General features: G+C 40.8%; 7 protein-coding genes and 1 pseudogene across 11 annotated transcripts in view; 3 read left to right on the top strand and 5 right to left on the bottom strand.

The window, feature by feature from the left end:
- ADAMTSL4 (ADAMTS like 4) overlaps positions 1-5,157 on the top strand; it is an 11,174-nt gene extending 6,017 nt beyond the window's left edge. For all 3 annotated transcript variants that reach the window (XM_006058112.3, XM_006058111.3, XM_025287902.2), the window contains exons 8-18: positions 240-444; positions 712-884; positions 1,031-1,142; positions 1,234-1,419; positions 1,599-1,728; positions 2,273-2,477; positions 2,785-2,961; positions 3,257-3,463; positions 3,558-3,737; positions 4,011-4,155; positions 4,306-5,157. In XM_006058112.3, the coding sequence (XP_006058174.2) occupies positions 240-444; positions 712-884; positions 1,031-1,142; positions 1,234-1,419; positions 1,599-1,728; positions 2,273-2,477; positions 2,785-2,961; positions 3,257-3,463; positions 3,558-3,737; positions 4,011-4,155; positions 4,306-4,442 (1,857 nt within the window). In that variant the 3' untranslated portion in view covers positions 4,443-5,157. The remainder of the gene's footprint in view (positions 1-239; positions 445-711; positions 885-1,030; positions 1,143-1,233; positions 1,420-1,598; positions 1,729-2,272; positions 2,478-2,784; positions 2,962-3,256; positions 3,464-3,557; positions 3,738-4,010; positions 4,156-4,305) is intronic.
- A 10,431-nt stretch (positions 5,158-15,588) lies between these two features.
- Positions 15,589-20,336, bottom strand: MCL1 (MCL1 apoptosis regulator, BCL2 family member). The gene is made up of 3 exons (XM_006058113.3): positions 19,491-20,336; positions 18,898-19,145; positions 15,589-18,364 (listed from the first exon to the last, which is right to left on the bottom strand). Exons 1-3 carry the CDS (start codon positions 20,176-20,178, stop codon positions 18,248-18,250), a joined length of 1,053 nt encoding a protein of 350 aa, XP_006058175.2. The 5' UTR covers positions 20,179-20,336; the 3' UTR covers positions 15,589-18,247.
- An 11,255-nt stretch (positions 20,337-31,591) lies between these two features.
- ENSA (endosulfine alpha) lies at positions 31,592-53,000 on the bottom strand. Of its 2 annotated transcripts, none has more exons than XM_044944403.1 (4): positions 52,798-53,000; positions 51,008-51,133; positions 49,617-49,783; positions 31,592-34,379 (listed from the first exon to the last, which is right to left on the bottom strand). In XM_044944403.1, the coding sequence occupies exons 1-4, from the start codon at positions 52,852-52,854 to the stop codon at positions 34,370-34,372; spliced, it is 360 nt and encodes a 119-aa protein (XP_044800338.1). In that variant the 5' UTR covers positions 52,855-53,000; the 3' UTR covers positions 31,592-34,369. The 2 variants fall into 2 exon arrangements, with proteins under 2 accessions (XP_044800338.1, XP_006058178.1); XM_006058116.3 differs by lacking the exon at positions 31,592-34,379 and adding an exon at positions 46,152-46,912 and having other exon boundaries at positions 52,798-52,998.
- A 12,686-nt stretch (positions 53,001-65,686) lies between these two features.
- On the bottom strand, positions 65,687-114,983 carry GOLPH3L (golgi phosphoprotein 3 like). Its single transcript, XM_006058120.3, has 5 exons — positions 114,825-114,983; positions 112,579-112,773; positions 87,445-87,576; positions 85,975-86,089; positions 65,687-68,115 (listed from the first exon to the last, which is right to left on the bottom strand). Exons 2-5 carry the CDS (start codon positions 112,759-112,761, stop codon positions 67,688-67,690), a joined length of 858 nt encoding a protein of 285 aa, XP_006058182.1. The 5' UTR covers positions 112,762-112,773; positions 114,825-114,983; the 3' UTR covers positions 65,687-67,687.
- Positions 76,490-77,442, bottom strand: LOC102405505 (annotated as a pseudogene).
- LOC112585495 (enhancer of rudimentary homolog) lies at positions 92,644-106,686 on the top strand. Its single transcript, XM_044944637.1, has 2 exons — positions 92,644-92,683; positions 106,319-106,686. Exons 1-2 carry the CDS (start codon positions 92,644-92,646, stop codon positions 106,684-106,686), a joined length of 408 nt encoding a protein of 135 aa, XP_044800572.1.
- On the bottom strand, positions 112,672-136,493 carry HORMAD1 (HORMA domain containing 1). Of its 2 annotated transcripts, none has more exons than XM_025287894.3 (17): positions 135,849-136,493; positions 133,906-133,963; positions 133,083-133,227; positions 131,411-131,474; positions 130,973-131,009; positions 129,166-129,186; positions 128,881-128,907; positions 126,021-126,088; positions 125,383-125,534; positions 123,964-124,223; positions 122,486-122,552; positions 122,324-122,397; positions 121,513-121,596; positions 117,650-117,718; positions 115,028-116,514; positions 114,254-114,390; positions 112,672-113,610 (listed from the first exon to the last, which is right to left on the bottom strand). In XM_025287894.3, exons 2-15 carry the CDS (start codon positions 133,936-133,938, stop codon positions 116,434-116,436), a joined length of 1,182 nt encoding a protein of 393 aa, XP_025143679.2. In that variant the 5' UTR covers positions 133,939-133,963; positions 135,849-136,493; the 3' UTR covers positions 112,672-113,610; positions 114,254-114,390; positions 115,028-116,433. The 2 variants fall into 2 exon arrangements, with proteins under 2 accessions (XP_025143679.2, XP_044800336.1); XM_044944401.1 differs by having other exon boundaries at positions 112,672-112,773.
- On the top strand, positions 135,367-135,742 carry LOC102406369 (60S ribosomal protein L36-like). The gene has a single exon (XM_044944402.1). It carries the CDS (start codon positions 135,386-135,388, stop codon positions 135,701-135,703), a length of 318 nt encoding a protein of 105 aa, XP_044800337.1. The 5' UTR covers positions 135,367-135,385; the 3' UTR covers positions 135,704-135,742.
- Positions 136,494-143,270: the final 6,777 nt, after the last annotated feature.

Raw genomic sequence — 143,270 nt, 5'->3', positions numbered from 1 at the left:
GAGGGTTCTTACCTGCCAAGTGAGGCTGAGCAAAAGATGGGAACAGCGGGAAAGACCCCGCTGGGCCCGTCCATGCTTCCTGGAGGCTAGCTGGGGATGGGGTACTGACAAAGAAACAGTCTCACTTGTACAGCAAAGATCAAGGCCCGTGGTGAGCTGAAGGCTCCAAGAAGCCCAGCCCAGGGTGTGAAGTGATGTCTGGCTTCCAGCAGGCTCTGCCTAACTCTGTTTTCCCCTAGAGCCCTGGCTGTGATGGCATCCTCGGCTCTGGCCGGCATCCAGATGGCTGCGGCGTCTGTGGGGGTGATGATTCTACCTGTCGCCTCGTCTCGGGGAACCTCACTGAGCGGGGTGGTCCTCTGGGTTATCAGAAGATCTTGTCCATTCCTGCCGGGGCCTCCCGACTCCAGATTGCCCAGCTCCGGCCCAGCTCCAACTACCTTGGTGAGTCCCTGAGCTCCCTGAGTCTTAGGTCCCCACTCCATCCCTGGTCAGTTGGTTCTGCCCGGCACACCCCCATTCAGCACAGGAAACAAGCCACCAGTGAAGTCAGGGCTCCCCTCTCTCTCCTTCCCAGGTGGGGGCAATGAGGAAGCCACAGGAGCATGGGGGTGTGTGCAGGTTGGGGGGATATGTGGGTTCCCTGCCAGTAGGGAAGTGAGAGGAGGGGAGGACAGGATGACCTCACATGTCCTGATCTGCCACCTCCAGCACTTCGAGGTCCTGGGGGCCGGTCCATCATCAATGGAAACTGGGCTGTGGATCCCCCTGGGTCCTATACCGCCGGCGGGACTGTCTTCCGGTACAACCGTCCTCCCCGGGAGGAGGGCGCTGGGGAGAGTCTGTCCGCAGAAGGCCCCACCACCCAGCCCGTGGATGTCTACGTGAGCGAGGGGCCTGGGCTTGAGGCTGCACCACTGTGGGAGGCCTTTTCTCTGAGGGGAAGCTGTGGGTCTCAGGATGGGCAGAAAGCTGGCGGATGCTCCCTGGCCATCCCCGAACATTCATTACCTTCTCTTTCTCTCCCCAGATGATCTTTCAGGAGGAAAACCCAGGTGTTTTCTATCAGTATGTCATCTCTTCACCTCCCCCGAACCTTGAGAACCCCACTTCAGAGCCCCGTGTTCCTCAATTCCAGCCTGGTAAGACTTTGACCCCCAGACTTAGAAGGAGGTGGGGTGAAGCTGAGCGTGACGAGGCCCATCTGATTTGTCTACTCAACTCTCTCCGCAGAGATTTTGAGGGTAGAGCCCCCTCCTGTTTCAGCATCTCGCCCTGCCCGCACCCCAGGCACCCTCCAGCGGCAGGTGAGGATCCCCCAGATGCCCGCCCCACCTCCTCCCAGGACAGCCCTGGGGTCTCCAGCCGGATACTGGAAACGAGTTGGACACTCAGAGTGCTCGGCATCCTGTGGGAAAGGTGAGACTTTACACACCAGCCCCCTTGGCCCATATTCCTGGCTTGGCACTCCTGATCCCCTGCCCTGGGCGTGCATCATACCTTGACTCTGTGCCAACTCAGACTTCAGTGCCTGGGACCCACTGACACTGGATGCTGAGCCATCCCCCCTCCCCGGGCTTCCCTTTATCCCCCTTCAGGTGTTTGGCGCCCCATCTTCCTCTGCATTTCTCGAGAGTCAGGAGAGGAGCTGGATGAACGCAGCTGTGCCATGGGTGCCAGGCCCCCAGCCTCCCAGGAGCCCTGCCACGGCCCCCCGTGCCCACCATAGTGAGTGTGCCCCATGGGAGGGCTAGGATCCTAGGGACATAACAGTTGCCCCTGGGAGACCCATCCCTGCACCCGTAGGATCTCACTTGGACTCTGCACTCAATACAGGGTCTCCTGGCTACATTCTCTTAGTTTCTTATACAATCGAGGATGTGTGGTGTGTGTGTGTGTTAGTCGCTTAGTCCTGTCCAACTCTTTTTGACCCCATGGGCTGTAGCCAGTCAGTCCATGGGATTTTCCAGGCAAGAATACTGGAGTGGGTTGCCATTCCCTTCTCCCAGAGGATCTTCCTGACCTGGGGATCTTCCCGACCTTGGGATCGAACCTTTGTCTCCTGCATTGCAGGAGATTCTTTACCATCTGAGCCACCGCAAGACAACCCTGAGTCCCACAAGGGATCCCAGGCTCCAAATGTTAAATAAGCCCACTGGCCTCTGACAGGTCCCCACTCCCAGTTTGTTGTCCCCTTTCCCGAACATGGCAGCCGCACATATCTCTGTTTTTGCCATCTGTGTCTCTGTCCCTTCCCCGCCTCTGCCCACAGCTGGGAGGCCGGTGAGTGGACGTCCTGCAGCCGTTCGTGTGGACCTGGCACCCAGCACCGTCAGCTACGCTGCCGGCAGGAGTTTGGGGGCGGCGGCTCCTCAGTGCCCCTAGAGCGCTGCGGGCACCTGCCCCGGCCCAACATCACCCAGCCCTGCCAGCTGCGCCTCTGCGGCCACTGGGAGGTTCGCTCGCCCTGGAGTCAGGTGAGTGGCCCCGGGCAAGGAGGCTCTTGGACAGGGAGGGTCCTGGAGGTGGGGCACCAGCGAGCTAGACCTGCAGTTTTCCCAACTCTGTATTAATCGGCAGAAACTTTTACAAATGAGATCTCATATGAGCCTCCAACTGTAAGGCAGCTAAGACACGCCCTGTACTCAGCCTGCTCCTCAGCCCATGAAGCCCTGTAACCTCTGAGCCAGGCATCAGAGGCCCATCCTGGTTCAGAAGCCCCAGAGAGGGAAGACAGTGAGGAAGCCAGGGAAGCCCAGCCCTCCGTGCCCCTCGTCCCCTCAGTGCTCTGTGCGATGCGGGCGCGGCCAGAGGAGCCGGCAGGTCCGCTGTGTCGGCAACAATGGGGATGAAGTGAGTGAGCAGGAGTGCGCCTCAGGGCCCCCGCGGCCCCCCAGCAGAGAGGCCTGCGACATGGGGCCCTGCACCACGGCCTGGTTCCACAGCGACTGGAGCTCCAAGGTGGGCCCCCCTCTCTGCTGAGCCCCAACATCCCTAGTGCCCCCCATCACCCACGACACCCTCTCAGGTGTCTGCCCAACGCAGTTGCATAAACGTTGAATGGGCAAGCACCTGCTGTGTGCTAGACACTGCCAATGTTGGGAACTTGGAGAAAAACTTACACTAACGTCCTGAACCTGCCTGGCAAGAGTCCCCCAGGGCATTCCCTAACTCCCGGATCCAGGAGGTGTCTGTCCTTGACCCCCTCCCCTCCCCCATGTCACCCCGTCTCCCTTCAAACTCTGCTTCCCAACAGTGCTCAGCGGAGTGTGGGACGGGAATCCAGAGACGTTCTGTGGTCTGCCTTGGGAGTGGGGAGGCCCACAGGATAAGCCAGGAGGAAGCAGGGGCAGGAGCCGGTGAGCAGACCTGTGCACCCGGAAGCCGGCCCCCTGACATGCGTGCCTGCAGTCTGGGGCCCTGTGAGGTGTCGTGGTGCTGGTACACCGGGCCCTGGGCGGAGGTGAGCTGAGCGCCTGGGAGGGGCCCGTGGGTGGGATTCCCGGGGGCGAGGAGGCAGGAGTCATCCTGCTGTCCCTCCCTGTCTCCTCTGTCAGTGCTCCTCAGAGTGCGGCTCTGGCACGCAGCGTAGAGACGTCATCTGTGTATCCAAACTGGGGACTGAGTTCAACGTGACTTCTCCTAGCAACTGTTCCCACCTTCCCAGGCCCCCTGCCCTGCAGCCCTGCCAAGGGCAGGACTGCCAGGACCGGTGGTTTTCTACACCCTGGAGTCCGGTGAGTGCCTGGCTCTACTGCCCTACCCAGTGCGGACTACCAGGAAAGGAGAGGCTTCTCTCTTTGGACATTCTTCTGTGCCCCCTAGCTAAGGCCAGGGGCAGGTTAACTTGTCCCCCTGCCTAGACTGGGAGGAGAGGTGGGCCCCTCTGCATGGGGGTTCATAATGCTCCAGGAGAGGCCCCCCAACTCCTCCTCCTCTGAGGAGGCCTGGGGTGCAGGAGGAGCCTGGAGCACAGCAGAGGTCTGATTTGATAGCTGGGGTCTCCCCAGTGTTCTCGCTCCTGCCAGGGTGGCGTGCAGACAAGGGAGGTCCAGTGCCTGACTGCCAACCAGACCCTCAGCATCCGATGCCCTCTTCACCTGCGACCCGCCAGGAAACGATCCTGTAACAGCCAGCCCTGCAGCCAGCGGCCTGGTAAAGAGCTCCCTCTCCCCCATCCCCAGTAGAGCGGATTTAGCTGAAGTGTGGGTGGAGATTAGGAAGGACGATTGGGAGTGGGCAGCACGCCTCCAGCGGGATGGATCTTGGTGACTTCTTGTGCCCAATGGCCTCCTCTGTCCCCAGATGATCAATGCAAGGACAGCTCTCCACACTGCCCCCTGGTGGTGCAGGCCCGGCTCTGCGTCTATCCCTACTACACAGCCACCTGTTGCCGCTCTTGTGCCCATGTCCTGGAGCGGTCTTCCCCAGAGCCCGCCTGAAATGGGTCCAGGAGACCCTCTCCTTGTGGTTTTCTCATCAGTCACCCACCATCAGTCACCCCTCAATCATCCCACTCTGTATTCTCTGGCTCTCCAGCCTGTCCTGGTCTCACTAGAGACATCCCCCAGGGTGATGGAAGTTGGCAAGATGATGGACAGTGATCATCAAGATGTGTGGCTGGGTCTGTGCCTGTGTGGCGGTGTGATGGTGTGTGTGCACACATGCACCCAAATGTGTATGGGCCCGTATGGATGTGTGTGCACCCATACATCTATATCACTTCTCAAAAAGAAGTTACACAATCCCCCGGGAGGGGATGATGCCTGTTTCCCAGAGAGAGGAAAGCAAGTTTGCAGCTCTTTGGGAATCCAAGCTACTTAGAGTCTGGCCTCCCCATTAATCCCAATTTTGTGTCCTAACCCTCATTTCTCCTGTTCAGGACACGTATCATCTAAACCTTCCTTCTGTCCCTCCGACCCCTTCTCCCTTTACCTAGTCTCTATCCCTCCCTCTCATAGCTAATGAGGGGTGGGGGTGAGCGCTTGCCCTCCAGGAAGACAGACTGTCCCCCAGAGCAGAGACCAGCTGGGCAGAGGATGGAAAAGAGCAAGTTTAGAATAAGACATCCTAGCCCCTGCTTCTACTCCCCACCTCCTAAAATGGTTCCTACTCCAGAACTAATTTATTTTTATTAAAGATGATTATGACAAATGAGAAACAGGCTCTTCATTGTCCTCGTGGGAACCCAGCTGTACAGGCCACCTAAGCAAGCTGTGTGAGTGAGAATGAAGGGTGGGAAGGGGAACAGCGCTTGGAGCCCAGATGGAGAGAGTCTGGGAGCAGAAAGCCTAATGAGGGAGCCCCAGTCACCCGAGACCCCCGAATGAAGCCTTGGTCAGAGGCAGAGGGTCCTGGCTGATCACAGGCCCTGCAGGTTGGTCATCAACCACTAGAGGTCACTACTTCCCCCAGTTTAGGTACAGAGTTGGGCACTTGGGTCCAAAACAGAAACTGCTCGGTCTACGGTGGGTTTCTTGGTAGGCTGGGTCCTTCTGCAAAGTCTCTTGGAATCTAGCAGCACTTTTTTTCCATCTGGGGCTGAGCTGAATGACAGCTGCCTTTTCAGGGGTCCTTTTTCCTGTTCTCTTTCCTTGCCCCTGCCTTCCTACCCCTCTCATCTTTTCTGCTATTACCCGTGGTTTGTTGCTTTTTATAGAGTGGGAGGAAAGGAAATGATCCCCGCCCAACCCCACCTCCAGCAGAAAGGGCTGGAGGAGGAGGAGGAGCCTGGCCTGGCTCTAGGGGACTTGGGGGTGGAGTCAAGGGTGGAGCCAAGGCAGTACTGGATGTCCAGCCAAAGACACATTCTTCCGAGATGTCTCACCCTGGTCTCCTCCCAACCTAACGCCCATGTCCGCTCTCAAGGTAAATAGTTTGTTGGAGGTGGTGTGAGCACGGACAAGCCTTTTCCATAACACAAATCCTCTCCCCGACCCCACCCCTACAATTCTGAGTCCCGATCACCACTTATGGAAGCCACACTTCTGGGGGAGGGGTCCCCATGCTTAGGAAAGGGGGAAGTGCAATAGAATTGAGCTTCTCTCCCCATTAGGAGGATCCCTCCCCCATCCCTTCACCTCCACAAGTCTGACCAAGTAAGATCATAAATAAAGGCCTGCAGAAACAGCTGAACTCAGTGACTACTGTCCTGAGCATGTACACCTAGACACACCCAGACCCTGGGAAGGACCCCAGAACTACCCAAGGGGACAGGACTTCTCCCATTCTGGCAGCTCCCTCACGTCATTCTGTTGCCTTGGGAAGCAGGTTTTCTTTGGGCTGGAAATGGCTGAGAAGGAAGACTACAGGTACCATCTCGGGCAGACAGTGTATCAGGAAGGAGGCAGAAAAAATGGGGGGAAAGGAAAACGAAACTGACTCCTCCAGGGTGGGAAATGAAGAATGGGGTACAGAGGGGGCCCAGTCTCAGTGTCTCTGCAGGCATCAGATGGCTCCTGTCTTTGGTGAACCTCTTAAGGGGATCAAAGATGTGGGGGCACCAGGGGAGTGGGACCTGAGCCAGCCCTGCAGACACTGAAGGCTGAAGGCGGAGTCCTGAGACCGAGGGAGGGGTGTGGTGAAGAGCTAGGGCCCTCCCAGTGATTCCTGGAAGCTGAAGGCTGGGCGGTGGCCCCATTTCAGCTGACTTCCCGAAGTTCCTCCTCCCTCTTAGGGCCTCTCAGGACTGTTGCCGGGCAGGTTTGGATTTTGGCCGTAGCCTGAGAGCCAATCACAGGTGGGGAATGCAGCCAAAGCCCCTCTTAGGGCTCCCCCAGCTTCAACACCTCCCCTCCCTGATATCCCCCAGCTCCCTCACAGCCTTCAGCCTCTGACTTCTCAGGATGTAGGTTTTCATCTGGGGGGTTGCCCCCTTTTCCCTTTCATTTTAAAGCTAGGATTCAGTGCAGTCCCCAAGCTCTGGTCACTGAGGTCAGAATGGGAAGGGGAGTCACTGTGAAACTTTTCAGGAAGCAGAAGCGGACTTCAAGCACCCCTTTTCCTGGCCTCTTTCAGGGGATTACTGTGGCCAGACACCTCTTTGCTGACCTCTGAAACCCTGTGGAGGGACTTGGGAGAGAGGAAGCTGCAACCCAAGTTCAGGGAGATGTGGTGCAGGGGCCCTTAGCCTTGCTGCTCTGGGGGGAATTTAGGGAAGGACTCAGAGGAACTGGACCCCTGAGAGTTGAGGTGGGGGTGGGGTGGTGGTAGGAACAATCTTGATGAGCACAAGAGAGATCAAGCGTGCAGAAGGCCAGCAGATTGCTGGGGCTTCTCATTTCTGAGTGTTTGCTGGGGGAAGGTGACTGTGGTTCTAATCCGGGGACTTAGAAGTGAACTTCTGAGGACTCTGTTCAGCTGGGTCAGAATTTCCCCCTCCCCCCTCCCAGCTTCCCCAGGGTAATCACCCACCCAATTACGCTTGAGCCTTCAGACTAAATTTAGCTTCTAGACTTCCCCAACTGGGGGCCTCCCTGCAAGCAGGTGCTCACAGCTGTAGGGGTGGGTCTGAAGAGACCCGTACGTTTCACTGGTCCAGATTCAACCTCTGTGGTAACTAGGAGTGAAGCCGAGCGCAAGGGCCCAGGTGCTGACCCACGTGATGGCATGAGTGTCTCAGAGAGTCTTAAGAAACCCTCTCTCAAGAGCCCTTGAGGCAGGATCTAGATAGACCTGGAGAGCAGAGGGATGAGAGTGAGAATAAAATGCAAGGAACTGTTAATTCCTTTCCAGATTCTCTCCAACCAGATCCTCTTCCATTTTCTGCTTTCCCCTTCTCCCCAGTTTTACAAATAGAGACTTCATTTGAACCTAACACCCTCCCCCACCAGAGTAAACTGAATCAGGAAAACCTCTTCTTAAAGCATGGAGAATCAGGCTAGAGATTATAATTTGGAGGTGGAGTGGGGGTGGGGGTCCCACATTCCCACCCTCTCTCCTACCAGCATCTCTGGTTCTGGGAGTCAGCTGGGTGGAGAAGTTAGAGCAGAGGGGGGCTTATTTGTCACAGGCAGGTGATGAAAAGATGTCAGCTATAAAGGGTGGGAGGCACCTTCTACAGGAAGTAGAAACCCTCAGGAAAGTACCTAAGACTAAGTCTGTCAACAAGAGAGATAAACAGTTTGGGTTAACCAAACTAGACAGTACAGATCTTCAATCTGACTTCCGGCTCCTTGACCCTGGAGCCTGGGGAAAACTCTAGAGGAGGGTGTTTCATGGCTGAGGTCAGACCCTAGGAAGGATTGGAGGGAGTAATGCACCAAGTTAGTCCAAAACAAGGCATGCCTGAGCCATGGCAGTCAGAACCTAGGGAACCAATCAGCTCCGTCGGTTGAAGGGGAGGTGCAGAGATGAGGGACTGGAGAGACCAAAGCACTTTTTCAGTGAGCACCAGAGAGCTGTGTTTGAATGTCCTGGCAAAGAATCTCAGTATTGGAGAAATGGGTTCAGTTTCAGGAAGGTTCCAGGTTGGAGTTAGGAGGTATGTCTATGTGAGCCTTGCCTGAATCTTAAGAGACAGCTCTACAGAAAGAACTTGGGAGTTAGGAGGAAAAGAAACGGGGTGAGAGGCTGAGGTTACTCCTAAAAAGGAGGATGTGTGTGTCCCTGGTATCCCTAGAATAAAAGGCAACGTGGCAAAGACCTTGACCTTGATGGGAGGGGGCAGAGTTAATCTGCCCTGGGACCAGACCCCTTCTTTCATTTCTTCCTCCCTCCCCTTGCCTTGATTCTTGGTTGCCTGACTCGTTCATGACATCGTAAGACTCCTTTTTAGCTCAGGTAGAGGAAAGGGCAACCTCTTTCTAAAGTACCAAAGATGTGACTTCCCTGGTGGGCCAGTGGTTAAGACTCCACACTTCCAGTGTAGGGGGTGTGGGTTTGGTCCCTGGTTGAGGAACAAAGATTCCACATGCTGCCAGGTGTATTAAAAAAATAAATAAAACCAGAGAGTATAAATATTTTCAATCTTATAGGCCATCAATCTCTGCTGCAACCCTTGACTCTGCTGTTATAGCATAAAAGCAGCCCTTTGGCAACCCACTCCAGTACTCTTGCCTAGAAAATTCCATGGATGGAGGAGCCTGGTGGGCTATAGTCCATGGGGTCACAAAGAGTCAGACACGACTGAGCGACTTCACGACACAATTTGTAAACAAATGGTCATGACTTTGTTCCCTTCAAACTTTGTTATTGCTCAGTTGTGACTCTTTGTGACCCCACAGACTAGCCCACCAGGCTCCTCTGTCCATGGAATTATCCAGGCAAGAATACTGAAGTAGATAGCCATTCCCTTCTCCAGGGGATCTTTCCGACCCAGGGACTGCATCAGGATCTCCCGTGTCTCCTGCATTGCAGGCAGTCTTTACTGTCGGGAGCCACCAGGGAAGCCCCCCAAACGTGATTTTACTCAATACTAAGGGGCCTGGTAGGCTGCCGTCTATGGGGTCGCGTGGCGTCGGACACGACTGAAGCGACTTAGCAGCAGCAAGGTCCTGTGTGGTGTGTTTAGTCACTCAGTCGTGTTCGATTTTCTGTGACCCTTTGGACTGTAGCCTACCAGACTCCTCTTCCATAGGATTTTTCAGGCAAGAATACTAGAGTGAACTGCCATTTCCTCCTCCAGGGGATCGTCTCCACCCAGGGATCAAACCTGCATCTCCTGTGTCTCCAGCATTGCAGGCAGATTCTTGACTTGCTGAACCACTGCTAAGTCACTTCAATTGTGCCCCACCCTCTGCAGCCCCATGCACTGTGGCCCACCAGGCCCCTTTGTCCGTAGGGTTCCCCAGGCAAGAATACTGGAATGGGTTGCCATTTCTTCCTCCAGGGTATCTGATCCAATCCAGGGATTGAACCCACGTCTCTTACGTCTCCTGCATTGGCAGGTGGGATCTTTACCAAGAGGGCTGTCCCAAACTTTGACATTGAAATTTTAATTGCATGTAATTTTAAAGTCACGAATTTCTCCCAACCAGTTAAAAAGGCAAAAACTGTTCTTAGCTCTTTTAAAAAATTCTTTATTTTTGGCTGCGCTGGGTTTTTGTTGCTGCTCCTGGGCCTTCTCTGGTTGCGGCGGATGGGGGCTCCTCTCGTTACGGTGCAGAGGCTTCTCCCTGTGAGGGCTTCTCTCGATGGAGAGCACAGGCTCTAGAATGCAGGCTCAGCACGTGCAGCTCGAGGGCTCCAGGGTCTGGGCTCAGTAGTTGTGGGGCACAGGCTTATTTGCCCTGAGGCATGTGGGATCTTTCCAGACCAGGGATGGAACTGGTATTCCCTGCACTGCAAGGTGGATTCTTAACCACTGGACTACCAGGGAACAACAAACCAGGGAAGTCCCCCGATCTTAGCTTTTGACCTATACAGAAACAGGCAATAGGGAAGATTTGGAAGGGTGCTAACTTACCCCTGGGATTTCTGCCATCTGGTTGAACTCCCACAATGCCCAGGCACAGAAAATCCTGTTTATGTCCCCTCTGCTTCAAAATACTGCAGACCCTTTTAATTGATACCAGCTTCTTAGTGGTTTCTCCCTGGGAATTCAATGACTTGGACATGGTCAAGAGTTAGTCCTTACGGGACATTTCCCAAAATCCCTTACATTTGTTTTTAAAGCACTTGTATGTATTCTTTTTAAAAATTATTTATTAATGGCTATGCTCCGTCTTCGTTGCTGCACAGGTTTCTCATTGCAGTGGCTTCTCTTGCTGCAGCTCCGAAGCTCTAGAACAGAGCCTCAGTAGTCGTGGTGCACGGGCTGAGTTGCTCCGCAGCATATAGGATCTTCCCAGATCAGGGATCAAACTCATGTCTCCTGCAGTGGCAGGTGGATTCTCAACCTCGGGACCACCAGGGAAGCCTTCTAATCTCTCTTTAAATCTTTGCAATAATAAGATTGGAAAGGCAAATACAGTTTACAGGGGAGAAACTTAAGTCCTGAGACCTAGTATTTTCACTTTAAATTTTAATTCCTTTTATCTGTTATTCAGTTTCATTCCCACAGAGCACACTTTATCAAAATAGTTACTGGACCGCAGTGATCCAAACTTGGATGAGATAAACTGTTTCTCTTGTTTTCAAATGTCTTTCATGATTTTGCTGCATTTCACGCAAATCCTGTCTAAATTTCATTTTTCAACTTAAAGTTTTGAGGAATTGATTCTTTCAAATATATTCAGTGTTTAAGCCCCATGCAATAATTAAATATACATCATCTTTGTATGAGATACACTGTCACGCAAACATAGGGTTCTATGTTTTACTGAGTCATGTCCCCCCCCCCCCCCCCCCCCCCCCCCCAGGACAAAGTTGTGTTGATGTGTTCTGTACTTAATAACCTACTTCTGGGATTGCTGACCAAATCCTTACTTTGTGTAAGTTTTTTTTTTCACTCAACAGCATTGAGTGAAATGGATTGATCATTATGGTTCATGAGGGGGAAAACAGAGTACAGAACCTCTGCCCTGTTTCAGATCTGACCCCAACAACCAAATTTTGAGAGAAAGGGGCAAAGAAGCAGGTAGCCAGCCACTCCTCTGCCATTACCAAGCTCCTCTGCAGAGCTGCTCTTCCTTAGAGCTGAAAACAAGCCACCTCATTTCAAAACATGCAGACAAAACCTCACGTCATTTCAACATGAAGTTGTTTCCCTGTTTCTGTTTCTCTACTCTGCCTCACGGAGGATTTCTGAGAAATGAAAAAAATGTCACCTCCCTCAGTGTCAGTTTGCAGTTTTGTTTTTGGCTTTTCTTTAAAAAAAGAAAACCACCGATGAAGAGTAGAGAGGAAATGAGTATACAGCTTGGGCATACAGTATTAACTCCAAACTTTACAAAGAGAAATGCCCTTCCCATTACCCTTCAGCTCCACCTTGCCTTAGATCTGGGCTTTCACGGTCTAAGGAAATAAACAAGCTATCTTCTCAGGAAATTTTAACAACAAAGCAGTGAAACAGCTGCTTCTTGCAGTAGCCCAGCTGTGCCCCTGCCCCGTTCCCACCAAGGACAAGAGATGGGTGGGAATCATTCCAGGCAACCTCAGGAATAGAGGTGTGAGCTGAGGATGAAAGGCTTTAAAGATGTGGGCATAGGGATCCAGTAGTTTCTGAAAGCAGTGTTTCTAAGGGAAAATCCCTACCTAGCGCTGCTCCCCCACCTCCCCCCCCGCCCCACCCATTCCCAAATCTGAACACCTGAGTCATACCAGCCCTATAGGTGTGTCTATGAAATGTGCAGCACAATTTTTAAACCAGCTTCTCCTACTAAACTGGAAATGATTGTTTTTAGGGGCACAGAATTGAAGGCATTTCTTAAAGTGGAAACTCATCTAATTCAGGTAGAAATCCAGCAAACAGTTTTCCTTGGCTCTTTCCCAGCACACCTTGTTCCAGGATAACCTGAATAAACACACACATGTGACCACAGTGGGGGTGGTGAAGTTCTGAATGGAATGCAGCTTCAGCTAGCTAGGGGGCTGGGACTGAGACTTCTGGCAGTCTGTGGATTTATACAGGCAGAGAAGCCAAAACAATGAGCTCATGGGCAAGAATGCAGCCTGTGGGGAAGTCTGGGCAGTCAGAGCAAACTGGTTTTTTGAGCCAGGATGGGAATACCTGTAATCGAGTCTCCCACGGGAACAGGATTAGGGAGAGTGGCGCCGTCATTCAGTTTCTTGGGGTCCGGTTAAATGACTTTTGAGGGCTGTTCTTTATTTTCCTTTCCCTATGTGAACCTGAGTGGGTGAAGATAGCTGGTGAATGTGTGAGTGAACTAACTTAGGTGGTGCTCTTAAGACAACTTCATTCAAAGCAGGTCTGTCAATGCCAGCTCCCACACCAGGATCCAGTCGGCGATGGCTATGATCCTTGGGTTTTGTGTTCAAGACTGCCACTTTTAACAAGATAGAGGAAACAACCAAGTCTGTCTTCTTTACTTCCCAGATAAACACAATCCACTCAAGTTGTATGTCATTTACACCAAATTCATACTTCTTAAAACCAAAGAGACCTCTTTTTTCTTTTTCTACCAGTGTTCTCCAATACTTCTATATAAGGCCCTAAATGGAAGAAACTGAAGATACTGTATTCACTGGCCATGCAGGGTGAAGGGGAAGGAAGACAGGGAGGGAAGATGAAATGAGTAAAAAAATAATCTACAAATCTCCTTTTCATAGCCTCCACTAGAGGTTCTTTCCGTTTCTACACTTTTGTGCACGTTTTCTATTCACTTTAAGGTCCAATCTCAAATGTTCCCTGCCTTGTCCCAGCCCTTGTTTTACTATACATATATTTTACAATACCTTTAGGCGCCATGTGCACTGTGCTCCTAATTACCTTTGTCTGTGATCACCTTGACTAGATTGTGAACTTGACCACTGTGCTACAGTTGCTTTCTTTCCATGCATTATGCATCAATTCTTCAGATGTATGTCCTAAGAACAAGGACATTCTCTTACATAACCACAATTAAAACACTCAAGAAATTTAACATTGATCAGTACTACCTAACATATTGCTTATTAAAATTTCCCCAATTGTTTAAGTCCTTTATAGCCCCTCCCCCCCCTGCCCCCCCATCCAGGACCCAAAGTTCACTGTGCATTTAGCTGTGAAGTTTCCAGTGTTCCCTGCAGTGTTCCCTAGGTATTTTATTTTCAATCCATTCTATATATAAAAGCTTACATCTACTTACCCCCAACCTCCCACTCCTTCCTTGTCAATTTTGACTGAGGGGAAGAATTAATCTTTTCCTAACTCCAGCATCCTAAAGTAGATAGTGCACAGTAAGCAGTCCCCTGCCAGGTGATGGACAAATCTCAAACATCTGGCTGCCTTGAACTCATTAAATGTTTCAGTTCCAAAAAAAAAAAAAAAAAAGTCCCAGTTCATTGCGGTATTGAAACATTCTTAGCAAGGTAACCTAATCCCTAACCAGGGGATGAGGAAGAGAAGGTAAACTGGTAAAAATACAGAAACCCAATGGGAGAAACAAGCCATGGAAACAGATACTTGGAAGGGGTAAAATCCATAGCAGTACTCTTGGTCCAAACACATTTCACAACAGTCAAGAAATATGTTCTGTTCTCAGGTACAGAAATGAACTGCCAGAGAAACCAGGTATAGCTGGGAACAGACGCCTGCCATTTGTATTCCCCTCCCCCCACCCCTTCACAAGAATTACCAGTTAAAGAACATGAAATTCCAAGAGTTCTGTTACCTCTGCCTGGAGGCAGATTCCCAACCCCCATCTTTCCACATGCTTCACATAACTAAGATAACACTGTAACAACTTTGAAACTAAAGAGGAGGGAGAGTCAAGCTTTCAAAGCTTGAAACTGAGAAGCCTTTGAACAGTGTGGGAGGGTTCCAGAAGATAAAGTTCTGTAATCATTGAACAAATAGGGCCAAAAAGAACTAGGATAAATTAAGACTGACTCAGCTGATCATCTTGAACTCCAGGAATTAATGGTCTGTGCTCTGGGCATTTGGCTGGAGCCATGCTACACACCAGTTGGCAAGTTATTACACTTTAACTTTTATAAAACCCTCCAGCTGTCACAACTGCTTTAAGAACAGTGTTCTGAAACAGTATAAAGAGCTGGTACTCAAGTCACAAAACAGGAACTGAAAGAACAAGCCTAGTGGTGTTTAAATGAGGAAAGTGTTGACTGAATCCCTCAGTGACTCATATTACTGGTTACCATTTGACCCAAGTTAATAAGGTGTTAAACTAAGGAATATTGCCACAGAAACAGCTTCAGATAGCAACATAGCAATGGGAGAAACAATACTGTTCAGCAGAACTTGACACTGATCATGATTCTGGCTCTCATGCCCTTTGCTAACTCTCCCTGCACACCTCTGTATGAGAGTTCAGTTGTAAAAAAAGTTTTCTTCGTAACTACCATCTTTTGGCAGTTAGGCTTCAGCAAGAGGAGCTGCCAGATGTACGTAACACGAAGTGGGGGAAGCACAGAATCCCGTTTGCACGATTAGTATTTTGTGATCAGGGCTTAAAACCAAAATGCAAACTCCATATTTGCACATTTCCTTGGTGACTCCACTCTCTTTCAAAGTAACTGAAATAAAGACAGGACAGTGCTTCTGCAATTGACTTGCTAATTTACACCTCCTTTTTGGGAGGAAATGGGAAAAAAACATTAGTACTAACCACCTTATCAAAATTCTTAACTTTGGGTGTTAATTCTTCCAGCTCCTTCAATCACCTCAAAAGGTTGAGTGAGATAGTGATACAATAACTGCTATTATGAACCTCCTTACTTTCAAGTTATACCAACATCTGATGGTTAAAAGAAACCAGGACAGGGTATTGATTTTTGTATTAAAATGTACAGGAACTGCTCCAAAGTACAACAGTAGTACATGTAATTAAAAGCCCAACACCTCTAATTTGAATGAAAGGAGTTATTCTAAAGGGAACTGACCTTCACTCTAAGGCAAATCAGCTTTATGGAGCTTTTGCTGGTTAATTCACCTAGACTGTACTTATTTGCTCAGCTGACTTCCCTCAGATGCTTGCCTAAGAGGGGGAAGGAAAACAAGCATTGATTAGAAAACACCCATACCACACCTTGTATTTGAATAAAATATTTATTTTCTTCTCAGGAAAGACAGGAAGTTAGGGAAACACACTGCATTTGATAGCCCACACTAGCTTGTTGGTCCTAACCCTTCTCGGCACAGCTGTCAACAGCATTAGCTGTTTTAACCAGAACCAAGGTGTTCACCCCCAACAAAATGTACACGGATCAAGACTGAAGGACTGCAGGGTTTTCCCTGAGAGAAGCATCAGACAGAAGCTGCTGAGAGCCGTCTTTCCAAGCAGCCCCTCCCTTTCCACTGTGGAGGATTTGCCTGCACATATGTAGTCAGCACTTACAACATGTGCCTCTTCTCCCTACAGAAGCCCTCACCTTGCCCCAAGGCAATTGGGCTCCCTAAACCCTCATCATCAGCTGCTGACCAAAATATCAATTTTAGATCCTCCTTTACATTTCAGCACTCACACCTAGTAAAGTGGAAATGGGGCCCCTAAATTCCATCAATTTACATCTCTGTGCTTATTTCCACAACTGGCTATGGGGAGACAGGCCTTTCAGTCACCTTAACTAGATCTTAAGATTAATTAACTATATAAAGTGCTTTTAGGTCCTTAGAGATAGACATGATATAAATAAGTGGTCTCTGATCACAATGATAAATACACAGATAAAAAAATAGCTCTAGCTAGATGACCTTAAGGCTTAGAGATGGGCAGGCAGGGCAATTATTCCCTTATTACATTCTTAGTCATTTTATTCATGTCTATTTTCATCTGGAGTCCACAAACTAAAGGTCACATTCAGAGGCTCAAGTTTTCAAATGATCCTGGTTCCACTGTAGTTTTCTTCGGTTTACTAGTAACTTTTATATAACTTTGAGGTTTAACAAAAGAGCCCATCAATTTTAAGTGAGCATATCCAAATGCAAAGGTACCTAGAGAAAATCACCTAAGAAGTTGTCCCCTTCTCTGAAAACCCCTAAGGGGACTTTTGAAAATTTCTCCCCAGAGTTAAGCAACACCCAGTAAGATACTAGTACAAAAAGGGACTCTTCTCACCTCATGACTGTTACTGTCAGCATCCACTCTTCTGCCATCTCCTAAGATAAAATTCAAAAATGAGGAAGGTCGGAGGACTCTGTGGGTGGTCACTTAGGTTGCTAATGCCAAAAACCAAAAGGGCTAATAAGAGTTCAGGAATGGCAAGGTAAATTTGTAGGGACTAATATAAATATGTGTAGAGTGAGCAGAATAAGCAGCAAATATTTTAAGGAAGGATAGGAAATAAAAGTTCAAGAATCATTAATAAAAATGAAATAAGTATCTGTTTTATTCACAGGCTAGGCTTAGACCTGTGTTTTAACAAGCAAGCCTAATAATAGCACCATGGTTAGACTATAGCTTGCTTTGCCAAGCCATTATTGTACAATTTATTAAGCAAATAGGGGTCAAATGTCTCTCATCCACCTGATGTGATCTTTTTATACATATTCCTATTGGAACACCTGAAAATCTTTTAGCAAAAGCTCTGAAGATGAGCTCATGAACTCAGTTTAAATTGCACCAGTTAAATTAGGACAAATGGAAGGAATTCAAAATAAGTAGTTGCCTAATCAGAGCCCATCATCTGAAAGTCATCAGCCTGTGTGGTCCACCCCCAAAATAAACCTTAAAACCTTGACTCAATTATTGAAAACCCAGGTTGTAACAAAGTGAAAGGATTAATTTCCATTAATTTCTCAGTCCCAGGTTAAAAAAACAAAAAACCCCCCCAAACAGCAGTTTAAGAAATACTTACCCAAATCAAGATAGGAAAATTAAAGCCTGCATAGTTATCAGAATTGTTGTACTACACCAGGTTGCATACCATTACATCAGCTGGTTCTGTATACAAACTAGTATTGACTAGAACAAAGATTAGAATAGAAGAGCTGTAAGAAACAGGTTCCTAACTATAGAAACTGAATTTAAGGGTATGAAAAAATGAAAATAAATTTTGTTTTTATCTTTTTGATTAATACTAATTTCCAAACTTATAAACAATTTTTACAGATAAACAGTTTTTCAAAATTGAACATTCCAAATTTGTAATTCTATTCAAACTTTCAGTATTCTTGGCCACGACATTAGGCAAATAAGAATCCCTCAAAGTAGAACAGCTATAAACATCCTGAGCATTTGGTCTATTGAAGAATCCCACATGGGAAAGCTAACTACAGAGGAAAAAAGCTTCCCTTCACTCTGCTGTACAGTACTGAGGCTTCTTGTCATAGTTGTAGCTTAAATTTTACACGTGCTACTGGCGTTGTTAGTGCTTCTATTTTAACACTATACAAAAGTTTATGAATTCAGTGGGCATATCTATGACCAGCCTGTCCATTTCCTGTTCTAGGAGAGTTGTCTCTCCACTCTACAGTCTTCACCAAAATGTCCATCTCCATAGCTTCCCAAAGGTTGCCTGTTGCTGAAATGGAACTCAGCTTCTTTCAGATACTGACTCTTCAAGGGAAATTACTTTTCTCATGTGTTTATTACTGTTAGCCACAATCCTCCTGTCACTTGGTTTTATCCATCGCTAGGTGATGGCCTGCACAGCCTGATGTCCGACTTCATAAATATGTATGAGTTCACAGTGGTGATTTTCGTGGCTGTTTTTGGTGGTTGAAGAATCAATTATTGCACTTAAAAGGCTATCTTATTAGATATGCCAAACCAGCTCCTACTCCAGCAACACCTGCAAAAGCCAGCAGCACATTTCTGATGCCGCTTTCTAGGTCCTCTACATGGAAGAACTCCACAAACCCATCCTAGAAAACGAAAAAGAAAAGCACATTTTCAAGCACAGGCTTCCACTGACTTAAAAACACTATTTACAAGGAAAAGATGAATTAAAATATCTACGATTTCCCTCCAAACCTAATGATGAACCAATTATTTACCCCCAACTCTGCAAAGGAGACACATTATGCAATTAAAAGGGAGGTGGGGCACACTCAAGAATGTATTAACTATCATCCCCAAGGGATTCTTCTTTCATTTCTTCATAATCTGAATTAACTGGGGTGAGTAACCAGCTGAATAATAAAATGCCCGAAGCAAAAGACTCAAACAATAAAACAGCCTAAGAAAATCAGGATTTTTGACGCAACAGTTCAAGACACTCACACCACCATCCTTACGGGCCAACTATTAGATCAACATCATGCAACCAGAGGTCCACAATTAGAGCCTTGAAAACTAAGCTGTGCATCTTAAAAACCTTTAGATATCCTCTTTCTGTTATTAAATCCTTCATCCATTTCCACTCCAAGTCCCCTACTCGACCTTAAAACAAACTTACCCAGCCTCTTTGTTTGACTATCCAGTCTCGTTTTGACCTTACGAGAACATCTGTGATGCTTTCTGCTAGTGGTTCGATGCAGCTTTCTTGATTTATACTCTTCAAGTGTTTGGCCACAAACGCACCAAAAGAAATAAGAGTCACAATCCTGCCCCAGTTTGTTACTCCGTCACTGAAAACATGAACCATCACTCGAGACAAAGATTTGACATCGTCTTCGTTTTTGATGTCCAGTTTCCGAAGCATGCCTGAGAGGAAGAAAAGCATGCAGGTTCCCACGGTCGCTTTTGTCTACACCAGGGCACGATTCGCCTGCCCACCCACGGCGGGGGAAATTGCTATTCGGGCTCTACAGCACTCTGGGCGATCCCACTTGAAAACTGACATCCCACCCTTTCCGGGCTTTGAACAGAGCTGCCATTTCCAAAAGAATTAAGTGGGCGGAAACAATGACTCACGGCCAGAATATTGGGTTTCAGAAAGAAGAGAGTCATTTCAATACAGACTCGTTTCTGTTTCCACCCACCGAAGATGGGTGAGTCCAGAGAGCTGGGGAAAAAAGGCAGCACGACTTCCAGGACTAACCCCCTTACCTTGGAAAGCCGTCTCGTGGTTGCGCTGCACCCCATCCCCGACTCGGCGCAGGGTCTCCAACGCCTTCCGGCTGGTGGCCCCAGACCCGCCCAGGGGCTTCGCGTCCTTGGCGCCGGTTGCCTGCTCCCGGAGGTACTGAGAGATAATCTCCAGGGACTGCCGATATAACTCGTCGTCCTCCTCCTCTGCTGGGGGCGGCGTCGAGGGCAGCGAGCCGTCCGAGCCTGGACTGTTGTTACTGGCTTCTCCGACCAACAAAGGTAAAGGCCGGACGGCAGGCCGCTTCCCGAGAGGGTCTGGCTCGCACCCGTCCAGCTCCTCTTCGGGCGACATGATGGCGTCGGAGATCGGGGATTCCATCTCTTCAGGCGGCGACGCGAGGCGTGTGGGCGCGAAGAACAGCAGTCTGGTGGGGGTCGCGGTGACGTCGGGGCCCTCGGCGCCAATGGGCGAGGGCCGCGCGACCCTCCGGGCGTCGGGCGCAAGAGTGGCCGGGGGGCTCGGGCCGGCGCTTCCGCCAATCACCGTGCCGGCTTCCCCTCCCCCTACCTCTCGCCGCGCCGTGGCCTCCTTCCCCGCAGCCAAGAGCCGCCCCCCCGGAGAGGAGGCGCCGCTGCCCTGTCCTAATCCGGCTCCCCCACAGTAGAGGTTTAGTCCGATTACTGCGTTTCTCTTGAGGCCGAACATCGCGAACCGCTGCCGCTGCCGCCTGAGGAAAGTGGAGGCTGAGCCCGATCCCTAACTTGAAGAGAGCGGAAGTAAGCTCTGAGAGAGGCGCTCCGAGATCACGGTTTTAGGGCCAGTCCTACGCAATGGCGTCAGCACCTCTTAAAAAAAAACACTATCTGTATCCCGTAAATGGGGAAGGCTGACAAAGCTTCCGGCGGTTGCGCACGGCACCTAACCGGCGGGGTCAAGGCAGGGGCGGGGCCTGGGGCAGGGCGGGGTTTCCGGCTTCCCGGAGCCTCTCGCGGCTGGTTACGTAACAACGGCGGCTTTGGCGCCTGAGTTGGTGGGCTTGCGCTCTGGCTTCGCGCCCACCTGGGCCTCCTATTAATGGCTATCTCTGCTTTCCTAAGCCGTGATATGCGAGACGCTGCTGTTGTTTATGTGCAAGAGATTTTTTTTTCCCCCCATTCCCAAAGCCTTAACTATCGAGTCACTCAGACTTTGAGGAAAAGGGATAAGTAAATTCTGCTACAGATGGGGAACAACAGTCTTAGATAATATGGATTAAATAAGAGGGCATTGTTGGGGGGGGTCTATAGTTATTTTGCACATCCTCAACTCCTTGGAAATGGGGAGGCTCAATGGACTGCCCTATTGTTCCGTCGCTCAGTCGTGTCCTACTCTTTGCGACCCCATGGACTGCAGCAAGCCAGGCCTCCCTGTCCTTCACCATCTCCCTGAGCTTGCTCAGCCTCATGTCCATTGAGGGGGTGATGCCATCCAACCATCTCCTCCTCTGTCATTCCCTTCTCCTCCTGCCTTCAGTCTTTCCCAGCATCAGGGTCTTTTTTAGTGAGTCGCCTCTTATCTCAGATGGCCAAAGGATTAGAGCTTCAACATCAGCATCAGTCCTTCCAGGGAATATTCAGGGTTGATTTCCTTTTTTTTTTTTTTTTTTTTATTTCCTTTAGGATTGACTGATTTGATCTCCTTGCAGTTCAGGGGACACCAGATTTGAACACTACAGTTCAAAAGCATCAATTCTTCTGTGCTCAGACTTTATGGTCCAACTCACATCCATACATGACTACTGGAAAACCTATAGCCTTGACTAGACAGACCTTTGTTGGCAAAGTAATGTCTCTGCTTTTGAATACACTGTCTAGGTTTGTCATAGCTTTTCCTCCAAGGAACAAGCGTCTTTTAAATTCATGGCTGCAGTCACCATCTGCAGTGATTTTGGAGCCCAAGAAAATAAAGTCTGTTACTCTTTCCATTGTTTCCCCATCTATTTGCCATGAAGTGATGGGACTGGATGCCATGATCTTAGTTTTCTGAAGGTTGAGTTTTAAGCCAGCTTTTTCACTCTCCTCTTTCACCTTCATCAAAAGCCTCTTTAGTTTCTCTTCGCTTTCTGCAATAAGGATGGTGTCATCTGTATATCTGAGGTTATTGATATTTCTTCCAGCAATCTTGATTCCAGCTGATGCTTTTTCCAGCCTGGCATTTCTCATGATGTATTCTCATATAAGTTAAACAAGCTGGGGACTGCCCTATAGAATCACTTTATGTAAACTGACAAAACAAAATTGTTCTGCTCCAGCTAAATTTTATTTCTGTCTCCCTATTTGCTTTCTCCCATTCCCCATCTCTATACTCTGGTGCTATTTACCTACAAGCCTTGCTCTGTCAGCACCTCCTCTAAGACATTTGACTCTAGGGGTAAACTCCTTGAGGACAAGGATCCTGATACATACCATATGTATGAATTAACATTTATTGAAGCAACTTCTTTTTGTTAAAAGACCTGTAAAAATAAGAGCTAAAATTCAAGAGCAAAATATTTGAGGGACATAAGCAGGAAAGGTGAGCAAGTTTCCTATTTCTGAAACTATCTGTTTAGTAAGGAAATAGGGCATTCATAACACACAATTATGTATTTGGGCAAGACCTAAAACCAGGGAGATTTATAATATGTGGTAGAGAGGATGGAGAGAAACATCTTGTGGTTGTAGTGAATAAGATATAGTTTCTCTATTTAAGGAGCTTCCAATCTTGCACAGCAACTAACCATCATGTGAGATGGAATTTATGCTTTATAGGAGGCATCAACAGCTTAATATTGGAGTTGAGAGGTTGGAAAATTTGCTTTGGGCTAGACAAGCTAGAGGAAGAAGACATGGAAGTATTTTCTGCTCTGCTTTCTAGAAGGCAGTTTTAGATCGAGGGGAGAGAGGTTGAGCAAATTTGTGTGCTCAATGATGTGGTGGGAGGTGGGAGGGAGGTTCAGAAGGTAGGGGCCATACATATATCCGTGGCCAATTCATGTTGATACACTGCAGAAACCAACACAATATTGTAAAGTAATTATCCTCCAATTAAAAATATATTTAAAAAATTGTGTGTGAAAGCTTTTTCTTCAGAGCCTAAAAAAGGAAATGCATTGCAGGTGTCACCTTAATTATAGCTAGAAATCTCAAGTGCTCAGTAATCCAATTGTGTTTGCTTAATCAATTCAGTCTCCTGTGATCCAAGATGACCATTGCACATCCTCTCTTATGTCCTTAAGCTTCCCATATTCTCTCCTCCCTTCCTCACTCTTAGCTGTTAACTTACTTCACTGAGAAAATGGAAGCAATCACAAGAGATAAACTTTATTTCTCATCACCAAGTCTACTTATTTACTCCTGTTTCCATTCTGTTTGCCATCAGATCAGATCAGATCAGTCGCTCAGTCGTGTCCGACTCTTTGCAACCCCATGAATCGCAGCACGCCAGGCCTCCCTGTCCATCACCAACTCCCAGAGTTCACTCAGACTCACGTCCATCGAGTCAGTGATGCCATCCAGCCATCTCATCCTCTGTCGTCCCCTTCTCCTCCTGCCCCCAATCCCTCCCAGCATCAGAGTCTTTTCCAATGAGTCAACTCTTCGCATGAGGTGGCCAAAGTACTGGAGTTTCAGCTTTAGCGTCATTCCCTCCAAAGAAATCCCAGGGCTGATCTCCTTCAGAATGGACTGGTTGGATCTCCTTGCAGTCCAAGGGACTCTCAAGAGTCTTCTCCAACACCACAGTTCAAAAGCATCAATTCTTTGGCGCTCAGCCTTCTTCACAGTCCAACTCTCACATCCATACATGACCACAGGAAAAATCATAGCCTTCACTAGATGAACCTTTGTTGGCAAGGTAATGTCTCTGCTTTTGAATATGCTGTCTAGGTTGGTCATAACTTTCCTTCCAAGGAGTAAGCGTCTTTTAAATTCATGGCTGCAGTCACCATCTGTAGTGATTTTGGAGCCCAGAAAAATAAAGTCTGACACTGTTTCCACTGTTTCCCCATCTATTTCCCATGAAATGGTGGGACCGGATGCCATGATCTTCATTTTCTGAATGTTGAGCTTTAAGCCAACTTTTTCACTCTCCACTTTCACTTTCATCAAGAGTCTCTTTAGTTCCTCTTCACTTTCTGCCATGAGGGTGGTGTCATCTGCATATCTGAGGTTATTGATATTTCTCCCGGCAATCTTGATTCCAACTTGTGTATCTCTCAGTCCAGCGTTTCTCATGATGTACTCTGCATAGAAGTTAAATAAACAGGGTGACAATATACAGCCTTGACGTACTCCTTTTCCTATTTGGAACCAGTCTGTTGTTCCATGTCCAGTTCTAACTGTTGCTTCCTGACCTGCATACAGATTTCTCAAGAGGCAGATCAGGTGGTCTGGTATTCCCATCTCTTTCAGAATTTTCCACAGTTTATTGTGATCCACACAGTCAAAGGCTTTGGCATAGTCAATAAACCAGAAATAGATGTTTTTCTGGAACTCTCTTGCTTTTTCCATGCTCCAGCGGATGTTGGCAATTTGATCTCTGGTTCCTCTGCCTTTTCTAAAACCAGCTTGAACATCAGGAAGTTCACGGTTCACGTACTGCTGAAGCCTGGCTTGGAGAATTTTGAGCATTACTTTACTAGTGTGTGAGATGAGTGCAATTGTGCAGTAGTTTGAGCATCTTTGGCATTGCCTTTCTTTGGGATTGGAATGAAAACTGACCTTTTCCAGTCCTGTGGCCACTGCTGAGTTTTCCAATTTGCTGGCATATTGAGTGCAGCACTTTCACAGCATCATCTTTCAGGATTTGGAATAGCTTCACTGGAATTCCATTACCTCCACTAGCTTTGTTCGTAGTGATGCTTTCTAAGGCCCACTTGACTTCACATTCCAGGATGTCTGCCTCTAGGTCAGTGATCACACCATCGTGATTCTCTTGATCGTGAAGATCTTTTTTGTACAGTTCTTCTGTGTATTCTTGCCATCTCTTCTTAATATCTTCTGCTTCTGTTAGGTCCATACCATTTCTGTCCTTTATCAAGCTCATCTTTGCATGAAATGTTCCTTTGGTATCTCTGATTTTCTTGACGAGATCCCTAGTCTTTCCCATTCTGTTTTTTCCCTCTATTTCTTTGCATTGATCGCTGAAGAAGGCTTTCTTATCTCTTCTTGCTATTCTTTGGAACTCTGCATTCAGATGTTTATATCTTTCCTTTCCTCCTTTGCTTTTCGCTTCTCTTCTTTTCACAGCTATTTGTAAGGCCTCCCCAGACAGCCATTTTGCTTTTTTGCATTTCTTTTCTATGGGAATGGTCTTGATCCCTGTCTCCTGTACAATGTCACGAACCTCATTCCATAGTTCATCAGGCACTCTATCTATCAGATCTAGGCCCTTAAATCTATTTCTCACTTCCACTGTATATCACTATGGTTAAAATGATTGAAATTTCTCAGCTATCTCAGATCAACTGCTTGTGCACTGGATCCCATCTTCTTTGCCTCCACAAGTACTTGCAGTTATCCCCTGCATCATCAATTCTCTCTCTATATTGAATAATTCCATCACCAAACAAACTTGATGTTCTCTCTCACATCTTTAGAAAGACTTACCAGAACCTAAATTCTCTCTCTCTCTCTCTTTTTTTTTTTTGGTTGCCCTGCATGGCATGCAAGATCTTAGTTCCCTGACCAGGGATTGAACCTGTGCCCCCTGCAGTGGAAGCTTGAATTCTTAACCACTGGGCCGCCAAGGAAGTCCCTAGAACCTAAATTCTTGATGTTCCCCTGTGTAGCAAAAACCTTCAACTTCCTTACTTTATTCTCTCTCTTGAACCCACCCCAACCAAGCTTTCATTCCAACTACTCCACTGAAACTATTCTTGTCAGCGTCAACAATGACCTTCACATGGCCAAACTCCAATTGTTGATTTGGAGTCCTCATTTTACTTGACTTAGCAGTATTTAATACGTATTTAATCATTCCCTTCTTGAAACATTTTCTTCATGTGATTTTTTTGGGCACAGTAGTCTCCTGGTTTTCCTTCTTCCATACTAGTTACTCTTCAATTTTTTTCCTTTTTTCCACTGGCAATCTGCTTGGATACTTTGTTTTCTTTTGTAACCCTAGCTATGCCTGACCCATGGCAAACACCCCATTGTTGAATGGATAAATATGAATGTTTATTAATATGGGATATACAAAGGCTAGAAAAGCAGGATGGGGCCATATCATTGAGGACTTTGAAAACCAGTTGAAAAGCTTAGACCTTTTCTAGGGACTAAAAAGGGGGGATCTCTAAGAACTAGAGTGGGCTCCCCTGGTGGTTCAGTGGTAAAGAACCTGCCTGCTAACGCAGAAGTGGATCCCATCCCTGGGTCAGGACGATCCCCTGGAGAAGGAAATGGTAACTCACTCCAGTATTCTTGCCTGGGAAATCCATGGACAGAGGCGCCTGGTGGGCTATAGTCCATGTGGCCATAAAGAGTTGGATATGACTTCGCAACTAAATAACAAGAACTACAGTACCATGATATATGCTCTAATTTAGGTTCATTACTCAAATTGTTGGTTTTAGAATGGATGCAGAGAGAAAGGATTGGAAGTAACTCAATTAGGAGGCTACTGCAATACGACAGGCAAGAATTAATGGTGACCTGAACTCAGGTAGTGGTCGTGGAAATGGAAAAAATAACATGAAATTGTGGAGGCAGTCTATAGGGCTTGATGACTAAGAGGATGGAACAACACAGTGTGACATTATCATAAAACAGGCATCCATATTATACAAGACCAACAGGCAGACCACCTTCCAGACTGCTGTGGATGGCCCTATAGAAGCACCACTCTAACCAGTGGGGGGAAGGGTCTATACAGCTCAGAGGCAAGGAGTCAGCATATTTCCAGCATGTCCAGGAGGGCTTGTCCTCAGGGAATTTTAGTTCATTTAGAAGATCTCTGCTTCCCCAATGACTCAGCTGGCAAAGAACCTCCCTAGCAATGCAGGAAATGCAAGAGACACTAGTTGACCCCCTGGAGAAGGAAATGGCAGCCTGCTCCAGTATTCTTGCCTGGAAAATTCCATGGACAGAGGAGGCTGGTGGGCTGCAGACCATGGGGTTGCAAAGAATCGGACATGACTGAGTGTGCATGCACACACACACATCAAGAATGGCTCTTGTTCTTAGGATAGCGATAATGGCCACAGTCCTTAACGGGAAAAGCATTGTTGACATCCTGACTATATGCCCTTCTTTCTTGTAGGCATGTATTGAATCCTTTGAAATGTCCCCAAACTGTGACCACATTTCCTCCTTAAAATGAGGCTTTGTTTCAGAGAATTCATTTACATCATTTCTTTCAAAATAGGAAAAAAAAAAAAAAAAGTCTTAGTATAATATCTAAGATGTACTCCACTAGCTTTGTTCTCCAGTCCTTGGGGCCTGAAATTGGGCATACTTAGCATCTCATGTTGCCTTATGCTTGTGCTCACTCAGTTGTGTCTGATTCTTTGCAACCCCATGGACTATAGCCTGCCAGGCTCCTCTGTCCACGGATTTCTCCCAGCAAGAATACTGGAGTGGGGTGCCATTTCCTCCTCCAGGGGATCTTCCTGGCTCAGGGATGGAATCCACGTCTCTTATGTTTCCTGCATTGGCAGGCAGATTCTTTACCACTAGCGCCGCCTTCTCCCTTTCTAATTAGAAAACCCTTGCTCTTATTCTTACTGTCTCTCTTAATTACTCAACTCTTTTATTCCTCAGCCTAGTAAAGCAACATTTTGTCTTTAATTTGTTTTGAGGCCCTATATATAAAAAGTTTGGGAAGACTCTCTACTCGGCTGTTAGAAATTTCTAGAATTCCTAGAGCATCTTGTTCTCTTTCTTTAAATCGAGTCTAATGTTTTGCTTTTAAGCTATTTCTAAAGCCTCTTCTGAATGTTGAGTTTTAAGCCAACTTTTTCACTCTCCTCTTTCACCTTCATCAAGAGGCTTTTTATTTCCTCTTCACTTTCTGCCATAAGGGTGGTGTCATCTGCATATCTGAGGTTGTTGATATTTCTCCCGGCAATCTTGATTCCAGCTTGTGCTTCTTCCAGCCCAGCATTTCTCATGATGTACTCTGCATATAAGTTAAATAAGCAGGGTGACAATATACAGCCTTGACGTACTCCTTTTCCTATTTGGAACCAGTCTGTTGTTCCATGTCCAGTTCTAACTGTTGCTTCCTGACCTGCATACAAATTTCTCAAGAGGCAGGTCAGGTGGTCTGGTATTCCCATCTCTTTCAGAATTTTCCACAGTTTATTGTGATCCACACAGTCAAAGGCTTTGGCATAGTCAATAAAGCAGAAATAGATGTTTTTCTGCATGGGAAATAGATGGGGAAACAGTGTCAGACTTTTATCTTTTTGGGCTCCAAAATCACTGCAGATGGTGACTGCAGCCATGAAATTAAAAGACGCTTACTCCTTGGAAGGAAAGTTATGACCAACCTAGATAGCGTATTGCGAAGCAGAGACATTACTTTGCCAACAAAGGTCCACCTAGTCAAGACTATGGTTTTTCCTCTGGTCATGTATGGATGTGAGAGTTGGACTGTGAAGAAAGCTGAGTGCCGAAGAATTGATGCTTTTGAACTGTGGTGTTGGAGAAGACTCTTGAGAGTCCCTTGGACTGCAAGGAGATCCAACCAGTCCATTCCAAAGGAGATCAGCCCTGGGATTCCTTCCTTCTTTGGAAGGAATGATGCTAAAGCTGAAACTCCAGTACTTTGGCCACCTCATGCGAAGAGTTGACTCATTGGAAAAGTCTCTGATGCTGGAGGGATTGGGGGCAGGAGAAGGGGACAGAGGATGAGATGGCTGGATGGCATCACTGACTTGATGGACATGAGTCTGAGTGGGAGTTGGTGATGGACAGGGAGGCCTGGCGTGCTGCGATTCATGGGGTCGCAAAGAGTTGGACACGACTGAGCGACTGAACTGAACTGAACTGAAGGCCTCTTCATATCATACTTTATCACACGACCCTCTAATTTTTGAAGGTTGAAAAACTGAGTGCTAATCAAACAGAATTGCATCCCTCAAGACAATCTCATGACTCTCTGGTGGACTTATCTGAAAATGCTCTAACATGATATTAAAAGATCATATAGTCATCTTTTTGCCTTATTTCTAAAATGCACATAACTTTCCCTAAACCTTCCCCCATAAATAATCTCTAAAGATCATTGTTGATCACACACTTAAAAGGTTGATCTCATGTTTTTAATGTCAAAATCATTCATTGAACTTCTTTGACATTTTCTACACTTCTTACTGAACATCGTATCCTTTCATACTGTGCCTTCAGTATCAGTATCTTCCTACCTTGCCATCGTTAGCAGTTAATCCACCATCTTTGCCTGTAAAATCATAACTTCAGGCCCTAGTCTCCACAGGTAACACTAGCATAGAATTAGGGTTCAGTACCCTCCAGAAGGTGTGACAGACACTGCTGTTTACCTTATCCAATGTTCATTCTTATTCCTTTCGAACAACCCAGAGTTGGCATGGTGGTTCCATAATGATCAGGAACTTATATTCCTTCTATTATGTTGTTCTACTATCTTCAAACATACTTTTCTACCTCATGGTCCAAGATGGCTATCTTTACCCATGTTATTTGCATTCTAACCAGCAGGAAGTAGAAAAGGGTAGGCAAAGAGTACCTAGCTTTCTTTAATGACACTTCCCTGAAGTTGTGTATCTTTTTTGTTAACATCCTGTTAGCTCAAAATTATTGCTTCCCTGATGGCTCAGTGGTAAAGAATCCGTCTGCAATGCAAGAGATGCAGGAGACATGGGTTCGATTCCTGGGTTGGGAAGATACCCTGCAGAAGGAAAAGGCAACCCACTACAGGATTCTTGTCTGAAAAATCCCATGGACAGAGGAGCCTGGAGAGCTACACTCCAAAGGGTCTCAAAGTCAGATATGACTGAGTGACTGAGCACAGGCACACACCACTAGAAATTAGTTACATGGTCTCCTACCTGCAAGAGAATCTTTATTCTAAGAATACAGTCTTTATTCTGAGTGTCTGTGTACCCAGCTAAAAACTGGGAATTCTGTTGCTATAGAAGAAAGGAAGCATAACTAGTAGTCTCTTTCACTCTGTAAAACTATAGGGAGAAAATTGTAAAATTCTATTGAAATACATTAAACAAAACCAAATAGAGTCACAAATCATGTTCACATATAGGAAGACTCATAATTGTAAAAATGTCAGTTCTCCTTCAGACTGATGCATAGGTTGAATGTAGTTCCAAATAAGTGAAGTGAAGTCGCTCAGTCGTGTCCGACTCTTTGCAACCCCCTGGACTGTAGCCTACCAGGCTCCTCCGTCCATGGGATTTTCTAGGCAAGAGTACTGGAGTGGGTTGCCATTTCCTTCTCCAGAGGATCTTCCTGACTCAGGGATCGAACCCAGGTCTCCCGCACTATAGGCAGATGCTTTACCATCTGAGCCACCAACTGGCTCAGTTCCAAATAAGGAAATGGATAAATTGATTCCGAAACTTACTTGGAAGACCAAAGGGCCAAGACTAGCTGAGATGCTCTTGAGAAAAACAACAATGAGGAGGAGTAAACTTGAAAGGGGTAGTAAACTTGGTTTACATTTCAATTTTTCTCATTTTGGCCTGAGATATAGAACTCAGACTTCTCCTCTGTGAAGTCTGACAATGGAGTCTGCTATTGTTCAATTTTCTGTGAAACTCTGTAATAACAAAAAATAGAAACAATCTGTGTCCCAACAACAAATAGGAAAAGGAGTATGTCAAGGCTATATATTGTCACCCTGCTTATTTAACTTATTATATGCAGAGTACATCATGAGAAACGCTGGGCTGGAAGAAGCACAAGCTGGAATCAAGATTGCCAGGAAAAATATCAATAACCTCAGATATGCAGATGACACCACCCTTATGGCAGAAAGTGAAGAGGAACTCGAAAGCCTCTTGATGAAAGTGAAAGAGGAGAGTGAAAAAGTTGACTTAAAGCTCAACATTCAGAAAACGAAGATCATGGCATCTGGTCCCATCACTTCATGGGAAATAGATGGGGAAACAGTGGAAATAGTGTCAGACTTTATCTTTTTGGGCTCCAAAATCACTGCAGATGGTGACTGCAGCCATGAAATTAAAAGATGCTTACTCCTTGGAAGAAAAGTTATGACCAACCTAGATAGCATAATGAGAAGCAGAGACATTACTTTGCCAACAAAGGTCTGTTTAGTCAAGGCTATGCTTTTTCCAGTGGACATGTATGGATGTGAGAGTTGGACTGTGAAGAAAGCTGAGTGCTGAAGAATTGATGCTTTTGAACTGTGTTGGAGAAGACTCTTGAGAGTCCCTTGGACTGCAAGGAGATCCAACCAGTCCATTCTGAAGGAGATCAGCCCTGGGATTCCTTCCTTCTTTGGAAGGAATAATGCTAAAGCTGAAACTCCAGTACTTTGGCCACCTCATGTGAAGAGTTGACTCATTGGAAAAGTCTCTGATGCTGGGAGGGATTGGGGGCAGGAGGAGAAGGGGACAACAGAGGATGAGATGGCTGGATGGCATCACTGACTCAATGGATGTGAGTTTGAGTGAACTCCGGGAGATGGTGATGGACAGGGAGGCCTGGCGTGCTGCGATTCATGGGGTCGCAAAGAGTTGGACACGACTGAGCGACTGAACTGAACTGAACTGATGTCCCAACAACAGAATGGTTAAATTGTTATACATTCATATTATGGGACCTTACTATAGCAGCTACAAAGAGTGAGATAGCTTTGTATGTACATATATGAAAAAGTGTCTGAATTATAGTGAAAAAAGATGTAGAATAACACAAACCATTTGGTACTGTGTGTTTGAAAAATCCTATACAACTACATATTTCTAAATGTATATATACCTGTAAATAGACAGAAAAAAATCTGGAAGGATGTATAACTAAAGGACCAGAATTTGAGAAATGATCAAGGAAGACTGCCTTTGCAGTTTTTCTGAATGAAGCATGTAATCTCTATTATTTACCAGTTTTATAAATGTATTCATATGTTATTTATAAAACAAAAATAAAACAACTCTATTTCATCCCCAACATTACACCTCTAGGTTTTAGTTTTAATGAGTCAACGATGTGATAGGGCGCAAACTGAAGGAAACCTGAGAGGACCAAGGCTCTCTCACAGTCCAAGTCTACAGCCAGGAGGTGATGGTTTATTTCTTCTTGCCTCAGTCAGGTCACATCTGGACCAAACTTAGAGACGCATACTGATACCATTGGAACTCATCCAGAAAGTAGTCAGGGAGATGCCAGAAGTCCATTCCGGGTCAAGGAGCAATAACTGAAGGAAGTGAGAATGTTTACACTAGTGAAATGAGATCTATAGAGAAGTTGTCCTCACATACTTGAGTTTTAAGAGGGTGAAGATGGTAGTATATTCTAAGACACTGGAGTTAGTCAAGAAAAAAACTAAATGATCACTTGGCAGGGTACTGCAGAAAAGATTAATTCAGGAGGAATTAGAACTAGTTGATCCTCAAGGTCCCAAATGACTTTGAGCCTATTTTAAATTCCCTTGGTCTCAGCCAGATTTACCAAACCCCAAGTCCCTAAAACTCCCTTCTTTTGAGTAGCTTTACTGTGGAGATGATCTTAGCCCTTCAAAAGCACTTCAGACTACAAACTGGAAGGAATAATCTCATTCCATGAGGGCCAATTAAATGTCTCATAGAATAACTACAAATATGATAGCTGGAATGTTTAACAAGTACCAACTGAAGGGATGTAATAAAAATTAAAGTTCAATTGTGTAGTAGCAGAACATACTCATGATTTAGAAATATTTGAACAAACACATCAGTCTTCATTATAGGTGAGAGTGTATCCACACCCCCGCCCCCACCCCCGCCACAGTTAGGACCAGTGCAGCTGGCAAGCTGGCTTTGTGGAACGGCAGTAGTTGGCTTCTCCTCTACTTCCTAGATGCCGACACTGACACCTCCCGGAAGGAAGCAGAAGGAAGTGGGAGGAAAGTTCTTGGTGGCTTCAGCTCTCATCCTGACATTGGAAGCCCACTGTCTCGTGGGCATTTGTGTGGATCCATCAGAGGATTTCCTGCTGGGCCCTCCAAGGGCAGTATCAGCTTCCCTGAAGTTAAGTGACCTGACACAACATATTTCTATGGCCGCCACTCCCTCATCCTTTTGTTTTCCAGAGGTCCATTCTACACAGAACCTTTTGTTAAGAGCCCCACTATGTTTCCGGGAGTTCTCTTGAGCAGGATTGAAACTGGCTCCATACTTGGTTCCCAGGATTCATGTATATTTGACCCTTTGTCAGAAGGGGGTGCAGTTACTTCCAAGATGTAGCTCTGTTACCTCAGACTCCCTTGTTAGCCAACTTTTGCCTTGAAATTCCTGTCCTGTGAGTCACACACAGTCTAATGATTACCTCTTACCCAGGAACAAACATCAGATGCTTCAGTGAAAAGAGGGGAGTACTGCCTACACCTTCTCCCCCAGATTGGATATGACTCACAACAGGGTTCTAGCTCTCTCCAAAGAAATCTCCCTTGTAAACCCTATCTCCACTTTTTATACTCTTAAAATGGATAAGAGGGTTCAAGAATTGCAGAGCTGGTCCTTGGTAATTTCCTTTAAACCTCTGCATGTCTGTCTGGTGTCACCCTTTGGAATTTCGTATCTATTATATCTTGGTACCCCAGCTGAAACATCGAATTAAAATCTTAAGTGCAAAACATAATCTCCTTTATCAATCCTGCTTTACATCCTTCCCTATTCCCTTTGGGTCTGTGTGATTTAGTCATACTCCACAGACCAAGTCATAGGGTTGTCATCAACTTGGTCTGACATGGTTTGATTATACTACCCTTTAGTGATATATAAAAATAAAAAAAAGCAAGCTAAGGTCTAGGGTCCACTACAATGACCCCACTGCCCTTGAGAGGGAAAGCTCAGGACTCCCTGTTGGCTCCACACCTAGCTCTCTATGAGGGTGTGCACAGGACATGTGCTCTGGGTTGGGATGGGGGTGGTAGGCAGCCATGGACCCTGGAGTCTGTAACTATCAAATGACCTTAGATAAATTACCTTTACTGAGCTTCATTAAAAGTTTGTCAAATAGTCTTACTATTTAAAATAGTCTTACTATTCAAAATTTAATTTTAATCCCATAGTTAACACATAAATACTTTGTAAACAAAAGCAAAACATTACAGATGAGACTAAATTTCCTTTGATAATCACCTCCAATTCCATTCTTCTAATTCCCTTCCAGATGTAACCACAATTCTCAGTTTAGAATTCATCTTTCTTTTTTCAGTCAAATGTTTTTGTTTTTTTTTTTTAATCTGTAAAAATAGGACAGCAGTGTCTATTCTGTGACATAGGACAGAGGTGAAAATGCAAGGTACATAATAATGTTTTCTTCTATTTTCCTCAGTGTGTTGGGAAGAACTCAGACTTCCTGTAGGAACATAGTTCCACACTAAATTCAAGCTGAAGAAGAGAAATCTTACCTATTTTCACGGGTGGAAGTACCTGCTCTCTATCTGGTATTAGAAAATTCCAGTTTAAAAAGAATTATTTATTTATTTGGCTGTGCTGAGTCTTAGTTGGGGCAAGTGGGATCTACTTCCCTGACCAGGGGTTGGAACCTGGGCCCCCTGCATTGGGAGCACAGAGTCTTAGCCACTGGACCACCAGGGAAGTTCCAGAAAATTCCAGGTAGAGCCCAAGGCCCGGGGAACACTCCGCCTCCCTTATGTGCTTCCATTTCAGCCAGGCAATGGTTTTACGTCTTGTGTCATTTCTTTCCCGTAACCTTCATTTCAGACTGCAGAGAGGAAGAGATCATATATGCAGATTTTCCTTCCCCGAACAGCTTTCCAACTGCGTACGACAAAGGCAAAAAACAAGGCAATCTTCCCCACACACACAATTCTGCTCTTCCATCATTCTACAGGACAAAGGACATTCCCTCAATAGCTTTCTTCTTCCATCAAACAGAAAGCATGAGCCAAGATTTCCAAAGGCACCTGTGGCTGGTTCCCAGGTGCTCCAGAGCAGGCTTTATTTTAGCATAGGAACAAATTCCATTCATTGAGAATGTACGTTGTCAGTCCCAAGTTTCTTTATCTATATCTAATTTAATTCTAGCAAAAGCCATCTAAGGTTTATAATCTTCCTCATATTACAGATTAAGGGGTGGAGGTTAAGTAATTCTGTTCTTAAACTGTGATTTCTTGAGGCAAAAGAGAGGTTCAAGAACAGTACTGGTCAGTAGGAAGTGTTACCTGGGAGCAGGAAGCAGCAGCATGAAAACGTGGGGAGAACAGAAGAGGTGATGGGGTAACAGCAAATTAAGAGAAAGAAAAACACACATCCCAGGGAGAACTGCCACTCATCGCCATTGCGCAGTCTGGGCCATGCCCTAGGGTGTGTGTGAGAGAGTGTGTGTGTGTGTGTGTGTGTGTGTATGTAAACAAATCTTCATAGCAACCATCTGGTTTCTGTCTATGACAACGCAGGCTTGCAGTGCTAAATATGGGCATTGGTGAGGATGAGTGTGGGCTGGGGAGGGGAAGTAGGACAGCTGAGTCAAGGGGAAATAGTGCAGAAAGGGCAGATTCCTTTGGAATGTCCATATCTCCCCTTCCCAGCCCACTGTCAAGATAGCAAAGGGGCTTAAAGTTCTGCTCTCTCCTTGATTCACCGCAGTTACAGAACTGCGAGTTAAGCCTTGCATACCTTTTGTCTTATTTTAACCAATTATGTAAATTCCTATCCAGCCAGGGGGACCCCCTTGGTGCAAGAGGAAGGGTAGAAACTTTTGCTTCCCATTTTCACCACAGGTGCCACTTTCAGGGCCCATCTGAGGATCCCATCTGATGAAGGCCTAGAGGCCCCAGGGGAAAGGTGAGAGAGAATCCAGGCACAAGGGTGAAGGAATAACAGGCCCTGCTGGGAGGATTAAACAGCCCCAGGCAGGAGTTACAAGCACCTCTTCCTTTAGTCAGCACAGTGGCTCCCAACCAGGGGATCCCAGGGGACACATGGCAATGTCTGGGGACTTTTTTGATTGTCCTCACTGAGCATCTAGTGGGTAGAGGATGAGGAGGCTGTTAATACCCTAAAATACACAGCACAGTTCCCATAACAAAGTACCTGGTCCAAAATGTTAATAGTCCCAAGGTGGAAAGTAATAACATGCTGGTCCTACGTAAGTCCTCTCCTTGGTCCCCTGTGGGAGCACCAGTGACTGGTCAGATTACTTGAAGGGAGCACCATGCGACACCAGCTTGTTTCCCTCAGCCCTGAATTCCTCTCAGACTTCCAACTTGAGTATTGTTTGTTTACTTCTAAAAACAACAACAAAAAATCTCAGCTGGAGTCCCAAATCTGCGTGAGATCAGCTTCTAGAGAAGAGGGCCTTGAGCTGTCTGACAGAGCCTGTGCAACTGGGCAAAAGGCACGATCTCCTGGTCACAGTTTCACTGAACTCAATGATTTCAAAAGTCCTTGTAGTTCCAAAACTCTACTTTTGGATAGTTCCTGCATGTACTCAGTTTGGGTCAGTAGAAAAGGAAATGACTCAGAAATGTAATAGAGGGAAGTCTGAGGGTGATTCAGACCTTCCTTATCATAACAGATGCTTCAGACATGGACTTTAATGTCAAACCAGGACTCATGATCACTGAATGATGCCAGGACTTCCCTTTGTGTATTTGCATGCATACCTGCTAAGTCGATTCAGTTGTGTCTGACTCTTTGTGACCCTATGCTGTGGACTGTAGCCCACCAGGCTCCTCTGTCCATGGGATTTTCCAGGCGAGAGTACTGGAATGGGCTGCCATTTCCTCCTCCAGAGGATCTTCCTGACCCAAGTCTCTTATGTCTCCTGCGTTGGCAGGCAGGTTCTTTACCACGAGCACCACCTGGGAAGCCCTTGTATATTTTGAGTAGGTGGTATCTACGTGGGGTGATTAAAAGTGCTGTGAAAGACAGTTCACGGAATCCACCTGATTCAGACTGCGTATGAAGGTAGATTAAGTTCTCTCTGCTGCTGCTGCTACTAAGTCGCTTCAGTCGTGTCCAACTCTGCGCGACCCCAAAGACGGCAGTCCACCAGGCTCCCCCGTCCCTGGGATTCTCCAGGCAAGAACACTGGAGTGGGTTGCTACCCGCCCCAAATTTCCCTCATAGGTCTACTTATGTTTGAATTTCTACCATGAGAGTTTTATATGCAGTTAAAAATATAAATATTGTAGTGCAAGTATCAGTTTGATGTTACTAATTGGGGTTGGGACTGTAAGGTAGGGAAGTAGCTGGTACTCGATCGAGAACAGTCCTTGCTGCTCTAGCAGTTAACGTGAGTAATTTGAGGAAAGTTTTTGTACTGTGTTCAGTCTTTTCAATCTAAATATAATAATAAAGATTTAGTAACTAAGAGTTCATGTTTTGTATTACTCTCTAGTATCTACCCATGATAAATATATCAGAAGAAGGTTCAAAAAAAGTCCATCTATTATAAAAACACTAAGTGCTTCTGTCACTAAAACTTCCGTTTATACCAAAACTCTTCTCTTACCTGAAGGGGCCACTTTACCACAATGTGGCTGTCAGTGCTGAGTGCTCTTCCTGTCAGAAGTTAATGTTTCACAGAAAAAGCAATCCTTGGTTGACATTCTGAGCACTTGACCTTTACCTGCTCTTAGTCATGGGGCTCATCTAAGTTTTCCAAGAGGGAGACCCAGCTTTGTGTGTGGAGTAACCTTCCAACATGGTTCTCTCTGAAGTTTCATTTCCTGGCTTATCCACTACTGCTGCCATTCAGAGACTGTTGAACGAGGTCAAACTCTTTACTTTTTTCCAAATACTCACAGACTAATCTGAACATAAGTTAGTGAACAATTTATTCCTTCAACAAATATTTATTGAACACATATGTGCCAAACACTTGATACTGGGGATGCAGCAATGAGCATGACAGAGTCCTGGTAGGAGGCCAATACTCGATAAAGGTGTGAATGAAGGACCCTCCTCCAGCTGTTCCTTTAATCTAGCTTACTTGTTCCTCTTTGTGATCACTGTTCAAACTACTATTCCATTCCCTTTTCCCCAGAATGTCTTTTCGGAGACGGAATGCTTAATCTTCCCCTCAGAGCCTTGAGAGGCAGGCCTGAGGACGCTGAACTCCACAGCCCCGTGAGGCCTTCAGTAAAGACTGGTACCAAACAACTTTTGATCCAAGTTGGGAGCCTTAAGGCTAATTCATTGCACAAGTGGTTGCCATATCTATAATCTTTGGACTCTGCCCCAAATGCAGAACTCTGCTACTTTCAACCTTGGCCCCCTCATTTCTCTGATACCTCTGATACACAGTAACTCCTCTTCAGAGAATTACCCTCAACCCACTCATTTAAATTACACTGAAGCTACCCTTAAACATGGCTTTATTTGCAGACCTACAGGGTTTTTCCCTCCTATATCAGAAAATGGGGGAACTGAGACACTCCTAGTTCCCTAGTGCCATCCTCAGGCCCTTATTTTTCCAAGACATTCGTATGTAACCCCTCCTACTTTGGAGTTCATTCCATCAAGCTAAATTCTCCTTCATATTCTCTGCTATTCTTGGTCACTCCTATACCAGGACTGGAAGTTGGCTTCATCTTCTCCTCCCCAGTCTTGCATAATTCTAGATTCATTTAAACACCTTGATTTACTGACCCAACACTCTAAGCCCATAATTCTTTTATTGTTGCTATTATTGTTTTCTAAGTTAAGACACTTCAATTTTCCTTTTATATAAAAAAATACAGTTAGGCTTAATAAGATAGAACAAAAGCTCAAACACAAGAGCCACCTACCCTGGCAGCTTGATAGGGAAACTCCCTTAGTTCTTTAACACCCCAACGATCTTTACCTTTACTCCACTTGAAACGCCTGTTCCTATTGCCCTTGTCATGACATGGAAGAGTTCCAACTCTGAAATCTGAAACGCCAACATCATTCTGACACCATGTCCTGAGCTTCCAGCTTTATCACTTCTAAATCATCTGCTCTTTGACCTTATTAAGGCTTCTCTTGACCTGAGTTTATCATACTTTCCTTAGCCAACCTTCTTACCCAGTCTGAATCAAGTATTCCTTCTTTCACCAACACCTTCTACCCCCGTGTTCCTCTGTCAATCCTCTTCATCTGTCTACAAATCATGATCCAGGATCTACACAGTAATAAGTCTTCTCTGCTCTTGTACCCAGGCAGCTAGGCGTTGCTAGAGTAAACAGCAGAAATAAACGAACTGATACCATTCCAACGGTGTCACTGAGAGCTGGACCATAAAAAAGGCTGTGCTGAAGAACTGATGCTTTCGAACTGTGGTGCTGGAGAAGACTCAAGAGTCCCTTGGACTGCAAGAAGATCAAACCAAATCCTAAAGGAAATCAACTCTGAATATACATTGGAAGGACTGATGCTAAAGGTGAAGCTCCACTACTTGGGCTACCTGATGTGAAGAACCAACTCATTGGAAAAGACCCTGATGCTGGGAAAGATTGAAGGCAAAAGAGGGCCGCAGAGGATGAGATGGTAAGATACCATCACTGACTCAATGCACATGAACTTGAGCAAACTCTGGGAGATGGCGGAGGGCAGGGAAACCTGGTGTGCTGTAGTACATGGGGTTGCAAAGAGTCAGACACGACTGTGACTGAACCACCACCGCCATTCCAGTGGGTTACGCATTCCAAGGATTATACGTTCACGGTTTCTGTTACATCCTCACCACTGTTTCCTACTTCTTTTACTTAATAACAGTACTATTTGTCATCTCTCTTTCATCCTCCTCCCTTTCATCCTCTCTTCAACACTATGGCCACTCTTCTTAAGTCCCCTAACTCCCACCTTCCTAACTCTCAAGTAGTAACTTCACATCCTATTCCACAAAGAACAAGAAAGCCGTCAGACAAGGACTCCTATAAATTACCGACCCCTATTCACAAACAGCTGTGAGTTTACCCATTGTTATATCTTCATCTTTTTTTATAATTATATTTTGCTGCTTTACAATGTTGTGTTAGTTTCTGCTGTACAGCAAAGTGAATCAGCTATGTGTGCTCAGAATCACCTATACATCTATCTGTCTATCTATCTTCCCTCTTTTCTGGATTTCTTTCCCATTTAGGTCACCACAGAGCACTGAGTGGAGTTCCCTGTACTATACAGTAGGTTCTCATTAGTTATTTTATACATAGTGGTGTATATGTGTCAATCCTGGTCTCCCAATTCTTCTCACTACCCCTTTGCGCTGTTGGATCCATACATTTATTTTCTACCTCTGTGTCTTTATTTCTACTTTGCAAACAAAGTTCTGTATCTTCACCCTGAGTCTCAAGCAGGATGAGGCATCTGTCCTCTTGCCGCCGCCGCCACTAAGTCGCTTCAGTCGTGTCCGACTCTGTGCGACCCCATAGACGGAAGCCCACCAGGCTCCCCCGTCCCTGGGATTCTCCAGGCAGGAACACTGGAGTGGGTTGCCATTTCCTTCTCCAATGCATGAAAGTGGAAAGTGAAAGTGAAGCCGCTCAGTCATGTCCGACTCTCAACGACCCTATGGACTGCAGCCCACCAGGCTCCTCCATCCATGGGATTTTCCAGGCAAGAGTACTGGAGCGGGGTGCCATTGCCTTCTCCATCTGTCCTTCTGCTTTAGACCAATTTCTTACTCAGCTGGCTTGCTAACTAGATTAACCTCAGTACCTCACCTTGTACAGAGGCTGGCACATATGTCCTCAGTAAATGTTTGCTGAACTATTGTTTAATTAACCACATCCACCTGAGTTGTTTCCACACCCCACCCTTTTTGGAGCCCTGCTTTTTGGTTATCATCCTTCTCTATGATGCCTCTACTTTTACTTGGTAAATATACATGCCTGTCATTCTCATCCTAAAACAACAACAGACAACAAAACCTTCACACACCACTCAGGTTTACAAGCAAGATTCTACCTCTACCAATACACTGAAACTGGTCCCCAAAAATTACTAACTGGTAAATCAAACTGACACCCTTTCGTCCATCAAAAAAAAAAAAACCAAACAACTGTGATTTTATTCTTGTTTTTAGAATTAAAAGTACTTCTAATCATCAAATATATGCTCATTGTCAAAATCTTGAAAAGTACAGAAAGTAGGAACATACATACAGTCCTTAAACCATAATCCTGACAGTTATTCACAATTTTGGCATGCTGCTTTCCTGAAATTTGGGGGCACCCTGGTGGCTCAGATGGTAAAGAATCTACCTGAAATGCACGAGATGCGGGTTCAATCCCTGGCTCGGGAAGATCCCCTGGAGAAGGGAATGGCAACCCACTCTAGTATTCTTGCCAAGAGAACCCCATAGACAGAGGAGGCTGGCAGGCTACAGACTATTTGGTTGCAAAGAGTTGGATGCAACTGAGCGACTAGCACTTTTTTACACAGTGCGATTTAAACTTGTAACAGTGCTTTACACTACTGACTGCCTCAGTTTCTCCACTAACTCTGTTCTTGGGCTCCACATCATCCTGACTCCATTCTGGTGAGCCTGTTTTGTTTCCTTCAGGTGTCAGCCTTCATCGGGTCAGTTTGTCAAGCTTTCTGCTCTCTGTACTTACATGTCCATGGCTTTACTAGTGTATCCTGAGCTCTACAGAATTTGTATCTCCTGTTCTGAAATTTTCTCAAACCTCTAGATGCATAAATCCAGTAACGTAACATAAATCTAGTAACCTACTCTTGGATGTCCTACAGGCACCTCACATCAACTCTTCTGCAAAACAAACTCATTGTCTTCCATGCCAAACTTGCTCTTCCAGCTGTGTTCTCTCTGGATTACGGCATCATAGTTTACCCAGTAACTCAGGCCAGAAACCCCAGAATTTTTTAATAGTGTCCTGTCTCTTTCCGAGTCCCACTCCTCACATCAATTTCTGTTGATTGTACTTCTCATGTATCTCCTGAGTCTGCTCAGTCTTCATCCCCACAATCATTACCTTATCTCCTCATCATGTCTAACCTATAGTACTCTAGCTACATACAGGCTGTTATTGTACCTCAACTAACCCATGGTTAACAGTTTACAAGTACAGAATTCTCCACTTAGGTGTTTGTTAACTTATGTCTCAAATAGAATCCATCATCTTCCTTTTCACAGTAGCCTTTTCCTTTTCCATCCCATTAGTAGTATCTTTAATACACCCATTTTACCATCTCGTCTCCTCCTGACACTACAATCAGAAAGATTATTTTAAGGGGCCAATCTGATCATGTCATTTCCTTGCTCAAAATCTTTATTCAGCAGCTTCACACTGACTCCAGGATGAAGCCTAACGGGCCCTTTGTGACCTAACCCTTGGTTACTTCCACCCAGGTCCAGCATCATTCCTTGCATACTATGCTACAGTTACTCAGTTATTTTAAGTTTCCAGAATGTAATACCTCTGCATCTTTTCAGACTGTTCCTTCCACCTGGAAGGCCCCCTTTCCCAATCTAACCCCTTTCCCTAAGTCCTACTACTCCATCATATTTCAGCTCAGAAGCTACTCTCTGTGTAAGGATTTTCCTGGATGTCCTCCCATTTACTCATATTAGGTGCCCAGACTCTACTTCCAGACCATTTTATGCTCTTCCCTATCTTAGCTCCGAATCCTTGTATTCTAATTATTGTCAGTCTGCCTATCTTCAAGTATATCCCTCAATAGTCTGTAAGCTCCCTGGGCAGGAACCATATCTTAGGCACTGCTGCAATCCCTGAAGGAAGGGCTTTACATGCTCTATCTTGTTTAATCATCACGGCAAATCCTGTACAGTGGGTACTACAGCATTCCTATTTTATAAAATAAGTCAACAGAAGCAAAGAGAGTTTAAAAAACTTGTCTCAAGTCATTCAAATGTATCAAAATCAGGACTTAAAACCAGGAAACTTGATGCTAGAACCAGTCCATCACTAAATTTATCACTTCTAAATCTCATTGGAAAGACTGGCGCTGAAGCTGAAGCTCTAATATTTTGGCCACCTGATGCGAAGAACCGGCTCATTGGAAAAGATCCTGATGGTGGGAAAGATTAAGGGCAGGAGGAGAAGGGGATGACAGAGGACGAGATGGTTGGATGGCATCGCTGACTCAATGGATGTGAGTTTGAGCAAGCTCCGGGAGATGGTGAAGGACAGGGAAGCCTGGCATGCTGCAGTCCATAGGGTCACAAAGAGTTGGACACGACTGAGCGCCTAAACAACTAAATTTCATCTCCACACGATTTGGCAGTGACCTATTTAAAACACAGAACCAACTAGATTTCTTCTTTGCAGTCACCTCCGTGGTTCCCATGGCTGCCTGCAAATCATATCGTTCTGTCTGCCTTTCTGGCCTGGGCTCCAGTCCCTCCCCAGGACTCACTTGATACTGTATTGTAAAATCAGCAGATTCCACATTGCCTCACCCTTCTCTTAGTGTTGGTCCTGCTACCAAAATGCCCTTTCACACCTTTCTAGAAAAATCTCGTTTCTCCTTCGGAATTTGCTCCATGAAACCTTTCCTGATTACTTTCTTTTGGGGTGTGCCGTGTGGCTTGTGAGATCTTAATTTCCTAACCAGGGACTGAACCAGGCCAGGTAGTAGAATCGTTTCCTGATCACTCTTTTTGCCATCCCATTGCAGGCACTGGAATTCTTCCTCCACTCTCAGAAGCTGTGTGATTTGGCCAAGTTACTGATTTAGTTTTCTCACTTGTATAATGGCAATACTATCTACTTCGTAGAACTGTTATGAGGATTAAATGAGATGACGTAAATTAAGGACTTAGAAATGGGCTAGATGCTACTATTAAAAACTTGTCCCTATTCCTCTATGTAGCTAAACTTCTACTGCTGCAAGTTGAACACTGCGGCATGATTTCCTCAGGTGTAGTTTCCCCACCAGAGTGGCATCTCCTTGCAAGTTGTCTGTTTAGTCTCTAAGTGGTGTCTGACTCTTTTGCAACCCCATGGACTGTGGCCTGTCAGGGTCCTCTGTCCATAGGATTTCCCAGGCAAGAATCCTGGAGTGGGTTTCCATTTCCTACTCCAGGGACATATTATAGGCACTTATCAACTAATAATTGAACTAGATTCTTTAATACTACCCATCTTTTAAAGCCCAGTTCAATTTCCATTTCTTCTACTAATATTTACCTAATGATTCCAGCCCTTTGAATTTTCCCTTCTCAGAATTCCTTTACCACTATCTTGCATTATATGTAGAAGTGCTATCTCAGTGAGGCTTCAAATTCTTCCAGGGCAGACACCATCTCTTACACTGTTACCTGCCCAATAACTGCTAGTATTTCCAACTGCAGAGAGTCAAAAACTGCTAGTATTTCCCCAAAGTCAGACTTCAACAATTACTTGTGAATTAAAAAATCACTGCCCAAGCATGGGGGGCCTTATCTTTTTAAGTAAGCCACCCATCTCTAAGGAAATTCAGCCAACAACTCATCTCCTGACCCTCCTCTTAGTTCACAGGAATACTGCTTAGAACTACAGTAATCTGGACACCTTCCGGTGGCCCCGTGGTTAAGACTGTGCGCTTCCACCACAGGGGGCATGGGCTTGATCCTTGGTCAGGAAATTAAGATCCCATATGCTTTGTGGGATCTTATTACATTAATTTGCTTTTATTTGCATGCCACTGTCGTACTTCAGCTTCCAAGGGAAGAGATCTTTCCTTTGCTTGTTAACCTCCCTCAAGGTCCAGTAGAGGGCACTGTACACATAAGGGCTGCTAGTGTGGGTGTGGCTGGCAGACCAACAGTAGGTATCTTCAATGGCAATCCTCCCAGCTATTTTCCTTTTGCCTGTGTTTTCCATGCTCAGGGCACATCAGCTTAAAATAAATGTGGTTGGACAATAATAATTGTGACTTCATCCCTGCCACCCTGCATAACAGACGGCTCAACTGAGAGACTTGTCAACACAATTATCACTCAACCATGCTGGAGGAGTGGCAGAACCCTTGAATCCACTCTTTGGAATAAAGATAAAACACTAAGCTAAAATAATGGGCAAGAACAGCTTTTTGAAGCACTGCAGAATCGGGCTTCCTGACTGCCTAGCCCTGTCATATGAGTAAAGGAAAAGGAAAGGCAGGTTTTAAACTGGAACAGAAACAGCAATGACTATTTCTGGGCACCCCAGGGTTCCTAAGGTGACAGCTTAAACCTAAGGACCAGGAAAGCCAAGAGTAATGGAAAAAGCATGTAAAAGCCTAAAAGTTAAGAGATGTTAACTCAAGGTCTTCAGTAAACTAGCACTGCCATAAATAACTTATTTCTATGTCAACGTCCCCTCTCTTTATATTAAATGGAACTTGACGCTTCTGCATTTGGAGCCTTGTTGATCTCATTGCCCAGCTGTTGTTGCCACTTGGCAAACATAAAAGAGGGACAATGTGCTCAAAAAGAAGCCATGGGACTGGTGTTAGGGGAATAAGACTCAGAAACCCCATCATAATAAACACTCCTAGCTTTACATACATACATCCATCTCCTAGCTTTAAGATGTAAGTTTATACGACTGAAGTATATGAACTTTTTCATGTATTTTCCTCCAGTTAGATAAGAAACCCCATTAAAGGTGGGGCATGCCTTTTTTTAATGTATCTCCAAACCACCGAGCTCAGTGTCTAGCATGCTGTTCAGAAAGGCTGATGGTTAGGAGGAATCGCAGTCCTCTGACTAAATTAGGAGAGAGCAAGTCAGCTTCCTGAGAAGCTGAAAACTTATTTGGAAAGTTTCTGATTAAGAGAGAATGAATCCCATGCTGAGAACATTCCTTCTCTAGTTTAGAAGTACTCCACCCTCTCAATGTGATAGAAATTTCTCTAGAACATCTATTGTCTCCGGGATTCTGTCTTCCTTGATGCATGCTCATTTGAGAAGATAACTATGGTAAAATCTCCTAATCATAAAATCTCCTTGGGCAAATGGGCAAGTTTCCATCTTCACACATGGTAGATGGGTGTGAGTGTGACAGAAGAAAAGTATGAGTCTGTTTCTCCTTTGGCAACACTTTTGTAGATTACACTCACAGGTAGTTTTAAACCCTTTTCAGTGGCAGGATTCCAGCGATGGTTAGCACATCATGAGGAAAGAAGTGACTCTGCCTCCTGCTGGCCACTAGCAGAAAGGCTGATCACTAGTGGTTAAAATTCTCCAGAGACACAGGAACTTGAGAAGAAAAGAAGACTGAAAGGGAAAACAGAGTGGCTTCCTTTCATGCTTAGCCTGGAGTAATCTTCAGGTGTCAATAAACCCTTCAGATCAAACACCGCACACCCCTCATTTTGTGAGTCAGAACCTGAGGAAGATTCATCTTTGCGTTAGCTATAGAAGTCCTGGTCTATATGCCAACGTCCCTGCACCCTCTCCCTAAATGATGGAAATGGAGAACCCAGACACATCCCATCTGAAGGGCCCCTGTTCCTTAGAGGCTCAGAACCCCACACCAGCTTCTCCTGACTGGTGTCTTCAGTCTTATTTTCTTCCCTTTGCCAAACCCCAATAAAACACACCAACTGCTGCAGAGAATTTCTGGGTTGGTTTGTTGTTGTTGTTTTTTTCCGTGGATCTTCTTGTTTGTTTTTTATTTCAAATACTGAAAAAGTCCCCTGGGCTCTGTGGTGCTCCCACACTCATCCCCTTTCTCCCACACTCACTGCCCTTCTTCCCACAGCAAATCTACTTCAAAGACAGCACTTTTTTCCCCACCCAAACAATTAACATTCAGTTCTTAGCTTTTTCTGCAGAACCAGAGGAGTCATCCGCATCTTTCATATTTAGACAGTTTCTTTTATCTGACATCAGGTCCCCAGTCATATCCAAGCTAGCAAGGCACTCTTCTACACAGCTCAATTAGAACCCCTCGCCTTTAGTCCACTTCACCCCCCCACCCCCCCCAACCCCACACCAGCCACAAGGTCAAGAAGGAGGATAGTTAGGAATGTTTTTGTTATCAACTCTAAGTCCTAATTCATAACCCCTCACATCTCCCACTCCACCCTCTCAACCCCCCCCCCCCCCCGACCCCCAGGATTTCACTGTGATGTCTCCCAACAATTACTTGGAAAAAAAAGAAAAAACAAAAAAGAGTCAAGGTCTTGGTGCTCGGCCCAAGGGGCTCCATGCGCTGGGACACCGACGGGCAGGGGCTTCTGCCTCTCCAGCCCGCACCCGAGCCACCTCCTGACCCCTGGCTGCAAAAGCAGGGAGGGGCAGGAGCCAGCACAGGACCCAGGGGGCAGCGTCTCAGGATCTGGCGGAGCCCCGGGCAGCATCATTCGACTTGGCCACTGCGGACGAACACAGAAGAAGAGAAAGAAAACACTGTCAAGTAGTAAGGGAAAAAACCCTAAGTTCCACCCCAGTCTCTACCCCATCATTCTTCCACACTTATCAATCATTGGGGATACACGGCACATCTCTTAATCCTATCCAGAGGGTTGTCTTTTTTTTTTTTTTTTTTTCAAGAAGAGGAAAATTTCGGTCTTCGCCTAGTTACAAAACTGTTCTCTGTGTTTTTGGAGATATCCAAGAAAACAAAGAAAAAAATTCTTTAGACAAGATAAAAATAATGAGGTTTTCAGAGCAGGCTCAGTTTCAGGGGCATGGCCAGAGCCACTTGCCACAGTGGAGATGGACGGACTGGGGTTGGTGGGCACAGAGTGATGAGGAGGCAGCTGCATGGAGGCCAGGGCCAGACAACACACGTGTTGTTTTGAATGGACTTAATATTCTAGGTTTAATCAAAGCAAACTGAATTTCAAAATGACCCTTTTTTGCCACGGAAGCTATGCACTTCATGCTGTGGAAGCAGGTGGCATCTACAAAAAGTAGCTTGTTTCTTTGTTGCCTTAGCTTTGAAGATGACTGGGTGTAAAGAGAGACCAATAGTCTTTCTAATTTCCCTATTTCTTCTATTCCTTCCTAAAACTGAGACTCACTGTGACTTCAGTCTTGAGGATTCACACTGACTGATAGAGAGAGCAGCTCAGACAGAAAAGAGTACAAAATTCGAAAAGATTGGAGATGAAGAAAACGTACAAAATTATATATATATTTATATATATAATAACATGACATATCTATGTACAACATGTCTGGGACGGTTGAGGAAACTATACAAGGATATTCGGCATTTTCCCCTTCCCACATGGACTTTAGACTAAGGAAGACAGCATGAGGAAATGAAGCAAGAAACACAAAAATTATATACAATTACAAGTGACAGTCAAGGAGTTGCCCTAGGGGCCAGGGAATCACGGCATCCTGCTCTCTCCTTCCTTCCTCACCAACTTTTTCCTATCCAATCTGAATGACGGCCTGAAAAGTGAATGGCTGGTCAGGAAAGACATGTAGACACACCCCAACGCCCCACGTGTGCATCAGCAAGTTCATCAGTTCTCACTGGGCCAGATGTGTGGCATATCAGAACTGGTGGGCTGAGAGGTCAAGAGAGGACTAAAGACAGACTCTTCCTCTCTTGAATTGCTAGCTCTCACTTGGCCCTCTCTGTCCTAACTAGCAGACTGCATTCAGTGTGGTTCAGGCCAAGCTAGTAATAATCAGACAGACGATGCTGGCCACCCGCAGCCCCTCTTTCCTCCACCTGGTTCATGATCAGCGTTGCTACCTCTCAGAGCACAGGAGCTGAGCTCCAAGAAGGCAGCGATTTCTCAGTGCTCCTTCTATTTCTCCCTACCCACCTTCCCCAGCTTTCTCCAAGGTGAATCATCTCCTGAGAACCTGCTGCTCCAGCCCCACAGCAGCACTAAGCCCCGGAGTGACCGTTCTGCCCTTTTCTTCCTGTCTCCTTAACAATACACCTGGCAGCTGAGAACATCTGAAATGTGGGACTCCACACGAGCATGACTGAGCGTGTTTCTTCAGGCCCACAGCCTGGCTCCCAGAGCAGCCTTTTAGCAGCCAAGGCCCAGACTGTAGGAAAGAAGTGAGAGCAGAGGCAAGAGCCTTCATGGCTAGCTTCTTAGGATTTTTTTTTTCTTGACCCTCAAGACCATGACACTAATGAGGTCCTCTTGCCTGATTTTATAATCCCTAAATCTCAACTTCTCTCCTCATGTGGTCTTCAGTGAGTTCTCCTCTGTAGTCTCATCTATGGTGCTTCCTCACTTTTGGTTTTACAATGAATAGCACAGAGTTCTTCAGGATGTTAGAATCAGAATCAATCTGATTTACATTTGGATCTATATTACAGATGAGGAAGTAGAAATCCAGAGAGGTGAAGCGACTCGACCAAAGCTACCAGTCAGTTCTGTCTAGAATTGAATGGAAACAGAACCCAGATATCCTGACTGCTAACCCTGTGTTCTTTCCACTATTCCATGATACTTTCAAAAAGCAACATGCTGGAAGAGAGAGAGAAGGTGCCCATTTTACATGAATAATATCCTCCAGGGCAAATTGTAAAAGACACTGAATAAAGAAGGTTAGGTGGGCATTATAGTTTTAGGCAAGCACATCAGTTTTTCTTTTTGAGGATTTGCTAAACCTGCCATAATGAAAACAAGAAAGCAATAGCAGCCCAAAGGACAAAACACTTAAAGCACAGAAAACAAATCTCATTCAATCTATCTTTCCCAATCGTATCAGGTTAGCCTCGGGATGTTAAACCTGTCATATTATTCCCAAGGCTTAGCCTCCCCTATTTTGGGACACATTCTCTTCCAAAAGGAGAAATGACATCTCCCCAGTTTCTCATACAAATGAAAAAGAAAGTCTGCAGCATTATCCAATCCTAGGCTCCTATTTCTGAGCCCCTACTTGGGCCACATGAGGGTGTGGAAATCTCAGTTTATCCAAAGCAGTGAACTCAGAGCCTCTCTTTAGCCCATGTTACAGTCTCAGCAGCCCCCAGAAGCAGCATAGTCATTTCTGGCGAGCAAGCTGAGAAGAGACAGCTAGGTGCCTATGTCCCTGCCTAAGATACAGAAAAGTCCAGTGAGTGAGAAGGGGGGCAGAGGGGGCCCAGGTTACCCCGCAAGCTTGCTGGTGACGAGCGAGGACTTTCTCTGGGGCAGATCCTGGGGGGTGGGGATGTGGTCACCGGTCACCAGGTTCTTGTCTGGTCCTGCACTGGGCAGCTGCTTATTCTTCATCTTGGCTTTGGCCATGTTGTAGTCTCCTGAGTCAAAGTACTTTTGCTAAGAGACAAGAGGGAGGTTTAGGTGAGTGAGGAGCTCTGGTCTTCCTCAAAAGCAAGGAGACTCAGGTCCACTATAAACCCTATAAACCTGCATCCACACTCAGATCTTTCAAGTCTTTTTTGATTAGCCTCATGTATACACAGCTTAGTATTAACTATATTTAATTATGCTTTCTCCCCAGTGTCTTCTGACTTTTTCACATTTGTAAGCAGTTTCCCAGCTAGGGTGTATATTTTTGGAGTTAAGAGATAGCTCCTATAGCCTTTTGTAGCCCCATGAGTCCATGATGCGTCAACCATATTGCTGACTTTAATCCCAAAGGTTTATAAAGGACCTATTAGCCTCCAATGGGCTTGGTGCTGGGGAAACAGAAATGAATAAGATATATAAAGGGTCAACCTAGGGCTATCAGTAGGAGATCAACCTCAAGCTAACAACCTCAAAATGAGAAATTATTCTCTCAGACTATGAATAGAAACTGGGCTTGTTTCTGAGGATAATGTATTTTCCTCTGACTCCAACCACTCCCACACATGTTCCATGGCTGTGACAGCCTGCCTACGCCTGTCTTGCTTACAGCAAGGTAAAGTGCAAATCAGCGTCACACCATCATCTGTGACTAAGACTCAGTAACTGGGATTCTCCACAGGGATCTGTTTCCCTCTCCATTTCATCCGCATAGAGAAATACACTCCAGGTTAATGACTGACAACCCCTCAGTCAGCTTTAGGTACCTTTGAGGACTGAGGAACCCAAAGAGGAGCTAGAAGGCTATGAAGGTAAGACTCTCCCTTGGGAGAAGGACCACTTGTAGGACCGATTTCTGGGCCTTTCTTCTGAAATGACGCACCTCAAAATTTAGCTCTAATCCTACATCTGCAGTCCTAAAACTCCCACCATCCAAACAGGCAAATATCTGGAGGCTGTCAGCATTCCAGACTCTGACATCCTTCCCTCACTCTCCCAAGGCCAGTCCTAAATGCCCCTCCATTAAGCTTTAGTATCCTGAGGGAAATCCGAAAATAACTGATACCCTTAGGAACTTACAGTATTTGCCTTGGTGTTTTTTTGTTTTTTTTTTTTTTTAATAAGTTTCTAATTTTTCTTTACTACTGCCCAACAAAAAAACATTCATATCAGTGCTCAGCAGAAGTTCCACAGATCTCATCCCTAAGGCCCCTTTGGTTCCAAAGTAAGAGGGTAAGAGATTGTGCTCCATACCCCTTTCTGGAGTCTCTTCATGAGGAAGTCGGAGCCTCCAGGCTTTTGTCCTAGGCTTGGATATTTGGCTTTTAGCTTTGCCTCCTCAGCTCTCTCAGGGAGAATACCTTCTTTCTCTTGGGTGTCCTGGAGGAAACAAATGGGGCCAGTAAAATTAAACACTGAGAAGCAACTGCTTCTAATATCTGCTAACTTTTACACTATTACCTTTTCCTGGAGATCTACCCATTTGTAAACACGCTATTCACACTCTGAAATAAAGCCAGACCTTTGTTCAAATCCCTAAAGCCCAAGATGACTGTATTGTGAGAAAAAAGGATAAGCTGTTTGTCACACTACACCCAGGGAACCACCCCAGTGACCTGTGAGTACTGGGTTAAAGGTAATACCGAAGAACAATACTTTAATCAAAGAGCAAGCAGTAGCTCACTTAGAACAGAAGTTAGGAAAGACAGAAAAGAGCTAGCAGGGATTCTGGTGATGCAAGATCAGTAGGGAGATCTCTAGCTGTCTGTAAAACACAGTACAGGTCAAATGGGAAATCGAAAGGGATAACTGCTGTGATGTTCCCTCCTAAGCTAGGCTTTTGACTCTCTATGGAGGCTAGCCCTGTGGCCTTCTCCAGAAAGCTCCACCTTAGCAATGGTCAGCACTGGACAGCAATAAGGGACAGCATTGTTTCCATAAACATTGTAGTAGGAAGGTGACAAGTAAACAGAGATTAATCTCAGGAAAATTAAGATACAGTGGGTTCACTAGTATTACCCACCAGCTCTGTCAAAAAATCAACACCTTCCCTAGTGATGGAGGTTTGGGAAACATGCCACGAGCTCAATTAACTTGCAGGGTCTCTTACTGTTGTTGTTACTCCCTGCTTCCCTTTTTGTGGGCCCTGCCACCCTTTTCTTTAATGACTTTTAAAGAAAGGACATGAAGCCAATTTGTGGTTCTTTTTAGTGGAATTGCATTCCTTTGCCTTGAAAACCTGGCTGAGATATAACCCAGGGGTATTTCATGAACCCGAGTCCAGTACTAAATGTTATAAATCAAATACAAAACACCTAAAGAAGTTGGCATGTTTTCATCACAGAATCGCGGGTGAAATAAGTCCCCACTACCTTAGAAGTAGGGGGGGAAATATGGTGGCGTCTTTCTTTTCACGACTCTCTAGGGGTCTTTCCTAGGTTTAACCTCCATTATTCTGTTTGAAACTCTAGCCCTCTTCAATTTTGTAAGGTCCTCTTTGAAGGTGGGCAACAGACCATCTCCAGCGATCAAAAGGTCTCTCTGAGAAAGTTGCCGTCTTAAATTAACCATGATAATAATTACTCTTCTCCCTTCCCCCGGTGCTGATCCCTTTTTAAACGTCTGTATCTTGACCAGTATCTTTCTGAGGATATAGAATGCAGTACCCAGCCTAGCTGTTGGTTCATTTTACCCCTACTAACCAATAACATACATCTCATCCCGAGACCACCAACCCCCTTTCATTCACCCACTCTTTCCAAACACCCGCCCCGCGCTCAGGTTCGGCCAATTACAGCACAGCTTCAATACGGCTAGCAGTAGGTCTACTGACCAATCAGGAAGGGTACTACAATGATTGACAATCCAGCCAACTAACCAGAGCCAAAGCAGCAGGCCATGTTGAAACTCACCCTGCATGACGCAAGACGTGGCCAACCCCTGCAGAGCCCGAGACCATGGCGACCAATCCGCACTGGTGGGAGACCGCCTCCCGCCCCATCACAATCGCCCCCAACTCGCCCACCGCACCCCCTCCATTTCACCTGCTTCTCCTCGCCGGTCTCTTCCGTAGGGTTCTCCTCTTCTTGTTTCTGGGACATGGTGGGACCGGGACTGTGGAGTGTGGGGGACCCGGGAGGTCAACCGGAGAAGGGAAGGGGGAGGGGAAACGGGACAACCAGCGCTGCTGCTTCAGCTCCTGTCACTGGGATTGCTCAGTCAAAATGGCGGCCCTTGCCTGTGACGTTGCGACCGCCCCTTCCTATGGGAGCCAATGGGAGCGGGGTGGATAGGGCAATGACGTAACGATCTACCAATAGTTGCTGGCTAAATGTGGGTTCTATGGAGGCGACGGGCAAGCTGGAACGCCAATATGGGAAGAGAGTGACTCACAAGGACCAATTGGATGCACGTGGGAGAGATTAAGGGGTGGTGCTGGTAGCTTTGGCATTTTTGCTCCTTTCCTGGGGGTCAGACTTTCTGCCGCCCTACCTCGTCGCCCCCAGGGGACTTTCCTGAGCTTCGAATTGGAGAGCGAAAGGATGGAAATCTTTTATTTCCAGGTGAAGAGGATTAAGCTTCGCGTAGTGTTAGCAGAAAATTGTCAATCTCCAGAAAATAATATGGAGGTCAGAGTGGACTTTAAAGTGGTTCTCCTCACTCTTCCAGTGTGTTATTTAGGGTGTGGAATGGAGAGACTGAATGGTCTAGCAGAATATGGATGGCCATCCCATGGAGACTGAGCTCCTTGAAACAGCACAGGTCTAGGTACATGGTAAACATTGCATAAATACTTGCGAACATATTGAGTGTTTGAAGATGGTACTGTTTTAGTTTTACAAGGAATATATATGTAGTAAGGCAGTCTTTGCCATAGAGGGTTTTCACAGTATGCCAGGTGTACCCAAATCCTCAATATTAAAAGAGACTCATCTTCCTAGAGTGTTAGTTAAAAAACGTCATTTTTATATTAAAACAGTCTAATACACTGAAAATTTGATATTAAATTTTAATTTTCCAGGGAACCTATTGTGACAGATAGCTTTAGGGCTATCTGTTCATTTTTCTGTATAATTAGGTACATTTCTAGTGGGGAAATCTGAGAATCTTAGAATACACAGATTATTATACAAGGCAAAATCTGGTCATCTTGAAATTAAAGTGTTAATAAAGTGATAAAGGGATTCAAAGGAAAGTTCATATTCAGCAAATGGCAACCCACTCCAGTATTCTTGCCTGGAGAATCCCATGGACAGAGGAGCCTGGCAGGTTACATACAATTGGACAGGACTGAGCGACTAAGCACCCCTCCCCAAATCCGCCCCCCCTCCCCCCTCCAAATCCGCCGCGCCCCCCCCCCCCCCCCCCCCCCCCCCGCCATCCCCGCTGCTCCGCAAGAAAAGATGACTTAATAATGGATGTGTGTATTTGAAATCAGCTTTAATTTTGCCAGGTAAAGGTGATGGAAGGGTATTCTAGCTGATGGGGTCAGTATGAAAGCTAGAAAAATAGAACTGAGTTGAGAACATGGACGACTTGAGTGTCAGGATAAGAAACTAGTGGATAATTTAGTTATCTAGGAGAGACATTTAAGGGTTTTAGGCCAGAGAGTGGCAGACCAGAATTGTTCTTAAAGAAGATTAGTCTAGTAGTAATGAATAAAAAGTCATTTAGAATTCCAAACAGAAAGATACTAGAGGGGGACAATCTAGCTGGGAGTCCTCTGCAATACTCTGGTTGGGAAGTAATAAGGATTTACTCTACAAACGAGGTAGTTTAGAATAGAAAACAGTGATTCTAATTGAGAAAGTCTGTGGCAATGGAATCTACTAGATTAGCAGCAAACTGAATATAGGGAATGGGCAGGCCATGCGCCTCAAGGTGACTATTTGTAGAAACAAATTCAAGGAAAGGAATCAATTTGGAAATGAAATTGGAAGTAGATAGAAAATAAGGTGTTCAATTTTGAAAACACTGACTTTTTCAAAGCCAGTGAGCCATTTGGTGGAGATATCCAGGCAATTAAGTCTTCAGTTCAGTTCAGTTCAGTCGCTCAGTTGTGTCCGACTCTTTGTGACCCCATGAATTGCAGCACGCCAGTCCTCCCTGTCCATCACCAACTCCCAGAGTTCACTCAGACTCACGTCCATCGAGTCAGTGATGCCATTCAGCCATCTCATCCTCTGGCGTCCCCTTCTCCTCCTGCCCCCAATCCCTCCCAGCATCAGAGTCTTTTCCAATGAGTCAACTCTTCGCATGAGGTGGCCAAAGTACTGGAGTTTCAGCTTTAGCGTCATTCCCTCCAAAGAAATCCCAGGGCTGATCTCCTTCAGAATGGACTGGTTGGATCTCCTTGCAGTCCAAGGGACTCTCAAGAGTCTTCTCCAATACCACAGTTCAAAAGCATCAATTCTTTGGCGCTCAGCCTTCTTCACAGTCCAATTCTCACATCCATACATGACCACAGGAAAAACCATAGCCTTGACTAAACAGACCTTTGTTGGCAAAGTAATGTCTCTGCTTTTCAATGTGCTATCTAGGTTGGTCATAACTTTTCTTCCAAGGAGTAAGCGTCTTTTAATTTCATGGCTGCAATCAATATCTGCAGTGATTTTGGAGCCCAGAAAAATAAAGTCTGACACTGTTTCCACTGTTTCCCCATCTATTTCCCATGAAATGGTGGGACTGGATGCCATGATCTTCGTTTTCTGAATGTTGAGCTTTAAGCCAACTTTTTCACTCTCCACTTTCACTTTCATCAAGAGGCTTTTGAGTTCCTCTTCACTTTCTTCCATAAGAGTGGTGTCATCTGCATATCTGAGGTTATTGATATTTCTCCCCGCAATCTTGATTCCAGCTTGTGCTTCTTCCAGTCCAGCATTTCTCATGATGTACTCTGCATATAAGTTAAATAAGCAGGGTGACAATATACAGCCTTGACGTACTCCTTTTCCTATTTGGAACCAGTCTGTTGTTCCATGTCCAGTTCTAACTGTTGCTTCCTGACCTGCATACAGATTTCTCAAGAGGCAGGTCAGGTGGTCTGGTATTCCCATCTCTTTCAGAATTTTCCACAGTTTATTGTGATCCACACAAAGGCTTTGGCATAGTCAATAAACCAGAAATAGATGTTTTTCTGGAACTCTCTTGCTTTTTCCATGATCCAGCGGATGTTGGCAATTCGATCTCTGGTTCCTCTGCCTTTTCTAAAACCAGCTCGAACATCAGGAAATTCATGGTTCACGTAGTGCTGAAGCCTGGCTTGGAGAATTTTGAGCATTACTTTACTAGCATGTGAGATGAGTGCAATTGTGCGGTAGTTTGAACATTCTTTGGCATGGCCTTTCTTTGGGATTGGAATGAAAACTGACCTTTTCCAGTCCTGTGGCCACTGCTGAGTTTTCCAAATGTGCTGGCATATTGAGTGCAGCACTTTCACAGCATCATCTTTCAGGATTTGAAATAGCTCAACTGGAATTCTATCACCTCCACTAGCTTTGTTCGTAGTGATGCTTTCTAAGGCCCACTTGACTTCACATTCCAGGATGTCTGCCTCTAGGGGAGTGATCACACCATCGTGATTATCTGGGTTGTGAAGATCTTTTTTGTACAGTTCTTCTGTGTATTCTTGCCATCTCTTCTTAATATCTTCTGCTTCTGTTAGGTCCATACCATTTCTGTCCTTTATCAAGCCCATCTTTGCATGAAATGTCCCCTTGGTATCTCTAATTTTCTTGAAGAGATCTCTAGTCTTTCCCATTCTGTTGTTTTCCTCTATTTCTTTGCATTGATCGCTGAGGAAGGCTTTCTTATCTCTTCTTGCTATTCTTTGGAACTCTGCATTCAGATGCTTATATCTTTCCTTTTCTCCTTTGCTTTTCGCTTCTCTTCTTTTCACAGCTATTTGTAAGACCTCCCCAGACAGCCATTTTGCTTTTTTGCATTTCTTTTCCATGGGGATGGTCTTGATCCCTGTCTCCTGTACAATGTCACAGACCTCATTCCATAGTTCATCAGACACTCTATCTATCAGATCTAGGCCCTTAAATCTATTTCTCACCTCCACTGTATAATCATAAGGGATTTGATTTAGGTCATACCTGAATGGTCTAGTGGTTTTCCCTACTTTCTTCAATTTCAGTCTGAATTTGGCAATAAGGAGTTCATGGTCTGAGTCACAGTCAGCTCCTGGTCTTGTTTTTGTTGACTGTATAGAGCTTCTCCATCTTTGGCTGCAAAGAATATAATCAATCTGATTTCGGTGTTGACCATCTGGTGATGTCAATGTGTGGAGTCTTCTCTTGTGTTGTTGGAAGAGGGTGTTTGCTATGACCAGTGCATTTTCTTGGCAAACTCCATACCTGAAATTTTAGCATTATAGGACATATAGATCTGGAGTTTGGGATAAATGTAGAAGCCAAATATGAATAAAATTTGGACTTCTTCACATAAATATGGGTTTCCCAGGTGGTGCTAGTGGTAAAGAACCGACCTGCCAATGCAGGAGATGTAAGAGATGCAGGTTTGAGCCTTGGGTTGGGAAGATCCCCTGGAGAAGGGCATGGCAACGCACTTTAGTATTCTTGCCTGGAGAATCCCACGGACAGAGAAGCCTGGTGGGGTACAGTCCATGGGCTCACAAAGAATTGGTCATGACTGAAGCGACTTATCATACATGCACAAAAATATAAGTGAAGTTGTGGGATAAGATGGGATCATCGAAAAAAGTAGAAAAGAGGCCCCAGAACAGAAACTAAGGAAAAGTTGGCAAGGGCCACAGATACAAATGATCAGAGTGGTAAGGAGGAGAACCAAGAGATAATCCCTTGAACAGTATGAAAAGAGAGACGGCACAGAGAAGTTCAAGTCGGAGGGGATGGAAGCTACCACATCCGACTCTTTGCGACTCTTTGTAGCGGACAGGCTTCTCTGCCCATGGGATTCTCCAGGCAAGAATACTGGAGCGGGTTGCCATGCCCTCCTCCAGGGGATCTCCCCCACCCAGGGATCAAACTCATGTCTCATTGGCAGGCAGGTTCTTTACCACTAGCACCACCTGGGAAGCCCAAGGGAACTTTATAAAAATACAGCCCTCAGCCGTCTTTCACCCCAACTGAATCAGCATCTCTGCACTTTAATCTCGAAGTCCGTATTAAAAAAAAAAAAGAAAAAACGACTTAAGGAGAGGCTGCAAATAAGGCTGATTTGGAACCCCTGTGGAATGGCAAGACATGAGGGAGGCTGTTCTGGTTGCTGGGGCCTCCAAAAGACTTGCAAGTCATGCTGAAGTGTTGAGGTTTCATGAACATAAAAATGGAATGTCTGATTTAAGCAGGGAAATGCTATTGTTAGATTTGGTATTCAGAAAGAGGTAACTGTGGAGATTGAACTGAAGTGGAGAGGAAGACTCTAGGGTTGTGGTAATCCAGGCAAGACTTGAGAGGCCTGATCAAAGGCAGGGCCGTGTGAATGGAGAGGAGCTGTAGAGACAAATGATATTGGATGTGGGAAGTGAAGGTGAGGAGAGAACTAAGGATGAATTCCAAATTCCTGAGTAAAGGATAGTGCCATTTACAGAGAAGCAAATACAGGGAGAAGAGCACATTGGAGGGGGGAAGTGAGGAGAGAAGAGAACCCTAATTACTTGTTTATTCCTAGTCTTTTGGTCTTTTTTCTTATTTATGTCTGAATTTTTCAAGGGAAGATCTAACTCTTTTCAGAGTATGAGAGATGAGATATACTGGAATAACACTGTAAAATTTGTCAGTGCTTAAGCAAGATTGTATCGTAGAATGGCCATTATAGAAAGTGAAATGACAGAAATATCTGGGTTTAATACATATGCCAACAGTATGCTCCAATGGACCAGACTCAGAATACCAGGGAATTAACTAAGCTCAATCCTTTCTTGGGTTGGCTGCCCAAGAAACCCAACTGTGATACTCTTCCCAGGCCTGTCTGCTCCTTTGCCCTGAGATGTTTGAGCAGAGATCTGAATAAGGTGGGGAGTAAGCTAAGCAGCTACCCCGGGGGAGAACTGGTCCAGGCACAGAGGGAACAAGCAGATGCAAAGCTCCCGAAGCAGGAATGTATTTATAGTGTATCTGAGAAACAGCAAGACGGTCAGGGTAGCTAGAGCTAGAGTAAAAGAGGAGATGTAGGCAAGGCAATGGCACCCCACTCCAGTACTCTTGCCTGGAGAATCCCATGGACGGAGGAGCCTGGTAGGCTGCAGTCCATGGGGTCCCAAAGAGTTGGACACGACTGAGAGACTTCACTTTCACTTTTCACCTTCATGCATTGGAGAAGGAAATGGCAACCCATTCCAGTGTTCTTGCCTGGAGAATCCCAGGGACGGGGGAGCCTGGTGGGCTGCCGTCTATGGGATTGCACAGAGTCGGACACGACTGAAGTGACTTAGCAGCAGCAGCAGCAGCAGCAGCAGGCAAGGAGCAGATTGCTTTTGGTGCTTTGGATTTTGTGTGATGGGCAGCCGTTAGATGGTGCTGAGCAGGGGCGGAACACAAGTTGATACAAGTATTAAATGGATCACTCTGGCTGCTCTGTGGGGAACAGGAGTGGAGTGGAAGCGGCAGCAGGATACCAATTAGGCTTTTATAACAGTTGCAGAGGAAAGATGGCAGTGGTTTGGACTAGGAGGTAGTAACTACAGAGAAGGTTGAAAATAGCTGGACATGGAATTTTGAAGGTACAACCAACAGAATTTGCTGTTATGAGAATACAGGATAACTTCAAAGCTTTTGGCCTGAGCAACTAGGTGCATGATGGCACCATTTAGTAATATGGGGACATCCGAAAGTAGGAGGTTTAAGAGAAGGAATAGAGATTTTGTTTTGGACACATTATACTCTCTAAAGACATCAACTAAGATGTGATATTTCTTTTTTTTCTAAAAGAGTTTGGTTCTTTAAAAAATATCCACTTTTATTTATCTTTTGACACAGTGGTGAGGAAAACACAATTTTATTTTATTTTTTGGCCGCACTGTGCAGCATGCAGAACTTACCCAACCAGGGGTAGAACCCATGTTCCCTGCAGTGGAAGCACAGAGTCTTAACCACAGGAGCACCAGGGAAGTCCTAAAATGTGGTATTTCTATACAGTGGAATATTATTTGGCAATGAAAATAAATGAAGCACTGATACATACTACAACATGGGGGGGTGGGGAGTGTCTCGCTCAGTCGTGTCCGACTCTCATGCGACCCCATGGACTCTAGCCCTCCAGGCTCCTCTGTCCATGGGATTCTCCAGGCAAGAATACTGGAGTGGGTTGCCATTTCCTTCTCCAACTACAACATGGATGAACCTTAAAAACATTATGCAAAGTGAAAGCAGCAGCCACAAAAGACACATATTATGTGTTTCCACTTACTGGCAAATCTGTAGAGACTGAAAGTACATTAGTGTTTACCTAGGACTGGCGGAAATAGGGAATAACTGCTAATGGGTATGGGCAATGATGTGTTCTAAAGTTGTTGTGATAGCACAATGCTGTGAATATACTAAAAACCCATCAAACTACTCACTTTAAATGGGCATATTGTATGGTATGTACATTTTATCAAAAAAATGTTATGTAGTTATCAAAATATGTGGTTATCAAAACATTATGAAAGTATTTTAGTAAAAATTTAACCTGCTAAAAATAAAAGGAAAATTAAGTGGTCAAGGGTGCTAATCTTTCTCTTTTAACCACAGGAAACCTGGCTATTCAGACTGTCTATGTCAACACACCATAACCAATGTAGGACAGTTTGCTAATTGCAGGTGAATAGCTCCCCCCGCCCCCCCACAAATAGCTTCTTGATTGCTGGGTTCCTATAAGTCCTTCTTGGTGTGTGTGTGAAGGATTGGATTATGTTTAACTTTCATGTACCCTGCCACCAGTTTTCCAAAGTATAGAAAATCTGATCTTTGAGAATCTGATACAAGCTGTGTTTCTCTCTCTCCAAAGTGCATGTATGCACAAGTGCATGCCTGCAAAAATATTGTACGTATTTTCAGGTATAGAGACCCTCTGAAGCCTGCAAAGAAGTCCAGTTTCTGTTAATTAAAACATTGTCACAAGAATTAACAGTGGCCTTCATTTATTCAATGCGGGAGACCCGGGTTCGATCCCTGGGTGGGGAAGATCCTCTGCAGAACAAAATGGCAACCCACTCCAGTACTCTTGCCTGGAAAATCCCATGAACGGAGGAGCCTGGTAGACTACAGTCCATGGGGTCGCAGAGAGTCGGACACGACTGAGCGACTTCACTTTTCCTTTATTCAGATTTGCGTTCAACCCAATCATGTGCCCCAGATTTATGACTTGACAATATAAGAGCTCTGTAGTATGGCTGGTGGGAGCATAAATTAGTACAACCATACTTTGGAAAACTGTTGGCCCTATGTACTAAAGCTAAATGTAATTCAAACCCTATGGCCCAGCAATTCCACTCCTAGGTGATATATCCAGCTGAAGTGAATCCTCATATTCACCAAAACATGTGTTCATAGCAGCTCTATTTATAATCACTCCAGATCCCCTGAAGGAGGGCATGGCAACCTATTCCAGTATTTTTGCCTGGAGAATCTCCATGGACAGGGGAGCCTGGTGGGCTACAGTCCATGGGGTCACAAAGAGTCAGACATGACTAAGTGACTAAGCACAGCATAGAACAACCCAAAATATTCAAAGTAAAATAGATAACAGTCACAAAAAATACATACTGTATGATTTCATTTATATAATGTTCAAAGGCAAAACCAGTCTATTGTATTAAAAGGATCATGGTTACCTTTAGAGAGGGATATAGTGATTGGGAGAGGGTATGAAGGGGGCTTTTTGGGAGATGATAATGTTTTGTTTTTTGACTGGGGTGCTGGTTACATGAGAATGCTCACTATTGATTATTGAGTTGTATATTTTTATTTATCTTGATTTATGTACTTTTCTCTTGTTAATTTCATAAAACATTTAAAAAGGTATCTAATGTGAAGAGTAAGATGGAGTCTAGAAGCAAAAGGCTGAATTGTCATCTAATTTTTAACACAGGATCATGTTAAAATGAAAAGTATTTGTTCAGGCTTTTAAATATTCATAATGTTTAGAATATGATCAACTACTGTTACCTTCTCTAGTCTTCCCCTCTTTGATCATGAACATCTCTTCCTCCCTGCTCTCAAAGGGAAAGAAATTCAATCAATATAAATTAATTTATCTAAGAGTTTAGATAACTAAAATTTCTAGCCTCACCTAGCAGTTCAAAAAACCTGGGGTGACACAGCCGGGAGGGGAACTTTTAAAAAAAATATTATTAAGGCTAACCCACAAGTATTTTGAGATATTATATTAATATCATGGCTTTAAATGTCCAGAAATCTTTGAGGAAGTACTCATCTCTTGATTGGAAGTGGGATCTCAACATCTCTGAAATGTGAGAAAAACGTTGGCTTTGAATTTCCCCCCATCAAATCAGGAGAATGATATACACCTACTGCTGCTGCTGATGCTAAGTCACTTCAGTCGTGTCTGACTCTGTGCGACCCCATAGACGGCAGCCCACCGGGCTCCCGCGTCCCTGGGATTCTCCAGGCAAGAACACTGGAGTGGGTTGCCATTTCCTTCTCCAATGCAGGAAAGTGAAAAGTGAAAGTGAAGTTGCTCAGTCGTGTCCGACTTGTAGCGACCCCATGGACTGTGGCCCACCCGGCTCCTCCGTCCATGGGATTTTCCAGGCAAGAGTACTGGAGTGGGGTGCCATTGCCTTCTCCGATACATCTACTAGGCTTGATTATGTGGCAGATGTATGGGGATTTGGTCAAGAAGCCCTTCTCAAGGGGGAGAAGCCTCTTGATACCTAGCTGAGTTTCTAAATTAAGTTTAGATAAAATACTCTTTTATACTTGGGGAAGTTCATGTAGGTTGAGAAAAACAAAGTGGTGGGCAGATTATTGAAATTCAGGGGAAAAAATCTACACAAAAGCATGTCTATTTGAAGAGTTCTTATGGAGTACTTGCTCCCCACCTTCCACGCTAGTGGAATCTACTTTTTTACAATCTGAAACGTAAAGAAAAACTAATGGCAGTGAATTGGGCTGCTACAAAAAGATTTCTGCCAGGAAGTGACCCTTGGTTTTCTGACTTGCATTCTGTGAGAATTTTATTGCTTTCTGGGAGGGATGGCTCCCTTTCTCACATCAGTAAGAAGTCATGTCTCTTTCCAAATTATATACACACCTGGAACTCACTGAGGATAAAAGGAAGACAGACCAAGGCCTTGAGAAGAACTGGGGATGCAAAACAAAGATTCATGCCCACATGTAATAGGTAATAGAAAAATATAAAAAAATCCATTCTACCTAATTTATTTCATCATTAAAGCAATGATTATTTTAAAATTAATATTTTTATTCTTTTAGGGAGTAAAACGTTTTTAGAAATTATATGAATATATATGTATTTTAGCTGTATGGAAAATGGGAGGAACAAATTTTAAAAAATCTTTCAATTAAAATTTTTCATAGTTTTGTTAAAATTTGATATCAGAAAACACTCATGCAAGAAGAGAGTAGAGTGAAATATTTGAAGTGTTGTAAAACAAAAACAAAAAATAAAACCACCCATGAATCTGGAATTCTATAACCAGTAAAATCTTTCTGAAGTGAAAGAAGACTTTCTCAGACAAAAACTGGGGAATTTATGTCCAGCACACTTGACCTGTAAGAAGTGTTAAGCTATTAAGGGAGAAGAATGATGTATCAGAAATTTTTACATAAGAAATCATCAGAGAAGAAATAAATGAAGGTAAACAAAAATATTTTGCTAGTTTCAAAAACTTTTCTTTAGTCTACAATTTGAATATAATCTCTTGGAATGATATCTTTTGGAAATATATATGAGAAGCACACAATTCATGAAATTCTAGCATGTAACAAATTGTTTTGTACATTTTTAAAAAGTTCCTTTATTTTTGGCTGTGCAGGGTCTTTGCACAGGTTTTTCTCCAGTTGCGGTGCATGGGCTTCTCACTGCAGTGGCTTCTCTCGTTGCAGAGCATGGGTTCTAGGGTGTGTGGGCTTCCGCAGTTGCAGTTCCCAGGTTCGAGAGCACAGGCTCATAGTTGTGGCCCATGGGTTTAGTTTCTCCTTGGCATGTGGGATCTTCTGGACCAGGAACTGAACCCATGTCTCCTGCATTGGCAGGTGGATCTTTACCACTGAGCCACCAGGGAAGCCCTATTTTGTACATTTTGTGTTTTGTTTTTTATATTTTGTTTTCCTAGCCCAGAATAGCCTCAGCTCTTCCTTCTCAACCTGAGAAGATTCAAGACTGAGTTTAAATGGAGGAAGGAGAGAGTAGTGGTTTAAAGCATGTGTTTGAATTCAACCTCTGCATGGTGTCCTTAGGCAAGCCTCATTACCTCTGAATTTTCTTTAAAAATAACCTTCTATGGTTTTTTAGAATTCTGAGGAATAAATGAGAAAATATATGAAGTGGTTAACATAGTAAAAGTACTCAGTACATGAAAGCCACTAGAGTAAATAAATATAACTCCTGTAAGTTTTTCCTGATGTTCCCAGGAAGAATGCTACTCCTTTGTGCTTCTAAAAATTAAGTTTTTACTTCTACTTGAGCATTTTTCACAGAGTGCCTCATTTGCCCACTTACACGTGAGTGGGTGGGAGCTGAGACTGTGTCCCTTGTAACACCTGTGCACTACAGCTAGTCAAGTCTGAGCTGCAATGAAGACCCAGCACAGCCAAACAAACTAAAAATAAAGTGTTCTCAAACTTTAACATGTAAGTTTTTAGAGACTATGTTTTAAATGCAGCTTCCTAAGCCCTCAACCCCAGTGACTGATTTACTAGGAACCCCTATTTTGGCAAAGTACTTACACCCACAAAAGTTACTTTGATGCACCATATTTTGATAAACATTGTTATACTTTGTTTTTATACTTTCTCTGAAATAAAAATAGCAAGGAAGTAGACAATTCTAGTAAATATATTTCATGTTGTCCCTTATGCTGTGTGCCAAGTTGCTTCAGTCATGTCTGATTCTTTGTGACCCTGTGGACTGCAGCCCGCCAGGCCTCTCTGTCCATAGCATTCTCTAGGCAAGAATACTAGATTGGATTGCCATGCCCTCCTGCAGGAGATCTTCCCAACTTAGGGATCGAACCCGAGTCTCTTATGTCTCCTGCATTGGCAGGTGGGTTCTTTAACCACTGGCACCACCTGGGAAGCCCCCCTTATGCTGTAGACATTACAAGGTCAATTATCTTTCTTTTCACATGTTGTAAACTCTGTTATAGTTAGGTTTGTTACCTACACTTGGAACTTAAGACTTTCAGCTCTTCAGTAACTTCAGGTGTCACTTGCAAGTAGTTATTAATAGACTAGAATATACTCATTCTCTTCCTGGTAATAATGATGTAATTGGGTAACTTATTTTGCTTGAGATGGAGACACTATTCTTCAGACTTTACATTAGCTGGTGTTCGGGTTAGATTTAATGTGTCCTGCCCTCCAGAATGTGTGTGTATATATATACGTAAAACTAATATTTGTGTATTCCTAATTTTCCACAAGGGAGTCCAGGTGGCTCAGTGGTAAAGAATCTGCCTGCCAATGCAGGAGACACAGGTTCAATCCCTGGATCAGGAAGATCTCCTGGAAGAAATGGGAACCCACTCTAGTATCCTTGCCTGGGAAATTCCATGAACAGAGGAGCTTGCGGGCTACAGTCCATGAGCTCACAAAGAGTCAGACATGACTTAGCAACTGAGCATGCATACAGTTTTCCACACAGAATGAAACAGAGGCTGGTATCCTAGGGTAAGTGGGGAGTGTTACTGGCCTTGTATGAAAAGTTATTTCAAGTTAAAATAACTTTAGTTGTAAAACTGCAGAGAGACACCAGGGAGCCAATAATTGATCTTTATTACACAGAAATGCGAAGGCCATATGCATTAAATTGTGTTTTGCAGTGAACATTATGCAGATTCAAACTGAAGACATCCTCATCTTAATGAGATACAATATAAAAATAAACACTGTGGTCACCAAGAGTTGCCAGAAGGAACTCAATTTCCACTCTCCCAATCAAGCTGAAACTCTCCACAAGAAAACCTGGTTTAAGTTCATGCCAAACTGTTCAAATGGAAAGAAAAACTAAGTCGGGTAGACACATCCATGGACTGGTTTTTATAGTTTTAGGGAGCCAGACTGAAGCTCTTCTCAGCTTCACATTTTTTAGGAATTTGTTTCATTTAAACTTTTTATCTTTAGTCACCTAAGTGATAACCTAAAGTGAAAAAAAGTTAAGTGAGTTGGGGAATTTTGTGGGGCTAGACAATTTTAGAGGAGGGAAAGTTACAATCATTCATTTAATTACTTCTGATCAGGAAAATTTGATATCAGGTCTGGGTCATCTGTATTAGCCCTTTGATAGACTGTTTCTCTGTAGTGGTCAAGAGGCAAGATCCATTCAAGTATCAGCATTAAATGCTTGACATTAACACAGTTTGGTGCCTGTCCTCTTTATATTCCCAAATGCTGGACTCATATAGGATGCTTTTAACATCAAATTGCCCTTCTGAATACGATTTTTCTCAATAAGCTTCTCTTTGCATTTACTACTGACTTAAAAAATGTTTTAAAGAATGAGTTAGACAAAGGATTGTGTTGAGACAAGACTAATAACTAGGAGGGCATCTGTGGATTAAATATAGATAAAACTACTTCCAGGACCTTTAAACATACACAGAATAGGTGGCACTAGAGGTAAAGAACCTGCCTGCCAATGCAGGAGACTAAGAGACGCGGGTTCCATTCCTGGGTCGGAAAGATCCCCTGGAGGAGGGCATGGCAACCCACTCCAGTATTCTTGCCTGGAGAATCCCATGGACAGAGGAACCTGGCAGGCTACAGCCCATAGGGTCACAAAGAATTGGACACGATTGAAGTGACTGAGCACGCACACCCATCAATTTATGTAGGAAGCCAAAACAGGGAACAAGATCTAGAGTTTACATATATTGTCTGGACTCAGGATGGTGCTATTCAGCAATTGAAATTTACAACTCCCTAAATTCAATCAGAGTAGAGACATTTAAAGTAGCCTGGAGGAATCCAGATAGTCATGTGCTAAAGAGTGGAAATTCTGATGCCACTTTCCTTCTTTGCAAATTGTATTGGTGACTGCATAAAAGAGGTGGTTAAAAGATGCATTTTTTTCTTAATTTAGATTTCTGTTCTAATGAATGATGGAGTAGGACAATGCTGAGAGAGAGTAGAGAATATATTTATGGTTCTAGGACTGTGAGAACCAGGTAATCACATTTGGAATAGTCTCATTAATTTAGAAAAGGAAAGATGAGAAAATCAGTAGTGGAACATACATTTATATCTCAGAGACCATCTGCTCCAAAAATCAGTTTTATTTCCACTGCCCCTTATTCAAAGAGATGGTTACTTCAATAAGCTACATTACTTAGCAGAGCCTGAGAGAGAGGCTGAAAACATATATTTAAGACAGAAAACAAACTTTAAAAAATGAGATAAATGGTTTGCTCTACATCTCATTCACATTCTATGGCTAGAGAAATCCAAATCTCACTGAAACTTCCTGATAATCCAAAAGCACACTGGATGGAAGTGAGCCAAGAAATGAGAGAAAATGTTTACCGGGTGAGTGCTGGTTCACCCAATTTATTCACCTCTGGAGTGGAAGTATAGGGAGGTATAAAGCCTGCTTATAAGAGACAAGGTCTATGGAGAAGCCCTGAAGTTGCTTTCCCCAAATAACAAATTTGATTCAAGAGGGAAAAAAAAATGATGGAAAACATCTCATCACACAAAACTCGGTGATGGTGTCTCTGATAGTCACTGGCCAGCAATGGAAAAGGAGAAACCCAACAGCTGGCTACGATTTATTGAAGGCTGCAAGCACAGCCCAGATCATCTCCGTGGCACTGTGCTTTGTCCCCTCTACCTCAGGGTCCAGTTCTACTAGGTCCTTGGCTCGATTCATTGCCATATCATACTTGTCATCTGTCAGAGAGGAGAAGACATTCTCGAGCACGTCGGAGGAGTGGGCTAGCACCAGCAGCGCTAGTGTTCGCTTGTCCATACGCTGAGGGTCATTCACCCACCGCTCTAGGACGCTATCTTGAAGTTTTTTCACTAGTCGTTGCTTCTCTGTTGTATTGGTCACTGGGTGAGTAGTCATGTCAAATAGGAGGAAATTCTGCTTCTCAGTGGTTAGAATACCCTTCTCTACTAGGTTCTTTGCAATTCTCTCTCTTACATTTCTCAGCTGGTACTGTAATTTGAAAGGGTTCCAGGTCTCACCTATGGGAAAAATAAATAGAATGCTTGAACAAGACTATAAACCAACTAGATTTCAGAAGACATCTATAGAATATTCTACCCTATAACAGTAGAATGCACATATTTCTCAAGTGCATATGAAACATTTTCCATGATACACCATATGTTAGGCCATAAAACAAGCTTTAATAAATTTAAAAGAATTGAAAACATACAAAGTATGCTATTCAGTCACAGTGGAATTTTAAATTGATAACAGAAGGACATTTGGGAAATTAAAAAGATATGTGGAAATTTAAAGACACACTCTGAAATAACCAATGAGTCAAAGAAGAAATCATAAGAAAAAATTAAAAAGTACTTTTGAGTTGAATGAACATATCAAAACTTATGGGATGCAGCTTAAAGCAGTGTAAAGAGGGAAATTTATGATCCAAATGCCATATTAGAAAAGTGAAAGTCACTCAGTCCTGTCCAACTCTTTGCAACCCCATGGACTGTAGCCTGCCAGGTTCCTTTGTCCATGGAATTCTCCAGGCAAGAATACTGGAGTGGGAAGCTATTCCCTTCTCTAGGGGATCTTCCCAACCCAAGTCTTCCGCAATGCAGGTAGATACTTTACCATCTGAACCACCAGGGAAGTCCTGTATTAGAAAAGGAGATGTGAAATCAATAACCTAAACTTCTAACTTTAAAAAACTAGAAAAAGAAGAAAATACTAAACCAAAGCAAGCAGGATACAGGAAACAATAGAGAGGAAATAGAGAAAATGAAAACAATAGAGAAAATTAATAAAATAAAACTCTGGTTCAGTGAAAAGATGAAAAAAACTGACAAACCCCGAGTGATCAAGGAAAAGAGAAGACTCAAAATTACTAAAATTAGGAATGAAAGAGGAGACATTACTACTAAACTTACAAAAATTAAAAGGGTTATAAGGAATACTATGGAAAACAGTATGACAACAATTTAGACACCCTAGAAGAATGGACAGATTCCTTGAAACACAATTACCTAAACTGACTCAACAAGAAAGAAGTAATTTCAATAGAATTATAATAATATCCTGGTGGCTCAGACAGTTAAGAATCTGCCTTCAATGCAGGAGACTGGGTTCTGTCTCTGGGTTGGGAAGATCCCCTGGGGAGAAGGGAATGGCACCCCCCCACCCCCCCCCCCCCCCCGCCAAATGCCCCAGTATTCTTGCCTAGAGAATTCCATGGACAGAGGAGCTTGGTGGGCTACAGTCCAAGGGGTCGCAAAGAGTCAAACATGCCTGAGCAACTAATACACACACAATAACAAGTAAAAGGCTTCCTAGGTGGTGCTAGTGGTAAAGAACCAACCTGCCAATGCAGATATAAGAGACGCAAATTTGATCCCTGGGTTGGGAAGATCCCCTGGAGGAGGGCGTGGTAACCCACTCTAGCATTCTCTCCTGGAGAATCCTATGGACAGAGCCTGGTGGGCTACAGTCCACTGGATTGCAAAGAATCGGACATGACTGGAGCAACTTAGCACACATAACAAGTAAACAGACTGAATAGTAACTTTAAAACTTCCCACAAAGAAAAGTGGGGTCCAGACGGCTTTTCTGGTAATTCTACCAAACATTAATGGAGAATTAATGCCAATTCTTCACAAACACTTTAAAAAAAAAAAAAAAAGAAGAGGAGGCAGAGGAGGGAACACTTCCTTAGTCTAAACAGTAAGTATTCCTCTGATACTAAAATGAGACAAAACTTCACAAGAAAATATAGACCAGTATCTCTTATGTATATAGGTACAAAAATACTGAACAAAATATGTACAAACAAATCTAGCAATATAATAAAGACACAGGAAACTCTCTGACAGTCCAGTGTGCACTTTCACTGCCAAGGGCATAGGTTCAATCCCTGGTCAGGGAACTAATATCCTACAAGCAGCATGGCTCAGCTGAAGGAAAAAAACAAACAACCCCATCCCTAAACTACGTAATACAATAAAGGGGGACTTAAAACAGAAATGTAAGTTTGATTTAAAATACAAAAATCAATAAAATGAAAAGCAAAAACCAACTGATCATCTCCATAGACAAAAGCATTTGATAAAATCCAACACTCTTAACGTCATAAACACACTCCATAAGCTAGGAATAGACAGAAACTTTCTGAACTTGATAGAGGAATTTATGGAAACCTCACAGCTAGCATATTACTTAATAGGGAAAGACTGAATGTTGTCATCTTAGATCAAGGATAAGACAAGGAAGTCCATTCTCATCATTCCTATTCAGCACCATACTGAAAGTTCTAGGCAGGGTAATTAGGTAAGAAAAATAAAAGCCATCTGGATTAGATAAACTTTTTGTTTTCAACTGAAATTTTTATTTCAATTTTAATTACAGCAAAATTATAAGTAACAAAAGAAAAAAATTAGGTGAAATGCATCAAAATAAAAAACTTATACTTCAAAGGATACCATTAAGAAACTGAAAAAACAACCCATAGAATTGGAGAAAAATTTTGCAAATCATGTATCTGAAAAGATTTGTATTTAGAACATATTTTAAAAGTACAACTCAATAGTAGAAAGCAAACCCAATTTAAAAATGGGCAAAGGATTTGAACAGACAATTCTCCAAAGAAAATATACAAATGGCCAATAAACACATATAAAGATGCTCAACATCATTAGTCATTAGGGGAATGCAAATAAAAATCACAATGTGATACCACTATGTATCACTGCTGCTGCTAAGTCACTTTAGTCGTGTCTGACTCTGTGTAACCCCACAGACAGCAGCCCACCAGGCTTCCCCGTCCCTGGGATTCCCCAGGCAAGAACACTGGAGTGGGTTGCCATTTCCTTCTCCAATGCATGAAAGTGAAAAGTGAAAGTGAAGTTGCTCAGTCGTGTCCGACCCTAAGCGACCCCATGGACTACAGCCTACCAGGCTCCTCCGTCCATGGGATTTTCCAGGCAAGAGTACTGGAGTGGGGTGCCATTGCCTTCTCCGATGTATCACTAGGATAGCTAAAATAAAATTACAAAGACAGAGAATAGCAAGTGTTGATGAGGATGTGAAGGAACTGAAACTCTCACACACTGGTGGTAAGAATGTAAAACAGTCTGTATTGAAAAACAGTTCCTATTCCTGTCCTCAAGAAATTTACAATCTAGTATGGGGTGAAAGTGGGGACACAAAAATAGTATTTGAAGTAATCCCTAGTGACAAACTGGATATACTTGACCAGTTGAGTTCAGTTCAGTTGCTCAGTCGTGTCCGACTCTTTGCGACCCCATGGACTGCAGCACCCCAGGCTTCTCTATCCATCACCAACTCCCAGAGCTTACTCAAACTCATGTCCATCAAGTTGGTGATGCCATCCAACCATCTCATCCTCTGTTGTCCCCTTCCCACCTTCAATCTTTCCCAGCATCAGGGTCTTTTCAAATGAACCAGTTCTTCGCATCAGGTGGCCAAAGTATTGGAGTTTCAGCTTCAGCATCAGTCTTTCCAATGAATATTCAGGACGTAGTTCCTTTACGATGGACTGGTTGGATCTCCTGGCAGTCCAAGGGACTCTCAAGAGTCTTCTCCAACACCACAGTTCAAAAGCATCAATTTTTCGGCACTCAACTTTCTTTATAGTCCAACTCTCACATCCATACATGACTACTGGAAAAACCATAGCTCTGATGAGATAAACCTTTTTTGGCAAAGTAATGTCTCTGCTTTTTAATATGCTGTCTAGGCTGGTCATAACTTTTCTTCCAAGGAGCAAGGGTCTTTTCATTTCATGGCTGCAGTCACCACCTGCAGTGATTTTAGAGCCCCCAAAAATAAAGTCTGTCACTATTTCCATTTGTTCCGCATCTATTTGCCATGAAGTAATGGGACCGGATGCCATGATCTTAGTTTTCTGAATGTTGAGCTTTAAGCCAACTTTTTGACTCCTCTTTCACTTTCATCAAGAGGCTCTTCAGTCCTTCTTCGCTTTCTGCCACAAGGGTGGTGTCATTTGCATATCTGAGGTTACTGATATTTCTCCCGGCAATCTTGATTCCAGCTTGTGCCTCATCCAGCCCAGGATGTCTCATGATGTACTCTGCATATAAGTTAAATAAGTAGGGTGACAATATACAGCCTTGACGTAGTCCTTTCCTAGTTTGGAACCAGTCTGTTGTTGTATGTCCAGTTCTAACTGTTGCTTCTTGATCTGCATACAGATTTCTCAGGAAGCAGATGGGTCTGTTATTCCCATCTCTTTAAGAATTTTCCAGTTTGTTGTGATCCACACAGTCAAAGGCCTTGGCATAGTCAAAAAGCAGAAATAGATGTTTTTCTGTAATTCTCTTGCTTTTTCGATGATCCAATGGATGTTAGCAATTTGATCTTTGGTTCCTCTATCTTTTCCAAATCCAGCTTGAACATCTGGAACTTCACGGTTCATGTACTGTTGAAGCCTGGCTTGGAGAATTTTGAGCATTACTTTGCTAGAATGTGAAATGACTGCAACTGCGCAGGAGTTTGAACATTCTTTGGCACTGCCATTCTTTGGCATTGCCTTTCTTTGGAATTGGAATGAAAACTGACCTTTTCCAGTCCTGTGGCCACTGCTGAGTTTTCCAAAATTGAGCAAAGCACTTTAAAAGCATTGTCTTTTAGGATTTGAAATAGCTCAACCAGAATTCCGTCACCTTCACTAGCTTTGTTTGTAGTGATGCTTCGTAAGGCCCACTTGACTTCACATTCCAGGATGTCTGGCTCTAGGTGAGTGATCACACCATAGTCGTTATCTGGGTCATGAAGATCTTTTTTGTATAGTTCTTCTGTGTATTCTTGCCACCTCTTCTTAATATCTTCTGCTTCTGTTAGGTACATACCATTTCCGTCCTTTATTATGCTCATCTTTGCATGAAGTATTCCCTTGGTATCTCTGATTTTCTTGAAGAGATCTCTAGTCTTTCCCATTCTGTTGTTTTCCTCTATTTCTTTGCATTGATCACTGAGGAAGGCTTTCTTATCTCTCCTTGCTCTTCTTTGGAACTCTGCATTCAAATAGGTATATCTTTCCTTTTCTCCTTTGCCTTTCATGTCTTTTCAGCTATTTGTAAGGCCTCCTTGGACAACTATTGTGCCTTTTTGCATTTCTTTTTCTTGGGGATGGTCTTGATCACTGCCTCCTATACAATGTCACAAACCGTCCATAGTTCTTCAGGCACTCTATCAGATCTAATTCCTTGAATCTATTTGTCACTTCCACTGTATAATCGTAACAGATTTGATTTAGGTCATACCTGAATGGTTTAGTGGTTTTTCCTACTTTCTTCAATTTAAGTCTGAATTTGGCAATGAGGCATTCATGATTTGGGCCACAGTCAGCTCCCGGTCTTATTTTTGCTGGCTGTATAGAGTTTCTCCATCTTTGACTGCAAAGAATATAATCAATCTGATTTTGGTGTTGACCATCTGGTGATGTCTGTTTGTAGAGTCTTCTCTTGTTTTTTTGGAAGAAGGTGTTTGCTATGACCAGTGTGTTCTCTTGGCAAAACTCTGTTAGCCTCTGAACTGCTTTGTTTTGTACTTCAAGGCCAAACTTGCCTGATACTCCAGGTATCTCCTGACTTCCTACTTTTGCATTTCAGTTCCCTATAATGAAAAGGACATCTCTTTTGGGTGTTAGTTCTAGAAGGTCTTGTAGGTCTTCATAGAACCGTTCAGCTTCTTCAGCATTACTGGTTGGGGCATAGACTTGGATTATTGTGATATTGAATGGTTTGCCTTGGAAACAAACAGAGATCATTCTGTCATTTTTGAGATTGCATCCAAGTACTGCATTTCAGACTCTTTTGTTGACTTTGATGGCTACTCCATTTCTTCTAAGGGATTCTTGCCCACAGTAGTAGATATAATGGTCATCTGAGTTAAATTCACCCATTCCAGTCCATTTTAGTTCACTGATTCCTAAAATGTCGATGTTTACTCTTGCCATCTCCTGTTTGACCACTTCCAATTTGCCTTGATTCATGGACCTAACATTCCAGGTTCCTATGCAACATTGCTCTTTACAGCATAGGACTTTACTTTCATTACCAGTCACATCCACAACTGGGCGTTGTTTTTGCTTTGACTTCATCTCTTCATTCTTTCTGGAGTTATTTCTCCACTAGTCTCCAGTAGCATACTGGGCACCTACTGACCTGGGGAGTTCATCTTTCAGTGTCCTATCTTTTTGCCTTATCATACTGTTCATGGGGTTCTCAAGGCAAGAATACTGAAGTGGTTTGCCATTCCCTTCTCCAGTGGACCATGTTTAGTCAGAACTCTCCACCATGACCCGTCCGTCTTGGATGGCCCTACATGGCATTGGCTCATAGTTTCATTGAGTTAGACAAGGCTGGGGTCCATGTGATTATAGCTGATAAGGTTCTTTAGAATGTTAATTATTGAGAGAGTGTATCTGGGATAATGGCAGCAAGTATTAGAAATTCATCTCTCCACCTAGACAATAATTATACTAGTAGCATCTATCTGAAACAATTATTTTTGGAACTCTTGAGTTTCCACGAACACTTGTTGGTTCCAGGGGAAGCTAGGCTGGCAAACTGTGGTCAATATCAATTTCAGTCAATTTCAGCCTTCAGTGCAGCAGTGACTACTTAGCCCCCAGTCCCATGAAAGCTAGCTGTGGGAACAGAAATCTGTAGTTCTGGTGTAGCCTGCTGGAATCAGGATGGGCAATAAGGACCCTGTCTTTGAAATCTCAGGACCAGTGTTCTGGTTATGGATTGTAGCTTCTGATGGCTGACATACAGCTAAAGGCTGCCACTGCTCCAATCCCCGCCAGTTGAAGCAGCTTCCAGGGGATTTAAAAAAGAAACTTTTTTTACATTCAGACACAACTGCATGTACACAGTATTTAAGAAAGCAACGGTGCTTGCTTAAGAAAACATGTAATCTCTGAAGTACAACCTTGGAAAAGACCTGAGATCTGAAGCTTTCACCTCAGTTGGATCTGCAACACAGAGAAACCATAATATAATCAACAAAATAACAACAAACAACTCAGCAAAACCTGGGGGATGGGGAAAGTCTGATTTCCAGAGTTACTGTATTATAAGATTTCAATATCCAGCTTTCAACAACAAAAAAATTACAAGGCACATAGAAAAAGGTATGTTCCACTAAAAGGGACAAGAGAAAAAGAACATTTGTACTTGAGGAAGCCCAGATGTCAAGTTTACTAGACAAATACTTGAAAACAGCTGTTTTAAAGATGTTTCTTTATGATGCTTTCTTTAGCAAATAGCTAAAGGAAGACATGGACAAAGACAGGAAAATGATGAAGAAAATTAGAATACCAATAAAGAGATAGAAATTACAAAAAGGAACCAAAAAGAAAATCTGGAGCTTCAATACAACAGCTAAAATGAAGAATATACTATATGGGTTCAAAAACAGATTTAAGCAGGCAGAAGAATTAGCAAATTTGAAGATAATACAATTGAAGTAATAAAGTTTAGGGAAAAACAACAAAAAAAGTGAATGAAGCCTAAGGAACCTCTGAGCCACCACCAAATGGACTAATATTTTCATTGTAGGAATCCCAGAGGAGAAGAGAGAGAAAGGGCAGAAAAATATTTGAAAAAATAATAGCTGAAAATGGTCTAAATTTCATGAAAGACATGAATCTACAAATCTAAGATACTTAATGAGCTCAATGTTGACTAAAACATCCAAGATAGATTATAATCTAACTATTGAAAGCCAAAGATAAACAATCTTTTAAACCCAATTTTAAATTGAAGTATAGTTAATTACAATGTTATGTTAGTTTTAGATGTGTGGTATTGAGTTACACACACATATATTTGGGCTTCCCTGGTGGCTCAGATGATAAAGAATACACCTGCAGTGCAGGAGACCTGGGTTCGATCCCAGGTTGGGAGGATCCCCTGGAGAAGGGATGGCTACCCAACTCCAGTATTCTTGCCTGGAGAATTCCATGGACAGAGCAGCCTGGCAGGCTACAGTCCATGGGGTTGCAAAGAGTCAGACAAGACTGAGTAATTTTCATACACACATACACACACACACACACACACACATATATTTTAGATTCTTTTCCATTCTAGGTTATTATAATTTACTGACTATATAGTTCCCTGTGCTATATAGTAAGTCCCTATTGTCTACCTATTTTATATATGCTGTGCTTAGTCACTCAGTCATGTCCAACTCTTTGTGACCCCATGGACTGTAGCCTGCCAGGCTACTCCTCTCCATGGGCATTCTCCAGGCAAGAATACTGGAGTGGGTTGCCATGCCCTCCTCCAGGCGATCTTCCCAACCCAGGGATCAAACCCAGGTCTCCCATACTGTAGGCAGATTCTTTACTGTCTGAGCTATCAGGGAAACCCATGAATACTGGAGTGGGTAGCCTATCCCTCTCCTCCAGGAGATCTTCCTGACCCAGGAATGGAACTGGGGTCTCCTGCATTGCAGGTGGATTCTTTATCAGCTGAGCTAACTGTTAGTCCCATCTCCTAATTTATCTACCCCCCTCACCGACTTCTGCTATCCACTGTGGTAACCATAAGTTTGTTTTTTATTTCTATGAGTGTATTTCTGTTTTATAAATAGTTCATTTATATAATTTTTAAAGATTCCACATATAAGTGATATCATATGGTATCTGTCTTTTGTTGTTGTTGTTAGCTCATATCTTTATTAACCAATATACAATTACTTGTCTTCTGGTTTGTTGAAATAATAGGTCAGACAACATTTGCCACAGTAATGTCTGTCGAAGTGACTGGCCATAAAAACTCCAGCACCACACTCCCGGGAGTGAGGGACACTCCCGGCAAAGGCGACTGATTTTGCCATTCTCATCTGCCTTATAGTATTTCAGTACAGCCTATTTAACCTTCTTTCTCTTATGCTTGTTCTTCTTGGAAGTGGTGTAAGACTTCTTCCTTTTCTTAGCGCCACGAAGTCTCCACACTAGATGAAGAGTGGACTCCTTTTGAATGTTGTAGTCAGACAAAGTATGTCCATCTTCTAGTTGCTTGCCAGTGAAGATCAGTCTTTGCTGGTCAGGAGGAATTCCTTCCTTATTCTGGATCTTGGCCTTTACATTTTCTATTGTATCCGAGGGCTCGACCTCGAGAGTGATGATCCTCCCTATCAGAGTCTTCACGAAAATCTGCATCTTGGCAGCGGTTCCACCGCAGATGGTGGATCCGAAAATGGTATTTGTCTTTTTCTGTCTGAGTTACTTCACTTAATATGATAATCTCTAGGTCCATCCATATTGATGCCAATGGCATTCTTTCATTCTTTTTCATTATCAAGTAATATTCATATATATATATATGGATATATATACACATATATATATATAATCTTTATCCATTCAGCTGTTGACAGACATTTAGGTTGCTTCCATGTCTTGACTATTGTAAATAGTGCTGCTATGAACACTGGGTTGCATGTATCTTTTTGAATTAGAATTTTCTCAGATACATATGCCTAGAAGTGTGATTGACAGATTGTACGTAACTCTATTTTTAGTTTTTTAAGGAAACTCTATACTGTTCTCCATATTGGCTGCACCAATTTACATTCCTACCAAATGTAGGAAGATTTTTTTTGTTCCACACCCTCTCCAGCATTAATTTAGTTTACAAAGATAAAGAATCTTAAAAGCAGGAAGAGAGAAGTGAGTTGTCATACACAAAGTATCTTCAATAAGATTATCACCATACTTCTCATCAGAAACTTTGGAGGCTAGAAGACAGTGGGTTGACATACTCAAAGGGCTCAAAGAAAAAAATCTGTCACCTAAGAATTCTATATCCAGAAAAAGTGTCCTTGAAAATGAAATTAAGACTTTCCCAGGTAAATAAGGAGAAGGTAATGGCACCCCACTCCAGTACTCTTGCCTGGAAAATCCCATGGACAGAGGAGCCTGGTGGGCTGCAGTCCATGGGGTTGCTAGGAGTCGGACATGACTGAGCAACTTCACTTTCACTTTTCATTTTCATGCATTGGAGAAGGAAATGGCAACCCACTCCAGTGTTCTTCAGGGATGGGGGAGCCTGGTGGGCTGCCATCTATGAGGTCGCACAGGGTCAGACACGACTGAAGTGACTTAGTAGCAGGTAAATAAAAATTGAGGAAGGTTGTCACCACTAGACTTGCCCTGTAAGAAATGATAAAAAGTACTGCAGGTTGAAATGAAGGGAAGTAACCTGAAGCAGTAATGAAGAAATAAAGACACCCGATAAAAGTTAAATACATGGACAACTATAAAAGTTAATTTTGGTTTGTAACTCTATTTTTTATTTTCTATATACTTTAAAAGACAGATGCATTAAAGAACAATTATTAACCTATGTTATTGGTCACACAATTTATAAAGGTATAATCTGTGACATCAAAACAGAGAGTGGAATGGAGCTGTATAGGAACAGAATTTTTGTGTTATTGAAGTTAAGTTGGTATTCAAATTAGGTTGTCATAACTTTAAGATATAAAATGTAATCCCCATGGTGCAACAAAGAAAATGTCTATAGAATATACACTAAAGAAAATGAGAAGGGAATCAAAATGTTTCACTATAAAAAAATCAACCAAACATAAAAGGAGATAGTAATGCAGGAAATGAAGGACAAAAATCTATAGGCCATATAGAAAACAAATAGCAAAATGGTAGAAGTGTCTCCTTATCAGTAATTATTTATTTATTCTTGATTGCACTGGGTCTTCGTTGCTGTGCACGAGCTTTCTCTAGCTGTGGCAAGCAGGGGCTTATCCTCTAGTTGTGGTGGGAGGACTTCTCCTGTTGCAGAGCACTGGCTCCAGGGTATGCAGGCTTCAGGAGTTGTGACACATGGGCTTAGCTGCCCCATGGCATGTAGGATCTTCCCAGGCCAGGGATCGAACCAGTGTCCCTTGCATTGCAAGGCAGATTTTTTAACCACTAGACCACCAGGGAAGCCCCAGTAATTACTTTAAATGTAAACATATTAAACTGTTTAATCATAAGAAAAAATTGGCAGGATGGGTTAAAAAAACAAGATTAACTATATGCTGTTTATGAGAGACTCACTTTAGATCAAAGGACACAGACAGGTTGAAAGTGAATGGATGGAAAAAGATATTCCACTCAAATAGTAACCAAAAAAGAGAAGGGATGTCTATACTAATTTTGGACAAAATACACTTTAAATCATATAAGACAGAAGAGACACAGAGACATTATATATTAATAAAAGGTTCAGTACCACAAGAAGATAAAACAATTATAAATATTTACACTCCTAATAACAGACTCAAAATACATGAAACAAAATGGACAGAACAGACAGAAGTAAACAGTTTTGTATCACCCTACTTGCAGAATACATGTTCTTCTCAGATTTATATGGCACATTCTCCAGGACACCATATGTTAGGCCATAAAATAAATCTCAATATATTTCAAAAGATAGATATCATACAAAGTATCTTCTCTGACCATAGTGGGATGAAATTAGACATCAATAAAAGAAGGAAAATGAAAATTTGCCTATATGTGTAAATTAAACAAGCTGCAAGGAGATTCAACCAGTTCATCCTAAAGGAGACCAGCCCTGGGTGTTGTTCACTGGAAGGACTGATGCTGAGGCTGAAACTCCAATACTTTGGCCACCTCATGCAAAGAGTTGACTCATTGGAAAAGAACCTGATGCTGGGAGGGATTGGAGGCAGGAGGAGATGGGGACGACAGAGGATGAGATGGCTGAATTTAAAAAGTCTAAAATCAATCTCCTAACTTTGTACTTTAATGGACTAGAAAAAGGAGAGCAAAATAAACCCTAAGTTAATAGAAGGAAGGAAACAGATTAGAGAAGAGAGATACAAAAAGAGAGATCAGAAAAATAACCAACAAAATTAAAGAAACTAAAAGTTGTTTCTTTGAAACGATCAAAATTCACAAACATTTAGCTAGACTTCCAAAGGAAAAAAGATAGAAACAACTAAAAATCATAAATGAGAGTGAAGGTGTTAACAATTGACCTTGCAGGGATTAAAAAAAGGATTATAAAATAACACTATGAATAATGTTAAACCAACAAATTAGACAACCTAGAAAAAATGGACAAACTCCTTGAAAAGTTCAAATTCTTTAAACTGACAAAGAAACAGAAAATTTCAGCAAATAAAAAGATGAAATCAGTAATCAAAAATCAAAACATCCCAACAAAGAAAAGTCCGGGGCCAGATGACTTCATCAGTGAATTCTACCTTACATTTAAACTAGAACTAACACCAGTCCTTCTCAAAGTCTTCCAAAAATCTAAAGAAGGAACACGTTAACTCATTCTGCAAGGCAAGATTATCCTCATACTAAAGCCAAATAAAAACATCACAAGAAAAGAAAGTTACAGACCAATACGTCTTATGAATGTAGATTCAAAATCCTTAGTAAAATATTAGCAAACTTAATCCAACAGCATGATAAAAGGATTATTTTTTTTTTTTTTTTTTTTTTTTTTTTTTTTTTTTTTTTTTTTTTTTTTTTTTTTGATAAAAGGATTATTCACTACGATCAAGTAAAATTTATCCCAGGAATGTAACAGAAACTCAAATAGACTAAGGATCTAAATAGATGTTTTTCAAAAGAAGGCATACAAATGGCCAAAAGACACATGAAAATGTGCTCAACGTCAGTAATCATCAAGGAATTCCAAATCAAAACTATAGTGAGATATCACTTCACACTTGTTAGGATGGTTATTATTAAAAAGATAAAAAATAACAAGTGTTCAGGGAATTCTGCTCAATGTTATGCGGCAGCCTGGATGGAAGGGGAGACTAGGGGAGAATAGATACATGTATATGTTTGGCTGAGTCCTGCTGGCCACCTGAAACTACTACATTATTAATCAGCTATACTCCAATATATAATAAAAAGTATTTAAAAAAGATAGGGACTTCCGAGGTGGTCCAGTAGCTAAGACTCCACCCTCCCAATGCAGGGGACCCAAGTTCGATTCCTGGTTGGGGAACTAGATGCCTCATGCCACAGTTAAGATCCTGCATGCTACAACTAAGACCCAGTGCAGCCAAATTAGTAAATAAATAAAAATAAATATCTAAATATTTTAAAAATTAAAAAAAAACACAAATGATGGCAAGGACATAGAGAAAAGTGAACCCTCATGCACTGTTGGTGAGAATGTAAATTGGTGCAGTCACTATAGAAAACAGTATAGAAGTTTCTCAAAAAATTAAAATGATAACTATCATATAATTTAGTAATTCTACTTCTGAGAATTTTTCCAAAGGAAATGAAAACACTAACTTGAAAAGATCCATGTACCCCACGTTCACTGCAGCATTATGTACAATAGCTGAGACATGGGAGCAATTGAAATATCAATTATGGATGAACAGGTAAGGAAAATGTGGTACACACACATGAACATACACATACACACACACACATATACATACATTGGAATACTAATCAGCCATAATAAGAGGAAATCTTGCCATTCATAACAACATGGATGGGCCTTGAGGGCATTATGCTAAGTGAAATAAGTCAGACAGAGAAAGACAAATACTGTATGATCTCACTTGTATCTGGAATCTAAAACAAAACCAAAAAATTCCAAAATTTTAGATACACAGAACAGACTGGTAGTTGCTAAGGGTGGGAAGGGGAAGAATGTCACAATGTATGAAGATCAAAAGACACAAAATTTCAGTTATAAAATAAATAAATCCTGAGGATGTAATATATAGCATGGTAACTATAGTTACTAACATTGTATATTATATATTTGAAAGTTGCTAAGAAAACAGACTTTCAAATGGGCTTCCCAGGTGGCAGTAGTGGTAAAGAACCTGCCGCCAATGCAGGAGACATAAGCAATGCGGGTTTGATCCTTGGGTGGGGAGGATCCCCTGGAGCAGGGCATGGCAATCCACTCCAGTATTCTTGCCTGGAAAATCCCATTGACAGAGGAAACTGGTGGGCTACATACAGTCCATAGGGTCGCACAGAGTTGGACACAACTGAAGCGACAAAGCACTCAAAGCACTTAAGAAAACAGATCTTAAAAGTTCTCATCACAAGAAAAAAAAGCTATGTGTGATGATGGATGCTAACTACACTTATTGTGGTAATTATTTCACAATATACATAAATACTAAATCAACATGATGTACCCCTGAAACTAATATAACATTTATGCCAATTATATTTAAATAAAAATCAAACAATGTATCAATAATACATCATTTAATATAATTAAAAAAAAACCCCATATGACCATGTCACTTGATTCAGAAATGCAACTTAGAAACGAACAAAATTCTGTAAAGCAATTATCCTTCAATTAAAAAAAAAAAGAAAAGTAATGACAAAAACGAACACCCTTTCATTATAAAAACTTCTAGGAAACTAGGAATAAAAGAAAAATTCCTTAATATGATAAAGAGTATTCATGAAAGCCTTACAGTTAATATCATAATCAATGGTTAAAAGACTGAAAAATCCCCCAAAAGTCAAGGAACAAGAAAGGCAAGGAAGCCTGCTTTCACCACTGCTATCCAACAATTTAAGGAAGTTCTATCCAGAGCTAGTAGATAAGAAAGAAAAATGAAAGGCATGTAAGTTGGGAAGGAAAACCTAAAATCATCTCTGTCTGCAGATGACATGATCCTATACATAGAAAATCTCCCCACATACACAAAATGCAACTAGAGCTAATAGACTCGACTAAGTTGCTGGGTACAAGATGAAAACACAAAAATCAGTTGTTTCTGTATATCAGAAATGAATAATCTGAAAATGAAATTAGGAAAGCAATCCCATTTATAACATTGTGTAAGAAAATTAAATATTTAAGAATAAGTCTAACCAGGGAGGTGAAAGATTTGTACACTGAAAACTATAAAACTGATGAAAGAAAATTAAAGAAGACCTAAATAATGGAAAGACAGCCTAGGTCTATTTTAATGGACAGGAAGATTTAACACTGTTAAAATGGCAATAACCAGCCAAAAAGATCTACAGGTTCAACCCAATACCTATAAAATTCTAACAGCCTTTTCCACAGCAGTGGAAAAGCTGACCCTCAAATTCATATAGAATTGCACAAGACCCAGAACAGCCAAAACAACTTTGAAAAGGAAGGATAAAATTAGTGGATTCATACTTTTCCAACTTCAGAACTTACTACAAAGCTACAGTAAGTAAAACAGTATGGACATACATACAGGTTAATACAACAGAATAGAGAGTCCAGAAATAAACCTTTGCAGATATGGTCAGCTGATTTTCAACAAGACTTCCAAGGCCATTCAAGGGGGAAAGAATAGTATTTTTAACAAATGGTTCTGGGAAACCGCATATCTACATGCAAAAGAATTAAGTTGAACCTTTATATCATATTCGAAAATTAAGTAAAAATGGATCAAAGAACCAATTTAAGAACTAAAACTGTAAAACTCCTAGAAGAAAGCATTGGGAAAATCTTTATGACATTAGATTTGGCAAAGATTTCAGTGATATGACACCAAAAGTCAGGCAACAAGTAAACTGGACTTCATCAAAATTAACAACTTTTGTGCATCAAGAGTTACTCTTAATAAAGTGAATAGATAACTTATAGAATGAAAGAAAATATTTACAAATCATATATTTGATAAGGGATTACCATTGGGACTATAGAAAGAGCTTCTAAAACTCAACAACAACAACAGAAGCCAATTCAAATATGGGCAAAGGACCTGAATAGACATTTCTCCAAAGAAGATACATAAATCATCCATGAAAAGATGCTCAACATCATTAATCATTAGGGAAATGAAAATCAAAACCACAATGAGATACCGTTTGTATCTACTAGAATGGCTATAATTAAAAACAAAACAAGTGCTAATGAGGATGTAGAGAAACTGGAACCTTACCATGGCTGTAAGAATGTCAAAGTCTGCAGCCTCTGTAGAAAACAGTTTGGTGGTTTCTCAAACTATTGAACTATCACATGACCCAATAATTCTACTCCAAGATATACATCCAAAAGAATGGAAAGCAATGACTTTATCAGATATATGCACAACAAGGTTCACAGCAGCATTACCCACAATAGCCAACAGATGGAAACACCCAAGTGTTCATTAACAGATGAAATTAACAAAATGTGGTAGGTATATCACATACAACAGTATATTACTCAACCATAAAAATGAATGAGATTTTTGATGTAAGCTTAAGATGAATGAACCTTAAAAAAATGCTTAGCTTTCAAGTAAGTCAGGCATGGAAGGACAAATACTGTATGATTCCACCTATATGAGTTACTTAGATCAGGTAAATTCATAGAGACAGAAGGTCATTAAGAAGTTGCCAGGAAATGAAGAGAGGGAGGAAGAGGGATATTGGGATGATGAGAAAGCTTTGAGTGTAAAGAGAAGTAATAGTTATATAACACTGTGTTTTTAATGTCACTGAATTGTACACTTATGATTAAGATAATAAATATGTGTATTTCACCATAATAAAGTTAACTATATACCCCTGAAACGAAAACATGTCCACGTAAAAACTTGTCTATGAATGTTCTCGTTAGTCAAAAAGAGGAAATAATTCAAATGTCCACCAACTGATAAATAAATAACTAAAGTAGTATAACCATCCAATGAAATATTATTTGGAAATAGTCAAATTAAAACTGGGGAAATTTGTGACTTCACTGGCTGTCCAATGGTTAAGACTCCGTGCTTCCACTGCAAGCAGCAAGGTTTGATCCCTGGTTGGGGAAATAAGATTCCACATGCCACGTGGTGCAGCCAAAAAGAACAAAAAAACAAAACAAAAAACCTAGGCAAATTCTAACAAGATTGGTGAATCATATCAATTTCAGTACCCTGATTATCATATACTAAAATTTTGAGAAATTTTACCAGTGGGGGATTCTAGACAAAGCATATAAAGGTATCTCTCTGTATTAATTCTTACAACTGCATGTCAATATATTGGGTTGGCCAAAATGTTCCTTCGAGTTTTTCTGTAAGATGTTATGGAAGAAACAGAACGAACTTTTTGACCAACTCAATACAAATGTCTCAATAAAAACTTCAATTTAAAAAAAACTGCTCCAGAAGATGACACTGGCTATGACCTCAAAGTGCCCTGTGGAAGATTCTCCTATAATTTTATGCCGTATGCTTAGTTATTCACATTAAAGTTTTTGAACTTGCCTTTGAGGAAAAAAGGAATGAAGTGCTGATACATGCCACAACATGGATGAACCTTGAAAATATTATCCTTGGAAGTCAGTCACAAAAAACCATAAGTTGTATGGTTTCGTTTATATGAAATATCCAGAATAGGCAAATCTACAGAGATAGAACGTAGATTAGTGGTTGTCGGAGCTGGGCAGGAGGGCTGGGAAACGTGGGGAAAACTGCTAGTGAGCATAGGGTTTATTTTGGGGATGATGAAAATGTTCAAAACTTAGGTTGTGATGATGGTTGCACAACTGTGTGAATACACTAAAATCCATTTAATTGTATACTTTTACTGGGTCAACTGTATGATGACCCTGTATGTGAATTACACAACAACTGTATGTAAATTATACATCAACACAGATGTTAAAAAAATTTCTTGTGAGCTTATGAGGTATACAGAGGTAAGGTGAAGCTTTGGAAAACTTTATGTATTGATTAATCATGCCTTTTTTGTCCCTCATTAGTACAGTTTAACAGTGAAATATATATATCTTACTCAGCACCCTGAATTTCTATACTTCTTCTTCCAACCTTAAGAGTAGGGTAAAGATTATAAAATGTGGGATTTTTAAAATCATTCTGCATCATCTTACCGGTGAGTAGCTCTATCCATGTTTGGACAGTTTCTGTGGGTTCAGTTGCTTTGATGTGTTTGAGAGTTTCATCCAGTAAAACATCACCTGTTGGGCTGTCTGACTTTAGCAGTACCTTTCAGAAAAGAAGAAACAAGAGACTCTGGTTCATCTACTTCATTCAAATTAAAATCAGCGAATATGCTATACATATGAAGTGAAGTGAAGTGAAGTCACTCAGTCGTGTCCGACTCTTTGCGACCCCATGGACTGTAGCCATGGGATTTTCCAGGCGAGAATACTGGAGTGGGTTGCCATTTCCTTCTCCAGGGGATCTTCCCGACCCATGGACCGAACCCGGGTCTCTGGCATTGTAGGCAGACGCTTTACCATCTGAGCTACTGGTTAAATGTCATAGGAAAAGCAAAGCAGCATAACATATTATCTCTGTTTCCTCAAGAAATTTAAAATCTGGTATGGATAGATAAAAATAACACTTGAACTGGGCCCCAGTGGCAAACGATATAAATGATAATGGAGAAAAAAGATTCAATAATAACTCTTTGAGCCTGGAAAACCAACTTGTGAAACAATTAGTAAAGATAGGAAACTCGGATAAGGTTGATGAAGCTTGGTTTTAACTGACATGGGATAGCCAAGTTGAAATGTCTGGATAATAGTTAACTATGTTCCTGGAGGTGGAAAAAGAAGACAGGTCTAGAAATTTGAAAATTAATATCATAAGGGTGATAGATGAAGCTGTAAAGGTAAATGATATCTCTAAAAGGATACAAAGTGATATAAATTGAGATATAGATATTAAGGAATGGAGAAGTAAAGGAAATAGGGTACCACTAGAGAAGCAAGAGGATGTACTATAACAAAGGTCAAGAAGAGAGGAAATTTCAAATAGGAGGCAGTCAAAAGTGTCAAATACCACATACAGGTTAAAAGAGAAAAATAAATTGAAGACTGAAAATTAGCTGATGACACCTAAGAAGGTAGTTTCACTAGACTGCTAAGTAGACAGTGAAGTTGTGAGTGGAAAAAACAAGTAATAAGAAAATGGAGAGAGTGGTATAACTCATGCTAGGGAGTACTTGCAAAATAATTGGAAGGAGGGAAACAGAATGGTTATCTGAGGCTGACCAGAGTTAAGACCGCATCTGACTCACATGTTTACCTCCTCATTATATAATACTCTGTTTCATAATATTACAGCTATAGATAAATACGGAAAAATAATCAACACCATCCTAGATCTGACTTTTCTGCATAAAAAGGGAAGACAAAACCATGAACTTCTTATAACTCTTTAGACCATGGATACTTAGATTTCTCTCTCTGCTACAGGATAATTAAACCTGTTAGACAATGGAACAACTGAATAAGTGGTATTTTTATTGTCTCACGTCTCAAATCTTGCTATTCTTCCAAAATGGACTTGGTATCTGCCCTTTCATAAGAGGATATTCATGGAGGATGCTCTACCTTTCTGTCTAGTAGTCGCTTCTTACGCATGGTTGGGGGTTCTAGATAGATTCGACCTCGCATGGCCAGCTCTATCAGGATGCCGCCTCGCAGGCCAGATGATATGCAGTCATTCCAGAAAGATGTGTAACCCTAGGAAAGGGGAAAAGAGAAAAGAAAGAACGTTCTGAAAGGGATATGGACTTGCAGCAAGCACCCAAAGAATGTTCCATTTTGTTCTGTGATTCATTTCACATCACATTACATGAACTCAAGGAAAAATAGAGAATAAATGAAAAAAAGTCTCTTTAACTTCCTTAATCCACTCCCTCCCCCAAAAGTATGACTTTCTAACTTCAAACTCTTTGTGAATTCCTATGGTTGGGCTGTTAAGTTAATAACTGCTGCTGCTGCTGCTGCTAAGTCGCTTCAGTCGTGTCTGACTCTGTGCAACCCCATAGACGGCAGCCCACCAGGCTCCCCTGTCCCTGGGATTCTCAAGGCAAGAACACTGGAGTGGGTTGCCATTTCCTTCTCCAATGCATGAGAGTGAAAAATGAAAGTGAAGTTGCTCAGTCGTGTCCGACTCTTAGCGACCCCATGGACTGTAGCCCACCAGGCTCCTCCATCCATGGGATTTTCCAGGCAAGAGTACTGGAGTGGGGTGCCATTGCCTTCTCCAAAGTTAATAACTGGCATGCCAAATTTCAATTTTTGAGAAGAATTTTGGTTTCTTTGTTTCCATGACATTCTAAATTTCACAGTGGGATACAAATAAGTTAAGTAGAAAGATGTATACTGTTTGAGCTTTTTTACCTCCAAGGTATTAGTTGCAGGCTATTTTGATGGATGGTGTAGTAGAAACCCAGCTCTGCCATTGACTAATTAAGTGCCTTGGTATGTTACTTAACCTTTCTCAAGTGCAATGTCCTCATCTGTAAAACAAGGGCACTAACGTCTACATAAGTTTATTTTGAAGAATAAGTAAGATATATATTATCAATATAAGAAACCATTTAGTATAATACCTGGTATATTGTAGGCACTTACATGTTAGTTTCCCTTCCTGAGGAACTACAGGGAATACAAAGATATACAATTAATAGCCACTATCTTAAGGATCTGAAAATGTAGCTGGAAAGACCTGCAAACTTGAGGGAAGCTTTCTGTGACAATATAAAATTTAAATAAAGGCTCAACTGAAAACTGGAGTAGAAGAAACAGGTATAAATTACCATAGAAAGCCTGGTTTAGATGATACTTTTTCAAAGTATAAATTACTTTTGGGCTATAGTAGTCAGGAACTCTTATGGGACTTGAGCTGGGATTTGAAGAATAGGTTGGATTTAGCAGAGAGTGAAGGTTTTCCAGATGAAGGAAGTCATTCAAATTCTACCTATTCTTCACAAGGGCATTTTAAGCAAAAGCATTAAGGAAGGAGACCTCAAATATGTTTAGAGGTTTAACTCAAGGATTTAAAGAGAACTCATGAGATCAAGTTGGTCAGGCTAGGCTGTAGAAAGCCTTGAAGCTCTGAACTTTTTACTGAAAGGCAATATTGAATTCTGAAGGTTCTAAGCAAGGAGTTGTGATTAACACAAGGAAGACCTAACAGTTATGAACTGTGTAACACTTTTTAGCTATCTTTGGGTGTAGCTTTCCCTCTCACTGGAGAGAGGCTGGGTGTGATGTTGGCAGATTCTAGCATGGCTTTAAAGCATGAACAAGACTAAGTCACTATTCGTAACAGTAATGTCTAATATATACTGAACACCTAACTATGTTGTAGATTTGTGCTAAGCTTCTTTGCATGCATTATATGATTACATCTTCACAACAATCCTGTAAGGGAGGTTCTACTATTATCCACATGTTAAAGATGAGGAAACTAAGGCTTATGGAGGTTATGTAACAGGACAGAGGTCACAAAGCTAAGTGGCAAAGCCTTGAAAAACAGCTTTTAAAAATTCCAGGGACTTCCTGGTGGTCCAGTGGTTAAGACTGCATGCTTCCAAGGCAGGAGGTGTGGATTCAATCATTGGTAGGAAACTAAGATCTTGCATGCCAAATGGTGTGGCCCAAAAACATCCAGTTTTCCTCTTTATTAATTTAGAAGTTATACATTCACTTTTCTTTAGGAAGTTATCTTTGCAATTTTAACATGCATGATAATTTAAAATTAATATACTAATTTATTTTCAAAACAAATCAATATATTAATCTCTCCTAATTGGCCAATATTATATCTTTTACTTCACAAGTTAGACATCATTATTTTATTCAGGTAGCACTTGTTTAGATTTACTCAGATGCTTACCAAATTCTTTGCTCACCATTCCTTCTTGCATCTCAGATCTCCTTTCTGGTACCATTTTCCTTCTTCCTAAAGTAGAATTTCCTTAAGTAGAAGTCTGTTGAAGGCAAATTCTATTTTGTTGATCTGAAATGTCTTCATTTTACCATTATTTTAAAAATATTGTTTTTCTGGACATAAAATTCTAGATGGATAGTTTTCTTTTTATCATATTGAAGATGTTATGCCCTCCTCTTCTAGCTTCCATTGTTGCAGTGAGAAATCTATCATTCTTATTGCTTGTGGTAGGTGGCTTGTCTTTTTTCTTTGGTCCTTTACGATTTTCTCTTTTGGTGTTTTTCTGTTTGACTACAACATAAGTGTGTGTGAATTTATGTATCCTGTTTGGTATACACTTCCTGTATCTGTAGGCTCATTTATTACTTCTCAAAAAATGTCAACTCTTATTTCTAAGAATTTTGGCTTTCCTCTATTCCCTTAATTCTTTCAATTTTTCTTATTCTAACCTCCATGCCTTTTAACCTCTCCTATATATTTTCCATTTCCATTGCCTCTATATTGCTTTTTAAAGAGTTAGTTCATATCTGACTTCCAATTTATTCTCCATCTATACTTAATATGTTAAACTAACCCCAAGAAAGTGTTAGTCACTCAGTCATGTCCAACTCTTTGCAACCCCATGGACTATAGCCCTCCAGGCTCTTCTCTCCATGGAATTCTCCAGGCAAGAATATTGGAGTGGGTAGCTATTTCCTTCTCCAGGGGATCTTCCCGACCCAGGGATCGAACCTGGTCTCCTGCACTGCAGGCAGATTCTTTATCATCAGAGCCACTGCTTTACATCTCTTAAAGTTCCATTTATTTTTCACATTTACCTGGTCATTTGTGATCATTTCTTCTTTTGTGATTCCTTTTGTGTTCATTTTATGATTCTTTTATTTCTTTAAAAATATCATAGACATTTCACATTGTTTGATCATTTTAATATCTAAGGTCCTTGAATGAACCAGTGTTACTTCTGCTGATTCTTTCTCATGGGTGTATTTTTCTTTGTATGTTTGATGACATTTGATTAAGAGGCCCATATTTAATTTTTTGTAAATCTTTGAGATTTTGGAGGCCTAAACTGAGGATGTATTCCTTTACTTTTTTTTTTGACCACAATATGTGGCACATGGGATCTTCCCTGATAAGGGATCAGATCTATGTCCCCTGCATTGGGAGCTTGCAGTCTCAGCTACTGAATCACCAGTGAAGTAGGTGAGGATGTCTTCCTTTAGAGAAGATCTACATTTGCTTTTGCTGTGAGTAAGGCATGGTGGGACTAGGAGACTGCCAAGAATACAGTTTTGGTGGGGTGTGGGGGGAGCACACTATATGACTTGTGAGATCTTAGTTCCCTGACCAGGGATTAAACCTGGGTCCCTGGAAATGGAAATACCAAGTTCTAACCACTGGACTACCAGGGGATTCCTCCAACAATACATAAAAAAAAATAAGTCTTACCACTATACTGCAGAACTAGAGGTCTTCTAATTCCATTTTTCTCATAACCTTCAAGCTCAAATAAATTATATAACTCCCTTCCCCTCTGCTCCTCCCAGTCAAATCCAAAGTTCTTAGTGAAAGTAGTAGTGAAAGTGTTAGTCACTTAGTTTTGTCCAACTTTTTTTGGCTCCATGGACAGTAGCCCACCAAGCTCCTCTGTTCATGAAATCCTCCAGCAAGAATACTGGAGTGGGTTGCCATTCCCCCTTCCAGGGAATCTTCCCTACCCAGGGATTGAACCTGGGTCTCCCTTATTGCACTTGAACCAGGAGGCTGCTTAAACTTGTTTCTCTCTGGCTTATTTTCCCTAGAACACTATTCTCCAGCTTTCTGGAACAATTTTAAGTACTCTTAATGCACCTTTTTTGCCTACTGGCCTTTGCACACACAGTTCTGTCTAGAAGAAACAAAACTCCTCTTTACTTAGCTCTTCCTTGTTCTTAAGGATTGAGTACAAGGGTCACATCTTCCACATAACCTTCTCCAACATTATCTTTTCCTCCACTCTACCCTCTAGGTTAGGTTCCTCACCTGGGTGTGTGTGTGTGTGGGTCTACTTCTCCCCTATCATTTATTATTTCATATTGCAATCAACTGCTTGTCCTCAGTAGAATATAAATTTATTATATATTCTATATAAGGAGAGAATATATGACAGTATTTCTCAATAAATGTTTCTGGAAAGCACAAATTTATGATTTAACTTGGTAAAAGCTCAGCCTGGACTATAAGCATTCCTAGATTTATCCAAATTTCCTGGGGGTCTGATCTTAGACTCAAAGGTTGGATTAGTTCTCTTGACCGCCTGCCTCATGGCTACTTCAAGAGTAATCCTTATAACTCCTCTTTAAGGAGGGAGTAAGCCTACCCACCACCCCCTACTCCTGAGTAATACTTGGCTTTATAGAAGTTAGCTGTCTAGTTAAGGTTAAACTGTAACTTTACTTTAGAATACATAATTTACTTAGGTATAACTTTTAATCCTGTTGACTATGAATCTCAACAGGTGTACAAACATTTCAACCAGTAATATAGCAATTAAAGGAAAGTTTTCCTTGTTTTCATTTCTACCTGACCATATAACTTCTGTTTCAGTAACAGTGATGTCAGACTGTCAACAGAATTATAAATGAGAAGTACTGCAAATAAAGAAACAATGGCCAGGATGTACAAACTGTGTTTTTCAATATCACCCTTTTCCAACATAGTATCTCACACTATATAAAACTCTTCAAATCATTTTTTAACTTTTTATTGAATCATGTCATAATAGTAAAAAGTATAAGAATATATACATGAAGACTCTGAAGTCCATTTTCCTCTAAATTTATCTAGCTGTCTTGGTATCTTCTCAAGCCATGTATAATGAAGATTCCGTGTTAAAGGGTCAGCGCTTTAGTATGCAGGATGATCTAGCATGTGCATACTGAAGTTCACCATTCAATCATTACATTTAATTACCAAAGGCTATGTACGTGAGGGAAAAGAGAAAGAGAAAAATTTTAGAATCTACCGAGAAACCAAAATTGCACACTGCTTCATGATCGACAGAAAATACTGGAGGACTGGCAGAATGAGATCTTTGAATAGTAGACTTTGTCTTGATTATAAATGTAATATGTAATTGTCATAAAAAGAAGAGATATTTTAGAAATGTATAATTTGGAAAGAAGAAGTCTCATAATCTTATCACTTCCACGTAACAGTTTAGTGGATATTTTCTAGACTTCATATGTGTAATGTATTGTATTATACGTTTGCTAATATTACATACAGAAATATGATTATACTGAGTGGCAACTTTCCACTTAGGCATTATTTTGGATATCTTTCCACATCACTAAACACACAGCTACCTCAATCATTTTAGATACACTATAGTTTATCTATTCAAGTCCTTATTGATGTATGTTTGGGTTGCTTACAGTTTTTTGCCATTATTAAAAATGCTGTAAAGAAATATTCATTTGTGTGCTTCTGTTGAATAAATTCTTAGAAGAAATTTTTGAGTCAAAGGTTATACATATTGAAACTTTTGATAATGCTATTTTATTCTTGTAAAAGTATGGGCAATAAGATTTCAATAAATTCTGAGAGTCAACACCTTTGCACTGAATTTCCACTTAGTCAAGTGTTCGTTATTCAAACCTCTTAAACACACACCTTAAAACAACTCTGAAGGTTAAAGATTTTAAAGTTGCCTGCTTGGGATAAAAAGAGGAAAGAAACCAAAGAAGCATAAAGCATCATTAAAAGGAGCTTTTAAAAATGTTAGAAAATCCTTACATTAAAGTTGAATGATAAACAGGCAAATATATAATTTCATATTCAAGATTATCACAGTTATGTAAAATACTGTCTACTTTAAAAAGTGGTTTTCTAATTTTTCCAAATTAAAAAAATATTTTATTAGGAAAAAAATCTCATAAAAAAATCTTTCTCTCCCCCCAATCTGAAGATTCAACATTAAAATTGCTTCACTTTCCATTACAGAAGGAATTTTGCTGTGTCTTCCTGAAGCCTTTCCTATATGCCCAATTCCAAAGCCCAATGTCTGCAAGATGATCTTCAGGATTATCAAAAATTATACAAGAAAAAGTTTTATAAGCAAAATGAGTTTTATTTCATTTTTTTCCCTCTAAAAATTACTTTAAGAAGAGTTAATCTACTACTTTCCTTTAAAGTACTCTACTAGGGACTTCCCTGGTGGTCCAGTGCTTAAGATTTCGCCTTCCAATACAGGGGGTGCAGGTTTAATCCCCAGTCAGGGAGCTAAGATCCCACATGCCTCATGGCCAAAATCCAAAAACAGAAAATAGAAGTGATATTGTAACAAATTCAATAAAGACTTAAAAAAAGTACTCTATTAAATGAATGGCTCCAAGATCTAATCTATTTTCCTCTTTTATAAATTAATGTGATTCACTCTAATCCCAATTAATATTTCTATGTCCACAGAGCCAAAAGAGACATTTTAGAAAAGAGATTAAGCATTACTAAAAGCTCACTTTGCTTAATCATAATGGGGAATAAGGAACTGTGACCTGGATGTTATTCTAATTTTTTAACATGATTTCAGCATGATTGGGAAGAATGGATTATAAACCTAGACAAATGGATAAAATTTCTCAATAAACTACATGAAGACTATATCCTTTTAGGATTATTCAGAACATTGGGTGGGAAGATGCAAAGCTGCTCATAATAATCAGTTTATTAGTTTTCTCAGGGTTGCCAATTGAGGTTTTGTGTGTGTGTGTGTGTGTGTGTGTGTGTGTGTGTGTGTATGAAAGCCAGGAATCCTAACCACTAGGCCACCCAGGGAACTCCTTTTTTTAAAAAAATAAAAGCCACTATTAAAAGTTCAGAAAATAAAAACGTAACACAGTGGTTACACTAGTGGTAAAGAATCCACCTTCCAATGCAGGAGAAGCAAGAGGCATGGGTTTGATCCCTGATTTGGGAAGATTCTCTGGAGTAGAAAAGGCAGCACCCTTCAGTATTCTTGCCTGAGAAATCCCATGAACAGAGGAGTCTGGTGGGCTTCAGTCTATGGGGCCACAAAGAGTCAGACACGACTGAGCGACTAAGTACAGTCCCTTGTCAGTGAAAAAGAAATCCAAAATAAAAGAAAACTGGTTATCTTTGAATATTCCTATCTTAGCTTTACACCTCATTCTGACCAGGAAAAATGTCCTTAATTTTTATTCTAAACAATTTAAAAATGATTGTAGCACCAGAAACAGTAACTAACTTATATGCCTTTCTTTTCCCATAATCTGTTACTGAGCAGTATACATATATTTTAGAAAATACAGAAAGAAAAAAGAATCATATAAAATAAAATAAAAATTGTTCATAAATTCTATCATCTTACTATTTGCATATATATATATATGAAACCAGATTTTTCTTTATATATACACTACACATATCTCTTTTAATACCCACCAATTTTCCCATCTGCTTCTTACTCTCACCAGTTTTGGGGCTTTCCTCCATTGAACATTTGTGTAAATTATGGAACAGAATGTACACACTATAGAAAAGAAAGTGAAGTCACTCAGTTGTGTCCAACTCTTCGTGACCCTATGGACTGTTGCCTGCCAGGATCCTCTGTCCATGGGGATTCTCCAGACAAGAATCACACACTATAAATTTTCATAAAATACTGAGGCACAGAGGTAGAAGAAACTCTGAGAGAATTTCGTAACTTTTCATAACAAGGAATCAATAGAATATAGCCTAAAATGAGACCATGATTTAAGAAAACATGATCTCAACACCCTTTTTTAAAAACATTTTTGGGAAATTCGCTGTTGTTCCAGTGGTTAGGACTTGGCGTTCACTGCCAAGGGCCTGGATTTGATCCCTGGTTGTGGAACCTTTAAGATCCCACAAGCTGTGTGGCCAAAAATAAACAAACAAAAACTGCAATACTATCACACCTAAAAAACTAACAATTCCTAAATACTATAAACTATTCTGTAAGCCTCCAAATTTTATTAATTGTTTAACACATTTTTTAGGATAATTGGTTTGTTTGAATTAGGAGCCAAACAAAGTCTACACATAGTCTTACGTTTTCCACAAGCTCTTTTTTAACCTTATTTGGGTCTTTTAGTAAATGACATTTATGAAAAGTGACGAAGAAAAGCAATGTTCAGGTTAACCTCAATTTCCTCTTTATGTCAATTTCAAGTAACGTGACATCACATTTTTAAAAAATGGAGTAAATCATACTCAGTTCAGTTCAGTCGTTCAGTCGTGTCTGACTCTTTGCGACCCCATGAATCGCAGCACGCCAGGCCTCCCTGTCCATCACCATCTCCCGGAGTTCACTCAGACTCATGTCCATCAAGTTGGTGATGCCATCCAGCCATCTCATCCTCTGTCGTCCCCTTCTCCTCCTGCCCCCAATCCCTCCCAGCATCAGAGTCTTTTCCAATGAGTCAACTCTTCACATGAGGTGGCCAAAGTATTGGAGTTTCAGCTTTAGCATCATTCCCTCCAAAGAAATCCCAGGGCTGATCTCCTTTAGAATGGACTGGTTGGATCTCCTTGGAGTCCAAGGGACTCTCAAGAGTCTTCTCCAACACCACAGTTCAAAAGCATCAATTCTTCTGTGTTCAGCTTTCTTCACAGTCCAACTTTCACATCCATACTTGACCAATGGAAAAACCATAGCCTTGACTAGACGGACCTTTGTTGGCAAAGTAATGTCTCTGCTTTTCAATATGCTATCTAGGTTGGTCATAACTTTTCTTCCAAGGAGTAAGCGTCTTTTAATTTCATGGCTGCAATCACCATCTGCAGTGATTTTGGAGCCCCAAAATATAAAGTCTGACACTGTTTCCCCATCTATTTCCCATGAAGTGGTGGGACTGGATGCCACGATCTTTGTTTTCTGAATGTTGAGCTTTAAGCCAACTTTTTCACTCTCCGCTTTCACTTTCATCAAGAGGCTTTTTCGTTCCTCTTCACTTTCTGCCATAAGGGTGGTGTCATCTGCATATCTGAGGTTATTGATATTTCTCCCGGCAATCTTGGCTCCAGTTTGTGCTTCTTCCAGCCCAGCATTTCTCATGATGTACTCTGCATATAAGTTAAATAAGTAGGGTGACAATATACAGCCTTGACGTACTCCTTTTCCTATTTGGAACCAGTCTGTTGTTCCATGTCCAGTTCTAACTGTTGCTTCCTGACCTGCATACAGGTTTCTCAAGAGGCAGGTCAGGTGGTCTAGTATTCCCATCTCTTTCAGAATTTTCCACACTTTATTGTGATCATACTACATGTGCTATTTTTAAAGTAAAATGTAATAAATACAATTTTACTGAAATTTAACACAAAGAGAAGGAATTACTGAACTTCAATCATTTTCTTATTTTCCTAACAGACTTATTTCTATGGTTAATAAAACAGATTATTGAGAATTTGAGTTTTGTTGTTCAAATGTTTCAATTTTAGACAATATCTAATTGACTTCTTACTATAAAAGATAAAGTTAATATCTCTCCTATACTGTCTCCCATCTTTAACAACTTTTAAATTATAAATTTATATGGATACTATTCTTTTACTGATATATAACTTTACATTAGTTTCAGGTATACAACATAATGATGCTATGCTGCTGCTGCTAAGTCACTTCGGTGGCATCCGACTCTGTGCGACCCCGTAGACAGCAGCCCACCAGGCTCCTCTGTCCATGGGATTTTCCAGGCAAGAGTACTGGAGTGGGGTGCCATTGCCTTCTCCGAATGATGCTATACACACACACACACACACACACACACACACACACACACATTGTGAAAGGATCCTGGCAATAAATCTTAACATCAAACATAGTTAATTACAATTTTTTTCTTGTGACGAGAACTTTTAAGATCTACTCTCTCAGCAACTTTAATATATACAATACACTATTATTAACTATAGTTATCATCGTGAAGATTATATCTCCAGGACTTTAACTGGAATTTTGTACCTTTCTGATTGCCCATAAGACTATTAGAAAATGAAGTAACTAAAGACATTGAGAGGTATGATAAATGCAAGGGAATTTAGAGAATCGCAAGGTCACTTTTTGATTTGTAATGGGCTTTGAAAGGAAATGCAGAATTTAACATGTTATGGGGATAATAACATGGCTCATGCCAGTCAGAATGGCTGTGATCCAAAAGTCTACAAGCAATAAATGCTGGAGAGGGTGTGGAGAAAAGGGAACCCTCTTACACTGTTGGTGGGGATGCAAACTAGTACAGCCACTATGGAGAACAGTGTGGAGATTCCTTAAAAAACTGGAAATAGAACTGCCTTATGATCCAGCAATCCCACTGCTGGGCATACACACTGAGGAAACCAGAAGGGAAAGAGACATGTGTACCCCAATGTTCATCGCAGCACTGTTTATAATAGCCAGGACATGGAAGCAACCTAGATGCCCATCAGCTGATGAATGGATAAGAAAGGATCACTAATTACAGTTAATTCCAGTTAATTTCAAATTTTAGTTTAGCATAGGCTACCCATCTCCCATCCCCTAATCCCATGGCAGGCAGCCATGCATGTGGCTTATATGCTCCTACTAGGAGCTAGGGTAGGCAATATGGACTCTGCCATCCAAATAATAGGGAACTGCATTCTGATCATGGAAGTGCAGACACAGAGACCATTGTTGTAACCTCCCTAGTTTGCTGCAAGCCCTTCACCTTCTGGCTGAAGTGACTGCCAGGTGATTTAAAGGGTTGATGTCTTTTTTTTTCTTCCTCTTCATTTTCTCTTGTCTCCTTTTTGGAGTCAGATACCAAAGACTAGGACATTCAAAAGCAACTACATACACAGGGGAAATTAGAAGATTATTGTAAATGACCAGGGAAAGGCACAGGCTTGGAAAAGACTTGAAAAGACCTTAATTTTACACCTTAGGCTAATTCTCAGCACAGAGATAGCCCACAGTAATTTAAAAAAAAAAAAAAGAATTACACCATACACAAAAATCAACTAAAAATGAATTAAAGACTTAAGCATAACTCCTGAAAAACAGTAAAACTACAAGAAGAAAACACAGAGGGTAAGCTCTCTCTCCAGGTTTTTTGGACTTGATGCCAAAAGTACAAGCAACAAAAGCAAAAAAATAAAAAAGGGGACTACATCAAATTAAAAAGCTTTGGCACAGCAAAGGAAACCATAAATAAAATGAAAAAGCAACATATGGAATGGGAGAAAATGTTTACAAACCATATATCCAATAAGTGATTAACATCCACAGCATACAAGGAGCTCATATAACTCAATAGCAAAAAACCATATTGTGCAATTTAAAAATGGGCAAAGAACCTGAACAGACATTTTCCAAAGAAAATACACAAGTGGCCCACAGGCACATGAAAAGGTGCTCAACATCACTAATCATAAGGGAAATACAAATCAAAACTACAATGAGGGACCTTCCTGGTTGGTTCAGTGGCTGGGATGCCACGCTCCCAATGCAGGGGATCGGGGTTTGATCCCTAGTCAAGGAGCTAGATCCCACAAGCCACAACTAAGAGTTGGCATACAGAAACTAAGGATCACATGTGTTGCAACTAAGACCTGATGCAGCCAAATAATTAAAAAAAAACCACAATGAGATAACAATTCATACCTGTTAGAATGGCTATTATTTAAAAGATGAGATAACAAATGCTAGCAAGAATGTGGGGAAAAGGGAATTTCTGTATACTGTTGGTGGGAATGTAAACTGGTATAGCAACTATGGAAAACAGTGTGGAGGTTTCTCAAGAAATTAGAAACAGGATTACCATATGATCCAGCAATTCCACCTCTGTGTATATATACAGAGGAAACAAAACCACTATTGTATATATAGTTATATTCCACCTCTGTGTATATATTCAGAGGAAACAAAACCACTATTGCAAAAAGATATCTGTATTAAACTGCAGCATTTTTCACAATAGCCAAAGTATGGAAACAATCTAAGTGTCCATCAATGGGTAAATGGATCAAGGAAAAAAATACTCCTCAGTCTTAAAAAAAGACAGAAATCCAGTCACTTATGACAACATGAATGAATCTGGAGGGAATTATGCCCCAGAGATATTTCACCTGGAGGTGAAATAAGCCAGAGAGAGAGATAAACACCGCATGCTATCACTGACATGTAAAATTAAAAACAAACAAACTGAGCTCCTAGAAACACAGAGTAGAAAAGTGGTTGCCAGGGATTGGGAAGTAGGGGGAAACAGGGAGAGATTAGTAAAAGGGTGCAACCTTTCAGTTACATAATGAATAAGGTTCTGATGTATACCACGGTGACTATATTGATAACATTATATTGCTATCTACTTTTTCTTAAAGTACACCTGATTTACAATTTTGTGTTAGTTTCAGATATATAACAAAGTGATTTGGTTAGATAGATATAGATATTTCCTTTTTTCTGATTCTTTTCCATTATAGGTTATTACAAGATACTAAATATAGTTTCCTGTGCTATACAGTAAATTCTTATTTATTTTATATATGGTGATGTGTATCTGATGTCACAGTCATTCTGAAAGAGATGGGAATACCAGACCACCTGACCTGCCTCTTGAGAAATTTGTATGCAGGTCAGGAAGCAACAGTTAGAACTGGACATGGAACAACAGACTGGTTCCAAATAGGAAAAGGAGTACGTCAAGGCTGTATATTGTCACCCTGTTTATTTAACTTCTATGCAGAGTACATCATGAGAAACGCTGGACTGGAAGAAACACAAACTGGAGTCAAGATTGCCGGGAGAAATATCAATAACCTCAGATATGCAGATGACACCACCCTTATAGCAGAAAGTGAAGAGGAACTAAAAAGCCTCTTGATGAAAGTGAAAGCGGAGAGTGAAAAAGTTGGCTTAAAGCTCAACATTCAGAAAACGAAGATCATGGCATCCGGTCCCATCACTTCATGGGAAATAGATGGGGTAACAGTGGAAACAGTGTCAGACTTTATTTTTCTGGGCTCCAAAATCACTGCAGATGGTGACTGCAGCCATGAAATTAAGACGCTTACTCCTTGGAAGGAAAGTTATGACCAACCTAGATAGCATATTGAAAAGCAGAGACATTACTTTGCCAACAAAGGTCCGTCTAGTCAAGGCTATGGTTTTTCCAGTGGTCATGTATGGATGTGAGAGTTGGACTGTGAAGAAGGCTGAGCGTGGAAGAATTCATGATTTTGAACTGTGGTGTTGGAGAAGACTCTTGAGAGTCCCTTGGACTGCAAGGAGATCCAACCAGTCCATTCTAAAGGAGATCAGCCCTGGGATTTCTTTGGAAGGAATGATGCTAAAGCTGAAACTCCAATACTTTGGCCACCTCATGTGAAGAGTTGACTCATTGGAAAAGACTCTGATGCTGGGAGGGATTGGGGGCAAGAGGAGAAGGGGACGACAGAGGATGAGATGGCTGGATGGCATCACTGACTCGATGGACGTGAGTCTGGGTGAACTCCGGGAGTTGGTGTTGGACAGGGAGGCCTGGCGTGCTGCGATTCATGGGGTCGCAAAGAGTCGGACACGACTGAGCGACTGATCTGATCTGATCTGATGTCACTCTACTGTATAACCAAAATTTGCTAAGAGAATAAATGTTCTCTCGTACACACACACAAAGGTAAATATACATCAGGTGATGGGTGTGTTAATTAATGTGATGGGGTAACTTATTGCAAAGTATACATATACAAAAATCATCATGTTGTATACTTTATTTCACAATTTTTTCAGTTATAACTAAATAAATCTGAAAAAACAAAACCCAGCAAATCTGATTTCCAGTTACCTATCATTACACTCAAATGTCCAATTTTCAGTCAAAAAATCATAAGACATACAAAGGAACAGTTCAGTATCACTCAAAGGAAAAAAAAAAAAAAGAAACTGTTCCAGAAAGACCAGATGACAGACCTAGTAAACAATACTTTAAAACCAAAGATTCTCAAATAACTAAAAGAAGATGTGTAGAAAGTCAGGAAAATAATGTATTAAGAAAATGGAAATATCAGTAAAAAGACAGGAAAACCTAAAAATAAATCAAAAAGGAATTCTAGAACTAAAAGTATAATTACTGAAATAAAAATTTACTAGAGGGATTCAAAGGAAGATTTGAGCAGGCAGAAAGAATTAACACACCTGGAGATAGGACAAATGGAAATTATTGAGTCTGAAGAACAGAAAGAAAAAAGATTGAAGAATAATTAACATATCCCAGGGAATTGTGGGATATCAACAAAAGTGAACCAACATACACACTTTGGGTATACAAGAAGAAGAAAGCAAAAGGGGCAGAGAGATTATTTGAAGAAATAATGGTCTAAAATTTCCCAAGTTTGATAAAAAGGTATGCATATAAACATCCAGAAGCTCAATGAACTCCAAATAGAATGAACTCAAACATATGCACACTGAGGCACATTAAAATCAAATGGTTGAAAGTCAAAGACAAAGAGAGAATCTTGAATGCAACAGAAGAGAAGCCACTTGTCCCATACAAGAGAGCCTCAATAAGATTATCAACAGATTTCTCATCAGAAACTTCAGAGACCAGAAGGCAATGGGCTAATATATTCAAAATTCTAAAAGGCGGGGGGGGAAACACCTGTCAACCAAGAATTCTCTATCCAGCAAAATTATCTTTCAGAAATGAAGGAGAAATTAAGAAATTTCCAGATAAACAAAAGCTCAGGGAGTCCCTTACCACTAGGTCTGCCCTGTAAGAAATACTAAAGGGTACCCTACAGGTAGAAATGAAAGGACGCTGGACAGTAACTCAAAGCAGTATGAAGAAATAAAGATGTCAGTGAACACATGGACAATTACAAAAGCTAGTATTATAGTAAAAATGATCTGCAATTCCACTTTTTGTTTTCTACATGATTTAAGAGACTAATACACTTTAAAACATTAGTCTAAAAGTGAGTATTGGTGTAACTTTGGTTTGTTATTCTATATTCTGTTTTGTACATAATTTAAGAGACTAATGCAGCGTAATTAGTTTGAGGGCATAAAGTATATAAAGATGTACTTTTGTAACATCAATAACTAAAAGGGGTGGGGTGGAGCTGTACAGAAGCAGTTTCTGTGTTATTTAAGTTGGTATAAATTCAACTTAAAATGTTATAACATTAGCATGTTAAATGTAATCCCCATGGTAACAACAAAGAAAACAGTTACAGGATATACAGAAAAGGAAATGAGAATTGAAACATGTCAGTATATATATGCTCAATTTGAACATAATTGTTCCAGTTTAACTTTGACTCCCATAAAGAGAGGATAATATTTGCTGTGCAGGATCAAGAAAAAGTGCAAACTTTTTTGAAAACTCTATTGCTATACTAATAAAATATGAAGAGGGAGACAAAAGAGATGAAATGGCTCACATCAAGTTTATAGAAGCAGTGGTCAGAGCCAAAAGTCCAAATTTAAGTGGATGGCTTTTGTCTTAACGTCAATACCAGAAATGTTAAAACAGCATGCATTTGGGTACTGGGGAACATATACAGAGGAGGCTCTCAATGAAACAGCTTAAATTATATTTTCCTACTGTTAAAATAGGACTTTGGTCTCCCAGTTTATTACCTTTTGAACCAACAGTAAATAATCCTTTGGGATCACTTGACTAGATATTAAAAAAAAAAAAAGAGCAAAACAAAAGTTCTTTTTTTTGGGTAACAGCCCATGTTAAAACCATAAAAGCTGACAAACGAGTCTTTCTGATACACTTGCCCTATTCACAATGGCAATACTAGTGACAAGAGATTTATTGTTCATTTTGTGCAATCAGGAAACTAAAAGACCAGGTTGTGACCTAAATTATAAATTACACTTTTAATCTTTTGATTGTAATAAAATGTTTTTGGACTGAGCAACTTTCAAAGAGTAGCAATTTTCTCCACCTATAGCCATTCATCCACAATTGTGTACTAACTTATTGCAGCTGATTTTGTTTTTAACTTACAGATTGTTCACTGAGATTTTTTTTAACCAGCTTTAAAAAAATTGGCACTTCTAATCTCCCATTGCTAATAAATTATAATGAGTAAATTACAATTGATGAAGGATCATTAGTAAGTTTGAAAAGATAAGCATTAACATATTTTATATTTATAAGTGAAAGTTTTATTCATTTATCATTTTTTCATAGGTATGAATGGTGACATTGTTTGAAAGAACATAATTGGTAAAAGTACAAGAATATTGTTAGCAGCACTATTCATAATGGACTCCTGAGTGTCCATTTACTAGTAGAATGGCCATATATTCATATAATCAAATACTACACTGTAATGAACTGAATTAAATTATATTCAACAATATGGATGGATTTCGAACATACTGAGCAAAAGAATTCATGACAGTATAACCCCAAAACATAAAGTTTAAGAAACAAGCAAGACTGAAATATATTGTTTAGGGATTTATACACGTTAAAACTATAGGGAGGCAGGGCAGCATGTGATTAGGGAAGGGCACAAGATGATGCTTCTAGGATGCTGACAATGTTCTATTGCTGGTGGTTACATGAGTGTTTGTTTTGGGGGCCTGCCCTGGTGGTTCAGTGGCCAAGACACTATGCTCCTGATATAGGGAATGCAGGTTCAATCCCTGGTCAGGGAACTAGATCCCATGTCTCAACCAAGGGTTCACATGCCGCAACTAAAGACTCCACAGGTTGCAATTAAGACAGCCACATGAGTGTTTAAAACTACTTGTTAAATTTTACATATGTGTTTTAAACACTTTTTTGGATAGGTTGTATTTTATAATTTTTGAAAAGTTAAACAATAAAACACATAACTGGATGTCCAGCTCTGGTACTTCTTTAAAACATCTAAGTTCATTTAAAGGAAATGGGATGCATTTAAATATCTGTGGTTATTCCAGTTATGGATCACTGAAATTATTACAAACATGCAACTGATGTTCTTTTTTCCTAGAAACTGTCTCTCTTCACTAACTCTTGCTCATCTTCAGAATTCAGATTAAGACTTACCACCTCCCATAAGTCTTCCCCAGTATCTTTTCTCTTTCCCTCTCCCACCTATTATATTCCATACCTATCCAAGTTAGGTATCTTTCTTCTCTGTTCCCTCAGTGCTCAGAACATAGTATGCATATATCTCACTGTAGCGCAACAGTCTGCTGACTTTTCTGACCCCTCTCCTAACTTCTCCAGCCACTCTCAGGTCATAGACTATAAATAATCTCAAAATCTGGGACTATTGTTTTTGTTTTCTTCTAATATTCAGCATGTGACATATACGAGATATTCAATAGATTTTTGGTGACTAAACGAATGAATGAAAATATATTTCCAGGGGACTTTCTTGGTGGTTCAGTGGTTCAGTGCAAGGCAAGGGATACCAGTTTGACCCCTGACCAGGAAGATTCCACATGCCCCAGGGCAACTAAGCCTGTGCATCACAACTACTGAAGCCTGCGTGCCTAGAGGCCTTGTTCAGCAAGGAGAGAAGCCACCACAATAAGACTGCACACTGCAACTAGAGAGTAACCCCTTCCTCCCACCTTCAGCTCTCTGTAACCAGAGAAAGCCCACGTGCAGCAACAAAGACATAGCACAACCAAGAAGAAATAAATAAAAATTTAAAAAAGAAAACACATTTTCATAATACCAGTGAACAATACTGTCAATTTTTACTCCAGTGAGATGAGAAATATGGTGAAAAGCTTCTTTGTTACACTGCATAGTTGTTGTTGTTCAGTCACTGAGTCACGTCTGACTCTGCAACACCATGGGCTGCAGCACGCCAGGTCTCCCTGTCCCTCACCATCTCCCGGAGTTTGCCCAAGTTCATGTCCACCGAATCAGTGATGCCATCCAACCATCTCATCCTGTCGCCCTCTTCTCCCTCTGCCTTCAGTACTTCCCAGCATCAGGATCTTTTCCAATGAGTCCACTCTTTGCATCAGGTAGCCAAATTATTGAAGCTTCAGCATCAGTTCTTCCAATGAGTATTCAGGGTTGATTTCCTTTAGGACCAACTGGTTTGAACTCCTTGCAGTCCAAGTGGCTCTCAAGAGTCTTCTCTGGCACCACAGTTTGAAAACATCAATTCTTTGGTGCTCTGCCTTCTTTATGGTTCAACTGTCACATCTATACATGACTACCGGAAAGACCATATAGCCTTTACTATATGGATCTTTGTGGGCAAGGTGATGTCTTTGCTTTATAATACACTGTCTAGATTTGTCATAGCTTTCCTTCCAAGAAGCAATTGTCTTCTAATTTCATGGCTGCTATCACCATTGCAGTTGATTTTAGACTGCATATAAGTAATCAATAAATGGCATTAAGATAGAGTTTTGCAAGGAAGGGAAGAGGGTTAAAAAACACTATCCAAATTTAAAAGATTATCACCAAAAGTCAAAAGCATTAGTAGGTTCATGCTTCTTATAGGTGACTTAGTTATAAAGATTTTCATAAAGGAGAAATTTAAAATATACTAGCAATTTAATTAAAGCATTAGGTGTGGCAGCGGAGTTGGCATCGGCTACAGCGGGAGACTTTGGAGCAATATCTCACACCATCTTGCTGGTACAGCCTACCAAGAGGCCAGAAGGCAGAACTTACGCTGACTATGAATCTGTGAATGAGTGTATGGAAGGTGTTTGTAAAATGTATGAAGAACATCTGAAGAGAATGAATCCCAACAGCCCCTCTATCACATATGATATCAGTCAGTTGTTTGATTTTATTGATGACCTGGCAGGCCTCAGCTGCCTTGTTTACCGAGCTGATACCCAGATATACCAGCCTTATAACAAAGATTGGATTAAAGAGAAGATCTACATGCTCCTTCATCAACAGGCCCAACAGGCTGGGAAATAGTTGAGTTTGGAAGCATTAGGGGAATGGGAGTGGGCTTGGAACACAGGTGTGCAGTGTGCTGTACTAGAAATTTCGTATTATAGTTATCCTGTTTCCATTTTGGTATACCCTAGCCAGAATTGAATGTATTAGATAAAATGTGATGATCTTGTTCAATCTGAAAACCCCTTTCCCCCCCTTTTTTTTACTTAAACATTTCTATGATGATTTAGATGGAAGTTGGTTTTTGTCAGTTAACTTTGGTTCCAGTCCCTCAAACTGTTCATACCTGTTTTATAACATCCACTGTACTAATCCTCCTTCAAATTGGGGTGGAGAGTGGAGGCACGGTTTAGTTACGTCCTCAAGATAAAATCTTGGTGAAAAACAAATAAATGTTCTTTAGTTATATTAAAAAAAAAAAAAAATTAAAGCACTAGCTGTCCATGAGTCAATATTAGTATCTATAAAAAAACTTTTAACAAAGGCGATAATGACAAACAGGATCTTGATTTCAACAGGAAATAAACCTATTTTATTGTGGTCACGCTGGTACTCAAGTTTAATTTTCTCAGTTAAGCTGAGTGTTATTGAACCGAGGAAATATCTAATTTTAAATGTATTTGAAAGGTCAGACTCTTCAACATGTATTTAAATTTCCTGATTATTTCACAAGACAATGAAGCTTAATAGTTTAAACCAGTCTATGGCAGCTACTCCTCAGAAGAATTTTGAGAAAGTATGACAGTAATATTTCACAAGCAACTTGACTATAAGACCTACTATAATTTCTTTCTAGGCCTACAATTCTTTTTTTTTTTTTTTTTTTTTGAGTTTGGTATTAATTTTATTCTGTTTTCTGTATAACTTTAAGTACATAAAGGTTTATTTCCACAGGCCTCAGGAAATGGGTAGAAATCACAGGACAATCTCTCTTCCCACCAAAAAAAAGTTGCATATTTTGGTAAAGTGTTTGTCCTAGAGGAAAAACTGAAAGTTGCATTAGCAAGGCTGTGCAAGATTTTTACACAAGACCTAAAAACAGCCTGCAGTGGAGATTTTAGTCCTTTGTTCAGGTGCCCAGACAGAAGCCAAAAGTTGTGAGTATGACAGGGCCATGGAAGCAGTGAAGATGGACGACGGGCACCTAGAATGGAAGGAGAAAGGGAGCCAGATTTCTGGGAATGGTGCAGTTTTCTTTTTTTTTTTCACTCTTTTAAAGTCATCTCTGTATGAAGGTGCTGGGCAGGGGCCCAAGAGAGAAAGGGTCCGAGACTCCTTTAGCTGGCCTGGGTGCAGGGCACCACCACAGCAGCTAACACAGGACAACCTATGGTCAGGTTTGGCCAGGTGCGGGATGGAATGCAGAAGAAAAGGAATGCTCGTAGGAAATCATTTTGCTAGGAATGCTAGATGGCCACGCTTCAGCCTTCGGTCCCATGCAACCCTTGCCGCACTTGTCAATAGTGATAATTAGTTTAAGTTAGAAGAACTAACTAACTAGGATCAGCTTCTGTTACCTTCACACTCGTTGTTAGAAAAAGGTTAACTTGTGTGAACATTCTGACCTGTTAATTCCTGGGACTGCTATAGTCTTCCCAAAAGACTATTTGTTGGTCAAATAACCCCAAAGGCTGAAAGCTAAAACACACCTGTCCTGGTCTGCAGTTGCTTAAGAATGGACGGTGTGGTTGAGCCGATATGAAAGAGCTGCACCTTCCTGCGGAAGATCAACTGACCTGCTATCCCACCCCAAATCTCAGCCTGAGGTACATTTCAGTGAAGGCAGGTACTGTGCTTCTCAAAGCAGAGAAGCAGTTTAAGAGCAGAAAGGTAGAGGAAATCTAAAAAAGAACCATCTTGATACAGATTTATCCCATGGTGTGAGGGAGAGGACAAGGAACCCAGTGGCACTTCACTTATCCAGCAATTTCTGTCACTGTGGTGACCAACTTCTACAATTCTTGAAATATTAGTCTCATTACGTTATTTTCTTACAGTTTTTTAAAATATAATCTAAAAAAGTTATAGCATTAGGTTCTACACAGAAAATTTAATGGAAATCTTCAGCAAAAGTTAACTTTGGGATGCAAAGGTTAACATTTAAGAATTTTTTTTTGACATATCACAAACAAATGATGTAAAAACATGAAATTACACATATACCAAAACATATACTCAAAACACATACCAAAGAAAATAGAGCAAAAATATTCTCCAACTGAACACAAAAATGAAATGGATGTTGCTGTTTTCATTAGGTTGATTCCCTTTTACTTAAAGGAAAGAGTGTACAAGTCTTGCCTGGCACTCAAAATCATTTCTACTCTGATCTGAATCTAATTTGTAGATTTTGAGAAAACAATGAGATTACTGTTTTCTAAGAATACCACCTGCTTTAGTCATGCTGTTTTGGGTTGTTGTTTTAGCAGCTAAGTTGTGTCTGACTCTTTCGCAACCCCACATACTGTAGCCCCACAGGCTCCTCTGTCCATAGAACTTTCCTGGCAAGAATACTGGAGTAGGTTGCCATTTCCTTCTCCAGGGGATCTTCCCGTCCCAGAGATTGAATCCATGTCTTCTGCATTGCAGGCAGATTCTTTACCACAGAGTCACCAGGGAAGTACATATTTTAGTCATACTGGTACTCAATTATCTCCCAAATTCATCAAGCTCAAGATACCATTGGTAACTCATCCAGAAATTGATGAGTTCCATTCTCTCCATTTATGTAAATCTATGGGCTTCCCCGCAGAGAAGGCAATAGCACCCCACTCCAGTACTCTCGCCTGGAAAATCCCATGGATGGAGGAGCCTGGTAGGCTGCCGTCTATGGGGTCGCACAGAGGAGGACACGACTGAAGCGACTTAGCAGCAGCAGCAGCAGCAGCATGGGCTTCCCGGATAGCTCAGTAGATAATCTGCCTGCAATGCAGGAGACATAGGAGTCTGGGTTTGATCCCTGGGTTGGGAAGATCCCCTAGAGAAGGAAATGGCACTATTTTTGCTTAAAAAATCCCATGGACAGAGGAACCTGGCAGGTTACAGTCCAATGGGTCTCCAAGAGTCAGACAACTAAGCGTACAAACATAACACCCATTCTTAAAGGTCCAGCTAGTTTCACTGCCTTTTGTTCTTCCCCAAATTATTCCAACCTATGATGATCCTTCCTCTCTCCAACTTCCTCTACACTTACTGTTCTAACATGGAAAAACTTGGTTTTTTAAAATTGTTGTTTACTTTAAAAATCTTTTGAATTGTGAAATATAATGCACACAGAACAGAGTACATAAAAGTGAAATGCTCAATGATTTATCCCTAGGTGAATATCTATGAATTTTTCTCCAAGTAGAGAAACAGAAAACTGTTAGAAAAGCCCCTTCATGCTCTTGTCTAATCACTAACACTCCCTCCTCCTCTACTTCTCACAAAAAGATAACCACTACCCTAACAAATATGGTAATCCCCTTTTCTGTATAATTTTACCACCTAAATATGCAACCCCAAGCACCATAGCTTAGTTTTTTGAAACTTACATACATATAATCATACAATATGTATTCTTTTGTGTCTGGCTTCCTTTACTGAACATTATATGAAAATCATACATGTTTTCATTTTCATTCTTTATATAAAATATATTTATACTCATTTAAGTAAATGAATGATTCGTTTTTATCCATTCTGTTGTTGTTGGAGCTTTGGATAACTTCATTTTTAAAAGGATATAGATCTTGTTTCCCCAGCTAGAATGCACGTTTCTTGAGGACAGGGACAATGTATTATTTTATATTTACCTTACTATCTGTATAATGCTATGCCATGCTTAATTGCTCAGCCGTGTCTGACTCTCTGCAACCCTGTGGACTGTAGCCCGCCAGGTTCCTCTGTCCATGGGATTTTCCAGGCAAAAATACTGGAGTGGGTTGCCATTTCCTGCTGTAGAGGATCTTCCCAACCCAGGGATCAAATCGCACCTCCTACACTGGCAGGCAGATTCTTTACCACTAGCACCACCTGGGGAGCCCTGTATAATGCTAAGCACATTAAATGTTGATTAAATAAATCAACAAGTGGTTTGAGAGAGAAGAAAATAAGTTGAGCTGGAAATGAATGTAATATTTTTAGAGCTAGTTATGCTACTGGCATTTTGGAACAGTTATTACAACTTTAATAAACCAGAAAGTTTGACTTCTCCTATTTTTGTATGCCTGAGGATTTATCATTTCTCATTCTTTTTGAGTCAACTGAAAGCTAAAAATTTATCAACTATCCCCCCAAATAAAATTAGAACAATTCAAAAGGTGGATATTATCTTCCCATCTTTGTACAGTGTTTTACCAGTATATCGAACACCTACTATGATCATCTCTCTAAACAATCTTCTTTATTTTTTTATCCTATTTCCTTAAGTTTATATTAACTATTATAAACTCAGAAACACAAGTTTCTGTGTCCAAAAGACAAGTCCAAAGTAAGTTTCACTACAGAACTGAAGCAAAAATTCTAGTATCTAGATTCAGCAGGAAATTAATCATTCCTAGTCAAAACTAAACCAAACAAAACAGCTTTTTATATCTAATATGTTCTTCTTTTATAGTCAGTGAATGTTTCTGAGGCACTATGTAAACATCTCAAAATTTTTATACCATTTAATCTTCAGACCTACTCTGACTTTGTCTTAGAGAGTCAGTTTTGCTTTTTCATTTAACTTTTATAAAACTAGAGCCTCACCAACCTTCTCAGCAAACAGGAAAATATACTTCCAGGCAAGATTTTCTGGTATATTTGTGTCTTGGCCAAGTACATAGGGGCATGTCTCTAGTATTAGTTTTAACAATACACAGGCTATAATGTCTATAATGTCTTGTAATCTTGTTCAAGTTGGTAATTTGACATGACAAAAAACAGAAGAGGGAAAACAGTGATAGAGAAAAAAAATAAAATAGCATAATACAAAGTAAAACAAGGGTATTCTCAAGTTGAGGAGTCAGTGTAGTAAAGAAGAGATATTACTCGATGTATGTAGCCAACTCATTTCTAAGGACAATTATCAAAGCCACATTTAGTATTTTTTTAATATAAAGTAACATTTAAATTTGATGTTTTCAAAACTGAGGGCAATAATAAATATGCCTTTTTTGTATTTACCAAAGTCTTCTTGAAAAGGAAGTAGATTGTTTAAAATATTACTTACATATCTTTATAACCTCTTCATAAGGGAGGAAAGTGAAGGGAAAACACAATAAATAGTTAAATCACAAATGAAGGATAATGTATACTACTAGTAGAAAAGTGAAAAAAATATTTGATTATATCACAAGACTTGCTATCTCAAAACTAATCTCAATATAAAACAAATGTTCTATTAATAAGGGAAAAATTAGAAAAAAAGAGAAAGCTGCAATTTTAAAATATTTTCTAAAATAATCCTCATCAATTGTTGATCTTTAACTTCTAAAGATCCACAGAATGGAAGTTATTCTTACTGTATTATAAGAAACCTACCCACTATTTATTTTTGTAAGCAGCTAACCACACATGTTCCTTGTCTTTTCATTTAAAAGACTTTTCCCCCTAAAGCTCAAGAAGACTTCAATGTGTGTGGGTCCTCTTTCTTAGTTTCGTAAGAGGTCATTTCACCATCAATCTCACTTCGGAAACTACAAACACTTTATACTGTGTTGTATTTTAAAATTTTGGAGTAATTCTGTAATTACACTTCAAGTGATTATACTTCTGGATTTTACCTTCCAAGAATCAGCCATCCTCCCAGACTTCCCCAGGCCCCAGATGGCTGAAGCACAATTCTAAGGCCAGTCTAGCATTAATGAAAATATTTTATCAGATACTTCTTAAAAACATTCCAATACTTCAGTCTTTGAGACAACCAAGCAAACAGAACTACATTACCTCTTTATCTTTTAGTCCCAGGAGCAATACTTCTTCCATAAGGGTGAGGCGGATATCCTTAGAGTCTCCAATGTCCTCATTGTCTTGATTTCGGTCTTGAGTCACGTTTTCCTCACTTTCTACCTTCTTTTCAGAATTCTTCCCTACTTCAGTACGACGGGCCCGGTGAGTTAAGGTGGTCATTCTCACCTGTTTCTGGAGAGGGTGATGAAAAAATATATGTATGCTTGTGTAAATAAACATCTAGATATTAATGCATACATACCAAAAATGTAAGAAATATTAACAAACTTAAATGAGAAAGGAAGGAAGGAGTAACGACCAGAAAAAATTAGGTATATAACACAGTATCTTTTCCAAAGTATAACAAGTTGAACTGCACTGGAAGCACTGACAAGAAATCAAATCAGTAATTCTAAAGACCAGGAGAAATGATATTGTTTTTTAAGCCTGCTGATTTCTTGTGCATAACCTATAACCTAGGAGAGAATTTCCATTATTGTGATTCCTTTCACAAAATGGATTCTCCACAAGTTAAATAATATGGAACAGCAAAAAAATGTGAGCATCTGGCTCCAAAGAGCATACAGTAATTTATATATAATTTCTAAAAATATTCAATGATGCATTATAAAACACAAAAATTAGTAAAAAAAATAAATAAATAAATAAGAAAAACTAAATAGAAATACATGTTCTAATACTTCCTTCCCAAACTCAAATGACTCATTTCATGCAACCACTTTGGAGATCATCAGTCTAGAGAATAACACTCAGAATATCATGTATAGCATTTCCATATAGCTAAAAACTTTCATCTCTATTCCTAATCATCTTGCAAATGCATAAACAGGTGACAACAAAAAGTACTGGCAAGAGAATGTTAAAGGTTAGCAAATTCTTTTTCAATTACAAAAAAAATCAGCCTTTTTATATCATGCACTACAGGTTATTTTTTTCCTTGCCTTTTCATACTGTTCATGGAGTTCATTTGGCCACCTGATGCGAAGAGCTGACTCACTGGAAAAGACCCTGATGGTGGGAAAGATTGAGGGCAAGAGGAGAAGGGGCCACAGAGAATGAGATGGTTGGATGGCATCACCGACTCAACAGACATGAGTTTGAGCAAACTCCGGGAGATGGTGAAGGGCAGGGAATTGTGGTGTGATGCAGTTCATGGGATCACAAAGAGCCCAAAGAGTTGGACACGACTGAGTGACTGACAACAGCCGTTTTAAAAATCTACAGTCAAGAAAAATTCCACTATTATGTGTGATAAAGTTTAAAGTTAGCATACTTTACATCAACCTAAATGCCAGTTCTTAAGGTAAAGTATAGTAAGTATTTTAAACCAGCAATTATTGAAAAGAATAGCTTTTTCAAGGTCAAAAGAGCACATTCAAGAGCCTTTGTGACTGGATCTCATTCTATCTTCTAGCAATATTTCCCATTACTCCAAAGGTACTGTTAAGGCATTTCACAAACAGGTCATGCCTTCCTTTGTAGAGGATGGAGTCTCTCCCCCTTCCCTTCCTCTCTAAATTCTACTCATTCTTTGAAGTCTTACTGAGGACCCACTGTAAAGCCTTCAGGGAATCTGCTTTTCCATTACCCCGTGTCCCATGGCTAGGTCTCTCTCTCAGCTGTACTTTCAAACAACTTTATTTATACTTACTTCCTTTAAAGTATTTGTTATAGTCTTTCTTTTGGTATGGCTGCCTCTAAACCGTAAACTTCTTGAGGGCAGGGATATTGTCTTCTTCGGTTTTTATATTCTCCATAGCAACTAGCACAAATGTCTTTACGTTGTAACTGCTCGACAAATATACACTGATTAAAATGAATACTCAGAAATGCATGAGAATATTTAAAACATAAATAAAGTGACTTACAAAAGATTCTTTGTTCAAGGCTGTATTTCAAATAATTCGCATAAGAATGAAGAGAGAGAACCGTGAAATAAATGCTTATGGGCACTAACCCTATCTGGCACTGTGAATAGGGCTTATTTTCTAATCCAATCCAAGAAACTTAGTATCTTCAGGGCAAAAAAAAAAAAAAAAAAGGAGTGGGGATTTTCTTCGAAGAATTAATCATCTCTGGACATTTACTAGTTAAAAAGCTTATTAAAAAACAAACAAAAAAACCGATGGCCCCAAAATTAAATATAAACCTCCTTCTCTCCATAAAGTAAAATATTTGGAGGGATTTTTTTGGACGTTAGATGTATTCCCCCCGTTGCTTACCTGACGTTACTCCTGGGTTACAGCCAAACGCAGGTTGCAGCTTGCGCTCTATTTTATGGGGACATTTGTCCCCACCCCCACCCCCTACCCCCGTCCTGCTAGGTGAAAAACTTCTCAGCCACGCAGAGAGAACAAACTTCCTGATGATTCGATGCAGAGAAGGAATAACACATCAGCTTCCTCAGGATCACTAGGCAACCTACCTTGGTGTTTCTTCATTGGACCAATCAGGAACCTCCAAGGTTGAGTTCAGCCAATTAGAGCTTGCGAGGGGAGGCTCTCCCCCCAGCTATTGTGTTGCGCTCCAGACAAACACGACCAAAAGGAGGCAGGTTTGGGTTTAACCTGACAGCTGGTCAATCCAATGAAAGAACCTTGGTAGCGAGAGGAAAGAGGGCTGCGATCCCCACCCCCATTAAACCGGCCAATCAAAGCGTTTAGTGAGCTATCACCAGCTTCCGATCTACAAAGCTTTTTGTTGGGCAATCTCAGTGTAGCAGGTGTGTTCTGTAGCAGTGTATACTGGGACAATTAGGTGAGATGAGTTGGGATCCAATAAAGCTAAGAATACATAAACATTTTAAAATTGGTTGTTTTCGACAATTAGCTATCCCTAACTTTCCTGTCCCAGAAAAACCTGATCTGGGTCAGTCTGTGGAGGTTTATTTGGTTTACATTAAACAGGATAGGCACATTTCTACCACAGCATTCATACTAACATTTTCCATTACTGTTTCTTACTGGCAAGTTCATGGATAATGTATATTTTTTTAGAATATGGCTGCTGAAAATGCAAGAGGCAAACAGACCAAGTTTTAAGCCTTCCTTTTCTAGAGCACAGGAAATACTAAAGTCTAGAACCAGGTCCCAGGTTTCTCACTGAAGGCACAATATCTTTCACATTACCACCCAAAAGTTCTAGGAAGTGTGCTCAACTCTTGAAAGAAATATCTACCAAAATGATTTCAAAATTAGTGCCTAAACATTTTCTATTTAAATAAAAATTAGAAGCCATAAAAGAGTCTAGACGCTGAACAATATTTTATTTATGCTGCCCAAAATGCTAGATTTTAAAATCATTTTGTCTTGTAAAAATTATTAAAAAAGGTAAAACACCAATTTTAAATTGTACATTATATATTATCATGTTAATACACTGTACCAAAGTACCGAAGGCATTTGTTTTAATAAGACTATTAACAAATACAGCCAGTTAAACTGTAGTTTTAACAGGTAAAAAGTGAATTTCTAGAAAAGTTTAATGCAAAAATAAACATTATTTACTTCAAAAAATGGCTTTTAGGGGGCCTTAAAAAATTAATGTGTTGAAAGGAAGTGTCTGCCAAAATGGGAGATACATTGAAAGGATAATTAATAGAATTATGACACTGGTACTTCTGTTTTTATACAAAAGTTCTCTTGAATTTGTCTCAGATAAGATTAAGGATCACAATATGATAGTCAGTTAAGGATTCATTTCAGTGTGCTGACTGCTTAAGACCATATATAAGTTTTCAGAGGTAGGACAAACACACCTTAAAATAGCAATATAGTGACCTTTAGTTTAAATGTTGTGAAGAACTCTGCAAACATGCAGGAAAAAAATGTTTTATATACGCTCCTTCGGTTCACTAAACTTTCTTCTTTTTGGCACTGACTCCTGACTAGAAGAATCAAAGGGATGAAGGACCTGTCAAGAGAAAACAATTACTAAGAATACTTCCCAGTTTAAATATCTTTAATTTTAGAGGTTTTTTTATGTCTGAGTTTCCTTCTTCCCTTTCTTCCTTCCTTCATCCATTCCTTCCTTTTCTTACTTTTAAAATTTTGTTATTTATATCTCCTGATGGCTGCTGAATACAGTCTTGCAAAGTATAAGGTTTTCATTAGGGATGTTGGAGTACTTAGAAGATTTGATATTATGTCCTCAAAATAGTAGAACTTCCCTGGTAGCTCAGTTGGTAAAAAATCTGTCCCCAGTGCAGGCAACTGCCTTCAATGCAAGAGATCTGGGTTTGATCCCTGGGTTGGGAAGATCCCCTGGAGAGGAAATGGCAACCCACTCCAGTATTCTTGCCTGAGAAACCCCACAGACAGAGGGACAGAGGAGCCTGGCAGGCTACAGTCCATGGGGTTGCAAAGGGTTGGAATGAGTTAGCAACTAAACCACCATCTCAAAACAGTAAAATATTTTGAGGGGAGTGAGAAGAGTTGGACACGACTGAGCGACTGAACTGAATAATACTCAAAATTCTGGTTGAAAACATATATTTATCTCAGAAATGACAAATACATTATCTGATTTGCTAAAATAAGGTTCCAAATATAATACAACTTGTTATAGAATTTAGGTCAGGAAAATTTTCTAAGGTACTAAGAGGAGATGCTATATTTTTAGAGAACATGTGGATTTAGTAACTTGTTTCTACTTCAGTTTTAATCTGTAGAAAGCTCAGATCAAATCTGTGGCCCAATTTTAATTCTACATAAATAAAATGGCCTGAGTATTCTTGTACTCTCATTTTTTTTTCTTATTATATTCATATTTTTCCTGATGTTGATTTTTATTTCATACATTTCTCCAACTATTTCAAATCATTCATGGAATAAGACAGTAAATGTTTATATGGGAAAATTAATAAAACAATGTACCACATTTTATTTTAAAATCACCCAATTTTTTAGAATCAAATATATTTAAACAAGATCTGAAAACTAGAGCTTTGAGGTATATCCGAAGATATCATATTTATCATTAATTTAATCTACAGCAATATTCTGATACTTGCCATTTCATTCAACCTATATATTACTATAAGACTTACTGTTTTCCCAGATTCAAGCTGAGTTCTCTTCCGATTTTCCTTAGATTTTACTTGTTGATTTCCATTAGCCTCCACAAAGATAGAATAATTACCAATTGGTTATTTCTCAAAGAACAATCAGCATGATTGTTCAGCCACAGGCAACTATATGCAGTTTTTTAAAAAAAACTTTACTGAGATATAATTCGGATACATAAAATTTATCCACTTAAAATATACAAACTTCAGTGATTTTAAGTATATTCACAGAGTTATGCAACCATCACCACCGTCAATTTTAGAGCACTTTCATCCTCTAAAAGGCTTCCCAAGTGGCATTAGTGGTAAAAAAAAATCTGCCTGATGATTCAGGAGACACAAAAGGCCTGAATTTGATCCCTTAGTTAGGAAGATCCCCTGGAGTAGGAAATGACAACCCACTTCAGTATTCTTACCTGGAAAACTTCATGAACAGAGGACCCTGGCGGACTACAGTTCATGAATCCCCAGAGTTGGACTGAGCACACAATATATCCTCTAAAAAGAAATCCTGTACTCTTACAGCTATCACTCCACTATTCCCTCATTCTTTCACCAGCATTAAGACTTTGTCTCTACAGAAATCCTTATTTTGGACTTTCACATAAATGGAACCATATAATACTTTTGCATGTGTGTGTGTATGATTGGTTTCTTTCACTGAGCATAATGTTTTCAGGGTTCATCCAAGTTGTAGTATGGACTGATACTTCATTCCTTTTTATGCCTGAATAATAATAGTCTACCATATGGATATACCACATTTGTTTATCCATTCATCTGTTAAGAACATGTAGGGTTTTCCCCCCCATCTTTTGGCTATTGTGAATAATGCTACATATACAGTTTTTAAAATTATTAGATGATGACAAGTTATTAGTTTTCATAGTATTATCCTCCAAAAGTACATATTTATTTTCTGATGCTTGAAATGTACTTTTCAATAACTTCCTTACTATATATATGAAATATCTTCACTTCCTGCCTGTTTCTAACCATAATTCAGTCACTATTGACAAAATGAGGAGTACTTCGGTGGAGTAAAGGATAGTAAAGGATACTTATTTTAAATAGAAGCTGCCTAGAGAGAATATTTTGCTGCTGGAGGTAGTAATTTTTGGAATTCTTTTATTTCTTGCTTGCCAGTTCTAACTTTCCATCAAGAATGTGGGGAAAAAAGGACACCTAAAAATGGCACTATCATCAGTGGTGTTCTGGTAAATGTTTAACAACCAGTTCTCTGGGAGAAATAAATCCTGAGTTAAGGCATGGCCAACAGACTGGAAAAGGTCAGTTTTCATTCCAATTCCAAAGAAGGGCAATGCCAAAGAATGTTCAAACTACTGTACAATGCTTCATTTCACATGCTAGCAAGGTAATGTTCAAAATCCTTCAAACTAGGCTTCAACAATACACAAACCAAGAACTTTCAGAGGCACAAGCTGGATTCAGAAAAGGCAGAGGAACCAGAGATCAAATTGCCAACATCCCCTGGATCATAGAAAAAGCAAGGGAATTTCAGAAAAACATCTACTTCTGCTTCATTGACTACACCAAAGCCTTTGACTGTGTGGATCACAACAAACTACGGAGAACTCTTCAAGAGAAGGGGGTACCAGACCACCTTGTGAGAAACCTGTATACAGGTCAAGAAGCAACAGTTAGAACTGGACATGAAACAATGCACTGCTTCAAAATTGGGAAAGGAGTATGTTAAGGCTATATATTGTTACCTGGCTTATTTAACTTATATGTAGAGTACATCATGTGAAATGTTGGGATGAATGAAGCACAAGTCGGAATCAAGATTGCTGGGAGAAATATCAACAACCTCAGATATGCACATGATACCACCCTAATGGCAGAAAGCAAAGAGGAACTAGAGGGCCTCTTGATGAAGATGAAAGAGGAGAATGAAAAGGCTGACTTAAAAGTCAACATTCAAAAAACTAATATCACAGCATCCAGTCCCATCACTTCATGGCAAATAGATGGGAAAAAATGAAACAGTGACAGATTTTTTTTTCTTGGACTCCAAAATCACTGCAGATGGTGACGGCAGCCATGAAATCAAAAGACACTTGCTCCTAGGAAGAAAAGCTATGTCCAACCTAGACAGCATGATATCACTTTACCGACAAAGGTCTGTCTAGTTAAAGCTACGGTTTTTCCAGTAGTCGGGTATGGATGTGAGAGTTGGACCATAAAGAAGGCTGAGCACTGAAGACTTGATGCTTTCGAACTGTGGTGCTGGGGAAGATTCTTGGGAGTCCCTTGGACAGTAAGGAGATCAAACTAGTCAATCCTAAAGAAAATCAACCCTGAATATTCATTGGAAGGACTGATGCTGAAGCTGAAGCTCCAATACTTTGGCCACCTGAAATGAAGAGCCAACTCGTTGGAAAAGATCCCAATGCTGAGAAAGACTGAAGGCATGAGGAGAAGGCAATGACAGAGGATGAGATGGTTGGATGGCATCAACGACTCAATGGACATGAGTTTAACAAACTCTGGGAGATGGTGAAGGACAGGGAAGCCTGACATGCCACAATCCATGGGGTTGCAAAGAGTCAGATACGACTGTGCTACTGAACAACAACAATGCTGTGAATACTTTCATTATGTCCAGTTTCAAGCTAGGTAGGAAAAACATGATGTCACTGAATGAGGAGGGGGAAAGAAATCCTCCAGCATACCAGTGTTAGAGTGTGCCATTTGTTTCCTAACTTTGGATATCTTTTTTTTTTTTTTTTTTTGCTGAGCTGTACAGCATGTGGGATCTTAGTTACCTGACCAGGGACTGAACCTGTGCCCCTGCAGCAAAAGCATGGAGTAATAACCACCAGACTGCCAGGGAATTCCCTGATATAATAGCTCATATATTTTATAGAATGCTTTTTATTTACCTTTGAACTTTGGAGAATAACTTAAAAGACCTAAAATAAAATATAAACCTCATTTGCATACGTGCTAAGTTGCCTCAGTTGTGTCCTACTCTTTGTGACTCTATGGACCACAGTCCACCAGGCTCCCCTGTTCATGGGATCCTCTAGGCAAGAATACTGGAGTGGGTTGCCACTTCCCACTCCAGGGGATCTTCCCAACCCAAGGATGGAACGCGGGTTCTCTTGCGTCTCCTGCATTGGCAAATGGGTTCTTTACCACTAGTGTCACCTGGGAAGCCCAAATCTCTATTTAGTACAACTCATATAAAAACCTAAAATAAAGCAGTGGTGTTTTTTCCTTAACATATGAGATTCCCTTTATGTAAGATATGTATGCATATATATTTTTTAACTTATAATTATTTTTAATGTCTTATTAATAAGACAACCCACTCACAAGATAGAACATGGAAACGAACACTTTAGCATTCCTGGAAATTTCCTGGGAGTCTGGGAATAGAGGAGGTAGTGTCACTATCCTGAGGCAGTTTGGAGGATAGTGTCACTTCTGAAAGCTCCTCTGCATTTCCCTCTCCACTGCACCTTCAGTGAAATTTAACCATTCTTTCCTTTGTGTCTCTGTAGCCTATTCTGACTGTTATCATAGTGTTATATCACTGCTTGTTTACCTCAAATTACTAAACTTTAAGCTAAGAGCATATTATATTTCCAGTACCTGGTAAAGTGACACATATTAATAGTATGTGCTTACTAAATTACTCCAATAAATGAAGTAATATAACGACAATAAATGAAGTAATAAATGAAGTAATTTAATGACACATATTAATAGTATGTGCTTACTAAATTACTCCAATAAATGAATAAAAGCAAAATAAACTCAACTACGGGGAAAATTACAAGGTTAGAATGAAATCAAATCTAAAGAGATGCCGTTACCATTTTATTCTGAAAAATTTTTCCACTTCTTGTTTTGCTTTCAGACACATCAAGCTCAGATGTTTTACTGACTAACTGCTCAACCTAGAAAAGAAAATAATTACATGAAACCACTAAAACAAGAGAAGCTTTTCATAATAATGGGGGTCAAAAACTCAATCACATAAAATTTAGGGTCTTGCTATTTTGAGTTAATTAAAGTCAATAATTTTGTGTTGATTCTTACTGTCATAAAAAGTAAAGATACTGAAACTGACTCTGTACACTGTACATTGACCATTCACTGAATTGAGAAAGATCGAAATTATCACTAGATACCACTCTTTCAGAAGATAAGAACTTCAGTCCACACCAACTGGAGAAGGGCTGTGCAGAAGAAGGTAGGCAATCATCAGCCCCATTATTTTCAGGCTGATTTTTTCTAAATGTTATTTCAGGATTTTACTATATATAGAAAACAAAATTAAACATGTTCTGCTCCAAGGCAACAAAAATGTATTATATACTCCATTTGCAAATACAAAGGGTGGTTGAGTTAAATTAATAAGTGCTTAAGATTCTATTTACCTCTAAAATTCTGAGATTCTTTGAACAGTATTTAGGTTTATTACTAAACAAATCAAACAATAATACACTCAAAACTTTTCAACATATAATTAGCAAATTTTGTTAGTAAGCATTCTTAATAACTAATTTTCTTCTAAAATACCTAGAATATAAGAAAATCTGAGAGATAACCAGATAAGCATATAAGAACCTGTCTTTTGAAAAAATTCAAGTTAAAAATGAGATAGAACTGTGAAGTTTATACCTGAGAATGAGAAACTGAAAAATCTGGACTTCCTTTAGATTTCATTTCATCTTCCTCACAAATGAAACCTGCTTCTGTTAAAAAAAGAAATAAATAAAAGAGTTAAAATGGTATAAAATTGAATTGGAAGTGAATTAATTTACATTTTCATTAACTTCTCACCTCTACGTAGAGAATAGCCAGGGTTTTTTTCCTGCTCTTCCATTTTAGTTTCAGTGTCAAACTCATCCTACATAATTACATGAAGGAAAAAAATGGACACATTCCAAAAAGAAATTAAAGCAACTGGGTAGTATTTATTAACGAGCTTGTTTTACATGAGGGTTAAATATAACATAATACTACAACGACCTCATGCTTTCTACAAATAAACTGGTCTTGTACTTATTATAAGGCAGCTTATTTATCCAAAGTATAAAATCCTATTTTTCTTTACTTTTCAAGATTGCTTTAAGGTAGATAGTAAAAATATACAACTTTCTGAAAAATGTATGATGATTCTAAGAACCCCAGATCTTACTATTTGAGAGCATTGAATTAAGACATGGTGACACAATAAGCTACAACTTCCGTAGCTCTGAAATTCCTGTATAGATACTTGTATAAACTCTGAACCCTCTTCAGGGAGTTGGGAAAGGATAAGCACAGTTATGGTATGACAGAAATAGCAAAGGTTTGATGTCTACTTTATAATTATTATTCCCCTTGTGACATATGTCAAAGAGCTTTAAATATTTTAAAGAATGCTTCATAAATCCCAGCCATATTTGTTTATAAAGCAAGAGTGGCATTTAGGTTTTAGGAAGATGATTCCTTCTTGACTGAACTGGTTGAAAATTGAGTTTTCTATTTGTAAGGATTTGGCTACAGAGCCTAAAACAGAATAGTTAGTCCCCATCATAAGAACTGTGATCATAATTTAGAATAAAATAAGAGAAAACCACAAAGGTGAGATTAAAGAACAAACATAATAATGATGAAAGATTTTCTGGGAATGAGGCTATAATTTTAAAAAAAGCTTTTTTAAATACTTCAATTCATCCATCCATTCAACCAATATTGAGAATACATTCTGTAACTCTAAATGCTAGGTACAAAAGAAATACAAAGCTGAATAAGACACTTTTCCTGACTTCCAGGAACTTCCAAGCTCTTTCAGGACACTGATTTTCAGGCCCTGAAGAAATTCAACCACAGGCTTACATGAGCACTTAATAGGGGTGTTGAAGAAAAGATTCCAGCATTAGTCTGGGGGACTGGAGTCATTCAGTGCTTTTCTTTTTTTGAACCCAGACCCGATAGTGAAAGTGCCAAGTCCTAACCACGGGACTACCAGGGGATTCCATGGTTTTCAAATTATGCTCCAGACAAAGGGGTTTTCTTAAGAGTCCATCAAGAGGGTAGATGAGATGGTGAATGGCTGGGTCTCCAGGACCATTCCCTACTTCATTCACAATAGTTGTGCTTTTAAATTTCTGAGAATAATATTCTTCTCACCCATGTGAAAAGTTTTAAAACCACAAGCCTAAACCTTCTTTATGGTACCTTTCAAACTTGAGTTTACGGTGATAATAAGTATTTATAGCTATTGAAGTACTCAGAATTGAATAAAACATTTATTACTCTTTAAGTATACTTACACTTATATAATGCTCCTGGTCATCTTCTAAATCATCTTTGTCCGTAAGAATTTTTTGAAGTGGTGTTTTTAATTGTTTTGGTGATAATATACCTGAACCAATATTTTCCATTCGTTCCCTCTCAGTGGTCACTTTTACTTTGAAGGTGTGAAAAGGTGTTGGGACTTCTCCCACATTTAAGTACATAGGCTCTCCTTCAAATATCACTCCTTCACAATCACCATCCTTAAAACCAGGAGGCTGGTAATCTGGGGGTGTAACTGCAGAAAAGTAAGTATAAACTATGCTGTTCATGAAATTGAATAAAATATATTAATTTTTATTATTATAGAATATACTGCATATTAAAGAAGTTTTAAATAGTATAGAAGGACATACAATAATAAGTAAAATGCAGTCTCCTACTATCTCCAAGTTCCTCTATTATTCCTTAAAGGTAAATTTTTTTCCTTACACTTGACTAGCTATGTGACTTGAGGAAACTATTCGTCATTCTTGATTCAGTTTCCTCATCTGTCAGGAGGGGAAAATACTAATACCGACCTCATAGGGTCACTGTGGTATTGAAGTCTATAAAATGATCAGAACAGAACTGACACAGAGGAAGTATTCAGTAAATGTTAGTTATTTTTGTTGATGCTTTGTGTTCTTCTAGAAGATACTATGCATGTTATATATATATATATATATTCTTAAAAAACAAATGAAGTCGTATTCTTCTGTACCTAGCTGCTTTTAACATCACTTTTAAATCTGCTTTAATATTTTTTGGATAACAATTTACCAGCACATTCTTTTAAATAGCTTGCACAGCATTCTATTATATAGATGCACTATAATTTATTTACTCAATCCTCCAATAAAGAACATTCAAGGTTAAATTTCCAGTTTGTTTCCAGTTTAACAAATGCAACAATGCATAAACATATAACCTTGATATTTGTCTACATATATTCCCAAGATACTTTTCTAGCTGCAGAATTTCAGGATTAAAAAGGATTTAATATTTTAAAGAGAATTTTAAATTTTTATATTGCCAAATAGTCCTCTTAAAATGTTATATGGCACATTAATGTTTACATTCCATCAAGAGTATACAAAAGTGCTTGCTTCCCCCCACATCCCTGCCAATAATGATTTTATAAGTTGGATGATCTGGAAAGTGAAAACTGGTATCTCATTGCTTCATTTCTTCAGTTATGAATGAAGCTGATCTTCAAATGGACATGTTTTTATCACTGGAGAAGTGTACGTTTTTTTCAAATACCAACATGAAATATAAATTTTATAATTAAAATATTATATATATATATATATAAAAATTTAGGTGCCTAAAACTATTTGGGATGGAAACCAAGTGTTTCATTAATAAGAAAATATACAGGTACCAACTAAAACAGGATGATCTGGAAATAGTACCTTCATCGTAGTAAAAAAGTTTCATGGTCAAACAAACATCATTAGGTAAAGGTCCCAGATTTTGCATTAGAATATAAATCTTGCGAATGAGAAGAATACTTGCTTTCTTGGTGTCAGCAGATGACATATTAGGTTCATTGCTTTGGTTTTTACTAGAAGAGAATCACACAGTTTCTTTTATGACATCCATGGCTTCTAATAACGTAACTTCACGTTTTACTACTTAAGATTCTTATTCCTATTAATGTATCAAATTGTTAAAAGTTACAATTTCATGTGTTTAATACATTATAAAAATTTAATATTATTAATATTATAATTATAAAATAATTTACATATATTCATACACATTTTATGTAAGATGTTTTTAAAGGAAACAAATGATGAATTTTATTGCATTTCTAATCATGTAAGCATACAATAGATTTCCTACTCTTTGGCTCTGTTTCACAATTAAAATGTATACAATTATCCATAGAATTCTGGCTTGCAGCCACTCCAAACATATTTTGTATCCTTGATAGTACATTAGGGATGTTAGAGAATTTCAGAATTATTTCTGAAGTTTAGTTATACAGTATTATTATGAATAAATGGTAATCTGCAATATGAAGAGAAAACTATAGAATAATAATTACCTTGTGAAATCCATGACTGGTCCATTACTGGTGTACTTGAATTTAAATTGATAACATTCTGAAATTGTCTAAAATAGAAAATATCATAGTTACAAATCTGATATATAATACTAGTGGCTATCACGATGGTGTGATCACTCACCTAGAGCCAGACATCCCGGAATGTGAAGTCAAGTGGGCCTTAGGAAGCATCACTTCGAACAAAGCTAGTGGAGGTGATGGAATTCCACTTGAGCTATTTCAAATCCTGGAAGATGATGCTGTGAAAGTGCTGCACTCAATATGCCAGCAAATTTGGAAAACTCAGCAAGTGGCCACAGGACTGGAAAAGGTCAGTTTTCATTCCAATCCCAAAGAAAGCTCAAACTACTGCACAACTGCACTCATCTCACACACTAGTAAAGTAATGCTCAAAATTCTCCAAGCCAGGCTTCAGCAATACGTGAACCATGAACTTCCAGATGCTCAAGCTGGTTTTAGAAAAGGCAGAGGAACCAGAGATCAAATTGCCAACATCTGCTGGATCATCAAAACAGCAAGAGAGTTCCAGAGAAACATCTATTTCTGCTTTATTGACTATGCTAAAGCCTTTGACTGTGTGGATCACAATAAACTGTGGAAAATTCTGAAAGAGATGGGAATACCAGACCACCTGACCTACCTCTTGAGATACCTGTATGCAGGTCAGGAAGCAACAGAACTGGACATGGAACAACAGACTGGTTCCAAATAGGAAAAGGAGTACATTAAGGCTGTATATTGTCACCCTGCTTATTTAACTTCTATGCAGAGTACATCATGAGAAATACTGGGCTGGAAGAAGCACAAGCTGGAATCAAGATTGCTGGGAGAAATATCAATAACTTCAGATACACAGATGACACCACCCTTATGGCAGAAAGTAAAGAAGAACTAAAGAGCTTCTTGATGAATGTGAAAGAAGAGAATGAAAAAGTTGGCTTAAAACTCAACATTCAGAAAACTAAGATCATGGCATCTGGTCCCATCACTTCATGGCAGATAGATGGGGAAACAGTGGAAACAGTGGCTGACTTTATTTTTTTGGGCTCCAAAACCACTGCAGATGGTGACTGCAGCCATGAAATTAAAAGACACTTACTCCTTGGAAGAAAAGTTATGACCAACCTAGACAGCATATTAAAAAGCAGAGACATTACTTTGTCAACAAAGGTCCATCTAGTCAAGGCTATGGTTTTTCCAATGGTCATGTATGGATGTGAGAGTTGGACTGTGAAGAAAGCTGAGCACCGATGAACTGATGCTTTTGAACTGTGGTGTTGGAGAAGACTCTTCAGAGTCCCTTGGACTGCAAGGAGATCCAACCAGACCATCCTAAAGGAGATCAGTCCTGGGTGTTCACTGGAAGGACTGATGTTGAAGCTGAAACTCCAATACTTTGGCCACCTGATGTGAAGAGCTGATTCATTTGAAAAGACCCTGATGTTGGGAAAGATTGAGGGCAGGAGGAGAAGGGGATGACAGGATGAGATGGCTGGATGGCATCACCGACTCAATGGACATGGGTTTAGGTGGACTCTGGGAGTTGGTGATGGACAGGGAGGCCTGATGTGCTGCAGTTCATGGGGTCACAAAGAGTCAGACACAACTGAGTGACTGAACTGAACTGAACTGGTGGTTAAGTAGCTACATATAGATTTTTTTTATGTCTCACCATTTAATAATTCTTTCTGCATGATAATCCATATTCATCCATTGAAACTTTCCAATCCTAAATAGTCAATTCCAGGCCCTTGGATTTGGGACTTCAGTGCCACTAAGATACCTATTCCCCACTCACTGCAATTTATGTTTTACATACCAGAGGGAAGGAACTCCTTAATAGGCTGGTAAGGGAGGTAGCGCATCTTTTCCACTAACAGAATGGTTTAGCACAGGACTTAAATCCTTACTATATAGTAAGCAAAAGCATTACTACAAACAAAACTAGTGGAGGTGATGAAATCCCAGCTTAGCTATTTCAAATCCTAAAAGACGCTGCTGCTAAAGTACTGCACTCAATATGCCAGCAAATTTGGAAAACTCAGCAGTGGCCACAGGCCTGGAAAAGATTAGTTTTCATTCCAATTCCAAAGAAAGGCAAAGCCAAAGAATGTTCAAACTTCTATACAGTTGCACTTATTTTACACACTAGCAAGTAATGTTCAAAATCCTTCAAGCTAGGCTTCAACAGCACATGTACTGAGAACTTCCAGATGTACAAGCTGGATTTAGAAAAGGCAGAAAAGAACTTAGAAAAGGCTCCAGGTGCGTGGACTCTGAAGTTGTGCAGCACTGGCCTAGTAGTTCCAGGGCATATAGGATCCTCCTAACCCAGGGATCAAACCTGTGTCCCTTGGCAGGTGGATTCCTAACCCCTGGATCAGCAGGGAAGTACACCCTTTTGTTTCTCTGGTTTTCCCTTTCACTTCTTATAACCCTTTCTTTAATTGTCAGATGAACAGGTACATGTGATTGGATTAGGGTTTACAGTCAAAAATCAAGGATTAGTATCTTATTTTTCTAAAACTCAACTCCTTTTATAATTCTATAAAAAGAATACCATTAAAAATAAGAACGCTGTAAAAGATCAGAAGTCAGGATTTGTATCTTTGTGGCCTTGAATCAGTCACACAATCTCCCTTGTAGTTAAGGGTGTTAATCTGTTTAAGGGTAACAATACAAGCCTTGTCTTAACTCAGAAGTCTTTATGAAGTTCAAACGTGGAAATATATGTGAAATTGCATTGACAAAAGCACAATTAAAGCATTAGAAACTATTATACTTTTATGTTACTTATAGATATTAGAGGCATTATGTTTCTTTACTAACTTAAACATACCTGAGGGTCTTCTGGATTGGTGTACACCTATTTAAAAATAATTTACAACTGAGTTACATAAGTTACATATAAGGAGAACTAAACTGGATATTTAGATTAAAATATTAAATGAATTCAGTAAAACAAAATACAGAACAACCCACCCCCCAACAAATATTACTTTTTTCTAATGAACAGATCAGTGGTTTGTATGATATAATAAATAGATGGTTTCAGCATTATTTAATTAAGCAAGGCTGAATTTAACAGTCTTTTATAAGGAACATACAATTTAAAAATACTTACAGCTAGAACAACCATCCTCAGCTGAAATATAACAAAGAACAAAAATCTTATTTTTATTCTATATTTTTGCATGATGGATCATAAGAATTATTTGTCCTATTTCAACATTTATTCCTAATAAAAATAATCTCAGAAAAAACAAACTTCATTTGCTACAGGTAAAGCAGTATCTCAGATATCCTTCCCTATTCCCCCAAATATTTATTTCTAGTTACCTTACTGAAGGTCGAAATTTCTATCACTTATTAAGCAAATGAGGCATTACTGCCAGTTACAAGGAAAATACATATTGTGAAATAACTCATTAAATCTTACCCAATATGAGAACTGGTTTTGAGAAAAACAGTTCAGGGCCCTGCTAATTGAGTAAAGGAAAGAGGCTTTGGGGCCTAACAGAATAGAGAATCACAGGAAATCATTCACTCTAGTAATCCGCAAAAATCCGAGTCACCCTTAATTTGGATCTTTTCCTTATACTCCAGAACCAATCTATCAACAAATCCAATCAGTTCTGTCAGGTATACCTGGAATCTTTTCATTTTTTTCCTTTGTCATCCTGGTCTATGTGTGTGTGTGCTCAGTTGCTTCAGCCATGTCTGACTCTGGGCAACCCTATGGACTGTAGCCTGCCTGGCTCCTCGGTCCATGAGATTCTCCAGACAAGAATACCGGAGTGGGTTGCCACGCCCTCCTCCAGGGGATCTTCCTGACCCAAGGATCGAACCTGGGTCTCCTGTATTGCGGGTGGATTCTTGCCACTCTCTTGCTCTATTCATCACACTCCAATCATTCTGGCCTTCTTTTTATTCCTTGAACTGGCCAAATTCCCCTCCAACTCTTTGCATTTGCTCCTCTGTCAGGAATATTCTCCCAATATCAATGTCTAACTGGTTTCTTCTAATTCAAGTCTCAGCTTAAGTATCACCTCCTCAAAGAAGCTCTTCATACTACCCAATCTAAAGTTACACCACCTCTCCATTTGCCACATTCTTTTTCTTAAAATGTTAATGGCATTTAACACAATTGGATGTTATCTAATCTCCTTGTTTGATTGGCTGTTTTCCCATTGTAGGAGAGGCCCTCTTTGTCTTGTTGACCATTTTAACTTACCAGCTCCTATCTAGAATATATGTGCCTAGCACAGAACAGGCACTCATTTAATGAATATTAAAAACATAATGTCTTAATAAAGAAGGTTGGAGACCATGGATAAAATTTTATCTTTTTCATAATATTTTAGAGTTAGATTTGCTTTGTTGATATAAATGTAAGCTCAGTAAGTATACATAAAGCCTTGTCCCAGTTTAACCTAGACTACATGTAAGTTTATTTTTAAATTCTCATAAAGAATAATTTATTACATTATTAGTATAAATATGATTTTAGAAGGCATGTGAAACTAATGAAAGAATTATTTCAAATGATGTTTTAATTCATTAAGTTTTTATAAGTTAATATATGTTATTAATGCAAATGGGGCTTCCCAGGTGGTGCTAGTGGTAAAGAACCCACTTGCCAGTACAGGTGACATGAGAGATACAGGTTCAGTCCTTGGATAGGGAAGATCTCCTGGAGAAGGGTATGGCAGATGAGTGCTAATAATCAAAACTGGCTTGTCAAAATCTGTTAAATAATAATTCTGTTAGCTTTAAATGAGTTGAATATTAATCTTTAAAATATACAAACTTTTAGCTTTGGGCTGGCCTATACCCAAGTTAGTTTAAATTAATCTTTTACTATATGGTAACTGCTTTACATTTGTAGACTATAAACTATGAAAAAAAAGAATAAAGAGATATTGACTTACATATTTTTTGTGTAAAGCATCATAGCATCCTAACATCCTAAAAAATAATTAAGGATTCATTTTTAGACTGAATTCACTTCCAGAAAATAGTTCTTTAAATGTCTCATTATCTCATTACTAATACACAATTATTATTAATAATGAAGCTCCCTTATTTCTAGCTTAAACAATAAAACAAAACAATGTGGTAGAAATATAAAATGTCAATAGGGGATGAAAATAGGAAGACAGAGGAACAAAAATAGGAAAATTAAGCCCGCTCACATGGAGCATGAAATAAAGAAAATTTTAATGCAAAAATCCAAAGATCTGCAGAAGTGGTATCCAGCATTAAAGGGGGAAATCACTAAAACTGGATTAAACACTTAAATGTATACAAGGTACCAAAAAAATATGATTTAGGAAAAATAATTTTCTTTCGTTATTTATTTTACTTACCACTTCACTAACTGTGTAGATCCTGGACAATTTTTATCTTCTCTCAGAATTTTGACACAAAGATCTAAATACAAAAATAAGGATATAGAGATATTTAAGATTAGTAAGCATCTAAAAACTTAAATGAAGATTATTTTCTTCAGTTGTGTATTACAGGTTTATTATTAATAGCAATGAACTTCCAAATGATTGATGTTAATAAAATTAAAGAAAGAAAGGTTGCATGGAAACCAATCATCTTTTTATCCTTATTATAAAATAGCGTCATAATTGCTTAGGATGCACGTTGGTGGATAGAAAAAATTTTCCATTTTAAAAGATACAGAACACTTAGATATAATGGCACCCCACTCCAGTACTCTTGCCTGGAAAATCCCATGGACGGAGGAGCCTGGTAGGCTGCAGTCCGTGGGGTCGCTGAGAGTCAGATACGACTGAGCGACTTCACTTTCACTTTTCACCTTCATGCATTGGAGAAGGAAATAGCAACCCACTCCAGTGTTCTTGCCTGGAGAATCCCAGGGACGGGGGAGCCTGGTGGGCTGCCGTCTATGGGGTCGCACAGAGTCGGACACGACTAAAGCGACTTAGCAGCAGCAGCAGCCATTGTTATCTAAGAGTCTTAGAAAATTTGTTCTGGCCCCTTATCCCAATTAAATACTTGCAAAAGGCCAAGAAGTTAAAAGGCTATCAGACAGAGCCCTGCAAGGAAACAATTAGTAAGATCAGTCAGTCTCAGGTTTCATATGTGAAAAACAGGAACAGTATCTAACTCATAGGCCTGTAATACGAACTAACAAGATATCACACATAATATGGTGCTTAACATATTGCCAACAAAGTTGGTGAACAATATAAGGTACACATTATGTGATAGATAGTAAATCATTATTACAGTATAAAATGGCTGTATTACTTTCACTTCTTTAAAATAACACAAGAACACACACTACCACTGTAGGAGACTATAAGTAGGATGTTTTTACCTATTTATTTCATCATTTTAAGAGTAATGTCAGGTGATATTATACTTGAGAGATTGAGGGGAAATTTTATGATTAAGTGCTTTCAAAGGTATTGAATATACTTAAAAAAACCACTTATATGTCCACACAAAAATTTGTAATTGTGGCATTATTTGAAAAGCCCAAAGTGGAAACAACCCAAATATTCATCAACTGGTAGTAGGTAAATAAAATGTGGTATATTCATATAATGGAATATTATTCAGCAAAAAAAAGGTAGTAATCCAAGCTACAAAATGAATGAAACTTAAACACATTATGTCAAATGAAAGAAGCCAATTACAAAGGACCACATATATTACATTATTTCATTTATTTATATGTCTAGAATAGGCAAATAAAGACATAAAAAACAGAAAGCAGATCGGTGGTTGCCTAGGACTGGAAATGGGGGAAATAGAGAGTGACTTAATGGGTATGGGGTTTCTTTTGAGGTGCTGAAATGCTTTAAAACTGATTGTGGTGAATATACCCAGAATCAATGAATTCTGCACTTTAAATCAATGAATTGTTAGATATGCAAATCATATCTCAATACAGCTGCTATTATAAAAACAAAACCTTTAAGTAAAAAACTACCATTTTAGAGCAAGCCAAACTAAAAAATAACATGTTTAAAGAAAGTTTTTAAATAAACATTACGTTACCATCTAGATATCTTGTTCCATAAGCACATTCCGGAAATATTCCTCTCAAATATGTGATGCAGGATACTGAAACTGCTAGGAGCCTCTTCACTAACACTAAAGACTGCTGCTCAGTTGATATCTTATTAGGAAATATCAGTGCACTCTAAAATTCAATGGAAATTAAAAACATTTTATTTAGCTTTACTAAAAATACAGTCTTCTTGAACTTAAAGTAGATCTAATTTTTTTGCATAAACATGGTACTTCTCCAAAATTCTTAACCATGGTGGTTAGAATCCCCAGAAAATCAGGATGGCTTCTACACTGTGAGGGTGTTTCCAGGGTGGCAGTCTAAAGGTAACAGGCAAAAACTGCTTAAATATCATTAGAAATCCCCTTGTAGGTTAACTGCATAACACATGGATAAATAGCACTGATTTTTCTATCTAATTTTTTCCTTCTTTTCTCTTTAGTTATTGACTGGGTTTAATACAGACAGGTAACTGTAATGCAAGATATGTGAAGAGATATATTTGTGGGGCATAAAAATTCATGTTCTAGGAGAGGACTAATATTAGTGATAATTTCATCAAGGCAACATAACAGCATTCATTGATACCTAATGCAAGCTGAATTTGAAGCGGCAATTTAATGCAATGCATCAAGCATCCAATAAAATTCTCCATTAATTCAAATTAGTTTAGCAAATATCTTCATTTCTTAAAACATGGAGTTTACTGGCATCATTAAACTCTCAAAGGTTCAACTTTCTCATACATAAAAATACTTGATAATTCAAGAAACAATAAAATTAGCTATATTAAAATACAAGAAATCATACCATGGAAGTTCTCTGTAATTGTGCAGTAGCCATCTTCTGATATTTTCTTTAATTCAACCTTGTGACAGAAATACAAGCTTTAACTCCAGATCTTATTTTTATCTCTAATCTGGTTCACTACATGTAAAGTCAAAAGAGTTTTATGGGAATAAATAATGGGACTCTTTTTTTTACTTATAATCTTTGAAAACAGGTTCATTTTGCTATAAAATTAAGTAAACTGTTAATTTCAAGCCGCTTGACTAGCAAGCCTGACACAAAAAAGGGTTATTAAGAAAGCTCTTTAAAAGTCTTTTTTTTTTTTAAGGGATTATTTAAAAAGCGCTTTAAAAGAGCGTTTTTTTTTTTTTTAAAGCACAGTCTACTATTTTCTGAGAGGGCAATGGCACCCTACTCCAGTACTCTTGCCTGGAGAATCCCATGGATGGAGGAGCCTGGTGGGCTGCAGTCCATGGGGTCGCTAAGAGTCCGACACGACTGAGCGACTTCACTTTCACTTTTCACTTTCGTGCACTGGAGGAGGAAATGGCAACCCACTCCAGTGTTCTTGCCTGGAGACTCCCAGGGACGGGGGAGCCTAGTGGGCTGCCGTCTATGGGGTCACACAGAGTTGGACACGACTGAAGCGACTTAGCAGCAGCTACTATTTTCTTCACTTCGCAGTATTCAAACATTGATAACACTGCACAGGTAGGTAATGAAAAACTGCCCCTGCCATCCTTTAAAATAATCTTTTAATTTTTGTTTTAAATTTGTAGTTTCAAAATGACCAAATGACGAAACATTCCTTCCCTGAACTTGAGCATGGCTCTGGATATAACATATTGTCCTACCCTGTGGAACCACCATAAAACAGCAATAAAACGTATTTTAGATTTTTTGGACTGATTCAGATTTCTCATTTCTTTGATATAAGTTTTGAGGTGTTTGTGTTTTTTTTTTTGGCCCCAATTTCATTTTTCTTAACCAAACAATTCATCTGGAAGAATTCACTTGTTGCTGCTGCTGCTAAGTCATGTCAGTCGTGTCCGACTCCGTGCGACCCCATAGACGGCAGCCCACCAGGCTCCGCCGTCCCTGGGATTCTCTAGGCAAGAACACTGGAGTGGGTTGCCATTTCCTCCTCCAGTGCACGAAAGTGAAAAGTGAAAGTGAAGTCGCTCAGTCATGTCCGACTCAGCGACCCCATGGACTGAAGCCTACCAGGCTCCTCCATCCATGGGACCTTCCAGGCAAGAGTACTGGAGTGGGCTGCCATTGCCTTCTCCGAGACGAATTCACAGAAGAGTCTATTTACCGTAACCATTTACATTTATCCTAATAAGGCCTGGACTGGATGCCAGAGTTCACCTAATCTCAAGAACCTCTGTGAAAAATAAGCAGGTATACATTTTCTCCCTCCCCTGAATGTTTCACCACTAAGATCTTAAGAAATTTAAAAGTAGCCTTCCGCCGCAGCAGCCATTGTGGAACAACAGCCATGGCTCTGCGCTACCCCATGGCCGTGGGCCTCAACAAGGGTCACAAGGTGACCAAGAACGTGGGCAAGCCGAGGCACAGCCGCCGCCGCCGCCGTCTCACCAAACACACCAAGTTCGTGCGGGACATGATCCGGGAGGTGTGTGGCTTCGCCCCTTACAAGCGACGAGCCATGATGCTGCTCAAGGTCTCCAAGGACAAGCGGGCCCTCAAGTTCATCAAGAAAAGGGTGGGGACACATATCCGCGCGAAGAGGAAGAGAGAGGAGCTGAGCAACGTCTTGGCCGCCATGAGGAAAGCGGCAGCCAAGAAGGACTGAGCCCTTCTCCTCTGTTCACAATCACAATAAATCTTGCCCCCCCCCAAAAAAAAGAAAGAAAGAAATTTAAAAGTAGATGGGAGGTAACGGAGAAGACATTATAAACCAAAAGAATGAAAACAAAAACGAAACAAATATGTATTACGTATCGTCTGAGAGTTCCGCCGACAGCAACCAGGAGACCTGAAAGAAACGGCACGCGCTCCGTCTGTCGCGCATGCGCCTTCCTTCAACGGTTGCCTGCGCAGCCGAGACAGTCGATTTTGACCCCAGATTCAGGTCACCTTTCCCGCCAAGAGCAGCGCAAGGCACGCTGGGAAACCCGAGAGTATGAAGGTTTCCTTCTCAGGCTTCGCAAAAGCCAAGTGCCCACAGGGAAGGTTCATTGTGTGTGCCAAGCCCTATCGATGTACATAACCGTCTTACAGTGAAGAAAGTGTTCTCAACAGCCATTTAATTAATCATGTTAATTTCTGATTGTTTTCACACTTTTGATTTTGTTACGGGATCTACCACATATTGCGTGCCTTCCCATCTTACAGTCTCCTGTGTCTTCAGGAAACAGTCGCTCTAGCAGTCTCCTATCTAGATATTTCTACTTTGCTGTGTCTGTGCTGTGGGGACAGTGATAGCTTGAGTGTAATTAATGTCTCATTTAGAAGCAAAATAATACTCAGAGCTGGTAGGTAGTTAAAGATTGTCTAGTAATACAAACTTAGTTTGCAGATTGTTATATATATCTTTCGCTAATAGTCGGACACGACTGAGCGACTTCACTTTCACTTTTCACTTTTATGCATTGGAGAAGGAAATGGCAACCCACTCCAGCGTTCTTGCCTGGAGAATCCCAGGGACGGGGGAGCCTGGTGGGCTGCCGTCTCTGGGGTCGCACAGAGTCGGACACGACTGAAGCGACTTAGCAGCATGTATCCAAGTAGTGTCAGTAGTGTAGACATATATTAGTAATTCATAGTTTTTGGTAGGTCTACCTGCCTTACCAGTTAGAAAATAGCCACCCTAGATATGAAAAGATTTTCTCACAGTCAATTCAGAGAGAAATGAAGACTAGAACTCTGTTTTCACTGTCAAAAATAGTGAAAATCCCCTGGTCTGATTATTTTGCTTTTTATTTCCCTTACACGTAATGTTTTGTAAACAATTAACAGAAGCCTCACTTAAATGAAGTTGGGCGATCAGAATGGAGAGTTCTCATGCCCTGAGAGACAGCAGAGGTCAATAGGAAGAAGGACTTCACTTCTTTCCTTACGTGGATTCAGCCAATGAAAAGTCATAGAATCTTTGTTTACCGTGGCCATCCCAACTTCTGGTTTTTCTCTGTAAAAGCATTCTCCTCCCTATGCTACTTAAGGACTTGCACATGGCTGGCCCTGGTTGCAAACCATTGGAATTGCAATTTTCTGCTGATCCCAAATCAACCCATCTTGGAAGGAATGGTGCTAAAGCTGAAACTCCAGTACTTTGGCCACGTCATGCAAAGAGTTGACTCATTGGAAAAGACTCTGATGCTGGGAGGGATTAGGGGAAGGAGGAGAAGGGGACGACAGAGGATGAGATGGCTGGATGGCATCACTGACTCGATGGATGTGAGTCTGAGTGAACTCCGGGAGTTGGTGATGGACAGGGAGGCCTGGCGTGCTGCGATTCATGGGGTCGCAAAGAGTCGGACACGACTGAGCAACTGATCTGATCTGATCTGATCTTGCTGGAAAAATATCTGGCAGTCTGTTTCAGGTCAACAGTTTACAAAGAGCTTTCACATTCATTACCTCATCTTTCTGTTACTTTATGTTGCTTCTTCCAAGAATTTTGTGAGGATAACACAAGTACTACTCTATTTTAGGGTAAAATTGGTTTCCTGAGATGAGCTCACAAGTAATTTCAGTGCTGGCAGATGGGCAGTCACTAGACCATCTAATGATGACATATTAACTATGACACAGTGCATGCGTGCTAAGTCGCTTCAGTTGTGTCTGACTTTGTGAGACCCTATGGACAGTAGCCTGACAGGCTCCTCTGTCCATGGGATTCTCCAAGCAAGAATACTGGAGTGGGTTGCTGTGCCTTCCTCCAGGGGATCTTCTCCACCCAGGGATTGAAACTGAGTCTCACATCTCCTGCATTGACAGGCAGGTTCTTTACCACTAGCACCACATGGAAAGCCCTATGATACAGTGCTTCATATTAAATTTATTTTTGAGTCATTAACAACTATACAAAAAAAAAACAAAAAAAATGTGAAAAAGTAAATAGCTCATCTGTGAATGATAGAATTATAACAATGCTGTAGGGGAGGAATAATTTCTCCTCTACCTTGTTAGAGTTTCTGGCTGGGCCTATGAATTAAACTGACAGAAGGCAGATTAACAGCAGAAAACATACAAGTTTTAATTATATGTTTTTTACAGGTACATGGGAGTCTTCACAAGAAAAGTGAGGACCCAAAAAAGCAGAGTTGAATGCTTATATATTGATTTGACAAGTAGTAAAATTGTGAAAATGTGACTAGGCAAAGGGGGGTTGCATTGGGATAGTTAAATGAGTAGAGAAGTGACTAGGAAGGTGAGGGTTATTTAAACAAAGTTTGTACAGATTTATTTCAGCATGTCTTTGATAAAGAATGTTTCTTTCCTTCTGGTAGAGAAAAGACATCTTTCCTATGGGAATTTGATCTCCTGCTTTTAAGAAAAAGAAGGAAGATCAGAATGTCCTTTGTGCAGTCACTGTTTTTCAAGTGCCTTTAACTCAAAATAGTCAATACACCAGAATGGCACATTTAGGTTTGGCACACTGAACTCCTTCAATGCAATATCTAACTACTGGTTTAACCAACTGTATCAGTGACTCTGTTCTGAGGATGAAAGTGGAGAAATGGCTGGTGTTGGTGCAAGAGATCTAAAATATCAACTGCCATAATAATAAGCATATAGATACCATTTAAAATTGATAAGTGAAAAATAGCAATACAAATCTATCAGAAGGTAAATACTAGAAAAAACTAAAATAATTATAACTGACGTAAAACTATTCAGTCAGTTCAGTTCAGTAACTCAGTTGTGTCTGACTCTTTGTGACCCCATGGGCTGCAGCACCCCAGGCTTCCTGTCCATCACCAACTCCTGGAACGTACTCAAACTACTGTCCATTGAGTTGGTGATGCCATCCAACCATCTCATCCTCTGTTGTCCCCTTCTCCTCCTGCCTTCAATCTTTCCCAGCATCAGGGTCTTTTCCAATGAGTCAGTTCTTTGCATCAGGTGGCCAAAGTATTGGAGTTTCAGCTTCAGCATCAGCCCTTCCAATGAATATTCAGGACTGATTTCCTTTAGGATTGACTGGTTTGATCTTGCAGTCCAAGCGACTTTCAAGAGTCTTCTCCAACACCACAGTTCAAAGGCATCAATTCAGCACTCAGCTTTCTTTATGGTCCAACTCTCACATCCATACGTGACTACTGGAAAAACTATAGCCTTGACTACCCGTCGGACTTTTGTTGGCAAAGTAATGTCTCTGCTTTTTAATATACTGTCTAGGTTGGTCATAGCTTTCCTTCCAAGGAGTAAGAATCTTTTAATTTCATGGATGCAGTCACCATCTGCACTGATTTTGGAGCCCAAGAAAATAAAGTCTCTCACTGTTTCCATTGTTTCCCCATCTATTTGCCATGTAGTGATGGGACTGGATGCCATAATCTTAGTTTTTTGAATGCTGAGTTTTAAGCCTATTTTTTCACTCTCCTCTTTCACTTTCATCAAAAGGCTCTTGATGAAACTATTGATAAAACTGAGCTTAAAGTGAGGCTCTTGATAAATCTATTACTGCTTTTTTTTTTCTTTTTTTTTCTTTTTTTTTATTTTTAGACTTTACATAACTGTATTAGTTTTGCCAAATATCAAAATGAATCCACCACAGGTATACACGTGTTCCCCATCCTGAACCCTCCTCCCTCCTCCCTCCCCATTCCCTCCCTCTGGGTCGTCCCAGTGCACCAGCCCCAAGCATCCAGTATCGTGCATCGAACCTGGACTGGCAACTCATTTCATACATGATATTTTACATGTTTCAATGCCATTCTCCCAAATCTTCCTACCCTCTCCCTCTCCCACAGAGTCCATAAGACTGTTCTATACATCAGTGTCTCTTTTGCTGTCTCGTACACAGGGTTATTGTTACCGTCTTTCTAAATTCCATATATATGCATTAGTATACTGTATTGGTGTTTTTCTTTCTGGCTTACTTCACTCTGTATAATAGGCTCCAGTTTCATCCACCTCATTAGAACTGATTCAAATGTATTCTTTTTAATGGCTGAGTAATACTCCATTGTGTATATGTACCACAGCTTTCTTATCCATTCATCTGCTGATGGACATCTAGGTTGCTTCCATGTCCTGGCTATTATAAACAGTGCTGCGATGAACATTGGGGTACTCGTGTCTCTTTCCCTTCTGGTTTCCTCAGTGTGTATGCCCAGCAGTGGAATTGCTGGATCATAAGGCAGGTCTATTTCCAGTTTTTTAAGGAATCTCCACACTGTTCTCCATAGTGGCTGTACTAGCTTGCATTCCCACCAACAGTGTAAGAGGGTTCCCTTTTCTCCACACCCTCTCCAGCATTTATTACTTGTCGACTTTTGGATCGCAGCCATTCTGACTGGTGTGAAATGGTACCTCATAGTGGTTTTGATTTGCATTTCTCTGATAATGAGTGATGTTGAGCATCTTTTCATGTGTTTGTTAGCCATCTGTATGTCTTCTTTGGAGAAATGTCTATTTAGTTCTTTGGCCCATTTTTTGATTGGGTCATTTATTTTTCTGGAGTTGAGCTGTAGGAGTTGCTTGTATATTCTCGAGATTAGTTGTCAGTTGCTTCATTTGCTATTATCTTCTCCCATTCTGAAGGCTGTCTTTTCACCTTGCTAATAGTTTCCTTTGATGTGCAGAAGCTTTTAAGGTTAATTAGGTCCCATTTGTAGTATATGTGCTGCCAAAGCGAGCACTCTATTACTGCTTTTTAAAATGTTAATTGAGACTAAGAAGTTCAGCTTTTACAGATACTCACCATAAAACAAACAATCTTCAACTATGCATAGTGTTAATCATAGTACCATTTTGCTTATGCCTCTGAATTGTTTAATAATAGCTGTTAGGTACTCCAGGATACACAGCATTTTTGCTGTCTCAGTTCAGTTCAGTTCAGTTCAGTCGCTCAGCCATGTCCGACTCTTTGCGACCCCATGAATCGCAGCACGCCAGGCCTCCCTGTCCATCACCAACTCCCGGAGTTCACTCAGACTCATGTCCATCGAGTCAGTGATGCCATCCAGCCATCTCATCCTCTGTCGTCCCCTTCTCCTCCTGCCCCCAATCCCTCCTAGCATCAGAGTCTTTTCCAATGAGTCAACTCTTTGAATGAGGTGGCCAAAGTACTGGAGTTTCAGCTTTAGCATCATTCCTTCCAAAGAAATCCCAGGGCTGATCTCCTTCAGAATGGACTGGTTGGATCTCCTTGCAGTCCAAGGGACTCTCAAGAGTCTTCTCCAACACCACACTTCAAAAGCATTAATTCTTTGGCGCTCAGCTTTCTTCACAGTCCAACTCTCACATCCATACATGACCACTGGAAAAACCATAGCCTTGACTAGATGGACCTTTATTGGCAAAGTAATGTCTCTGCTTTTCAATATGCTATCTAGGTTGGTCATAACTTTTCTTCCAAGGAGTAAGTGTCTCTTAATTTCATGGCTGCAGTCACCATCTGCAGTGATTTTGGAGCCCCCAAAAATAAAGTCCAACACTGTTTCCACTGTTTCCCCATCTATTTCTCATGAAGTGATGGGACCAGATTCCATGATCTTCGTTTTCTGAATGTTGAGTTTTAAGCCAACTTTTTGACTCTCCTCTTTCACCTTCATCAAGAGGCGTTTTAGTTCCTCTTCACTTTCTGCCATAAAGGTGGTGTCATCTGTGTATCTGAGGTTCTTGATATTTCTTCCGGCAATCTTGATTCCAGCTTGTGCTTCTTCCAGCCCAGCATTTCTCATGATGTACTCTGCATATAAGTTAAATAAGCAGGGTGACAATATACAGCCTTGACATACTCCTTTTCCTATTTGGAACCAGTCTGTTGTTCCATGTCCAGTTCTAACTGTTGCTTCCTGACCTGCATACAGATTTCTCAAGAGGCAGGTCAGGTGGTCTGGTACTCCCATCTCTTTCAGAATTTTCCACAGTTTATTGTGATCCACACAGTCAAAGGCTTTGGCATAGTCAATAAGGCAGAAATAGATGTTTTTCTGGAACTCTCTTGCTTTTTCCATGATCCAGCGGATGTTGGCAATTTGATCTCTGGTTCCTCTGCCTTTTCTAAAACCAGCTTGAACATCTGGAAGTTCATGGTTCACGTATTGCTGAAGCCTGGCTTGGAGAATTTTGAGCATTACTTTACTAGCGTGTGAGATGAATGCAATTGTGTGGTAGTTTGAGCATTCTTTGGCATTGCCTTTCTTTGGGATTGGAATGAAAACTGACCTTTTCCAGTCCTGTGGCCACTGCTGAGTTTTCCAAATTTGCTGGCATCTTGAGTGGAGCACTTTCACAGCATCATCTTTCAGGATTTGAAATAGCTCAACTGGAATTCCATCACCTCCACTAGCTTTGTTTGTAGTGATGCTTTCTAAGGCCCACTTGACTTCACATTCCAGGATATCTGGCTCTAGGTGAGTGATCACACCATCGTGATTATCTGGGTTGTGAAGATCTTTTTTGTACAGTTCTTCTGTGTATTCTTGCTGTCTAGAAATTGATAAATTCTTAATTATATTACACAAGCACTGCCAACATACACATATCTATATTCTACTGATCAATTTTTACAATTTATTTGTTATTTGAAATTGTTAGGGAAGGAAAACTTTTCCTCTACCCTCTTAGTCTAATACTTGGGGTCTGAAAATTAAGCTGACAACAATCTGATTGGCAATAGAAAAAAAAAACAACCCACAGATTTAATTATATATATTTGTATGGGAATTCATAAAGAAATGTGACTCAAGGATGTGGTTAGAATGTGAAGTTCATATGCCATCTTAATAGGGGATAGAGAGAGACAGAGGGGAACTTATGGGAGAACAAATGACTTACAAGTAAATATAAATGAATCCTTAGGAGAATGGATGTGATATGTTAGTTTTATGACCATATCTACTTAGGTGACTTCTTATCCAGGTGCTGACTTATATTGACTTTTTCTCTTTGGACAAGTTTGTGTTCTGTCTCCTTGTTTAAGCTCTCCTATGGTACATAAGTACTTTTTTTGAAGTCTTTTTAGTACCTTTTACTCTATTTTTTTTTTTTTTCCTTTTTGTGTCTTTTCTAGAAGCGAGGTGATTTTGCTGCTTAAAATAGATAGTGCTTGTTGCGTTAAGTGTTCCTAAACATGAGAAAGTTGTTATGTGCCTTAAAGAGGAAATACAAGTGGATTTGTCTAGGCATGAGTTATAGTGCTGCTAGCTGAAAATTCAATATTAATGAATCAACAAATTATATTA

The sequence above is a fragment of the Bubalus bubalis genome, chromosome 6 (genome assembly GCF_019923935.1).
Source record: "Bubalus bubalis isolate 160015118507 breed Murrah chromosome 6, NDDB_SH_1, whole genome shotgun sequence".
In the NCBI taxonomy this organism is placed as follows: Eukaryota; Metazoa; Chordata; class Mammalia; order Artiodactyla; family Bovidae; genus Bubalus; species Bubalus bubalis.
Note: the sequence above shows the minus strand (reverse complement) of the source record. Positions and strands in the feature narration are given on the sequence as shown.

Excerpts from the sequence above, each read along its gene's own strand:
- MCL1 (XM_006058113.3), bottom strand. The coding sequence starts at position 20,178 with ATGTTCGGCCTCAAGAGAAACGCAGTAATCGGACTAAACCTCTACTGT. Across the intron at positions 19,146-19,490 it reads CCACGAGACGGCTTTCCAAG|GCATGCTTCGGAAACTGGAC; the intron begins GTAAGGGGGTTA and ends TCTTCCTCTCAG. Across the intron at positions 18,365-18,897 it reads TAGTCAAACAAAGAGGCTGG|GATGGGTTTGTGGAGTTCTT; the intron begins GTAAGTTTGTTT and ends TTCGTTTTCTAG.
- ENSA (XM_006058116.3), bottom strand. The coding sequence starts at position 52,854 with ATGTCCCAGAAACAAGAAGAGGAGAACCCTACGGAAGAGACCGGCGAG. Across the intron at positions 51,134-52,797 it reads AGACCGGCGAGGAGAAGCAG|GACACCCAAGAGAAAGAAGG; the intron begins GTGAAATGGAGG and ends TGTTTCCTCCAG. Across the intron at positions 49,784-51,007 it reads TGAAGAGACTCCAGAAAGGG|CAAAAGTACTTTGACTCAGG; the intron begins GTATGGAGCACA and ends CTTGTCTCTTAG.
- LOC112585495 (XM_044944637.1), top strand. The coding sequence starts at position 92,644 with ATGTATAATGAAGATTCCGTGTTAAAGGGTCAGCGCTTTA. Across the intron at positions 92,684-106,318 it reads GTTAAAGGGTCAGCGCTTTA|CATTAGGTGTGGCAGCGGAG; the intron begins GTATGCAGGATG and ends ATTTAATTAAAG.
- GOLPH3L (XM_006058120.3), bottom strand. The coding sequence starts at position 112,761 with ATGACCACCTTAACTCACCGGGCCCGTCGTACTGAAGTAGGGAAGAAT. Across the intron at positions 87,577-112,578 it reads TGGGACTAAAAGATAAAGAG|GGTTACACATCTTTCTGGAA; the intron begins GTAATGTAGTTC and ends CCCCTTTCCTAG. Across the intron at positions 68,116-85,974 it reads ATGGATAGAGCTACTCACCG|GTGAGACCTGGAACCCTTTC; the intron begins GTAAGATGATGC and ends TTTTTCCCATAG.
- HORMAD1 (XM_025287894.3), bottom strand. The coding sequence starts at position 133,938 with ATGGCTACTGCACAATTACAGAGAACTTCCATG. Across the intron at positions 129,187-130,972 it reads ATGCTTTACACAAAAAATAT|CTGAGGATGGTTGTTCTAGC; the intron begins GTAAGTCAATAT and ends GTTATATTTCAG. Across the intron at positions 128,908-129,165 it reads TGAGGATGGTTGTTCTAGCT|GTGTACACCAATCCAGAAGA; the intron begins GTAAGTATTTTT and ends ATTTTTAAATAG.
- LOC102406369 (XM_044944402.1), top strand. The coding sequence starts at position 135,386 with ATGGCTCTGCGCTACCCCATGGCCGTGGGCCTCAACAAGGGTCACAAG.